This window comes from Nyctibius grandis, chromosome 4 (genome assembly GCF_013368605.1).
Source record: "Nyctibius grandis isolate bNycGra1 chromosome 4, bNycGra1.pri, whole genome shotgun sequence".
Classification (NCBI taxonomy): domain Eukaryota; kingdom Metazoa; phylum Chordata; class Aves; order Nyctibiiformes; family Nyctibiidae; genus Nyctibius; species Nyctibius grandis.
Window position 1 is genome coordinate 59242321 of NC_090661.1, and position 144179 is coordinate 59386499.

At 43.7% G+C, this 144179-nt stretch overlaps 1 protein-coding gene across 4 annotated transcripts; it reads right to left on the minus strand.

Annotated features, from left to right (window-relative positions):
- Positions 1–24544: 24544 nt before the first annotated feature.
- On the minus strand, positions 24545–115032 carry BCL11B (BCL11 transcription factor B). Of its 4 annotated transcripts, none has more exons than XM_068399052.1 (4): positions 114975–115032; positions 101143–101508; positions 72763–72978; positions 24545–26556 (listed from the first exon to the last, which is right to left on the minus strand). In XM_068399052.1, the coding sequence occupies exons 1-4, from the start codon at positions 115030–115032 to the stop codon at positions 24545–24547; spliced, it is 2652 nt and encodes an 883-aa protein (XP_068255153.1). The 4 variants fall into 4 exon arrangements, with proteins under 4 accessions (XP_068255153.1, XP_068255152.1, XP_068255155.1 ...); XM_068399051.1 differs by having other exon boundaries at positions 101143–101511; XM_068399054.1 differs by lacking the exon at positions 72763–72978.
- Between the last annotated feature and the right edge of the window lie 29147 nt (positions 115033–144179).

The following is a 144179-nucleotide window of genomic DNA, read 5'->3' on the forward strand; positions in this document are numbered from 1 at the left end:
GACATCTCAAAACTACCATCAGGAGACCCTGTTGGGATCAAATGTAATCTCAAGAGAAATAATATATTTGTGAGGAAGATACGTGTGTTGATCAGATAAAGCTTCAATCACGTAGCACAGCGCTGTCTGGGCGTATTATTCACAAATAGCACAGACGATACACACTTATTACAAACCCAGGACATTAACATGAAGGTGGTACTGAGACTCAGTCAGCAGGATGTGGAAAGGAACATAGCAGACAAAAAAACAGTGAACATCAGAACAGATTTTCAAAACACCCTGCTAGCAGAAGAACCAAGTACAAGCCAGTTTCTTATCATCACGAGAATAAATTGCATTGGCACAAACATCAAGATGTCTGCAAGGTAAACACGAGACTTTGTACAATACTGGCATGAAAAAAGTAACTCTCTTAAACCTGGAAGAAAACACCTTAATTCTCCAATCGAGCTGGAAGCTCACAAAAACTATAAAAGAAAGAACTTGGTGTGAAACAGTGTTAAGTTATATAATTGATGAGAATTTTAAGTGTATAAGAAAGTTCTGCTAACCACATTTAATGTTGCTATTTTCAGTATGGTAAAAAACACATTATGAAAGGTGGCTTCCCAAGAAGGGATATTGTGTTTTGATAGGCTGCTTATGTGATACATTTATGTCTGATATCTTCAAAAACTCTGCTTTCAAGAAGTGCTTCATGAGAGAGGACACTACACGTGTAGGAAGGACTGAAACCTGAACTATGCTCTGCTTTGTCTCTCTCTCTTTTTGTGCTTGAACATCAAACACCAAGGACATCACTTCACTTTTAGTTCACTTTTTTAGCTTAACTGATAACCCTTAACACTTCCTTTCAGGGAAGTATAACTTCTAGGTGCTGCCTCTTCTCCTTTCTTCCCATGAGTGCAGCAAAGATGAAGCTACTAATGTCCTTCAAATGAAATGACAACAGCTGTAAAAGAGAAGGCATTGTCTGGGGTTCTGAAGAGACATGTTACTTGTCACCTTCTGTGTTACCTGTTAGTGCTGTGCTGACTTATTGCTTTTTTTCTCTTTAAAGTGGATTTCACATTTTTCTCTAGCGGATCCTTTGGCTTCTATGGGCCTTTGTTTTGTTGTTTATTTTGTTTTTATCTGCAAGAACAATGCACGCTGTTTTTCCCATAGTGTTTTTGTACATGGTGACCAAAATGTAACCCTTCCATTTCTTATTAGCTACAACAGAAAATTCCAATATTTTGAATTAATTTTTCTGTTGAGGCTAGCCTCGGCCCAGCATAGGAACAATCACATAGCATGTCTATATGCTGTCTTGTGGGTAGACACGAACACTCTGCCAGTGTGCTAAGCTGCTGACTGCCAACCACACTCCGCTCAGTCACAGTTAGCAAAGCATTAAACCTGACATAATAAGCCCAGCTGATAACGAACCCAAATATGCTGACTGCAAGAAGGCAGACAACTATCCCACCGCTTACGATGTCCCATTTTTTGCAGCTCAGCAGGGTTATGTCCTCCTACATGTCAAATGAGTATGTAGCTCACGCCCCTTATCAAGGCACCCACCTCCGAGAGAAAGCCAAGCCAATGGATTCATTTCACGTATCTAGAGCCACTAAATATTTGAGCTAAAACACACGTTCAGATTACAGCTTTCCCCTGCTAAGACTTATGTTTAAACAATTTTCAACTTCCTTTTTCATTATGTGCCTTAGACCCCACTTTCCAGATTGAATCTTTACACTAGGCAGACTGGATCTATGCTAGAACAGCATGTATCTGGTTCAGGTGTCTGGTTGGAGATGTCACCCAGAAAGCCAACCATCTTCTGCAGGGGAGGGTGAAACACAAGAGAACGAAACTGAGGGGCTGAGGACCCCAGTACAAGCAAACACAGTGAGCAGGTTCGAATATGCATGGCATGCCTGTCCAGCAGTGCACTGGTAGGCAGAGCCTCTGATTCTCAGCCCCAGGCAGCAAAGACAGCTTGGCATGGGAGGGCAACTAAAGCCAGGCTCAGCCTTCTGAGGCCAGAATTTGCCCTGTCTCCACTCAAATTCAGAAAGACAAGCAAGGAAGCTGCTGCAGATGTCCTGACTTGTTGGCCTGTCCTTTTAGAACAATGTAAATCATGTGAGAGGGATCAGCTGAGGAAGTGAAGGAGACAGGCGGCTCCTGTGCTAACCAATAACCCTGTCAGGCCTTCCTATTACACGTCTCCCCAGACCCCACCAACTGAGGCAACACTCAGAGAGACAAAGAAATCCATTAATTGTTTTCCCCTGAATATGTCACAAATATCTCTTGCCCAGTGAACCACTCTCCCCCACACACCCTGAAAAATCACAAAGTCAGATTATCAGAACTTGTAAAAAGCATCACATTCAACAATCTCTACAATGCTACAATGGCTGAAGATTGTATCTGGTATGTCTGATGGTTGTGGGCAGCAAATTCCAAAAACCCTTTATCATTTCAGTTCTCCCTGTGTGATTTATGTGAGACTGTATTACATGATAGCTGTTGGTTGTCTGAAGTTTAATTTCCAGAAGAATTCTCTTCAAAGCTCTACTTCCAAAAAGCAACTAAGAAATCTGTTTTCCCCACTGAAAAGAACTCCTGGTTTTGGGAAGTATTGGAATTGGTTATTATTAATCCTCTGTGTGAAAATTATCTCCCACCGGCAAGTAGTCACAGCACCTACCAACAATATGCACCTACAGACTTCCAGTCACTCAATGTGAGAGCAGAACTAAAGAATTTCTTCTTTCGGTCACAATTACTTTTTTCTCTCTGCCTATCTATAGCCTTCTCTGTAGGGAAAGTGATAGTTGCTGTTATAGCTTCAGTCTCACTATGTAAGTTAAAAACATGCCCTGTCTCCATTACATGATTACAGGCAGACTTTCAACTCTGATAGTCTATGAGCTAAAGTCAAGGAACATGCGCCAGCTGTTACAAAACAGTTTTCCTGGAAAATAGCCACCGGACCAGCAGTCAAACTAGGACATTCTACATACAAGGAAGAATAAAATTAAAAAAAAAAAGGCATAGCAGTACAACACATGATTTTAATAAAGTCAGGAATGCCATGAAATGTCCAGAAGAAAACATGTCTATACTAACCACTAAATTAGATGATCCATGAACATTCACTGCAAGAAGAGTACTGAGGCACTGAAACACTCACCCCAGCATCTTCACCTTCTTTTGAAATCTGTTGCAGAAATTCACGTGTCTTTCTGTCCCGTTGAAACTTGGATACTTGCTCATCTATCTGAGGACATCACATTATGTGATGTGTCTCACATCCATCACGTGTTCTTTGTTCTCTCATCATCTCCCCATGGAGGAGGAGTATGTGGCGCCAGGCCTCTTTGTTTTCCTAGGGATTTTTTTTCCTGTTTTTGTCTGCACATGTTGCTGCATACTGGATAAAGCAAGGTCACAAAGCATGTCTCACACTTGGAGTGGAAGACTGTGAGGCTTGTTATGGTCCTTAGCTTCTTAGGCTTTTATTTTAATTGACAGAGAGCTTTCCTAAGGCTGTGTTTCCTTCATAGACAGGCTTTACCCAAATGGAAGCGTGCTCTCTTGAGCCAGAAGAGCAAAACTATCAGTGTCCGCCACCAGAACGCCATTTATGTAGCTTTCTACAAACTTCAGTAGATAAATCCCAGGTGTCCCTTAGAGAATTCAAGTGAGGAGTTGTGGCTTGGGCCCGTTTCTGATCAGAAATGACTAAGACTAATGATCCTCATACTGTGAACCATGACAACAAGAGAAAATATAGGTAGTGTAGCTTTATTTAACAGCTGAAGCAACCTCTGCAACAAATGTTCACACCATTTAACTTCAGGAGAGAGCTTTGGTGACTAAGTTAAAACCGAACTCCCATGTGTTCAGAGGCTGGTGGTTCAGAGCTAGGAGCCTCCTTGTCCACCCAGATGCCCGGGCTCTTATGCCAGTTTCCTCGTGCCAGCATGAACACAAATCGCACCAACACTAACCACAGACCTACTCAGAAATAAGAATGAACTTAAGGACTCAGCTCCCTCCAGACCATAATGTTACGTAAAATCCAGGAGGAGCAGTTGCAAGATGTGACAAGACCACGTGGCCATGATTGCTGGCATATATCATGAGAGGAAGGAAGATGTTCAGTCAGCTTGTCCAGGATGTATTGAGAGCTGTTGGCAGCCAGGAAGGACACTTTTAGGCAGTCATCAGGGAAACTGCAGAAGGATTAAACGTTTTGGAGGGTCCAGATATCTGAGTTGCAGGAGAAGGAGCAGCTTGGAGGAGAAAGGGACTGTGATCACTCTCATCGTGGCTGGGAGGTGCTTCTGTGGGTCTATATCCGATTGACCCTGTGCATTTTGATGGCAAAGCAAAGCTATTCTGCCATGCAGAACTGATGGTGCAGAAGCCAAAGCGCACAGGAGGGCATTGCTACTTGCCTGGGTTTAGCATTCTGGTTATTCTGTTAGAAATTACCCAAAGGAACTGCTATTCCTTGTGGCTGAGGTTCACAGTGTGGAACTGAAAACCTGAGTCAAAGAAAACAGAGAGTGTGTGTGCAAATATGGATATTAGCTAACCTGAAGATTCAAAACAGAATTAATTTTTCTAGAAGCAAGAAAGCTTACATTTAAGACAATGAAAACAATGTCAGGCCACCAAGAAAAAACAGAGAATCACATTTAGCATATGCATATCAAGGTTTTTAACATTATCAGAAGGGAAGTTCTTTCAAGAAATGCAAAGTACCTTGATTTGGCTTGAACACAAGTATTCCCTTAGAAATGTTAATCAGTTAGGTAAAAATCTACAGAAGAGTATTTTGTACAGATCTTTTGTCCTAAATATGGGTGAAATAGGAATGATTTAATGATATCTGTTATGTTCCCCAAACAGGGCTCAGTATAGCATGAGTTCTAGCTCTACCTTCATCCATGAAAGCATCCTCTCATAATTCTTTTCATTAGTACAGACATGAGCATTTTACTGCACATTGCAAGCATCATTTCAAAGCATCATATGCATGTTGTGTTTCTAAACATGCACAGATGTGTTTGGACAGAGCAATACGGGTTAATTGTAACCTTACTAGTTATATATTGCAAACAAAACACTGGCAATAAAACAAGAGACAGGAAATCAATATGGTGTCAGACAAATTAATTATCAATGGTATATGGAGTTAAAAATAATGGAATGAGATCATCCACTTAGTTATATTCAATGGTCTGCCTCTCTGTGATCCTCTTTTGAGTTCATAAAATTCTCCATAGGTCTGCATAAGCAGAATAATTGCCTGTTCGGTCAAGCTCCTTTCTCCACCTGCTTCTGCAATGAAAACTCAAATGCAGTTCACCAGCCCCACTAGCAGCCCTTAGCCACTTCCTGCCTTTCTGGGACCTTCTGGTACTCTTATGCCTTATTATACCAATTGAGCAACGGGTATGTCCAATTTCCAAATTTTTCACCATTCTCCCATTTCCTACTCAGGTGCCCAGCACCAAAACCCACCTAACCACTCTGCTGACCCTCACCTCCTACAAAGCCCAGCTCTTTCTCACTGCCCTTCCACTTCTCTAGCCTGGATTTCATTCCCATGCATTCCTCATTCTCTCCTTCCTTCTTTTGGTCTATTCACTATTTTGCATCTTCCACATCACCCAGGCTTTCTGAACCTTTTCTTAAAACCTGTTTGAAGGGCTTCCGCAGCTCCATCCCACCTGCAGCTCCTGTAATCTCCTATGCTTCATGCCTTTGGGCCAGATTTCCAACTTGAATGATACAGTTACAGATGGCCCCTTTCTCAAGACAAAAGCCAATGTCTTTGGGCCAAATCCTGAACTGATATGCATCAGCTTGGCTCCCTTGATTTCAGGGGAAGTGTGCAGGCTCAGAGTAGCTGAGCAGCTCATACACAGCTTCGCCGTAGGGGATGACTGCAGCATATCACACTGAGAGTTGAGAGGTTCTCATCACCCCAGTAACGGCTACAGCTAGTCCTGCCTAAAAGCCAAAGACGGGAGCTGGTATATTGTGTTTTTATAGTTGTGGATCATTCCCAGTTCTGTCAGATACATAATAATCATAACAGACTTTGTTTGGCTGTTTTCAAAAACTTGGAATTGCTTGAGGGGAAAGGGGTGAAAAGCAACAAAAGGACTTAATTAAAGTGTATTCAGTGAGGTCACCAAGTTATGACACATACATTTGGTTAAACAATTACATTTTTGTTCATTGTCGCAAAAACTGGCAGTTCAGATTTACAAGGCCAGTTTCCGTCTGTTAACTCCGCTGGTCTGTCTGGAGTCTCCCCTAGTGTCAGCATGTGAAAGCAGTGGCCTCCAATAACCAAGGTTCACATAGGACAAAATGTGATTTTCCAGGTCCTCCTTCCTCCTGGATTACCAGCCTTTAATTAACAGGACTCAGAGGTCAGTAACTCAGTCTTTCTGCATTATGAGACCCTTTCATCAACAAATTATGGCTCAGATCACGCCTCCAGGTGCAGCCCTGGGACAGCAGTAGGTGATGACGGGGAGTCAGCCCAGGAGCAGCCCTGGGAGGCTGAGCAGCTCAGAGACAGCCCCGGCAGCACACAGTCCCCCTCCTGTCCCTTCCTTAGGGCAGAAAGCACTATCTACCACCAGTCTCCTCCAGCAGCAGCCTGTAGCCCTCCCTGTGAGAGCCCAGCCATCCCTCCAAGCCACTGCCCACACACCTGCCTGTGAGAGAGGGAAGCAGCTGAGGACTCCACCCGGAGAACCACACACCTGGGCACGGGCAGGTTTACAATAGACTCACTCCTCTGCAGGGACACATAAATCTGCCCCAACAGGTTTCCCTCCCCAGCTGCAAAATGACTGAAATATTCTGCAGATGCTAGGTCTCTGAGCAAGATAAATGAATGAACAGCCAGGGCCAAACCCTCAGCTGGGGAGATTTAGAGCCTCCCTGATCTGATGCAATATGGAGATTTTCTCCCCCCCCCCCCCTCCCCGCTATTTCCCTGCAAACCAAAGCTGTTGTCCAGCAGATTCTTCTTGCAGTAAACTCTGACTAGGGATTATTCTATTGCTTTGGCCATCATTCTTTTTCACCTGCTTCTTTTTCACACTTTTTTTACACCTAGCTTTTAAATAAAGAATTTCAGTGCTTATGTAACTTCTAGTATGTCGTCCTGACTGACAAAAGCCATAGAATCTGAGAGTAAAATCCAAGTAAAATCCACCTGAATAATGGTGCTACAAATGAAGAAACAGAAGACACTTAGCAGAAAGTTGCCAAGAGGGGCTGCGAGGTGCTAGATAAAAGTCAGGGATGTATCTGAGGAAACAAGGCAACTGCAAGACATAAGAAGGCAGATATAGTGATTTAAGCTCAAGAAATAAAGCAGATTTTTGTAAATCAGGACAATGATATAAAGACAAAGATGAGAGAGGAAACAAGGAAGAACAATATTGAATTTATGAAGACAGCACTGAACAAACAAAACAAAACTTGAAAGTACAGTAGTAGGAAGAAAGCACAAGAGAGGGAAATATCATTTATTGCAGTGCTGGGAAAAAGAACTCCGTAAGTGACAGGGCACAAATCATTAAAAGGACTGGAGTATTCTACAGAGACTTAGAGTCCTGCATTTAGAGCAACTAGCTGAGAAAAGAGTTTTTGCCTTCAAAAAGCACCTCTGAAATCACAAATGTATGAAATGCGTGGCCTGACCAAAGCATACAGTAGGTCAAGGCACTGGCAGGCAGTTGCCTTTGATAATCCATGGAACAGCCTGTCAGACAGCAGTGTGCCCTTTCTGATGTCTGTCTGGTGTCCTGCATAAAAAGAGCTGCTGGTTCCCCTTGCAGGAGATGTTTCTCTCCCTCACAAAAAACACCAGGCCAGTTGGCACAACTGATTCTCTGAGCAGAGATGCTGAGAGCTGACTGAACATAGAGGAATATTTTTTTTAATAATATGGGCCACAGAAACAGAGATATTCTGAATGAACAAATACAGCATCACAGCTGCAAACATACAAGATGGCCCCCAACTAGGAGGGCCTCTGAAGATTGTTTCAGAAAATTTTAGAAAGGTGCCATGAAGTGCACACACCAGCCTACAGCATCAGCCATGCAGATTTGACTGTTAGCCCCTGAGTATGACCGTAGCAGAAATGTGTGGGATCAGAAGAAAAGTCTGCATCTTCTTTCTCCAACAGTGTCCAAATACAGGTATATATGAAGCATCTAAGATCAAGGCAACATGTACAACATTTCTCTGAATAGACTTCCAGTCTCCAGGCCTTTGTGGCTCAGCAACTTCCTAGGCCATGGATGGTTTCTGTGCATTCAGGAATCCTCAGAAGGTTTCTCTTCTGTGAGCTTGCAAAGCCTCCCCTTTAAGGCATATAAACCTTTAGAAACATACAGCAAGGAGTTCTGCATCTTACCTGCACACAGGGTGAAAAACCACTTCTGACCTTCCTCAGCCAGCATCATTTCATCTATCCCTATCCACCCACAAGATTTTACAGACCTCAGATGCCTCTTTCAGAGTCTGAAGAGACCTTTTCTTAATTGTCCTCTTTCCATGCCTTGGATCTTCCCTGTGGACCTCCTCTGAACAAGAATCATGCTGAACCACTTGAAAATGCAAGCACCACCAATGGTCTTTGTAGCTGATCTGTAGACCAATGGAAGGCAGTTTCGTATCAGACTAATGAGTGTTTTTTTAAGGGCAGAAGGGAGCAGAATGGAAAACATTGTTTCTTTAAGAAAAAGAAGGCAGGACAGAGTTGAGAGTACATTTAAATTAAGTTATTTGGGCCTAACACGTGTAGATATGCAATGCAGGTGTAACAGCATTTCTGTAATAGAAGTGGCCTGTAAAACCATAAGGTCAGAAGAGCCCTCCTCAACCCTTTTGAAGCCATATGGCTCTGAAGCAGCCCAGTAGAAGAGGCAGAAGGTGCCAGATATCAGATCAGCCCTTCTTCCCTACTGTCTTATCACACTGGTCCAGGTTGCCACTGCACCAAAAGCCGAAGCCCCTTAAGGATGGCTGCAAAATGTGCCTTCCTCCTAAGGAGCAGGAGGGCATTTCTGAGCTACCTGGGCAGCTTCACTCCCCTCCCTTACTCTAACCCTAAATTATTCTCAGAGGAGGTGATTTTGCACTGCCTTTATCTTAACCTCCATTAAACCATATTTAACTCTACAGTGTCCTTTAATTTTAGTGAGACCAGCCACAGATTAAGACACTATTCAGTGCAGGAGTGACCCTACCCTCCATTTTTGCCTCTAAGAATCAAAGCCTGGGAAACTATTTCACAGCTGATAGCTCTTACTTCCCCCTTCCAGATATTTAAGAGGACAGTCTATTTGTTTATAATATTCATTTGTCCTAGCCTAAGCAATCAAGTGCTATCTGCACAGCAACACTGGCAGAGCACTAATGGACAAACACAGAGAAAAACAAGAGAAAACCAAGACAAAACGTTTGCAAATCCTTAAATCTTCTTTAACATCACCTACAACCCTCTCCCACAAATGCCACTGTAATTGCTAACACTGTGGGTATGGGCTCCAATTAGGCAATCTGCAGAGGATAAACACTTGGGCCAGATCTTGGAGCTTCTGCTGATTTTTAGCAGCTACAGATCTGGCCTGGGATCTGCTGTTTACCCACAACAAAGGCGAGAAAGAGTATGTCTTATACGTCCTGTTAGCATTCGAGCAAACATTGTGTTTAATATTAGAAGCCAGTATGCATGTGGTTGCTTAGGAATGAGAAACATCCGTTCGATATGCCCTCCGATACGCACTGAGTTGCTGTGGGATGTTTTTGTGCATTCTACTTGAGCAGTTACCAGGGTCTGGAGTCCACGGGAACATGACATTGTAATCTTGGTCATGTTTTATTTATGGAGAGTAGTGCAGCAGATAGGGTGTGTTAACAAACAAAGATGATTGCTTCAGGGGCACTCTCTTGTCCTGAGGTAATTAAGACAAAGTAGTTTCACTGGTTGGGGGATTCATACTGCAGACAACCTTTCCCTTGCTAACATGATCTGCAGCAACCAGGCCAAAAAGGCTAAATCAGAAGCAACATGGGTAGTGTTTTATCTTTGGTTAAAGGCGCATCATTAAATGGCACTGGCATAAATTATACTTCTTAAAAATCCATATAACATTAAAAACCACTGAGAAGAAAATGTCAGGCTCAGAGATGTGCAGATTTTCAGCTGGAGAAATATCCAAAGAATTGCTGCTGCGGCCCAGCATCTCTTTCACAGCCTGAACTGGAAACAGTGGCTGTCACTAAGCCCACCCTAACCACAGACCCTCAGAGATGCTGGCCTGACAAAACATGTAAACTTGGAGTCAGGCTCAGCTGTCAAAGAATCTCAGCATCATGAGGGAAATCTATTCCACCATCAAAGGTCACAACTCAGAGACTTATGGCTGCTCACATTTGTTGGTTATTTGCAAACTGTATGGCTGTGATCACAGCCCTGCAGTACTCGCTCCAGAGGAACTCACGGAAATACACACAAGGCACAGCACAGGTTTCACCAGGAAATACACACAGACCCTCCTCCTAGCCCATGGCCTCTTCTGCCTTCTTTTGCCTCTAGCCCTATCCCTTCCACTGCAGCAAGCCCAATAGGAAAATTCCCCCCAGCTCCTTCTAGGTCTCCATGGCAGGTCAGGCTCTCTCAGTGATGGGCAGGTGTGTTGGTTGGCTGAGGTCAGACTGATCCCTCGTGGCCCATCACAGTCGTGCTGTGTTCCTCTCGAAAGCAGAGGGTGGCCTTGCCCCTTGCAGTTTTTACCTGACCCATTGAAAAAATTGGGAGATTTTTCACTGACTTGGACAAGCTCTGGGTGAAGCTTGTATGGAAAAACATATTTTCTTACACCTTCAGATGTCATTTGCCATAACAACACATTTACCAAAGGATGGATGTTCCTTTAGGGCTGAGGAACAAGATCAAAACCCACCAGAGTTGGACTCAGGAGATCTGCACAAAACTTCTGGTTACTTTACAGAGCTTTTTGTATGACCTTGAACAAATAACAATTCTGTGCTTCTGATCCCCATTCATAAAGCTATTATCATAACAATTTTTTTGTCTTACTGTTTGTATGTGCTGCCCAAAGACATTAAGTCTCTCGCAAAGCCAGAGGTAGTAAGCTCCAGCGTTGCTTTTCTGAGACAGTTATAGGCATATGGGGTATTTCAGAGGCATCAACAATAAAGTATTTCATTTTTCAGGATTCCTCATCTTTCACTAATAGGCTACACTTGCTGTGTAGGATGCTTACAGCAGTGCTGCTGTCTTCTGTCACCATTAACCCAGAAGAGTGGTCTGCTCAAATGAGAGACAATTTGAAAGGAAAGAATAAATACACTTAATGAAACCTGACAGGTACCTTTCACACCTTTCCAGGAACAGACGTTAATTGCCCCCTTTGCTTTTAACTGTCCTACGTTGATATTTTAAAATAGATCAATATAGTATAAAACTAGTATCTTGATTGCTTGAACTGTATGTTTAATTAGGTTAATTTGCATTTTTCTCTGAGTTAAATTAAGGGATAAATTCAGGTCTGGTGGAAGAAGGAGGAACTCTTCCAAAGGTTATGTTGCACCAGCTTACACCAGGTCTGAATCTGGTCCACAGGTCTCTACTTATGTTTGAGAAATCCTGGATGAAGGCATTGCCATTGAACTCTCTTGTTTAGTAAACATTTTAAGAAATCTTTGCTCTTTTAAGATGCCAATCAAGGGAGCCATGACCACTGATTTGTGAGGAAAAGAAAGGTTTGCCAAGCAAAGGATTTGAGAATGGCATAAGGTGACATTCCTTGTAAAGGTGCAGTGGATATGTTTCTTCTTCCAGGTACCACAGAGGCATATGAAACCACGGAGATGAAGAACATCTTTACAACATATGTTTCCCTACTTGAGCAGAGTTATCTCCCTTCTTCACTTTGGCTCCTTCTTCTGCTCTTTTTGGGATAAACATTCCAAATTATTTCAATATTTCCTCATCAAACATACACAGTAGACTTCCAATTATTTCCTTTGCTCCCTTCAGGACAACCCTCCAACTGGACTACATTTTTCTTCAACTGTAAGAACTGAACCCACAACCGAAGGTCTAAAGTCCTCACCAATGCTGGCCAGAGTGGATAGAGCACATCATGTCATTTGCAGGCTACTCTCTTGTTGATACATCCCATGGTGGTATCTGCCTTTTTTTGCAACAGCATGTTGTTGTCTCCCTGTCACTTGTGATCCTTCATACTGTTTTTTTTCTGACCAACAGCTGTTTATTGAACTTAGTGAGATATTAAAATCACTTTGAACACTACTACCAACCTTCAACACACTTTTGATCTCTCCCAGCTTGGTTTGGTGTGCAAATATAATAAATGTTGTCTCCAGCCCAACATCTAAGGTTTTAATGAAATATTGCACAGAACTGCTCCCCGTACGGACTCCTTAAAACCTGCTCAGTTTTGAGAGTGGCTTCTCCAAGATGGCTATGTTCCCCTCAGGCTATATGTCTCTTTCTCTCCCTGAACAGAAAAGGTACCCTGAAGAGAAGATCAGCAGCATGTAGGAATTCAAACTGAAATATGATGTGTGGCTGGTACACACAGAGGCAAGCCAAACAGCACCTTACTTGTAGGTAAGCAGGCTGTTCTAGTGTCATTTGTACTCAGAGGATCTGAATTCATTTTTGCTTAAGCTCCTACTTTCCTTAAGCAGCTATCGTGTGGGAAAACTGCAGAAGCAGATCACCAGTCCTCTGGGCCAGGAGTGTTTTGCAGGAACGAAGAAACCTCCCTTGAGGCACAATTACTTGTACAAATTAGTTCACATTAACAGTTTAGGGAGCAGTCAATGTCCAGTCTTGCCCGGCCAGAGGAAGAATGACCAAAACCTCACCTGTGGGAAAACAGCACGGTGAAGAGAAACACACTGGTTTTACATTGAGAAATCACTCGTCACCAGGATTAAAGTGGTAACATGAAATCACATCTGAATAACGGCTAACAAAAGAAACAGTCTCCGAGTATGGAAAATCATGTGAACTCTGTGGCCAGAGCTTCTGCATATCAAGACAAGTACTTACTTCTGGGAAAAATTGCTTGAGAGTTTACATCAGACTGAAATGACAAAAAACCTACTTAATTCTGCTGGCCGATCATTCACATACATCACAGAAGTTCTTACTGACATGCACAGTCTACTCAATTTACCGAGAGCTACTGCTTCCTACTACTCTTTTTGAGGACTGACTTATTGGGGAAGTCACACTCACTATCACAAAGCAATCAATATTGTTTAAAACACTTCTTGCTTTAAAAAATCTGAAGAACATCTTAGTTTTTCTGAAAAAATATATCAGATATTAAAACTATTTACCAAGCTGGGGTGGATACCACAAATTTGAAAATAACTCTCAGGTGATAAGTAAGCCTAGCTGCCTTGGCACTACAAAGCAATGCTGATTTACACTAGGCAATGTCCCATTTTGGTTTGCTCTCCCACAAAGTGGAATTAGAAAATGCATTTCTCTATACTTGCTACTCAAGAAAAAAAAAATCTGCTTTCAGATCCACATCTGGGAAGAGAATCCATCTTCATAGTCAAACCCCCTTCTCCATTGGTCATTACTCCTGTTCTGCATACATCTGCTGTGGAGTGTCATAGCATCATGGATGGACAAGACATTCTACAGTCATGGGCAAACAACCACTGCAGAACAAGATGTGCCAATTGAAATTGTACTGCTGAGGTCCTCTCTTCCTCTCAGACTAGCTTTATCTGTCAGCAGAGAACTGGTTAATCTACCTGACTCTACACTAGAGTGGATGAGGAGCACCTATGCAAGCTCTCCTGCAATTCTTCTATAGAAAAGATGAACTTTGGCAGAGGAGTAAACTGCAAATACTTCACATATCAAACTTCAAAACTAGCTCATATATAGAAATATTTTCATCAGTGAACATTTTTCATACAGAGATATGACTTTTGACTCAAAATGTGTTTTCCTCAACCAGAAAGTTCATGTTGTTACGTGTTGGTAGTTTGGACATTTTAAACAGCTACAAATTCATACTATTATTTGAAAAGTCTTTGCAATGAGCCAAATTACGGATCTAAATTTGAACCTCCTGCAGGTAGAGAGGTTTCCACCAGGGTATCATTCCGAGAGTTTCTCCACAGGACTACTGGAACACTTATGAGCCATATTGATCTGGAAATGACTCTGCAGTCTTCCATAACTAGTGAAATGGTTAGACCACTGTCCTGGCCATGCACTGTTTACCCTGATTTTGTGCTATCTGTTGGATACAGTGATGAGTTTCTAGACCTGAAATATGAGGAGTTAGGAGTTACGTCTCTCTTTAGTGAAGATGAGGCTAAGTCACAAACTGAGACATGAGTCCGGCATTCCAATTTCTCTATGTTCAAAAATGTTCAGACATTAAAAGTAATAATTTAAGCCATTGGAATATAAGCAGAATAATATCTATGACAGGAGATTTTTTTCTAAAATAACTTTGGACCACTGCCTTATTTTCAAAAGTCATTTGGAAATGCAAGGCTTGGTAAAAATCAGTGGGTCTTACAACAGAAGTTACCTCTAAAATGGGATTTAAATTCCCATTTCACTTAGGTATTTTGAAATGTCTAACAGGCTTGATTCATCAATGATCCTCCAACACATTCCTTTCATCTGAACATTATTACCATGTGAAACATGATTTTCTCCCTTGTTTATATCTCTTAACATCTCCTTGCCTCTCCTCTTCTAATTCTGTATTTGTATCATTTCATTCTGTCAGTCATTTGGGGGTATTTTGCAGGAATGGTGCTTTTCTCAGTGAAGCTGCATTATTTTACATCATTGCTAAAAATTCAAAGTATTCTGTGATAAGTGCCTGGTTTCTGATTAGATTGCTGAAGCCACATCCTGAATAGAAACTACTAATGCTATCAATATCAATTTTCCCTGTTTTCACTGCTGGTTCACATTGGGAATATATCATATGAAGACTTTACTCCTTTGGCCTCCTTCTTCACTCTAAAAATTCTTCTCACCATCACATCATGGAGAGTTAAATGATGAGAGTTTGTTGTGGAGTGTTTCCATGTCTGCTCAGCTTTTGTAATTTATCTTATCGCTCATCTCTCCACATCTCACACCAGCAGGAAGACCCATGCACCATGATGAGTGAAGCCCCACAGCCCCCAAACACACAGGTAGTTATATCCATCTTTTCATATAAATTAATAAATATAGTGAGAAAAAGAATTATAAACATACCTCCTAGTGGTTCTTTGGTACTGTGGAAACTTCACATGCCCCAGACTAGTCTGGCTAGTCACTGAACTTTGCTTTATGATCTATTGGTTTCTAGTAAAAAACAGCATCTTAGGGATTTTAATAGTGTCTACTAGAATGTTATATGGACATTGCCCCCATGCAATGGCTACTCCAATTATGATTTCTGGAGGAGAAGCAAGAGGTCTTCATTTATCACTGTAATATGCATTTTAAATCAGCTTTGCTAAAGTAACTGGCAATCTTAAGGATATAGTGCTGTGGACTAAAATGAGCTCAGTTACACTTGTCTGTTAAGTAGGAGAAATTTAAATGAAATCAATATTATACTCTAGATTTCTACAAGTATACTTGAAATTAGAATCTAAGTTGTGTACACAGAGATGTATACGTAGTTTTTGCACATCCACACGCATATAATTTGTTAGTCATTGGACATCCATTCTTTGTGCTTAAAACATTTTTGAAGAGGAATGTGTATTTTTTGCATTATTGTAATTCCTAGTCAGTTTATAGGGATCATTAAAACATGATTGTTTTCCTTCACATTTTCATTAGCTTTGATGTTCTCTGATGATACCTATGACTTCTACCATAATCAGCACTGGCACTTGCCAATCCTAAATGAAAATATGTAAGTAGTCTTCACTTGCATAAGAGGTATTTCACAGGTATCCTGACAGAATAAGGAATAAATAAAAAGATACACATAAAAGGAAACCTACATCTAACTTTTGTGCAGAAAAAGTAATCTGCAAATGAGTACATTGCCTGTATAATGCAATGGGTTACTGATTAGTATGGAAAATAGAAGAATTAGAACCTTTTGGTTCTAATAGAATCTTTTAGAACTAGCCTCATGCCCAAACTACAGTCCAACCAAGCCCTGAAACATGTGTCTGCTATCAATAAATGTAGTGCCATATTGTTGGGGTCTAGAGGGTATGTCCTATGAGGAGCGGCTGGGGAACTGGGATTGTTTAGCCTGGAGTAAAGGAGGTTCAAGAGAGACCTTATTGCTCTCTACAAATACCTGAAAGGAGGTCATAGTGGGGTGGGAGTCTGCCTCTTCTCCCAGGCAACTAGCAGCAGGACTAGAGGGCATAGCCTCAAGCTGCGCCAGGGGAGGTTCAGGTTAGACATTAGGAAAAATTTCTTCACAGAAAGGGTTATTAGGCATTGGAATGGGCTATCAAGGAGATGGTGGAGTGACCATCCCTGGAGGTGTTTAAGAAAAGACTGGATGTGGCACTTAGTGCCATGGTCTAGTTGACAAAGTGGTGTCAGGTCAAAGCTTGGACTCGATGATCCCAGAGATCTCTTCCAACCCAGTTGATTCTGTGATTCTGTTATATCCTGTGATTAAACCCATGCAGAAATGGACAGTGACAAAACTGGATGAAGAACCTTTTCTTACCAGCCAAATTTCTTTTCAATGGGTAGATATAAAAATTATATTTTATTCTGTTCTGCATAACGTCCTGTTTAGGAAATGTGCTGAAATAAATAATCTTGCATTGGTAGTGGATGGGCAAAAGGAGTGAATAGGTCTTTTTCATCTCTAACGTGTGATCCCAGAGAACGGTCTGTAATCTGTCAGACAGTGAAATGCACGTTGTCATTGAGTAGCTAAAGGTCAGTGTTTAGCTGAGCTAGGAGAATAATTCAGAGCAAATCAACTGTTAGGGAAATGTTGCCTCTTTTTTGCTTACAAGTTGTCTGCAAATAGATAGCAATTTTCTCAAATATATTCATTATTCAGAATTATTTCCTGAATTATTTTGGTGTATAATTATTGGTCTGTTCACAAGTCTCTCATTCTGAGTGCCCAGTTTTCAAGCTGTTTTAATTGGACGTACAGACCACATAGTGTCTTTCTGTCCTTTGATAGGGTTGATTCCACTTTCTGGTGAAAAGATCTCAGTTATCGAGTTAGAGTTCAATGGCCACTGCTATTTTATGTTCATATCATCTGTGTAAATTTTTTGTATGTAAAACCAAGCCAGATTCAATCCCATGGAATACTTATGTAAATCAGGAGTAAATCTATTGAATCCAAAGAAGTAATATGGTGTAGAATCAGTGTGAGGAATAAGGCTCTTGAGGAATTAAATCACCTTTACAACAGGTTTCTTCATTATAATAATTACAATGCTGACTTAAAGTGCCTCTTGTTTCATACCAAAGTTCGAACTCCATTGGTTTCATTCCGCTTTCACAAAGATTTTTCCAACCCTTCTTCCTTTACTGATTATAATAGAGGAGTTCTTGGGTTACACAAGCATGTGTGAAACAGGAGTATCCAACACGAGGATGCTGCAAAGTGACTCATTCAGATTTAGTTGTTTGCAGCCTTGTTTGTGTGATTTCTCACATTTCCTCTGTCAAAAGGGCCTAATCCTTTTTCCCTCATGCCAACTTGTGTGAGTAATCAGGGCTCTGACAGACAAGCTGCAGCAGATCCAACAGCGATGAGTTAAGGCATTAACACTTCCAGGAGGTCCATGCTTCTCCTTGATGGGCAGATACCACCTCCTCCAGCAGAGGCAGTGGATGGAAAGTCCCCTCACACCTCCAAACCCTCCCGGCCACAGGCCAGGAGGCACAGCAGCAGCTGCTCTTGCTACATCTTCAACCACCACATCAACATCTGCAAGGCCTGGAACGCCTTTAAAGCTGATGAAATGACACAGTGGTGTAAAGCTCCACTAGAGCGAAGTCATGTTTATGGGGTGTCAAAAACACCCCATTCAAATGCAAACTGTACAAAATTTAGAATTAAAATGTAACGGCCTTTACAGCTTGCTGCAGAAGGCATTCAAAACTGACGTGGCATTTTGTGAATTACAGCGTGAACTATTGCCCAATACAATTGTCAGTGTTGGGTTCTGATTTCATTTGCACTGGTTTTTCATGAGTGCAACTTTTCAAAGCCTGTAACTTTTATATCACTTTGAAGCCTTGATCCAGCAAAGTACTTACACACATACCTAAATTTAGATTGTAGATTCAGGGAGCCGGAGATCAGGAAGGGACCATCTGTAGCAGCTCTTCTGTAGCACAAACTGCTTAGCTTCCCCTCCTGACTTCTGAGTTGAGCCAAATACTTTAAAGTCCAGGAGCAGTTCCTTTGAAATGAATTTCAATTACCCACCTGCTTTGAATCACAAGCGTATTACATGGTTTGTTGGACCAGGGCCTCCAGGAAATCTGAATCTGGTCTCCGACACTCCCAGTCTTTTCTGAGCTTTCCAATAACGGTTTGAATAACAAGTCTCTCATTTAAGATTTCCATGCGTTTGCTAACAGGTTGGCTTGATAAAGAGTATCAGGACAGTGAACTGCCTGTAGCTGTCAGCTCTTATCCTCAAACTGCAAATTGTGCGAAATTCTGCCTTTAACTGTGCATGCCTTTGTCCCTAGCTGAGGAGGAGGAGCAGATGTTCAGCTGCAGTTACATTTTGGTGCTTCTCATGTAATAATGCACAGTCTGTGGCCCAAATTCAGCTCCTGGTTAAATTGGTAAGTGCTCGCCCTATTTGCATTAGCATCCAAGAAGCAAAACACGTTAACAAACTTAGGTGCATACAGTACACAGTTAAGTTTATGGGAATGGAAAGAAACATAAGAGCAAAGCTCTTCTCACCGTCTTCAGAAAACTGTGCTAATCGGTCCACACATTGTATGATTTCATATAAGAAATTTGTCTGTTTCAAGCATTACTCTACCATTTTCTCTCAAGACCCCTACTCAGGAGATACTTTACATTATATTTAAGTCCAAGGAATGTAAGCAGGACTTGAGCATCTGCTTAGCATCATGCAGGTGCTCACGTGTCCTCCCCAAACAAGAATTCTCTCCCCATTGAGTGCCACGAGAACCAACAGAAAATACGGCACAACCTCTTATCATCTGTACTGAAGCTTCAACTCCTTATTCCCTCCTTTTTTTTCCTCTTCCAACCCCTCAATTTCAAAAAAAAAAAGGAAAGACAAGATTTGGAGATCAAGTCAAATGTCCAATTTATTTTTATAACTTGAAACTGGAACAAACGTTGTTTTGAACGAGCGTACAAATGAAATGGTAGACACATGCTGAACTCAACATTGTGACAATAAGGGAAAAAAAAAGAGGCCAAAAATCTTGTACAGAGAATAAAAGGAACAATAAATATTTCACTAAGCCATATTGAAATGACCTCCAGCCATCTCAACATTTTATCCATAATAAAAAAAAAAGTGCTCTCGTTTTTTAAACAGAGCACAAATACCAAGCAATAATAAATAGTTCCAAACTTGTAGTAAAAGACAAAACCTCCAAGTAAACAACAAAAGCTCATACAATAAGTAATAGAAAAAGGTAATAAAAATATTTTGCCTTGCCGGTACAAATGCAAACAACTTAAATCAACGTTATTTTGCTTTGCAGTTCTAAAATACAAAGAGCACCATAAAAATGAGTTTGCCTGTGATAAACAAAACCTTGGACTGTCTTTTACATAGGACTGGGATGAAATGCTGATTTTTTGACCCTTTCCTTAAAAATCAGTATTTTTCTTTCTAAAACCAGGCTCTCGGACCTGTCCTGTTGCCAAGGTAGTCGACTGGAATTTTGCTCTGGACTTCAAAGACAGCAGAACTAGACACAATGGAAGTAACAAATTCAACCTTAAAATAATAATAAAAAACTATTTAAATTGTGAAGAGAACTATGGCAGCATTCTAGCTATTTTATGTCTATGTTATATTGTGCTTATGGCCTAGTAAACTACAGTTCTTCTAAGCGAGAAGAAAAGGAGGGCCATTTCATTATCACTACAGTCTGCAGAAATACAACCCTTGTGCTTTTGGGTGGCTTACTGTTAGTTTCAGTGATTCAAGTCACAAAATTAGACAACTGCTGGTGTTAGCTATCCTGGATAATTAAAAACAGGGAGACTGGAGCTCCTAAGCAAGTTACACTAAAAAGAAAGGTGAAATTCTTTCTTAAATCAATGAGTTGTGGACTGAAAATATGTGGTTAACTTCTGATGTTCGTTGCACCAATGCATGTCCAAGGGATTCTGCTGAGTTCTGTGACATGACTCTGGATTTATATGAATGCCAGAGATCTGAATTTCCACCATAAAGTGAAAATGTGCCTTTAAGGAACCACATTCCAGCTTCAGCTACGCTGGAGTAATCCAGGACTAAGAGCGATGAACAATTCCTGATTCATATCAGTTTAATTGAGATCCAGAATTTGTCCAGAAGTCTTAAGGGCACATTGTTCAAGCCAGGAAGACATATATCTATCTGTTAGGTAGCTGGACCAAATTGTCCCTGCTGTCACACCCATTTCTCTCCAATTGCTCCAGCAGTTCTGCACCGATGAAAGCAGCAGCAGAATTTGACACGGCAATATTTTTTGTTGTTGTTTGTGTTTTAGTTTTACCGTCATTTCCTGCAGGAGCAGTGAGCATTTTCTCCTTCTCCCCTTCGCTAGAGCATCAGTGCCTCTTCTGCCACCTGTTTTCCCCTTGACCCAAAAGGGAGAGAGCATGAGAGAGAGAGAGAGAGAAAGAAGAGCAAAGAAGAGAGAAATCAAAAGGCACAGGATTTCATCCCAGTCCCTCAAACATTCAGAAATTTATGGAATGTACAATTAGGAGTGAACAGCAGCAAAGCAGCTAATAACATGGACTGGCAAGACCTGTACACGGAGTAGGTCCTGTTCTGACAGGGAAGAGAAGGACTGTGCCTGAACCAATTTTACTTCAACCCGGTTACAGCTGTAACAACAGCAGCCTATTTTACCATTTTATGTCAAAGTAGATGCAACAGCTCTCACTCTTTGCTATAAAATGACTTTCTTCCAGAGGGCAGTGGCAGTGTGCAGGGAGCAGTGAGTAGGGGGTGGCCGGGAGAGGGAAGATGTGCTGGACATCTTCTTGTTTGGAAGGGGTGGAAAAAAATCTCCTCTCTCTCTCTCGAATCTGCAGGGAAGCCATGGGATGTCACCCCAGACACCTTTACAGGAACCGAATTTCATTTCACACAAATAGGCAATAACCATCCAGCCTGGTTCAACCATACCTGGTAAAACCTTGATGCAAGGGGTCCAGGCAACTTTGAAGTAAGTTATTTAGAGCCCTGTGGGAACAGCACTTTTTTGTAGGCCATTTCTGACAAAAAAAAATGTATATACAACTAAAATTATTTGTGAACAACAACAACAAAAAAAATAAAAATAAAAAAGCACTTAATTATTTTGTTTTGTTTCTTTTACTCAAAGGTCGTCTAACAACCCCCTTTTTCCTGTACAATAAGGACTTCACATACAAATTTTTTTTTATTTTTGCAATATTTTATCCTGCCAAATTAAAAAAATATATTATGGCAGCCTGTTTGTTTGTTTTTATTTTTATTTCCAAATTCACTAACAAAAAGGTACATTAAATCCCTTTAAAAGGACAAGCGTACAGTTAAAAAATTACAAGCTTCAGTAAAAATACAGCAAGTGCCTACATCATATGAATCAACCAATATCAATATCCATTCCAGAAGGGGAAAGGAAGGGGGGAAGGGGAGAAAAAAAGAGAAAAATAGGTACAGGTCAGAAACGTGATTTTTTTTCTGCAAAGCAATAACAATATTAAGCACTTTTTTCTACATACTTTTTCTACATGGTGTAGCAATCACCTTTTAATCCCCAATACAGGATTCTATACATTTTTTGAAATAAAAATTCAACACCCAAGGCAGAAAAAAATTTACTAAAACTCAAGACTTTACAGTTACAGTGACAAGAACAAATTTATAGACCCACCATTTAAATTTTACTGCAACATTTTCAAGGAAAAAAGAAAAGTTTTTTTTTTTCTTTCTGGTTTTGTAAAATGCCCAGGCATTCTCCATTATTACAAATACTGGTCCACTTTTACAGTAATCAAGAAATTTTAATATATATAATATATACTAAAACCCCATCACCAAAAGAAAACAATATACACATGGCCATTATGGCATTTTTTTAATAACCTATTAAGCAAACTTTGAAAAAAAAAAAGATTGCTCAAACACACATACACACAATTTCTTTTTTACCCTTGTATGTATTCAATACTGTAAACGTATTTTAAGACAGAGTGCACTAAATTTAACTTTTAAAAAAATTAGCCGTTGTTCCTGAATTGTTTTTTCTCATTCAACGATAACAACTTGTAATTTGTGTCATTTGAGTTTTAATTCAGCAGTAAATCATTTCCATTCCATTTCCTAAGCAGCGTTGTCCTGAAAAAAAAAAAAAGGCTGAGAATAATTCAGCTAATGGATGTCCGAAGTTGTGCTGGGTATACATCTTCATTTGATTGGGTCTTATGGCATTTTCATGTCCACTATCTTCAACCAGTAATTTTTTTTTAAGTAAATGTGGCTCTTTTTTTCTAAAGAATGTACTTTTCTTGTTTTACTTTTTTTTAAAAAGTCTTTTCATTTCACAAAAACGTTTTGCATTTTGTCTCAAGAGACTCAAATAGGAAGATCAGTTTTCAAGGCACTCACGTCAAATTGAATGGCAGTAGAAAAACTGTCCAATAAATTATTTTTATTTATTTTTCTTTATAGTGCCAGTATTGTGAATGCCATGCTTAGCAACACTGACACTTAATCTCAGCTGTTCCCTTACAGTTTAACCCACCTTTGGGCCAAGTAGAAGAATATGATGTAATTTCTTGTTGAGAAGCCATTTTTCTCTTAACCACAAACAAAAGCTTTAAAGTGCGGGTCAACATAATTAAAATCTCTAACCATAATTGTCCACTGTTTGCTAATATTAGTCGTAAAAGGCTTTAAAAAAATTGGAATTTGAAAGTAGAGCAGGTGCATTTTTCTTTTCTTTACTTTTTTCTGTCGTAATGCTTTTCTCTGAATACAATTCCATTCTGTTCGTAATTAAGTCAATGGGAAAACTCTTAGCAACTTCAGTAGGAGCAGAATCTTGCCAAGACAGGTAAATCAACTAGAGTTTATTTTTCCCTTCCTTATAATAACATCATTGTACATCACATAAGATAGTTCTAATATTCCCATTCATAAACCAAATGCCTAGGAGTTGAGGCTTTTCATTGAGAAATTCACACTTTCCCATCCTCTAGTAATTACTTTAACTACAGCAAATCTGGACTAAAATAGATGTCCTGAACTCAGATTTATGATTTTGCAGTTTAAAAAGAAAAAAGATGGCATTTGGATGCTCCAAGGTTTGAAAAGAATATTACAATACTCAAGATGTACTTTTGCTGCCTCTGGGAAGAGTGTCGGGACAGGAAGGGTGAAGGAAAGACACCCCAAAAAGTGAAAAAACGGCATCATTATGTTGCCATAGTTTTTAACAACAAGAAGAAACTATCTGATAGTAATGCACAATTAAGAATGTTTCTGGTTTTTGAATGTAGCTGCCTTCTGAACCCATGTCTTTTTTGTTGCCATAACTTTAGTGATGAAATTCATCTAGAAAAGGCCTCTGTCGTCAGCGACATTGTCCATGCTACATATTCGATCCAATTCCAAAAGAAAGTGCTAATTTTAAAGATTGTTATCCGCTGTATAATTTTATTCTCCCTAATCTTCAAGGTTATTTAAGAAGAGGAAAGGAAAAAAAAGAAAGAAAAAAAAAAAGGTAGAGAGTTCTGTTCAAATGTTGGCTTCTTCACAAGAAATTACACACGCTTAGCTTAAATTTCAACAAAGCAGCGGCCCAAAAATTATAATTTAAAAAGATATGTTTCTCCCCTACAATGCAAGTAATCTCAGGCTACGACTGGGTAAAATTAAAAAGGGATACCCAACAAAATTTTAAAAGAAATTTAAACAGAAAGAATAAAAAAAGTACCTGCACATGCCAAAAAAATTACAAAAACCCAATAAATACAGAAATTATTGCACAGTTAAAAGGCTCCACAATTTTTACTGCCTTAATCAACCCTCGGGTTTAATAGAACTTTGTAGACACAGGTTATATTTTAAGTGCCAAAGTCTGGCACCTACCATAGTTATGCTAAGTTATGTTTACGGAGGCAAGTTAGGTCATCTTTTCTCAGTTGGCAATAGTTAAACTGTACAAATAAAATGTTACCTAGACCCCTGAAATTTAACCTAGCAGGGGCAGGGGGTAGGGGGGGCCTTAGCTTCTTTCTGCCTGCTCAATTTTGACGTCATTTGTCAGCAAATGTTCTCCATGCCACTTTTTCATATGTTTCTCCAGGGTGCTGTAAACACTGAAGGGCATCTGGCAAATGTCGCAGCGGTAGACCTCCTTCCCTATCTGGCCATGCGTTTTCATGTGGCGCGTCAGCTTACTGCTCTGGGCACATGCATAGTTGCAGAGCTCGCATTTGTAAGGCCGCTCTCCAGTGTGGCTCCGACGGTGCACCGTCAAATTGCTGCAGTTCTTAAAGACCTTGCCACAGTACTCACATGTATCGCTCCTGCGCCCTTCCTTCGAACTGGGTCGCCCAGGTCCGGGACCACTGATGTGGGGGGTACTGCCTCCGCTCGCCGTGCCGCTGCGCCCTGAGAGCCCCCCGTCCAGCATGTCCCCCGGCGGGGTGGAGAAACGCAGGCTCCCGTTCTCCGACGAGTGCTCGGAAGAGGTCGCGAAGGGGGATTGTCGGGAGTCTGTGAATCCAAGGAACGGATCCTTCATGAAGTGCCGCGATGCTGCGTACCCTACCAGCCACTGGGAGTAAACGTTTTCGGAAGGTATTATCGTTGCTGGTGGCAAGTCCAAATCTTTCTCTACCTTTATTCTTTTAGAGGAATTGTTTAAACTGGGGCTCGTGATAGGCGTTGGCTTACGGGGGAACAAGTTTGGGAAGGGTTCACCCGGGCCAAAGTTTCTTCCATTGACCGTCCCTTCCTCAGTGCGGTCCAGCTCTCCTACCACAGAGTCTTCGTCGCCTGGATCTCTCTGACAGAGGTCTCGAGGACACAAGTCTCGCTGGTCAGAAGACCTTTTCATGAAGCTACTCCTCTTCTGTTTTTCAGCTAACATGTCGTTATATTGCTGGATGGCACCTAGACTTACATTCTCGATGACTTTTCCCAGGACGAGGGATTTCTCGTCGGGCAGCGACTTGGAGCCATTTTCTCGGTTACGACTCAGCTCCGAATCCATACTGAAGCTCGACTCTGGACGGCTCTCATTTTCGAGCTCCTCTTCCTCCTCCTCCTCCTCTTCCTCTTCTTCATTGTCATGGCCCAGGGAAGGATCACTCTCGTTCCTGAAATCTGCCTCACTGGATTTCAGTCCCTCTCCAGTGAGCTCGCTTGTGCCCGGCTCGGGGGAACTAGTGGTGGACAGTCCATCGTCTGACCTGCCCGTCATGGAGCCAGCTTTATGCATATGTGTTTTCATGTGGCGTTTTAGCTTGCTGGCCTGGGAGCAAGCATGGTCACAGAGCTGACACTTGTAGGGCTTTTCTCCTGTGTGGCTGCGCCGGTGCACAATAAGGTTACTCTGGAACTTGAATGTTTTCCCACAAAATTCACAGGACTTGCTCTTGGCCTGAGGCTGGGGAGGCGTAGTGCTGCTGGGGGGCATGGGGGGCAGTGGCGGGGTGCTCAGAAAAGGTGATTTAGGACTTGGCTGGAAAGGATTCAACAGGCGATGCATAGGGTTGGTGCGACTGGGTGAGACTGGCGGAGGGGTGGAACTGTTTCCTGCCAGCTCTCGAAGCCTTCTGGAGAAATCCATCGCTGGGGACTCAATTGCCATGGGGTTTAAACGCATAACTCTGTCAAAGGCACTGGGATGCTGGGCAACTAACCCCATTTCTTCGGCACTAAGGCGATGTGGATCCAGATGATGACGAGGCGGTGGGCTGAACAGCGGAGGCGTGTTTGGAAGCCGACCCTCACCAAAGCCAGGGTGTTCGCGCAAGATGGGTCCTGTCATCCGCAAAAGATTGAAAGGGTTGTTGTCTCCAAGGAAATTCATCAGCGGGGACTGTGCAACAGTCTCCGGTCCCAGAGGAGGAGGGATGGTGATGCGTGGAGTAAGGGAACTGTTTGAAGGGCTTGTTTCCAGGTAGATGCGGAATCCATGTGTGTTTTGGGCATGCTGAAGCAAGAACCAAGCGCTATTAAAAGGCTGCTTGCATGTTGTGCAAATATAGCTTGAAGGCTCATCTTTACCTATAAAAGAAAAACAGAAAGAACACTCAAAAAATAATACAGTGGAGAACATTTAAATACAGTTGGCATGTGCTTTATTTTACTAACACATTTCCTCCTTGGCATTTCTGAAAGAAGGACTTAATTGCAATGTATTGACTGATATAAAGTGTTGAACAGCACATTTACTCATCACACTTATTCACTTAACATGTATGACAAATATCACACATACGCATTGGTGCTATATATGTTTATATCCTCTAACTTGCAAGTAAAACCTTCCTTTATGATGCATAAGGATCCAAATCTTTTCACGTGTTTATTCCACAAAAAGGAATTTGTTTCAAGGGATTTATGACTACAGAAAAAAAACAAGGAAAACGCAGTGTGGTAGGTTTTACAAGGCACCTGCAAGGAGCTTCAGTGTCATTTTCACTCTTTCATTTTATATTTTTATATACTTCATGCAGCAGTTCTCTGAGATCTTGCTGAATTTAATTTATACATGCTTCAGTCATGCCAACACTTCCATTTTTAAAATACTATGTAGGTATTTAACTGCACAAGTCCTATTCAAGTCAACAGGAGCTTGGAAAATGTACCCTTGCATAAACCACTTTGACATTCTTTTTGCCAAAACACCAAGAAGCCACTCAAATGAAACATCCGGTAATCAAAGCCGACAGCACAGTTGCAATTAACAGTAACAAATGTCGGGCCGTGCTTGAACTGGGTCCCAAGAATTTCTGAGCCTGAGCCTGCCCTTCAATGCAGAAATGCTCACTGGAGCCAAAAACACTGTTCTGTTTGCATTTCTAGCCTCTTTGAACGACTGCATAAAGGTGGAAAGCATTCCTTTAACCTTGATTCAGCTTTATATAAAGGACAGGTGTGGACAAGTCTGCACTACAGTCATAATTTTGATAGCTAGAAAATTCCAGTCCTGGGCACAATATAAACTATGTGCTATCTTCAAAAAGCACTTTCCCCCCTGACCCTTTTTTTCAAGGCCTCTGCAAGACTCTGATAAATTCATAAATATGTGTCAACTTGAAAATCATGATCCAGGATTTGGCTGATTTTTAGGTCTTTTTTAATTGAGGGAGAGGTTTCCAGAAAAACAACTACCCATTTTGCAAAATCTAAAATTAATTTCTTGTTCGTTTGTTTATGAAAGCACGTATTTTGGCTAGCAATGGCCCTGCTGCACCTAAAGGCGCTAAACTTCCTGAAAGTTCAAAACCTGAACCAGGCTTCCCACCTGACCCATATCTTCATAACGCCCTGAATGAAGCCGGATCCCAGCCCCTCCACAGGAGCTCAGATCTGAAGCTGAGCTACACACACCCCTTCCTAGATGGGGGGGACTGTGATTCACAAAAGCCTGTTGCTTGAGCTTGAAAATGAAAGAGTTTAGAAGGTGAACAGAACCTTATTATCAAAACTACCTCTGTAAAGAGGAATGACTCATAGAAGTCAAAAAAAAAAAAAAAAAAAAGAAAAAAATTGAACTCAGGCACACCAGGCGAAGCAGGATTGCCGCTGACTGAATTCCCCTCTTCTGGCTGTTGCAGGAACGGCTGCTACTAACAAAAACCTACAAAACCTTATACAAGAAGGCTGGAAGATTAGCTGCCTACCTATCAGCCTGTCAGTCTATCTAATCTTATCACCCAATGAACATCCATAAAAGTGCAAAGAAAAGAGCATCTATCAGATTGAGACTTATTTACAAAGGTAGGTGATAAATGTGGTGCAGCTCCTCACGCTCCTATTGATTTAGTAGGGCTATTGCTGTGGATAGCAGCTTCAGACCCCGATGTCGGAGAATCCGGCTCTCCACAGCCAAGAAAAAACATACACAACACGGCAGGCGTTTCTGCCTGGCTGACACGGCCCCCGTGCCCCAGCCCTGCACGCTGCATCGTAAGGGACAGACCCAGTTGCTTTGATTAATCTCTTAACAACCACTATTGGAAAAAACCACAAGCTTGGGAACTGTACTTGGCTTGGAAAAACTGCCCGTAACTGCTATTGACATTAATGAAAGCCACATACAAACACGGAAAGGAACTGATACATTATCCCTTAAAAATCTACTCAGCACTGAGGCAGTTAGGGAGTTTTATGTCAGCTCTGCAGCCAAAGCAACAGTAAATGCTCCCATTATTACTTCAAATATTAAAATTTCTGTTTCTTAAAGAAATATGATGAAAATGTCTAGACCTTTAACTTTTCTTGCATGGCAACATGTGTAGTATAAAAAGTGACAGAAATCACTGAAGCAGACCAAAGTATATACCACACCCTGTCAAAAGCTTTTTTTAACAGTATGTTTTACCTCAGCTCACCCTAGAATAGACTTTAATAAAGCCCCTTCTGAAGTGTGATCTAATAGCAAATGAAGTGCAGCATCTTACAAGGTCATATATCTTCAAATTAAAGAGTGCTCTGCACCCTTCACCTTCATTTTATCCACTCTAATTAATCGATTTATTACCCACAGCTGTTCGATTCTTTCATTTTTAAAGTCACGGCATGCATTCTATTTTGTTGTGGGGTTTTTTTTCTTCAAAAAAATAGTGTGTGAGTGTGTGTGTTTGTGCATGTGTGCATGTGTACTCCTTGCTTAGCTCAAGGGCTGACAGGAGGAAGAAAGCAGCTGTGTATTAGACGAGGAAGACGATGACGATGACAACAGCAACACATTTGCTTCAGTAAAGGCACATAGGTAAGGAGAAAAATTCCTGAGCAGGCTGAGGATCAAGGCCAATCTAAAACTGAAATGGCTGGTTAAAAAAATTACCCTCAAAATGGCAGCTGGCTGGATGCTTGCTACTACATGTTATGTGGAACTGAGATGTTTTGTTTTGTTTTGTTCTCCAAAACTTCACCTCCGTGAAAATCAAGTGAGGAAAGTAAATCTCCCTCCTTTTTAGCTTTCTTTCAAACAGAGCAAATTAGTGCTATTAGTGATATAAGATTTACAAGCTAGCTGTCATAAAATAGTATTCCCTTCCTTTTTGTTTTGTTTAGCTTTTATGCTCCTTAACACTCCTCTTCAGGAGACCCCAACACAACGGCAAAATTGACTGCAGGCTACCTGGCTACAAATCTCTGACTGCTTCACAAGTGTACATGCGTGCATGCATGTATATATATGTATTTTAACTTTCACAACCCTCAAAGACTATCCCCAGACTCCCCGTTTAAAAAAAAAAAAAGAAAAAATAAAATAAAATGTTCATTTCCATATTATCACTTCATGGTTATCTTGCCTAGAAGTTGCCCTGAGCAGTGTAGATGCTCACTTTTAAGAACAGAACAATGTCAAAAAGTCTTTGAAGATCCACTCCTGAACATTTTTATATTCAAAACTTGCTAAATATTTAAAACATGCCCAGAAACAGCCACGTATTGCTCAACAATGATCCTTATATTTAATAATGCAGTGCACCTACACTATAAGACTCTTTGTCATAAGGCAACTTTTGATATATGGCTATCTTAATCCCTTACCACCTGCACTGAAGTCTGTCTAAATACCCACTTTATGACAACTAGCTATACAGGCTTTGCCATATGCAGTCTTTATCACTTTAGCATGTGCTTGACTTCGAGCATGTGAGTAATCAACATCAGTGAAACTTAAGCATGGGCTGAAGTGCTCTTTTGGATAGTGATGAAATTATTCATGTGCTTAGAGTTAAGCACAAGCCAAGACTTCATTAATACTGTTCAATGAATTGCGCAGGGATTCAACCCTACAGTCTGTCACTAGGCATGATTTTCGGGGCTGATGGCTCAAGTATAATTTTTTATCTTTACATTAATTGTTAGATACAGTGTACGTACTGACATGAGACATCCAGGCCACAAGCCCTGAGCAGTCAATAGTAGCTTCAAGGCTGCAGTAAAGCCAAACAAATACTACCACTGGAGCTCTGGCATGAGACAGGTTTGTATGGCTGGATCCTACTGAGACACAGGTGTATAGGTTCAGAAATATTGATTTGAAGGCTAGGAAGGACCGTGAAATTAAAAAATTAGAGGATTGGGATAAACCTTAAGGGTTTTCCTTGTCTAATTCCTGACTTGGGATGTCCATATCTATGCATCTATTCCTATCTATGACAGATGCTCCATTATCCCACTTCAAAGGCCACCCAGATGGACAGTCTACAACCTTCCCAAAGTCTACCTCATTCCTTCTCTCCTTTACCTTCATGAAGGTTCCCCAAATGCCTAATCTAAATCTTTCTTCCTGCAATTGAAGATCATAATATTTTGTCCTACCTACACATACATGAAAAACATAGGCAACGATTTAGTCTGCACCTCACATATAGTTATCATCCAGCCCAGTGATTTGCAGTTGAACCACTTCATGTATTTTGGTGCCCCATTCTCCCAACTTGATTTGGAAATGCCAAGTGACAGAGAATTCACTATGTATCAGAGTAGTCTGTGGCAACGGTTGACTATCTTCAGTACTAAAAAAACCTGTCTTCTTTCCAATTTGAATTGCTGAGTTCAAGTGCCAACCATTAGATCTTGTTATGGTTTCATCTGGCAGATTAAAAAACTCTCCAGTATCTTCTCCCTAAGCAGGTAATTATAAACTATGAACTTATTGAACACCCTTGCCTTTTCTGCATATTATGACAAAGGATGGTCTTTTCCAGAAATATTAAAATGTGTTCCCTCCATTACTGCATGACAGATTATGCTCCATTCAAAATGTCAAAGCAATAATGAGCCTTTTTCTCTTTCATGAACAGCACAAAACAAAGCTAAATTCAGATCCTCCCAAATACTGCCCTTACAGAGGGCAGTGAGAAAAGACAGGTTGGTTTGACCAGCCAGAACAAGAGTAGCCTGGGACTGTGGACATTCATCCCCCTGCACCAGGCAGCCTGAATCCCCTGACTTATCTGTCCTCTGCAGTCTGACTTGTATCATTTAGTGATATGCAGATCTTCCTTGCCCAGTTGGTACACGATTTTCTATATACCTTGAATGCTGAGTGCCCTTGCCCTGGAGATAAATTTCCCACAAAATATCCGCAGTTATTCTGGATACCATCAAACAATAATCAGTGTGAGATAAGAACTGTTGAGAATTCATTATTTTCTGCTGGGCTACAGTGACATCCAGTGCCTTATGAATCCTCCCCTCAGCATGCCTGAATAATTCCATTAGCTGTAACAGAGAACGAAAACCCCTCCCTTTTTCATTACCCACCTATAACCCCCACCAGGACTGCAGTGAGGACCTGCAGTCAGGTCCACATAACCACTGCCATTCTTTACCTCTAGCAATACTTTCCAGATAATGCTTCTGGTTCCCTTTACAAAGTTACAACAGCAGCAATAAAAAAATGTTAAGGAATTTTAATGCTGCTTTACTGCACCTTTAGAAGTTCAGGAAAAGCAGAAACTTGCAAGCTTTAAAGAAAGGACACCTTTTATTACAGCACTCAGGAACAGACATGTATCAGGTTTGTACAATCTGCCCACCAATGTTACTCTGTTCTCCACCACTTGATTTTTAATGAGCATTTAAATAATTATTCCTTGTTATTATGATGGTTACTCTAATAATACCAATAAAGGTAACGTGGATGCTCCATAAAAAACACACCTTTAATTGAATTATTATTAAATTAAAATGCCATAATTGAGAACACTAGTTTAACAAGTCTCCTTGTAAGACCAGCTGACATTAAAGAGAAGGGCATTAAATACTGGAAAGATTTAGTGTTTCATAGTGAAGAAAATATATGGTTCTATGTGGTTTGACAGGTCACCTAGACAAGGACCAAACACTTTCCAGGTGTCTGCAGCGTGGATCTGCAGTGTGAACTATATCGGTTCATACCCGATGCTTGATTGTGTATGCAAAAATACCTCTAATATAGGTATTGCTGCTGAAGAGGTTTTATAAGCCATATCACCACTCTAAATTATCCAAGTTAGCAAGAACGTTTACTTACATATGTTTATGATTGAATAAACGTATGCTGAGCACACACAGTATCGACAGGTTTACCCTCCCTGCACTCCCTGGAGTGTTTAGAAGTGCTGCTACCTCCATTTCAGAGGGACTAAAAGTCTCAATAAAAAAAGAGAGAAGTGCAAAGTAGGGTCCAAGCCTGGGTGAGGATCACCATTGCCAGTCCAATGCCAGTCACTAATTTTAAACACCAAATGCAAAGGAACCATTTCTCTTTATATCTCTCCGTTTTAATTTTGTTTTGATGGTAACACAAGCTGAAGACGTAAAACAAGTGCAACTCCTCTATCCATCCCCAGAGCTAACACAGTGCATCCATCCCTACACCACCTTGTCTCAAGAAAGGGCTCGAGAGTCTTGCAGCACATCGTGCTGAGGGTGACAGGGACTATCACCAATAATTCATAAAGTACGCATCAACTGGCAACTAAAGTTGGTCTTTTATGACTTAGCAAGGCACCTGCAGTCTCACAACCTAAGCACCTCCAATTCTCCACTCAGATAAACAGCCACTCTGTCTTGTAAAGCTCAGCCAACCTGAAGTGCATCTCAGTCAAGAGATGCAGGTTTAGGTGCAAGAGCCCAAGCACGAGGGGCCACGAAGCCTGTCATCATCTGGAAATGGGGAATCTCAGGATGAGGTCAGTGAAAGGAAAGAATGTGACAGGGAAACAAAAATGAAATGTTTTTAAGAGGTGGATGGAAAAATAAGGGTGTCTGAAGAAAGGAGGAGAAGTAAGAGAGAAGTGTTACTTCTCAGTAACAGAATCCTGTTTCCTTCCATACTAGGCCCTGTTCTCTTTTTCTGCCTTGCTTTTTGAATAGCCTATCTCCTCCAGTGCCATCTTCAAACAGAAGAAAAATCACGACTTCATGCAATATTCTTCTCCCACACACTGCCTGCATGTTTTACAGCTTACCCCATCCTGTTTCTACTTTGACTAGTGAGACAGCAAGTTCTCTACAGAGATTATGCAAGAAGCTTTATGCCAAGAGAACCTACAAACCCCACAAGACCCTCTCATTCCCAGCACTGATTTTAATTAGTGATGCGAATATTCTCGAGAGTATTTTCTACCTGTTGAAAAAGATCTACAATAGCACTGTTTGACATGAATATTAAAATATATTAATATTACGCTGCTATTAGTAAAGTACTATTAATTCTTTCTATGCTAAAGCCAACTGCCAAACTCTGTCTTTGGTGGATTAAATGCTGCTCCACTTTTGGGAGCCTATTTTATTGTCTGAAGCCATTTGTACTTTTCAGCGGTGTTCCTTTTCTATTAGACAGGACTGCAAATTGTTTATAATTCTTGTAATAATAAATACGTTTTTTGTCAAATGAACTATTTTATCATACAAGAGGAAAACCAAACAGATTAATTACCAATCACACAGTCGAGAAGTCAGACTGTCATGCTGTCTGTCTACAGTCAATCCTTTCATAATTCCAAGAACAAAGAGCATGAGTCCTTGAAAAACTTAGAGATATCAACCTGATACCTTAAAATCATACTCTTAGCCAAACTCTGATTTGAATTACCTTGCTATGAATTCAAAGTAGCTCCGATGACCACCATTGTAGACTTCAAATTTTTCCAGATAAACTATACCAGGTTATCACAAACAAGGATCTTAACTAGGCTTATATGAATATACCAAGTTGTGATTTTTTTTTTTCATTAAACTTTCCCCAGAAGCATTTTATATGTCCTGTCTGGCATTTATACTCACAAAAAAAGGAGGAGACTGCAGGCAGACTACAGCCATGCATAACACAAACAGATGCTTCCTGCTTCTTAATGGACACAGGCGACCTTTGGCTGAAGATGCAGCTTGTGTTCAATAGTCCCATTTTCTGTGAGACTTAATCATACCTCAGATCTGTACTGCCAGATTCACATAAATGAGCCAAATGCACAGCTCAGTTTAATTTCTAGTGCATTACAAAATGGCAATATTATATTTTTAGGTATAAAATGTCAATAGTCATTTTGGGCAACTTCCTTCTGGATGTCCAATTTCTCATTCCTTAAAAGAGCTTGTGGTTTACTGGAAGTTAATGTTCAGCCTACAGAAGTATAAGAAGTGCTTTCACTTAGTGCACAAAAAGAAAGAAAAATGCATAGCAAAAATTGGAACTCATGACACAGGGATTTTGACCCAGAAGCACTATTAAAATGGAAGATAAAAAACATGTTTGTCATCTCTGAACACCTTCTTCTAATTGGTGTTAATTTCTAAAATACAAAGGCCATTTATAAAGCAGAGAAAGGGAGAAGTGTGAAAAGTAAGGAGCAAACAGGAAAATAAATATCAAAAGATCAATAGTGAATGAGCTAACTTTTAAATCAGCCCTTTGTGATACAACAGTTTCAATTGACTCCACCTTTTGCATCTAAACAGCTTTGTGTCTTTTAGTTAGTTTCTCTGAACCTAAGACATCAGCTAGCAGACTGAAAGGATGCTTTACAAACCCACTGTGTAAAATAGTGAAAACTATCAGTGAAAATGGGGAATGTAATATGGGGGGAAATGTACCTACTCGTGAGATGAAAAGACCATAGGACTACCCATGGCTGGTCGTTTAATATATAGGATTCCATTTACAGCATTCATGAAAAACCCCTGTACTGCTCAAGGACACTTTTAGGCCTTTTCTTTGCATAAGGTATTCAAATGCATTTGAAATAATGTCAGTCTTTTCTACAACATATGAAATATGCCAGCAGCTTCCCTTTAAATTGGTTTCCTGTAAGTAGTTTTGTTTGAAAACTGGCAAGCGCTGGGATTTTTTTTTCCCCCAGACTTTTCTAAGGTGCCATTTTCTCATCTCACAAGCAAGGATTCTCAGTAATCTGAATAGGAACTTAAACGAGGATACATAAAGGAAATTGTCCATGTCATATAATGGAAAAATAAAGAGTAAATTAGGAAACAATAAAAAAAGCCAAAGGGTGAAAACAAATTTTCCTGGTTTTCTCCCCAGCAGTACTTCAGTCTGTCTTACTAAAACTATTTCTTAAGCATATTAGGTGCCTATTCATAGTTAGTAAATGAAATAGTATTTTTGTTTTAATTCATTGCTCCTTTAACAAATGCTAGCTCCCATCTCTGCTTCTTTAAATCCACAAAATCTCCACGTTCAATCCTAAGAAGTATTATAAAGGCTGTAAATCTTGTTTTAATGGAATGTACGTTTAGCTATGAGGAGATAATTGACGTTATGGAGGGCCTAGATGCTGAATTATATAGGTTATCTAATACAAAGGGGACTCATTACCGAAGCACTACAAACAAGTAGTAATATATGTATATTGTTCTGAGTGGCGTTATAGCAAAAGTGTTCGGGTCTGCAGGGATTTATAAAACACAAGAAAACAGCAGACATGCACTTGTAAATTTGTCTCATTTGTCTCTGAAGTTAAAGGTTATTCCCTTGATCTGAATTTGTAATAAAAACATGCTAGACTAAGGTTTGTAGAGAATGTTTGAATATGTAAATTGTGTATAATGATAGGCAATTATAGGGTAAAAACTGGACCTTATGAATGTTACAGAATTGCATGGAGCATCAAAGTATTTTCCTTCAGATGAAATATTTATCTTTTATGCATGTTATAAGCACTTTTTCAAAGGTACTCAGCAACCTATTTGAGTGGAGAGTTGACAAAAATCAAACCATTACAGCCGACTAAGACTGTGGGCTTACACACAGGAGAAGCCACAGCTTTTTACAAAATATACATAATAAATCTCTTGAACTAATGGTTCCGGAGATGGATCCTCAAGGACAAGTTCCACTGATTTTCACTCCCTTAGATGAAAGCTGGTCAGATGTTTCTGGATTTTTTTTAAGAAGATGTGGGGGTGGAAGTGTGGGGAGGGAGACTGGGGACAATAACTAGGTAAGAATGTGAATTTTCTTGGACTGATTCAATGAAGCCCCGTTTCCCCTTCAGTTCGCTGGCTGCTGTTTTCAGAGAATAATATTACAAAAAAAAAAAAAAAAAAAAAGGATGCTACATCGAGATAGAAAGGAGTAAAGCCAGGAGATGATACTGTAGTTTACGCTTCTGAAGATAAGGTTTTCTCCTTCTCTGAGCACGACAGTCTGTTCAGGTTAACCAACTGCAGTGTTAGAATAACTCCAGCCGACTTGTCACAGAGTACAAAAGTCATCAGCAACTGAATGTTCTTTTCTGCACCGCAATTAAGACGAATCAATACGACGTGCCACAAATGGTATTTTACTCTCAATAAGAACTCGGGCTGAGTTTATTCAGAATATTTTAGCGCTTCCCCAGGGGATTTTGGTCCGACGCAGATGGCAAATAAAGTACTCAGCCTAGGGCTAGAGCACATTATGCTAATTCTAATGTCAGATGTACTTTAATATACAGCTCTATTTAATCACCCCATTATTTCACATTTCCATATGAAAAACCTGCGGCACTTCTGCAGAGCTTTCACTCTGCGACAATGCCAGCTTCCTTCAACTAGCTCACTGCGAAAGAGAAAGGAAGACTGGTCATTCTCGCCAGTCAAAATGTTACAGTTTCAAAGTTTCAGTATTCCTGAATTTAAAGTGGGTCTTCCAGTGCAATTAGCAAATCGCTCGACTAGAATGCTGATATGTACAAAATGCTAAGGAGGTGTGATGGGAAAAAAATAAAAGTAACAGCCCTCCCTCTCTGCCTCATCCACTCGCGCACACAGACATAGACAGGCACGTATCTCAAATCCGCTTGCAGAACAGCAATAATAAAAATAATGAAAATATTTTCATAGTGCAATTCAACCAATATTCTTAACACTTGTCACCAAACCACTGCTACTCCCGGCTGCGTGGCTTCCGTTACTCAGAAGAACAGACATGGCTGGCACAGCTGCCAACCTACAGATGTCTCCGAACAAAACCTTCCTTGTGTATCAATAATTCTTGCCCACAACAAATTACACCTCTAATTAGGTTTAGAAGCCACACGCCTTCAGCATGGGCCACTATCCAAATTAACTGCAAATCTACCTTGGTGCCTCATCTCTGGTGACCACAGGACTTGAAACTCTGGACCTGAAGGTAAAATGATTCAAAACTGGATTTACAGTGAAAGGAATGAAGGAAAAACTTTGTCGTGGAGCTGTTTTCCAAGCCGTGTAGGCTTGACAGGGAAAGCAGAAGCAGTCCCTGGAGCGCCTCTTCAGCATCCAAGCTTTCCCTTCAGAGTAATTCTGTGAAGGACCCTTAATTCAGCATTCGTGTACAGTCACCAGTGAAATGAGTTTCACGGTCTCAACAAAATCTTCCCCCAGTTTGGCATAATTGGGGCTCCATGACAACTAGTACTGCACATCAGGGGGAGCCAGGTCAGGACAGGATTACACCGAGCTGCTATTAGAGGAATGTACGAAGCTTAAGTCAATCATTTTTTTTAATCATTGTATTAAACCTACAACACATTTCACAAAGAAAAATATCTATTTAGAAAAAGACCTACTTTTCCCTCCTCCAACCACCCAATCTGCATCCTTTAAAAATTGTTCAGCAATGCATGCAGCAGCCAGCACCTGGGGCCAGATCTCACCTGGTTTCACTGTTATGCATCAACATTTAAAGATACAGAACTGCCCTGCTGTGCCTTGACATAGCATATGCCACAACTTCCATGTCCTAATTTGAACACAGCAGATGATAGCCCTCACATTCAAGGCAGAAATGCTTACATTTTCAAGCTTTTTTTTATTTTTATATATATATGTGTATGTGTGTGTATATATATGTATTTATACATTATTTGCTCTCTCTAAGACTGGCTATGAATACAGCACTCTGAACAAAGGAGAAAGGGAGATAAGTACAGGGCAGAGGTCCGTCTTCCCCAGCTATTCCAACTAGACCTTCAAAAACACAATCTTATCTTGGGAGAAGCGTATACAACAGTTTGACCCTACTCGAAGTTTTGCCTGAATGGTAAATACAGCACAAGTTAATTTGGTAAATTAGGGCAATTTTAAGATTTGTTTACAGCAGAGAGTATCTCACCCTGAAAATGCGTCGTTAAATTCAAAAGAAGAAGAGGAAATGAATGTTTAATATCCCAGTACAAAGTCCACCAAAGTCAGTATGAATCTTTCCATTGGCTTCAATGGGCTCTGGATGAGGGTCGTCTTCCACATTGGGATTTGTTAGTCTCAAGACACTGTCTTCAATGTAGGGATAAATCTGGTTTGTGGTGGTGTAGTTAAAAGAAGAGAACTGAGTTCACAGCAGCTACAAGTCTAAAGAACTCAGATGTAAATATTTTAGAGGAATAAACGCAGACATATCTAGTAAAGTACCTTATGTATCTTTAGTTAAAAGAAAAACAGTTGAAATATAGAAAAAATACATAAACTGAAATTAATCCTTGACAATTCTGTTGCTTTTTCTTATGCTGATATTATGTTGGTTTTTGGAAGTAAAAAAGGGTAATAACAATTCCCTGTAGATCTATCCTATTTCTTTAGCTCACTTTAGATAAACTGACTGCATTCTTAAACTCCATTATTAAGAATTCTTTGGAAAAATTGTAGCCGAGACTAGCAAAACAACTTTTTTAACAACATATTTATTCTTGGCAATAAACAAATTTGTGGAAATTTTTATTAATGCCAGAATATCTTCAGACACATCTTACACTAAAGGGTTCCTACAGGACTCAAAAGTCCTGTGAAGGAAAATCCTAGACTGGTTGAGCAAAGAAGCAAAACGAGCAGAAGCTTTAAAAGGCTAAATATGGGGGGGTGAGGTGGGGGGCAAAGGGAAGGAGGAAGGTATAAAATACTTCAGATCAAAAATAAAACCCATTAGCTACAGAAGCAGGGATCTTGGGGGGTGCTCTAGATTAAGCAGTTAAATTGCAATCTATGAAGTTGCAAAAGATGAATCTCCAATCATACTTCCTGAAGTGCAAAGATAAAAACACAATTTTTCCTCCTCAAATAGGTGGTTTTATGTCACTATAACACTGCAGGAAATAATGCCAATGTTGGCTTAAAAGAAGATCCTGAAAAGTTCCCATTTTATTTCTATACAATCCAGATCGATCACCTAAGAGAAGCATAATTAAACAATGCTAAGCATCCCAACCCCTCTGAGAATGCGCTGCCGAAAAATATTTTTAGAACAATCACTGTAGTAATTCTTCTTAGTTGTAGAAACACTCCAAATCAGAAAGTCAATTTTTCCTCTATTTGCAGAAGTGTGCTGGTTTTCACTGGAAAGGCGCCTGTGTTTTGTTTGGCTGCTGTTCATATACTGCCTTGGCAGGATTTCCTTGGATTGCTTACAGTGAACATTGCTCTTGCATACAGTAGCACTCCCATTTTAACCGTCCCAGCCACACGTTTTCTAATAACACACGGAGAGCTGCAAAATCCCTATAAGCACAGCTCTTTAAAGCAGCAACAGAAGGGGGTGGGGGCGGAGGACTGGAGCGGGGAGTGAGGGGAGGCTCTGCCCGTTCAAAATCCAGCGCTGCAAACAGAGGATAGTCCTTTTAAAAAACAGCCAATGTGAATTGTGTTTAAGGAGCAGCTTTCCAGGAAAAGAAAAAAAAAACATCTCCGAGAAGAGGGCCTGATTCAGCTGATTCACCGAATCTGATCTGCGCTGGCTGGGCTCTGAGCATCACTGAACTGAGTCCTCAGTACTGTTTAATTTCTTTTTTTTTTTAATTTTTCCTGCCCTTCTGAGGGGTGCACAGATAACTTAGTAATTCCTGGTGTTGCCTCGCGTGTTTGAGACCCCGCACCTGAGCCTGTGTTCCTCGTGCATCCACATTTTCCACTCCGTCAGGGGAAGGCTGGGGTACATGGGCAACACAGGGCTCCACTGTGGGAATCAAACGGGCAGGAGAGATGAAAGAGGAGGACATCTATCTTGCTGAAATAGTCGCAGGAAACAAATGCAGCATTTCTACCTACGTCTGAGAGCAAGAGAAAGCCAATAACAAAACCGTTATTCAGCTCCGTGCCCTTTACAAATAGGACTGACTTGTTAGTGGACAGCTGCGGCTCAGCCCCCCTCCACGCCATTCCAACTTGCTGCCTTTGCCACCCTTCTTTTGGAGATCGACAGCAATTTGCATGTCCATGCATCTCATTTCTCGTTAAGTAAGTTGATTAATTTGGGCGAAGGAAGTTGTCATTCAAAAAAAACCAGAAATTTCCACTGGCATTATTTCTGCCTTTCAAAATTCGCCAACCCCCCCTCCCGCCCCCCCGCATCCAGCCCCCACTTCACACCTCTCTTTCTCCCTGTCCCTTTTTACCCCCTTCCCGCTCCCTCCCTCCCTCCCTCCCTCTCCCCCTTTCTCCCTGTTGTTTACAAAGGTTTCATTATGTTTTCAACTAATCAGAAAGGCCTACTAATACACAATTAACATGTGACTATAAAAAAAATAGCTTCCAGAAGAAGGAAAAGTAATTAAGTAGAGAATGCTTTTCAGTAAGTGCTCGCTTTAACCCATCGTCAGAGAACAGAGTCTAGGTTAGTCCACAATGGATGGAACAGATGCCAAGGGCGAAATGTTAAAAGCAAATAAAAAAGGACATTATTTTCTTTGGGAATAATAACTATCAATGCCACAAAAAATAACATCAGACTGCAATTGTTTTTATCTGACCTCCTCCTCCTTCCTCCACTTTTCTAAAGTGCCTTTTCTATGTTTCATTAAAATAAATACAAAAATAAAGGTATCATTTATTGCATCTTTGCTTCCAAGGTGACAGGAAACCAAGCAATCAGCATCACCATCGAAATGGCACAATGCCGTAGGTTATTAAAAAAATTTTACTTTAAAATATTTTAGACCTGAACATACACATAAACTAAGCGCCCAGAAAAGTTGGTAGGAATTCTGTCCAAGCAATGACAAGGGGTGTTGAACCCTCTGCAAGTTGTGCTGTGTTATCACAACATATAGGAACTATAGGAAATAGTTTTAAAGGTTGTAGTGTTTGCAGCACTTCTGTTATTCACTTTGGATCTATCTGCTGACATCGTCCTTAGCCTGAGAGTTGCCACACAAGTTGGCAGCCTGAGGACACTAGCATATATATCACATACACCACATAGATGTGTGCGTATCTTGGTGGGGGCATAAATTAAAATGTTTCCTAAATAGATTCAGCCTTTTTTTTTTAATCCAGGGATTGTTAAAATATGTCCAAATGCTCCCCGTGTTCTTGATGCATTCAGCCAGCCTCCACAGCAAAAATGGTTCCCTTTGGAAAAATATATGTTCCTCTAGCTGTCTGTCCTCAGAGTGGAGCATTTGGGATATTTTTCATTTCTGCTCCCCTCTCTCAAATGAATTCTAAAACAAGCAGACACTCAGTTGTGTATTTTGAAAACCAAATTCTGCAAGGAGCTCGGTGTTTTCTGCAAGATGCTAAACATCACTTTGTTCCCACTGAAATCAAGGGGGAGCTGAGGGGTGTTGGTAGGAACAGGTCCTCTAAAGTCACCAAGGACCACATGCAGTAATAGTTCCTTTTCCTTACATTCCCCCCCACCAATGAATTTATATTCCAAACTATGTATCACATACAGAGTATTTTTTACTATTCAAAATCCCATTAGTTTCATTGGCACTTTAGGTAATAAGATTTGCATGGTAAAAATTCCATTTCTATTAGATTGGGTCCATAGGACTCACCAGCCTGATATGATTGTCAGAGGAAAGGGAGGATGTGTGGGTTTGTTACAATATGAAGATTTGTCCACACAGAATTTGGCACCAGTTTAATCAAAAGGACTCACTTTAACCAGTGCAAACCCCAGTGTAGCCTCTATTTCTGTCAGCTTAAAACTGGTTATATCAGAAAATTTCTCACTGTAAATTTATATAGGTATGCTAAAACAGGTCAGCTAAACTGGGGTGGCCATCAGTTAAAACAATCTATACCCTGAAGTATTCTGGATTATCTGTCTGAAAGATCCCTTTAGTTAAACTAGTGGAAGACAGTGTTCAGGCCAGACCCAAATGCTGCATTGACTTCACACAGGAAGCCTGTAAGAGAAATGATGGCATCCTGGGCTGGAACCTCAAGGTCTCTTTCTGGACAGAGGGAAACCAGTGAGATCTGGGTTGGGAGTGTTGTTGGGTGGCAGTGTTGTTCTGCCTGAGGGTAGGAAGGCTCTGCAGAGGGATCTGGACAGGTTAGATAGATGGGCTGAGACCAGTGGTATGAAGTTCAACAAGGTCAAGTTCCAGGTCTACACTTTGGCCATAACAACTCCATGCAGCGCTACAGGCTGGGGGAAGAGTGGTTGGAAAGCGGCCTGGTGGAAAAGGACCTGGGGGTATTGGTGGACAGCTGGCTGAACATGAGCCAGCAGCGTTCCCGGGGGGCCAAGAAGGCCAACAGCATCCTGGTGTGTATCAGGACTAGTGTGGCCAGCAGGACTAGGGAAGTAATTTTCCCCCTGTACTTGGCACTGGCGAGGCCGCACCTCGAGTACTGTGTCCAGTTCTGGGCCCCTCACTTCAAGAAAGACATTGAGGTGCTGGAGCGAGTCCAGAGGAGGGCAACAAAGCTGGTGAAGGGTCTAGAGGGTATGACCTATGAGGAGCAGCTGAGGGAACGGGGATTGTTTAGCCTGAAGAAAAGAAGGCTCAGGGGAGGCCTTATCACTCTCTACAACTATGTACGGAAAATAAAAGAATTAGAACCTTTTGGTTCTAATAGAATCTTTTAGAACTAGCCTCATGCCCAAACTACAGTCCAACCAAGCCCTGAAGCATGTGTCTGCTCTCAATAAATGTAGTACCATATTTTTAGGGTCTAGAGGGTATGTCCTATGAGGAGTGGCTGGGGGAACTGGGATTGTTTAGCCTGGAGAAAAGGAGGCTCAGGGGAGACCTTATTGCTCTCTACAACTATCTGAAAGGAGGTCGTAGCGGGGTGGGAGTCGGCCTCTTCTCCCAGGCAACTAGCAGCAGGACTAGAGGGCACAGCCTCAAGCTGCGCCAGGGGAGGTTCAGGTTAGACATTAGGAAAAATTTCTTCACAGAAAGGGTTATTAGGCATTGGAATGGGCTATCAAGGAGATGGTGGAGTGACCATCCCTGGAGGTGTTTAAGAAAAGACTGGATGTGGCACTTAGTGCCATGGTCTAGTCAACACAGTGGTGTTAGGTCAAAGGTTGGACTCGATGATCCCAGGGGTCTCTTCCAACCTAGTCGATTCTATGATCCCATCAGCCAGACACTACTGTTCTTGCTCATATAAGAACATTAAACCCCTGGGTCATGCCCACAGGCAGGATCCCGTTTTCATTTTTTATTAATCACCCACCAAATCTTCCTGATTTTCCCTAGTCCTTTTCTGAACCTGTTCGTTACTTTTAGCCCCTGCGACACCCTGCAGCAATGAGTTCCACACTTATGTTCGGTGTGAGCGAAAAACTACATCGGCTTCAGGTCTGCTGCCTGGCTCCCAGGGCATGTAACAGGGACACTTGCACTGCCAAGCGCAATCTGAGTGTGTCACGGCAGCAGACCATCGCAAAATGCTCCCTAGCAATACAGACAGTAAAATCACACTCTCTGCTTTTACACAATTCTTACTTCAGCCAAATCCCTACCGATACCACAGGAGACTGACTTCTAACTAACAGCAGATGGAAAACTTCAGGACTGGGCACAAGTCAGATATGGCAGCTCCTTCCCAAACCATCCTTCCTTTAATTTTTTTGCTCTTGATTTCTGATCGACTGAATAGTTTCTTGTTCTGTTTCTAGTCTAGGTTTAACAACCAATCTAGGTTTAAATGCCTCAAACAAAGGAGACCAAAGGTATTCACCAAGTGCTGGGAGATGGGTTTGTAAGTACTTTGCTGAAACTTGGCAATTTTCCACATCTTAAGAACACTCTACAACCTGAAAATCAGTTATGGTCTGGAAGTTTTTCCTAATGCTCATTTCACACGTAGGTCAGTTTACTTATTATTCATGAGTGTAGCTCTCATTCTGAAAATGGACCTGGTACGTAGCATCAAGCCAATACTGAAGCCCCATTGGCTTCACGAACTTCATAACCTCACTCCAGACCTTCTGGAAATGGGGCCTGGAGGGGGTGTCACACTACTGAATCACTCCCAGTGTTTCTTATTGCTTGAATCATATTCCCTCTACCTGCTCCTTATTTAACTTGCTCATATATTTTTAGTTCTTTTCATCTTTCCCTACGAAACAATCCTGCCAACATTTTAATCACTTTTGCTGTTCTTCTCTGAATTACCTCCAATTTGACAACACCCTCCAATTAGCAAGGTGCACAGAATGATACACAGTCTTGGGTCATTGTTCTGTGGAAAAATAGTTTCCCATTTAGTCTTGCTGTGGATCAGATTCTGACTTCAAGAACACCCTGGGATTGTGAAACTGAGGACTGAATTTGGCCCATGTGCATAACAAAGTCACTGACTGAAGCGTACAAATTGAGAAGTAAGGGTATTTTCTACAGCTCAGTGTCATTGTCTCTGAATCAAGCAGTGATCAAGAGCCTTCCCTCCTCTACAACCCCTGAGACAGGCAGATGGAGCTGGGTGACAGAGGGATTAATTGACAGCCTTCAATCTGGACTGTTTTGCCTTTATCAATCTCAGGCAGATGCTTAACTCTACTGAGAAGTTATTTTCTAACCAAAACATCATGGCACACCAGATTTACAAAAAAATGTGATTGAGGGATAGGGGATGCAAAGCAGCAAGAAGGGCCCCGGACATGCACAGAGCAGGCAGAAATCAAGCTGACTTACAGCTCGAGTTTGGCGGGAGGCACCAGAGAAGCATCCAGGAGTATCTGACAGGGGACAGATAGTGAGGATGCCAAGGAATTGTTTGGGGGATCCCACTGGGGTATAACAAGAAGTAATGGGATTTAACTGGGCCAGTGACAGTGTAGGCCGATTATCAGGAAAACATTTCCCAACTCTGAGGCCAGCAAATCCTTAAGAGAAGCCCCAAGCCAGCAGTGTTTCAGACGAGGAGGAGCACTTGAGAGTACATGACAAAAATAATGTCGCACTGCCAGAGTCAGGGCAGCATTATCAAACAGGCGTTTTCTGCTTTCTAAATTTATAGCCGTGATTCACAAAAATGAATCGGGTTGCTCCAAGTACCCCATTTAGAAATACCAGACTCAGCGTGAGCTGCACACACCCCCTTCAACCTCAACGGAGGCTGTGCGTATGGGAGCCTCGGTGTGCTCTAGAAATGAGTGTTATCAATATCAGTCATCGAGAGATCAGGTCAAAACTGTTAATATCTCATCAGTCATATGAACTGCATCTCTTCCCAACACAAACCTACGGATTTATTATTAGGGTACTTCAGCTCTTTTGTATTTTTAAATCAAGCTGATCCACATACTTTAATGTTCATTATACAATTAAAAATATATGATGGTAAAAGGTTTTCTCCTAACTCATTAGGAAATACATATGATATATATTTATAAGTTACATATTATCATCTTTTTAGACCTAATGATGTGTGCTTTCTCAGACAAGATGACCTGTTACTCAAACTAATTGATTCCATTTCATGTCCACAAGCACAAGGTTTTTTTATCTAAGATTGGTCATTTGGCTCTATCCATAAAACATGTTCTTTGAGTTTTGCTGGGAGGGGGGGTGGGAGGGAAACAAGACTGAACACTTGAGTCAATATTTATCCCTTTGTCAAGATGGATGAGAAATGGATAAATTTCGTATATATGCTTTGTCTACTGAACTTGGCAACATGGACTCTGCTCAGCAAACCCATCAAAGTAAATAAATACTCTCCCAATTAACTAACAGTGAACAGTAGGTACCAGACACCAGAGAAGTCCTGACTGCTTCAGTGAATAACATGAACTTTCACAATGACAAAAAGAGCAGCCCTACCCACTCTCCCAAGAGGTGAGATAAACACTCAAGGTCATTGCAGTGTTGGGAGAAATAATAAAATAATTTTTGAGGTATCGATTCAGAAATCCCCATTTCTAAACCGACTTCCTCTACCTAGGAAGATCCCCTACATTTAATGGCCTTCAATTCTTCCAAGTCCCAATGCATGCGCAAGTGTTCTTAACCACACTCTTGTGTTTGAAAAAATAAATTGGACCTTGCCTTCCTGAAGACTAAAATGGGACAGAGGCATGAAAGCTCCCCTAATTCTCTAGCCCTCAAAGCATGAAAAGGGACTTGCATCTTCTTATTCTTCAAATCAAAAAGGACTTAAATCAAAGTGGTCACTCTTGCTTCAGCCTACAGGCCCTACCTTCCTTGGAGATTCGGAGTGATTTGTCACATCTGCACAGCATGGGGTGTTCTGAAAACACAAAGTACTGACCAGCAAAGGCTGAAGCCATATTTCACATGTCTCCACACTGTCAGTTCTCCCTCCCCTGGGTACACCAAAGTGTTTGTGTCGGGTTTTGTAGCTGGAGGCTGACCAAACGCAGACCAAGTTCCTCTGCACCTTGGCCACATGCTGCCCCCTTCACAGCCATCACTAGCTCTGCAAGGAGAAAAGGCTGTGGCTGTGGCATGCACAATTTCAGCAGGACAGGGCAGGGCTAAGAAGCAGCATGGGGACAGTGAAAGGTAACCAGAGGTACTGCCTGTGACAAAGCCACCGGGCTCTGGCGAGAGAATCCAATTGGCAGCAAGGGTGACATCCGAAACCTACCCACAGAAAAGGTCCATGAAGCTCCACTGAAGCTACAGGGAACTAGAGATCTGAATTCCTTTCTTCAAATCTCACTCTGTGATGCACTCCATTACTACCTTTTCCTCACTAATTATCTTTCACTCCTTTACCAATTTCCCCTTTGGTTTACCTCCTATCATCAAGATCTCTTCTGGTGGCTTCTGTTTACTTGTTCCACGGCTGAAGTACCAGTCAGAAACTAAGCAGACCAAATTTTGCCCTATTGCAAATCTACCAAAGCCTTTTACCAGAGATAAATGTACCCCTACAGACACAACAGGGTGCAACAGAGTAGCATATGGAGAGATCTGATTCTCATTACTATAAGGATACAGACAATGCAGTTAATGTGGCGATTATTATATAACCCACACCTCTATAACAGACAAACAGGAGTCAAACTTGTGCACTTAAGTAATAAAAGGTTTACAAATGAGCCTCTTCTATTAATGTAAATAGTCTTCTCTATTTTATTAAGATCCATCTACAGTACGGTGCACTGAGCTAACAAGCAATCTTCAGTTGCCACCTCGCGTGTCTGCATTGCATAGTACAATTCCTCCTAGATAAATATCTCAAGAGAAACAGGAAAACAATTAAAACTAGAAGGTAATAAATGATGAAGCAGCCTATGAACAGCATGCTGGCCCTCTTCCCAGTCTTCATTCATGCATCAAAAAATCCCATAGCTCTGAGTCTTTGAGAGGGCAGCTGGGCAGTAGGGATGTCCACAGTAATATAAATGGGAATTAGATATGATTGAATGTGCTCATTGCATTTTCAACAGCACATGTAATCTTCTCCCGCATTCCCTCCAGTTCTCCCACCTCTCACCCTGCTACCAGAATAGATGACAAATGATCCAGTAACCAAGCAACTGGGCAACTGAAGAGTTTCAAAGTTCCAGTACATGACAGTTTAGCTATGATCATTTGGGTGATCAGGCTCTGACTGGAGATGCCATCCCTATTTTCTGAGTTAAATACCTTTGCTCTCTCCAAATAGTTTTACCCTGGCAAGGGTTTGCAAGAGTTGGCCGAGGTAGAATTTCGTCCTCGAAGCTTAGCAGCTCCGTCCATTACTTTTGCTGCTCCCTGACAAATGCAAGAGGATGACGAACACAGAGGAAATGAAGATGCATCTACTTGACAGTCACCTGCACGGCAGTAGTGGAGTCAGTCCAGTTAATACAGCCTTGGTGATATCCCATCAGTGATACCCCAATGAGATTTCATCCCCAGCTAGTGAGTGCTCATACAGAGTCTATCAGTAGGTACACTTCGCACAGTTTAATCCACCACCATTATTCTATTTCTTTGCATAATGCAATAACATTATTTATAAGAATTAAGTCACTGAAAACATTTTAAAATATCTAAAACTTTTTCATGGATCTGTTCTAACTGCAGTAGCCCTTTCCACTGGGGGATGGATTGTGAGATAATTGATTTTGATGTCACCACTTGTGCCCTTGCTTTAGACTCAGGACACATAACTCACGTGGAGGTCAATTATCTCATAGTATAGTCCCCAGTGGCACAGTCTGTGGCTTAAAAAGATCCTATGCTAGAAAAAGTATACCATTATCACAGGCTGGCATTTGTTTCCAAACAAAAATTTAATGATAAAGTTGTTTATGGCCTAACCACATATATGTGTGGATACATGTGTCTGTATAAAATATACATTGAATACAGAAGGAATATGTTGAATGTACTTCTATTTTTACAGGTATGTCTGTAACTCACCACTACAGTATCTTTGATGTAGATGCAGAAAAATGTACAGCAAGGATTTGTAACTCTTTCATTGCAAAGCGAATGTCTATAGTAAGGACATTCAGTTCTACCCTTTTGAATAAACATAAGCCTCTCCATGTGCCTCTCCATAAGCACGCTCCTCCAATCTCAGTTTTTAAGTTACGTCCGATTTCTGACCCCAGGTGAATACTGAAAGTATTCACAACTTACCACTTACAACTCCGTTTGTTTTTAACCATCTTAAACCCACAGAATACAGCTGCAGCCATTTGAATAACAAGTCTCAAGTAGATGTCAGTGAGAGATTTGCCAGTGGGACTGAGATGTGCCTCAAAGTGAAGACACTGAAAGAAATTAGGAAAACTATCTTGGGAATGTGCATCACTAGGACTCTTTAAAGCTAAATGAGATCTGTGCTCCTTTTCAAAGTCAGGCTGAAAATCTAAGAGCTTCAAGTAAGAAAACACACACTTCAGGAAATTAAGAGGTTAGTGCAGCTGGTGTTTTTTATCACTGCTGCTTAGTGTAGGTTTATTGGCCACTTTTAAGTATAGAAAAGGATGTGTAGCAAAGATCATCTCCAGCATGCAGAGCTCCAAACCTGGAACTATCAACAACCTCTTCAGGGTGAATTATTACAAACAATAAATTCACTCTCTTCGTCCATGTTAGAAATACTGTGGTCATGGATAGTGCAGATATGCTGGAGGGATTTGGGAAGCAACCGTCCTCACTGCACTGCTCTCACTGAACTTGCGTCTCATTGTATTAGGCAGCAATTAACAAAAACAAAAAGACTGGAAAAAAAAATAAAAAAAATAAATAAATAAAAAGACTACAAAACCAGAAGAAAAACCCCTCCAGATCTTGTGAACTATGGGAGTGCAGGAGGCCAGGTCCCTGTAGAGTCTGGCTGGTTTAATAACACTAGTAAGAAAACAAGAGTGGTAAAAAGAACGATCAGAGTGTTCAAGAGCAGCGAACAGAGTATCAATCACAGCGCAACTGCCAAAACGCTGCCTGTTCTTCTCCTTGCCAAGACACTAACCCTGAACAATTTGCTGCAGCAAAGGAGCAGATTTAATGAAACAACGTGGCCGGAAGGGTTGCGGTGGCAGGACGCCCGGCAGACCATGCTACGGGGCATGCAGGTACCGGTGCAGGGCAGCCCGTGGACTTCCACCTCCTTGCACGGCACTGATCCCTCCCTTGCTCCCCAGCGGGGTGGCAGTTCCCAAGCAGTGTGCACAAGAGGCAGAGCCACGAGTCCACCCATTCCTGCTCCCTCTATCCTTTCTCCTCTGGAACAAACCCCAGGGATGCAGCTCCTGTGCTCCAGAGCTAGGCTGGCATTGGAAATCCTTATGTGAGCTGAAGCAGGAGAGGAATGGAGGACGCTTGCTGTACTGCTCGCACTGTGGTATTGGGAGAGACCTCGCTCTTCCCTTACGAAAGCCATTCGGAAGCCTCCACAGATGCTGACTTTGCTCCCCAAAACAGTTCACTGATCTTCAGGAAGACCTATTTGCAAACAAACTGTACCTTGGCAGGGTGAAAGGACTCGAGCCCAGAGGGCCCAGCATAACCAATTTGAAACTTTCAGTACCTCAGCTTTTGTCCCAAAATGTGCCCTCCTAAGTCTAAACACAGGTGACCAGCATGTCCTACATCTACTATTACAATTCCTGCTTGATTTACAAACTGCTCAGTCTCCCTGAGTGTGCCCTGCAGCCCCGCACACTGCATGCGGAGCACCGCGGGCCCATCAATTCAGCGTGACACAAATTCTCATAGTGGAGTGATGTTTTGTACCCAGCTATTGTCCACAAACCATTATTTGTTGAAAAACAAACAAAAGGAGAACATTGGAGATACTTTTACATGATACTTTCTGGTTCCTGAAAATGTGAGATAATGAATAAAAATGTTCATTACAGAATTATTCACTTTTCTCCATGATTCACGTCCCAGTAATTACCGTGACCAGCCTAATAAAAACTGCTACAAAACGAAGGTCAACTAGCAGTTAGAAGTGTTCATTTTCATTTCAATGTATTCATCTCTGGCTCCTAATGGCCTCATTTTCTCCTATGCTCTTTAATAAATACCACTGAATTACAGGTTAAATAGCTAAATTAAATTATTGCAATTACAGCGTGCAGAGCACTGAAACTGGTTTACCTTTCCCAGTTCAATTAGAGGGGAAGTTTCAACAGCCTGAGACTCCTGATTGCTGTCAATATTCTGAATCACTAGGAATCTGCACTAAAGGCCAGGTTATTTGGTTACAGACTGGGTAATTTCTACACAACTCTTCCCTCCTGTATAAAGAGGAATGACTTGAGCGCGCTCAGCTAAAACAAAACGAGGCAATCAAAGTATTTTGGGAGAAAGCAACCACAACACATAATTGATTCTTTTCGACTGAAGAGAAGGAAGCCTTGAAGTGGCTCAGGCTGAGGGCGAGTATAGGAAACGACAACCTTCTTCCTCTAAAGGAGAGGCAAGTACATTTTAATAAATATGAATGCTTAACCTGCCATCGGCCCACAATTATTTTACATGTAAAAATTAAAGATGATGTTCTTCATTATTTAAATATATTCCAGCATTTGTTGATGTTGCCCCTTCCACAGGCTTAATTATTTAACATCCCTTTATAAGAATGAATATCTTAATAATAAGAACTGTTGGAAGAGAAGTGTAAAAAAAAAAATGGTTTGTTTCCAAAAGATTCCAGAGCATGCAGCGATATTTGTTGTGGAAGAGCTCCCCCTTACTTCTTCACTCTCATGTTTGCAAAAAGCATCAAAAAAAGCTATCAACGATGGGGGATTCTTTCCTGCAATGATAACAGGATATGAAACACAGGCACACTCAAATACAGTTAGAACGAGAGACTGAAATATTTTGACTGCTCAGTGCTGTTACTATTTCTAGCATCAAGGGGAGAGAGAATCTGTTTGTCTTTCACCAAAATCCACATGTTCAAAGCCACATGTTCTGTACTGCACTTAAATAGAAAAAATGATAACTGTCACTACGAGAAAAGTGAGGTGGACCATGCAGCTAAATCACTCACAGGCTTGGATTATTCTTTCTTAGGATGCCTGTGGGAAGTAGCAAGAAAGGGAGTTACTTTGTGCCAAGTTGAGGAGCCACATTAAAACGTCTCTACAGCCAAAGTAAAAATATATATACTCATTAAGGTAATTGGAAGCGTACACAAAATACTGTTATTTTATTATATCATCTTTAATACGTTTTGCCACTACAAGTATTTAATTCCTGGTAATCAACGAGGTGTAAGCAAGAACAGGATACAGTTAACACACCAAAACAGAGTTGGAATTAATATGAATGTTCACAAAGGGGACACTGATAGGGACACGATTGTGAATTAAAAATGCCACTGAGTCCTTGCACATGCCATATCAAGACTGTGGAACATAAAGACGATTTTGCCTACTGGATTTTGGGTTGGGGTTTTCTTGGATGTGGATCCTGCTGTAAATAGCCTTAACGAGCCACAATATTGCATTGGTGTTTGTTCTCAGTAGCTCGAGCAGAACTGTATCCCTATCGTATTTTCTACAAATTATAAACCACACTTCTCATGAACTTGGTTAGAGAGACAGATTCCACATGTGAATTACCAAGAGAAGATCAAATCTGCAATGAGGTAACGTACAGTGCAGGACAGATCCTGAATGTACTTTATAACAATGCAAGAGCTAATTAGTGGCAGCATCTAGAGCCCTGAAGAAGAGGAAAGCACTGTATAGCGCTTTAGGTGACTCAGCAGAGAAAGCCAGAAACACAAACAGAAAGAATTACCAGGATCACTATGAAGTCCTGAGTAAAGAGAACTAAAGGGCTCAGTGCACATATGAGCAGAGGAAGAGGATGAGGAGTTCTGAAGGTGTGAATTTCTCAGACTCATCCGTCTCAGCAAACTTGAAAGGTTTGATTCTCCACCCACCCTTCCTCAGCCTGAGAGCAGAGTTCAGTTCCCATACAGCCTTGTGAACTGAACCCTGCAGGGCTTGAACAGTTCTAGCCAAAACTGTAGCAATGGAAATGAGTGTTTTATGATAGCTGACAAATCAGGTTACATCTTTCCAGCTGTGAAGTGCATCCACTCTACAAGGTATGTTTCCACTGCTTTCCTCCCAGGACTAAGAGGGCACCCGTAACACCCCAGGGCTGAGTGACCCATGTCTGGACTTTCAGATCCTATTTGGAATCTAGCTGGGATACACAGGGCATGAAAGAGACAATTGGAAGGCTTTTCTAATGCCTATCACATTAAAAAAGCTCTTGGAGGATAACTGTACCAGCCAAGCAATGTAATCAATGTATAAAGCCCATTCCTTTCCACCAGATACCACAGATCCTATCTTACAGGTTTGACTTATGTGATTAAAGTTAAAAGAAGTTTGAAGACTGTGGACTAGAACTGTTCAGAACACTTTTACCAAAGCTTCTTGACAATCAAGAGGACCTGTGTTAAGAGATGAGTTTCAGTGAAGTTTCATCAGAAAGACTGTGCAAGAGAGAGAAGGGAGTTGCCAAGTGGTCAGGGACCTGCCCTGGTAGTCATGAGATCCATATTCCAACTCCTTTTGTCAGACTGCAAATGATCTGGGAGAAAGATGCTGAAACGACATTGATACTGACCCAGAAGCCATCAGGTTTGAACAAAAATATCACGGTTTTGCCTAAAAAACTGAAAACAAAATTCCATTTCTCAGAAATCTTTAAGTTTGGATTTTATTCCAGTAGGAAGAAAGGCACAGTTTGAAACTTTAATAATTGATGCAAAGTGAACATTTGTTATTCTTCTCAACTCTTAGGACACAAATCCGTATGAGAAATATGATAGAAGTCACCATGAAGTTTCTAGTGGGTTGAACAGACCACAGTTTCACACCTATATCATGTGGGGTTTTTTTTCAGAACACCAGTGCTAGCACATGAAGAAGTGAAGGAAGCTATGAAGTTCAAGTTTCCTCAGCTAGAAGCCAAGTAGGAAGGAATCTAGTGCATTAGTAACAGACAATAAAAGGAAATGTAAAATGTACTTCTACAATTCCTTGAATTACAGAAACCAATCAAAGCTCAGACACCTTGGAAACATGAGCCCATACCAACTTCTTAACTCTTTTTGTTTTACTCTGTGAAGCATAGTTTGTACCCTCTAGGGTGAAGATTTTATTATACTCCCTAGGGAAGAAACACCAGCTTGCTAAAGTCACTCCTTCTCTTATGGCTGAATTGCCACTCCCTTCTTCAAGGTGAAGAGAAAGGGCAGTATCACCATAATGCACTATCAGGATCTCAACAATGTCAAGAGACTCCAAACCAGCCTCTCAGGGCTGGTGGCATACTGCATTGCCTGAGGGAGGGTAGCAATAAAGTCTAGAGACTTCTCCAGGGCTGACAACTGTATCACTGCAGTCAGATGCAATTATGGACTGGAGCAGCTATCAGGAAAGGGGATTGACAGTGACCAAGAGAGTGGAAAGGCCTGGGAGAAAGCAGAACAAACAATAATAATGCAAAGTCAATGCCTAGATTGCTAAATCTATGCATTACACAAAGGACCTCCTTTGGCAACCGTTACTCAAGATGACTAACGTTTGCTCATGCTGACTTCAATGAAAATTAAGTGCCTGAGAAACTGCTACCTAGGGTGAGGAAGGGTATGTCTACATAGTACCTGGCAGGCTGACAAAGGTTCACCCTGCCTGCACTCCAACCTGGCCAGACTCAAGCCAGCACCAATGCAGAGGACATGTAGCTGTGGTTAGCACAACCCCAAACCCAAGCTAACAAGCCCTTCAGAGAGACAGGGCTGGGGCTCGACATCCTCACTCACACAGCTGTACGGCTTCCGGCGCAGGGCTGGCTTGTGTCCAGTTGGCTCGAAGCATGGGCAGAACGAGCTCGTGTCTGCTTGCAAAATACCACGCACACCTACCTTCACACAACTCTGACTTTCGCCAAAGAGGTTGAAGAAATTATGAAACCCCACATAAAGCAGCCATTCTGGATTCTTGGCTTCTTCAAAACCCAGAGATCCACACTGTAAAGCCAACCCTGGTTTGCTTTCCTAGCGGGCTTCAGGTATCAAGTACTTAATCTCAACAAGATAAAATCAGTAGTATTTAAATCTTTTAGGTCCCCTCTTTAATTTATTTTGCCTCTTCTCAATTACAGTAAAAGTTAAAAGCTTCGCAGATCCCATGCTTTGACCAGAAATGCTCCAGTATCTCCATGCATATGTTTTAGCCCTCCTAAGTAGGAATTTTAAACGTGCTTTTGTCTTACGTTTCAATTCTGACTACCTTGGGCCAAAATACTCTTATCTTCTGCAAGATAACTTGGTAACTGCTGACCTGGATTATGGGCCTAATCCAAACCCAAAGCAAATAACTTTCAACCGTACATTCATTTTATGCCTGTTGTTCATGTAGCAACGTGACCAGACCAGATTTCTAGAGACTGGGAACTTACTAACCAAGTCTGTGCCCAAGCCCTTTTTTTTTCCTGCCTGTGAAATGGTCATACTCACCTTTGAGGGCTGATTAGGAGAAACCACAAAGATGAACTATGCTACACAATCTCAGGCAAATTGCAGCATTTTTAAGGATTATCGCTCCATTTCTAAACCACGAAAAGACTACACTTCAGAGAGCAGAGAAGTCAAGAAACACTACACTCCCTGACCCCTACACAGCTTAAATTCTTAGGAGTCTACATGTCAACGTGATGGCCACTACTCATAAGTAACAAACTTGGAGACTGTACCTTGGTGCTTTCCAATCAAACCAGATTGCTACACACATTGCTAAAAATGATGACTAATGAAATTACTAAGAGGGATGGGTAACTGAAAAGCAGGGCTGCAGGAGTGACACAATACTGTGAAGCATTAACTCTGTCAAGAAGCCTGTCACTGTTTGAGCATTTTATATCCTTTTCTCTTTGGGAACACAATGCCAACCCAGTCTGGTCATTTTATTTTATAGGAGAGGGGAATTCCTCCTTGCAGCAGGAACCTTATCGCTGCAAAGGAAAAAGTAAAGTAACCCAAAGGAACAACAAAATGTTAAAGCAAGCCTCTGTATTAGAGCTTAAAGTGGGACTCAGAAATGCAGCAAATGACAACTGAACCAGAATCTTCTCTTGCTACTTAAAATTCACAGACATAATAACAGAGAGAAGCGAGACAGCAGCATGGCAATGGCAAAAATGAGTGGACTGTGCCAAACTTTCTCCTACTACCCTTGCCAAAATGCCCTATTGACTCCTGAAATACAACTTAATGGCAGTCAGGGAGCAAGAAGCCTGATCTAATGCTCACTAAATCAATAGCAATTCATTTTTCTGATAACTCCCACGGACTTCGTCTATGTCCTGCCCTGAAAGAGTTCATTTGTTCATTTTTTCCCTCGCTATTTGACAGTTTTTCTTCCCAGAGTGGATCTCCAAGGGTTTAATTTCTCTGAACATACAAGTCTATTCACAATAATCCTGTTCAGGTTCTTGCACTGCTTGCTTTATCCGCATACCTGTTTGCCCAAGATTAAGCCTCACATGTTACAGGCCCTTCCATGTCCCCACTACAAAGACACATTGGGGAGAAAGGGAGTTATGGCCAGGTTCACAGAGGGACTATATGGTGGGGGCAGCAGCAAGAAACCCCAATTGCACTGGCTTCCCAGTTTGGCTTTTGAGCTGCAAAACTAGCCTTGCTGTAATGACTTCTATTTTATTGTTTATTGTCTGCTCATTCTTCAAATTATAAGTGCTCTGGGCTCCTTGGGATGAAAGGTTCTAGCTAAGTAGATATTGTTGTTGTTGTTGCTGTTGTTATTATCATTAAGGTTATTCACAAATAGAAGTGTCAAGGTAGATTCAGAACAAGTTCTGCTGAGGCTTATGTATCTTCCAGCCATCTATTCGTGCTGTTGTATAGTATTAAGGTGTGAACAGGGAAAACCACGTACCCAGTCAGCGCTGTGTTTAAGTGGCCTGCCAATTCCAGCTAATCACCAAGTTATTTACTTCCAGTTTATTAGGCCGAAACTTCCACTAGCTGTTGGCAGCCTCTAATATTTACACCTTACTTTCCTGGGGTCTCTTCAAGCACTGCTGTAATAAAAAAGCCATTTCTTCCAGGTTTAGATGCAAGAATTAACACACAGAGCACCATGCAAGGCCAAGCCAAATTCTGATCTCAGTTACAAATGTGCAACCCCATTGATTTCCAACGGCTTAATTTGCAATGGTCTTGAGCTGCTGTACCTGAGAGCACAATTTGATCCCCCGTTTTCACAGAGAGGAGTAACAGCAGTACCTCTTATACACTTGTGAGTATTTTAAACACTTAACAGTTGGACATGGCCCTCAGTTTCATTTCCATCACATGCAATAAAACCCAGGCCAAGCAATTCCTCAAAAATTAGCCTAAATTATTCTCACTTATTTTATATACTTCTGCAGCTTTTTATCATTTTGGTATTTGAGCGCCTCAGAAACTTTCACATCTTTATCCTCATAATACTCCCATCAGAGAGTGAAGAGTTGGAATTCCTTACTGAACTGGTGGGAAACTTTCCATGGAGAAATTAAGGGACTTTTCCAAGATCACAGAGAGAATTCAATGGGGAAACAAAGCCTGGATTTAGATTTCCCAGACGTTAGGGAATAGGACATGAGATAAAAGAATCTCCTTCTCTTATTAATACTTTTCACTGGATAGCAATAAAAGCATAGCTCTCAAATCCACTCACAATATTTTTCAATCTCAATTTTCTTTTTTTAGCCAGATGCAAGGTCCTTTCATTGATATTACTGGGGACCCCTGGACAGGAATGCTTTATTTTCTCCCAGCTGTGAAGAGAGCCTGTTGGTCTCCTAAAGCTCACTTTTCCAAGGAACGCTCCCTGTGCGGTGTTCTCCTTTGATTTTAGATGCATGATCAAAACTTACAGCCATGCCCTCAGTTGTGTAAGGCAAGCAGAGTATCCACCCGCGCAGAGCAAACACGAGATTCCTGATGCTGAGCCTCTGATGTGCATTGAGCCATGTGCTCCACATGAAGTTCCCAACCCCTTTACACCTTCCCGCTGCCAACACAAGGGAGTTCCACAATTTGCTCAGGGCCAGGCACACCTTTATTCATAGGAAAACCTGCTAAGAAGCAGCCAGAGCAAACCAATACTGACTCATAGCACACGTGTACTTGTTCAAGTGACCACTTCCAGAAACTATAAAATACTGCGGACAAGCCCTGTCCTGCAAAAATTACATATTCACAGCTTATTCAGCAGGCTGGGTTTATTGCAATGAGGAAAGCCACCATGTTACAAAGTATAGCTTTCTTTAGACATTTTCTCAAGGATGTTTTCTCCTACCCCACCTAAGGATGTAGGAACAACCAGTCAGGAGACTACACCAAGAGAAACTGCAACATATTTTGCTGACCGCACTGTAAGCTGTGCTCCATCTCCTGACTTCAGTCCTGGCTCTCCTCCACAGAAGTGAAGTTTACCATGCACTACGGGCTGACTAGTAATGATATCAGCCACATGAGTATCTCACCAGCTTAATTTAGGATAGTCGTGTTTGCACCAATTACATTTCTTCCCTACAAGAAAAGAAAGCTAAGAACAGAGTAGAAAAAGAAAGAGAAGTAAGGGAAGACAAAAAGCAGGTTTTGTTTTTTAATAACTTGAAAGTATGACCTGATAGGGAGAGAACTACCATTTATTTTATTTTGGTCCACTTTCAGATTTCCAGTCACTTTGTGAGATATATCAGTTGGGAGCTGTTGACATTAAAGTACAGTCAGGTAGCTATAGGTCAGGAAAAATCATCAGAAACTATCTAAAAGGACAGGTTTTACCCCAGTAAAGTGTAGTTACTTTAATTGAGAAACTCTCGCTGCTCAGTTCAGTACCGCCTATGAAACAAAAGCCAAGGATTTTAAGAAAATTATATTTGAAATTAATGTTGTTATAGTTACAACCCAAATGGAAAAGCCAGCTAAATGTAAAACCAGTCTCTCCTCTGTTCTCACCTGCCTGCTGTATGTAAAGTCCTATTCAGGTACCAGGGGAAAGGAAGGCCCCACTGGAAGTACTCTTCTTTGCTGTAATTTTGACATGACTACAGTACAGAAGCTAACGTAGCTGGAGCTCTGGGATGCCAGTACCTATCTTTCTCCCTGACTCCAAGTCCTTTCTCTGTCCCTTTTATCCTCCATCTCCCCTCCTCTCTCTCTTTCCCTCTCTCTCCTGCCATACACACATCCCAAGTCAGCCTGATTTATAGACAGCAAGGAAGATTTGTGTTGGTCTTTACATCTCCGTCTGTCCACCTGTGAAATAGTTTTCTAGTCATAGACATTACCTGAACAGCAATTTAATGAAAAATAAAAATGTAAAGGCTTTTTCATAAAAAAAATCAAAGTGACTAAATCTGTTAAGCTATTTTTTCCCTTTTGTTCACAGTAATACTGGAGAACATTTTAAAAGCACAGGAAAGATTTTTTAAAGAGGCTTTAAAAAGAAAGCACTCTCTGTTTTTTGGGAACACTGACAATCTTACTGCCACTATCAGAAATGCCTGCCCTTGGCCAAAAGTTCTCCTCCTCCTCTCTGACTTGCACTGGCTGCTAACCTGCTGTTACACACTGGCTGGGAAGGCATACTGCAACAGCCAAGCGAGCACCGCTTGTGAAAGGACTGTAAAGCATCATGCATTACTAAACCGGAGAGTCCACGCGACAAGGTCCCGTTTGTACCTGGCTTCTATGTGAAAAGCTGTTGCACTTATTGTGTGCAAGTGTACATCGAAGATGGCTGGACACTATAAAAACTGACCTTGTGCCCAAGCAATTCAGTCTTTTGCTCCTTTTACTGTCTGCTCTCCATGGATCTGCATGAACTCAAGCTAGCGAACTCTGAAAAGCATTTCAGGCAATCCAGGCCAAATTTGGCCTGGCTTGCCCAAAATGCTTGAGCACCTAGCCAGTCCACAAATAATAGAAAAGAGAACAGTATCAGCTTGGTATTTGTTTTATGGGTTGAATTAACTTCAGAATCAGCACTGTACATGCAATAGCACTGGAAACTGAACTTACCTGCCCTTGGACAACATATCAGCACTACTGCCTGAGTAAAAACTGAGACACAAAGTCCTGGCTGTAATCAATTCACAGTGCATTCTCCTGAACTGAAGTTTGCCATGTACTTCTGACAATTTGAGGATAACGTCGTCTTGTGTATAGATATTTCACAAGCAGAGAAAAAAACTACCTGGGATACATTATTTGTTAACTATTCACTCAGCTCATGATAGGTGTGTGACTCTGAACTGTATCTGGCATCTAACATCTCTGTTTTGATAGATAGCGGTATCTCAGAAGCTTGCTCTCTGAGACACTGCAGAAAAGGAATGGGCAGCACACGTTCATCAAACTAACATCTGCTTTCAATTCTCATTTATAGATGTAGAATCCTTTCAACTGGACATTAATCATTCTCTACAGCAGCAATTAGATACTTGAGACAGATCAAAACAAATCAAATTAGCCTTATTTATTAAACAAAAAATCCTAAGGAGTAAATAAAAAAGACACGAGATCATCCTGTGTGCAGCAACACAAAAAGAAAATTAAGATACTGATACACAGGAGTCTAAAAGCTTTCAGGTGCTATTTTCAAAGCCTCAACTGTAACCAAATAGCAGAGGGCTCTACTGCAGAATGCCTCATGGATTATTTTAGCCATAAGGTATAATTGAAAGGATTAGCGTGAATGTAATGTTTCCCTTCCAAAAATTCCAGGAATGCAAAAATGACTCTCATCTGCACTGGGTGAATCATGTTTTTAATGCTGGAACTTCATTTTCACTCGTGAGGAATTCAAGCCTAAGGAAATGTTACCACAGAAATCCTCATTCAATTGACAAAGGAAAATTTCTTTCTCTTTTGCTGCAGTTAAACAAAGCCTAAGAATCATATCTTTGGAAAGTCTGGCTTGGTTCAGCTTCACGTAAAGGACATCCTGAACACAAGGAGGGACACTGCTCTCCCCAAGGGATCAAGCAGATCACCCTGAGGAGTTCAAATTCTCTAGACTAGCTCGAACCAAGCAGAGCACTTCCTCATGCTGGGTTTCCTCAGCTTAACATGGCAGACAGCTTTCAGCAAGCAAGGTGGGGGACACTGCTGTATTTGCACGGAAATTAGTAGCAAAACATCTGTAGATCACAGGGCAAATCTGAACTGGTCTAGAGGAAGGTGCACAGCTCTCCACCAAACACCTGATACTCACTTTCTCTCTCTTTCCTTCAATTGCTTTTTCAAAAAATTGATTTTTTTTTTTAATGAGGAAACAATGTAACGTGTTTGTTACAGTATACTGGTAATGCCTACCTGAAGAAAAGCTCTCACTATCTAGATTACATCTATCATCAGCAGCATATTAGGGTTTTTTTTATAAGGGGGGGCTAAATGTTAAGTAGATGAGAAGTTTCATGAAAGAATATGTCTGAGAACAGCAAGTAGCGTTTGGCCGTCCACATGCAAAATGATCTTCATCTGCCTGTGCCATAGGTCATGAAGCCAATCATCTGCTCCCATCCAGAAAGCCCCCACCACTGCCGGGCTGCCTTTGCTGCTGGAAAACGCCAGGGTGGGACATGCAGGTCCAGAGGAAATGTGGTTCTGCTGCACATGCCATGAAAAAATGTGCTGCTTTATCGTCCCTCCTCTCAGCACCTATTCAGGGTGTCCACGGGTGGGATGGAGGCTTGCGTGGGAAGGAGGAAGACACTTTTTCTGGTGAACCTGTCAGACCTCTCCTCCTCCTCTTCCTTCCTATCCACAGCCTCCTGTGCTGATTGTTCCCTCTCCCTTCCTCAGCTCCGCATACACCTGACTGTAATAACAGCAGAGATACCATCTGGGGTTAGCTCATTACATGTTTATTACTCCTTTGTTTACTACTTCGTAAATATAAATTGTTACCTGTGCAAGCCTGTGCACCTAGTCCAGTTCTGGTGAGCCTTAAAAGCCCCAAATTCAAAATAGCCTGAAGATGTGAAGAATCACGGCCGGCATCGCAGCCCACAAGGCAACCAGTTAGCTGAGGTACGGAGAGAGAACCATTGCAACATGCAGCATGTAGGGATGGTTTTATATTTAAGATATCCTGGCTCGCAGGTACTGTGTTAGCTACTTAGATACGGTTATAAATAGAAGCGCCTGCTGACATTATTCACAATAATTTGGCAATGTGGCTACCGATGTGAAATTACGAAAGGGACAGGTACCTTTTAAAGCTAAGCCCAGTTTATCATTGGCCAGATCATTTATCAGCCAGGGAAAATAACCTTTCCTCCATGTTCTGTGATCTCATGCAAACAGGAACCTGAGCGAGAGAGGGAGGAAGGGGTCTTGTTTTTTTATTTGATTTGCTTTTTCATTTGGTTCAATGTAACTTTAAGAAATATTAATCTGCTCCTTCGTTTAATTTCATCTGTACCACTGGCCAAGAGAAATGCACTAATTTATAAGTTGAAGCAAGCCTTGAGATAATGTCACCCACCGTTCATCCAAATTTGTCACTAGCATCCCATTAAAGCCGTAATTATTTTTTAATTAAAACTAAGGAAGCTGGCATGCGTGTGCCTACTTTATACATCTGTTATGGGTTAAAATAGCTTTTAAAAAATGTTTTTTTAGACCGCAGTCTTTTGTGGCCGTGGCCTATGCCAAAGAAAACGCAAACTTGCTTATTTTCTCCATGGGGCGCAACACTGCCTATGTGTGCCTGAACAGATTCGACTGGCCGTGAAAAGAATTCTAAATAAAACACAAACATGGAATTTGGCAACGCCACAGAAGCGAGCTTAAGACTAATTCCAGCATGCGGACGGCTCTCACACAGCAAGTCTGGCTCCACTATAAATGAAACCAGGCTCTGTAAAATCGCCAGTAAAGTCTGAGTTAGGATTTAAAGAGACACAGCTCTTATTCCAAGGTTTAAGGGGGGGGAAAACACACGCGAGCACGCGTGTACAAGCATACCCCAGCTTATTAAGGAAATTCATGCTGGCCCAATAAGTCTGTATGTTGCAAGCTGTGTTTACTTTCAGCAGTCATTTCCATTTAAAAAAAATGTGAAGTTTAAAAAAACCCACAGAAATGGTAAATTCACTTTGGACTTGGTTTTTAGAAAAAAATGCTGTAATTATTACTGCAAGGACCCCTGGCAGTGACAGCAATGAATGAAGGACCTACCTGATGGCAAAATTGAAACGATATATTAAAAAAAGAAAGAAGTATAAATGTTTGGGGCAGAGTAGGGGCAGGGAAAGGTGTGCATGGGGAGAAGCTCCATCGCCAGGGTGGTCATGGACCGAGCAGCCTGTTCCCATCCGACAGCCCAGCAAGCGGGATGGTGACTCACTGAGACTTGCTGGAGGGGAACTATATGCAATACAGCCCAGTGCTGCCATGGAGAGGGGCAGATCTAACCCTGGGGCAATGAAATCCCCTGGGTAATACCTCCCCAGCAGTCCCAGCCAGCCCCAGAGAGCAAAGACATCTGTGAAGAAAGAGTGAGGAGAAAGTGAGAAACAGCATTCACTCTGTTTATCCTTTACCTATTAAGGATAAAACAAATTTAAGAAATGTCAGCTTATAATCACAAGGCACAGCCTGGCAAACTTAGCAGGAAAGGGCAAGGAGCAAATTATTAGGCAGTGATGGTACTGTCTCCCACACACCCTTACTCTCCCTTACAGCTCCGGATGACACCAGGCCACAGAATTAAAATTAAACCTCAAGTGCCCAAATCAGACCCTCACCATTGGGTTTTTCCTGGAAAAGGGGAGAGCAGAAGGGAAGATTTGCTGGCTAAAGGGCTCTAAATACGGGAAGAGCTCAGACGTTTATGAGTGTGCTCAACTGCACTAATGAACGTTGACAGTGGTGGTGGAGGCAGGGACTAGCACCACTGCACCTTTCACATCGCTCCTCGTGGAAAACAGGCAGGGAAAGTACGAAGGAAATCGGGAGGGCGTTTACAGCAGCTTCACAGGATTATTTTACAACTATTTTACGTATCTGTTGAAAATGATAGTGAAGTGTTTGGCTTCAATAGGCTACGGAGTTTTTAAGATTCTACCTTGAATTTACAATGGAGGTATTAGTTCAGTTTAAGGAGAAGCCAGAAAAAATAGAGAAAGAACACCTTTTTTTTAATTATTATATTTCATAAGGTTTTGTACAAAGGCAAAGTTACTCACTAATCTTGTCCTCACTGTAGACAAAACCACAATGACCCTATTCCCAGTTTAATCAATAGTTCACACATTTTTATAAAGGATTTGGATTAATCAATCCGTAAATGCTCAGACCTAATTTTTGGGCAGACTTTGCATTATAAGCCTGTCTGTGCCATAATAAATGAACTTACTCTCTCCCTGTTCAACCAGAGGAGAGGAGAGGAGAATATAACCCAAATCTCTGTTAGAAGATGCAAACTGAAAAAATAGTTCTCCTGCAGGCAAAGGGCTCTGGTGCTATGCTGAGGGCTTACAAGGTTCCATGATTTTTTGTTTTTCACCCTGATCACCACGGACAGTTTTAAATGGTACGTATTTCCTCACAATACTCTTATTCTTACCTAAATCTCTGTACATCTCTGAATTCCATAGACCACGTTCATAGCTGGCATAACAGTACAGCGCCACTGAAGTCACAAAAGACCTCATAGAAAGATGCTCAGCTAAGCATCCCTAGGCAGTCCCTAACCCATCCCTCAGTGGACTGCTGGCATGGTACAGCACGCCCTGGAAGCACCATGCTTGTCATGCAGCCATGGAAGAGACGTAAGGATCAGATTTAGATCTGGGTCTCACGTGAAGCAATCTAGGTCAATACAGGACATGTAAGGAGACAGTCTCACACACAGAAAGGATAGGATGCTTCCCCTCGCACTGCCAGGGGATGCACTGAAAATAGTACATTTACAGGTGGCTCCAAATAGCCAACTGACGTTTCAACAAGCATAAGAGCTGCAGGTATGTTGTGCAAACTGGCCTCTCTCTAACGAGACATTCTTTATGTTAATAGTAAAGACAATAATTTAGAAAGCACCGTTTCATGGCGTGATTCCCACGCCTGTGTCTCCCCACTGCCTTGCTTAGTGCCTGCATTAACCTCATTCCAGAAGTCCCAGGACCTCTCTTACAGCTGAATTCATAAAAAATGTAAGCCCTTGCTATGTGGGATTTTTGCCTGCTTCCTTCCAAGTGCATGTTTTACTGACTCATTGAACCTGGCTTCCCCTGCTTGTGCTACAGCATGTTGTGTTAGCTGGAACAGGAACACATAGAAATGGTTTGATTAAGACAAAAAGAAGAGAGAAATAAAGATAGCAAAGGCATGTACCATACTCTAGCCTACCACATTTCTGTACATACTGCAAAAATGCTTGGAAAAAGCCTGTCCAAAAGAAAGCAAACATCATAAAAACGTATGTTGCTAACAGTTGCTCAGCTGTTTACTGCTCAGCAGAAAGAAGGACCAACACGCAGCACACAGGAGCCCAGTGGGGCACGCGCGAGGTGCATCAGCATGGCTTCTTTGACTCAAATCCCTTTCTGAACATAAAGCATCCCATCCGAGTACAGAATTCTTCCTTTCATCTATTTTCATGAAGCACTCAGAAAAGAAAAAAGAACCCAGGTCCTCTGAATTAGGCAGCTCTGGAGGGACACAAGGTAATTTTTTTGCAGTTCTCTGGCCTAAACCTGAGCCACTCCAGGAATATGTGATCCAATTCCTCTAAAAAAATAACATAAAGTTATTTCACTGCAAAAAGTGCAATGCCTCACTGTTGCGTCCACCTTTCCCACTCTGGCTTGTGAACTAAAGAGCGGTTCTCATCACAACTATCTACACCATACACTATGGCTCGCCCTACTTCCTTTGACGCTGAGCATTACATTTGTGCACAAGAGATTTATCTTGGTTCTCACAAACTGAACAGCCCAATTCACTTCCTGGCTCAGACACACAAACACATCCACACGTATCTGACAGAAAGCGAGAAGGAAAGTGATGACAAAAAGCTACTGCTGAAGGAGCAGGAGAAAACTCCATCCTGAATATGCCAGGTGAGGCTGTACAAGTGAACTGTTTAGCATATGCTATGTACAAATGAATGGTAATTTACTGAGAGAAAGAAAGAATAATTGCAAACATTTATGCCTCGTGCATGTGTATAAAAAGAAAAAAAAACAGCTCTTAGAAAGCTGGTGCATTGCCCAACCTGACAAACACCACCCTGAATTTTGTCGCTCTGTAGGTGATTGCTTCCTTCCTTCTCTTCCTGCAGTTTATTTCTTCTCTTTTTAGGAAGTGTTCGCCAAGAGGCATTCAACTCCCTGAAAAGGGTGGGAAGGACATAGCAGCAGGGAGACGCTGGTCCTATCCTCCAAACCATTCCTGGTGGTTACTCCGCTGCAGAAACATGAAAGCCATTCCTGTCCCTTTGCTGAATACGAACACAACCCATGCTACAACTTCAAAAATTGGTCTGCTTCTCCTTCAGACAACCGAGGTGTTTCTGGACATAACAGCTGCCAAAAGCTATGGTGGTGCCCAAACCTTGCCTACTGCACCCCATTAAAGCAGTCTTTATTTATGCTGGTGTCTTCTGGAAAGTACTGCACAAATGCCAAGGAAAAAGACGACTCTGTGATTTGTTTGGGTCTTCTGTCAGAACAGCAGGCACCTTGCCATCAGTGGTGCCTCTTTTTAACCAAGCTACCCTCTCCCTTCCAAACTACTGATACTCCCAAATACTTAATGAATCAATGGGAAAAAATGGGGGTTATTACTAAAACACAAGGAAGGGAACAACAAGGCACAAGAAAGGAGCCCTGTGAAAAAAAAAACAAACTGCTCAATGAGATAGAACAGAAATGTCCTTCCCTTGCTTTCCCGTAACCTCCCCCGTTGCCTCATCTCCCACCTGATACCACCAAAGCCTGTTTGTGCTTTCACAAAGATGGATCAGCTGCTGTGCGGTCCCCTGGTGCTTACCTATACTCTGAAGTCACCTACTCCTAACCCAGCCATCGCTCAGCAAACCCTAAAAGGAAATAAATTCATTCATCCCAATAAGCAAATTATAAAATCACCTTCATCCATCTTGTTCCTCTATTTTTAAATTTGATTGTGACCAGAGAATTGCTGACTGGGAATTACCATTCCCCCACTCGCACAGACACCCTTTAAAAAATGCAAAATCTAGCCCTCTATTTCAATATTTCTGATGTCAGTGACCAGTGTCGGCTCTCCCCATACAGTAACTGCTTTAAAGCGCTGCATACAGCACTGCATTAAAAATTAATTACACATGCTATTTTATTGATAGTGCATAATGTAATGAGCACCAGCTGTGCTAAACATCCAAACTCCTTTTTAAGACAGCTATAAAAAAAGAAAGAAACTGCACTTCCAAATGCTTCTCCTGTCAGAGGAGAAAAACAGCAACATCTTGGATGGATTTGAAACAGGATTCTTTGATTTAGCTCTCCATTTGGAGCGTTTGAAGAGTTCAGACTCTCGGGCTCGGCGTAGTGGTATGCGATCGAGTTAACTCTCTCAATGTTGGAGCCATTGTCTTTACTGTAGGCAACGTTGTCTTGAATCCTTTTGTCCCAAGACTACCAGATTCAGTTCCACCTGTTAATATTGCAATCGCTTTTATTTTTTCCTGGGACGTCTGGAAATAGCAGGCATCCACTTTAAAGCACCTTTAAATATTGTTATCACTCCTGCTGGTTCTTAACTTGACATAATTAGGACTTACAAAGTTATAGTGATCAGGCGTCTGTCTAGAACAAAGCCTCAGCCACGCTCAAATTGCCTGCACCGCTGCCCCATGCAGCACCCTAATTTTAGTCACCTCTTTGCCGTCTTAAGGTCTCTTCGCTGCCTCTTGACAAACACGCCATTCAGTCAAAAAATCTGTTTGTGATCAGATCCATCTATTTTGAGTTTGGATCTGATTTTCATATCTAGTGAGACAGAGAGCTGCATAGACAGACAGGTCACATACAATTTTAATACTTGGATAGATGGATGAACACATAGATTGACAGACGGATGAAAAGATGGATGCATACACTCAGACTGATGCATTACTGTTTTTAGAATATACATCTCTCACACAACCCTGCACTCTGTAAGTACTGTCCACAAAGTCAATTCTACTATAGCATGCATTAAATATTTCACTAAAATAAATAAATACATGTAACCATGACTAACAGGGACGTCTCTCCTGAATGTTAGCCAGTACAATACGCAAACCTCTTCTTTACACAGCAAAATGAAAAGATACATTTACAAAGGGTCTCGGGGAAACTACAGGTCTTTATCTGCCCTCAGACATATATACCCAATTCCTCTTTCTCCTCTCGAAAAAGCACCCAGTGCTGATGAGAAATCAAGTTTTAGCGGATTTTTTTTTGAGATTCCACTCAACAAAAAATGAACAGCAGAGTATCAGCCAGCATCCTGGGCAGTGATGAGTTAGGAGGTTTTTGCTGGATGAGTTTGTATTCTCCACTCTGATTACTGTTTGGTTTTCCATTGATCCTTCTGTGTTAATAAAACCCAGTCTGGAGTGAACAAAAGCTTGCTTCTTGTTCTAGTAAGAAATGTGCCGAGTGCATACCATATCATTAACATAAAAGGTTTTGAAATAATACTGCTTTCTAGACAGACTGCATTAATTGCATCAAGCTTTTTACAGCAGGGTGGTCTAATCTATCTCTTCTTATTGGCTGACTCCAGTTATAAAACCAACACAAAATTAATACGGTGATATAATTGAAGGAGGGAAAAGTATTCTTTTAAAAGCTATTATTTACTTACAGGTACTTCTTTTATCTTTACTGTCACCTTAACCTTTGCCAAGAAAACACCAGACTAGTTAAATGATGCAGTAAGCAGAATTTCAGTAGCCATATAAATTGGTATTAACTTTACAAGATGACTATGTGATTTTCAGAATGTCTTAATGACTAGTACAGCTGATTCCTTGAATTAACAAGAGCTTGTTCCCTTCTTCTGAGCTATGGCCCCGTGCCTTCCTCTATTTTAGACCTTAAATTTCACAGCCCTGCCTGTTAATCACTGCTGTCCATGCCCACTTGGTGTTTTTATATACGCAGCTAAGTATTGTAATTGCTTTCCGTCTCCTTCCATCAGCCTACACGTGGGAAGGAAGCAGTTTCACTGGTTAGCTGAATATATGTGTATTGGACAGATTTAATTATCTTTACTGAGGTATATAAAACCCTCACTCGTAGGCCCAGGTCCAAAGATTTTGGATCAGGTATATATCTGAATGCAGGCGTAGCGGATAAATTCTTATCTGTACCATTACGATCCCCTTTGTCTTATGCCGATTATAATGCCGTTTCTGGGGCTTTTGCACTGTAGGATCTTCAGGGCAGGGACTTTTTTCTTTAGAGAGCACACTCTAAAGTGCCATGCGCTTCTGCGCTGAGATTTTCAAAGCTCATTTCTCGTTAACTTTAATGGGAAATGGGCATCCAAATCTCTTAGGCAGCTTTGACAATTTAAGCCTTAATGTACAATATTAATAAATCAGCATCATAAAAAGATCCTTATGAAGATGTATTGTGAAAAAATAGCCCCACAAAAAGCACTGCAGTGTATGTGTGCATGCACACGGGCATATACGTTTCTTTACATAATTACGTCTCTCAACTATCATTTGCATGTCTCTGTTATGCAAAAAAACCTGTGTGTGTTTTACAGTTACTCTGAGCAGCTGCAATTCATTGAAATGAAATAAAAAGCAGGCTCAAAAAAGCACCCTAATCTGGCAAGGGGTAAAGCAAAAGGAATGCTTTGCCCATTTATATTTTAGATCCAAGCTACACAACCCTGTGAATTTCATGACTCTATTCCAATTTCTAATTAAATAGGCACTAAAAACATTTAAACGGGAGAACTCAATTCAACAGACAGAAGCCTCTAAGGGGAAGAAATAAATAAATAAATAGAGTGAGAGAGCGATTGTTCCAGTGGTAGATATTTTTTTTAAATCACATGGAAAAACATAGACCTTTACTCACAAATTCCTCATCCTGTGGTGCCCTGAACACAAAGAACTGAATGGAGGGGACCACGACCAGCACTAGCTGAGCGACACAGTGGACACTCAAGTGGACTTCCCAGCATCATTTACTGTGACTAAAACTACTATCAGCAGCACGTTTTCTGAAGATCACAAACAGCTCTGGATGAGGCGGCACGACTTCCCCTGCACATGACTGAACGCTACTCAGCATTCCAGGTGATTGCTCTTATCTAGGTCGGAGATTTTCAAATGCAGTTTTCACATGTGCGTACCCCAAATCCCACCGGCAGCCAGAAGTTTAGATTCCCCGGCACAAAACTGCTGGGACTCTTGATGGCCCGATTTGTGAGTGCCCAGCAGAGATCTGGGAGTACCTGCAACTTCAAGTCTTCAGAGTTGCAGCCTGCTTAACTGCACAGAAAAACTCCAGGTCCTGAATTAAATGAATGCTGAAAAACAGGAAAGGTAACAAATGATGAAGGAGGAGGGGAGGCGGGAACTGTTGATGGCTTTTGTTCAAAGAAGGAAACAATTCCTCAGAAGCAAGAACAGGGCTGACAGAATAAAAGGCTAATGAAGTCAGAGAGACAAGCAGATCTCTGAAGCTGAAGCAAGTGACTGTTGTAAATGCCTATATTAAAAAAGAGGGCACAATGCAGGGATCGTCACTAGATTAGTCAACACAAAGAACTCACTTTTTTTTCATTTCCACAAAACATTTTGGGGGCTAGAAAGATCCCGTAACCCTTGCCACAGGGTTTAAACCATGCACAGGCTCATATACAGTGAATACTACAGGAGCTAAGAAAGGGTTAAGGAGACATAATCTTGTTTTTCAAGGGAAGAAAATGTTTCTTTCAAGCAGAACTTGACCAACTACTGTCATAAACATGTACCATGCACTTTGATATAACCTATTCTCTAAGTGCCGCAGACTGCAGCAGTAATTACAGGAAGCCATGATAACAGGTCTCTCTCTCCACAGAGCTGGCATCGCCCTCCCAGCAAACAGGCAATTCTGAAAACTCACTGCGCACAACTCCAAAGTGAGAACTCAAAGTACGCAAAGTACAAAAGCCTTGCCTTCCCATGTTCTTTAATAAGTTATTCCTTCCTTCCTTTTCTATTTTTAGTTGTACTTGCTTCCCTCTCCATCAGCTGCTGGCATCAGAAGAAACAGGGAACCAGGGCATCCAGTTCACTGTTACAACTACCTACCTACCAAAGGCACCTGCGGAGTGAGACCCTGAGGAGTGCTCTCAGCCTCCTTCCAAGAATATTTTGTCTTTCAAGACCAAGGGTTTCTGAGATGCAAATTTAAATTTCTTGCAAAACTTTTTCTCTCGCTTTATTAGAACAATGAGAAATGTACAGGGACATTCTCATGAGATATAGCGTACTGCAGCCAGGGGGTACCACTGCTTGCGGAAGGAAAAAGCTGAGCACAGCAAAGTTTTGCCAGCTTCAGGGGGACATGAGGAGCCATTTCCCAAAGGCTTTACTCCTGACAATCGCTGTTTTCTCTCTAAATCCTCCAGTCCTCACATATTACTTATCCAGCATCATTCTGGGAACTCCCTATTAAAACTCCATGCACCTTAGCATGAATGAGAGCTGGAAGGTTTGGCCCACCACAGTGAGACTCCATAAATGCTTGTGGATTTTGCCACAGCTGTATTCTCTTTTAAGCCCTCCCCATTTTCACCTCTCCAGCTGCAGTTCACCATAGACCAAATCTTGCAACTGAGCCACCCTCAGAAACACCCACTGATTTCAAAGAGATCTCTGGGTCTGAAATGATGGGGTCTGGCGACAATATGTCCATCTCCTCTTTGGCTAGCTTGGTGCGCCTTCATTTCCACATCACTTTCCCCTCCTTGCAGTGACAAAAGTCAGGCATCCAAAAGGAATAAAGGAAAAGAAAAGCTGACAGAGGAGAGGCGAGGGATGCGTGGCAAGTTACCAAGGAGCATTTTCTCAAAGCAAGGGAGAAAACAGCATGGAGCACATACATCCTGCGTGCACATGGACATGGAGGAGAGTCTTTAATATGAATGATTTGGGAGGGGGGAGGAAGAAAAAGGAGGGGAAAAAAAGACCTCAGATGTTAAATGTTATCCAATTAAGCTTAAAATAAGCAGCACAGAGAGATGAAATCTTGATACTGGGACATCACATTCTTTGAGGAGTCTCAGACATTTGTTCACCTGGCACAAACAGCCTGGCAGTGGCCGCTGGTGGCAGCTGAAGGTGGGCAGGCAGGAGGGGAGGGATGGGGAAATGGAGGGAGTCGCACACCCTTTCCTGCTCCCCATCCTCTGCCAGGGTGGAGGGGGAAGGAGGAAGGGGAAAGGGATGGTTTAGAGCATTTTCTCTGCCTTCCCCACGCGACCCAGTGAAGGCAGCTCTCCCACAGCAAAGACGACATCACTTGGCAGCACTACTGACCTTCAGACAGCAACAAAAAAAAAAAATGTTTCTATTACCTGACAACTGACAATGACATCCAAATGTGCCTGACGTCTCAGTCTGAATCTCAGTCTGAGTCCCGCCAACTGAGACTGCACGTGCACCACAGCAGGGCAGGCTAAGGCAGGGCGGGAGGGAGGCCAGTGCGCGGAGAGGTGACGTGATCACGGATGTGTGAGGGTGGGAGGAGGCAGCTATGGGAGCCCCCAGCAGGTTTGCAGGCCTGGACGGCCCTGGAGAAAAAACAATAGAAAAAACCGTCAGTCGGATCTAAGTTTGAAGGGACAGAGAAGGCATCATCAGGGGAGACAGGCGAGGCGGGGGCTGGCTGCCTAACATGCGACACGCTTGGTCTGAACCCCTCTCTGGGTCCAGTTGAGGCTGGTGGGCTCGCACCGGGTGGGGGAAGAGCAAGAAGAGACCTGGGGGACCCGCGAAGCTGGGCTGGGGGCCTGTGGGGGGCAAAGAGAGGGGCGAAGTGGGGAGGGCAGCCAGCCCTGGTGTGGAGCAGAGCCGGAGGCAGCGGACGTCGCCACCAGCACTTGCTCAGGGACCGAATCAAAAGGGGGATTATTGTTTTACGGCTGTGTTAATGTACTGAGCCGACACAAAACTGGGCAGGCTTTCTGCCGAGCCGCCGCTGAAGCCGGCTCCACACACCATCCTGGACAAAATGCAGTGACTTAGAGCCCAAATGGCTTCAGAGAGGTGCCAGGAGCCGAGCTCCCCAAAGGAAGCCGCTGTGCTGCCTTCCCGCTTGAGCTGCGGCCAGTTGTGCGTTTTGCATGCCCCGATTATGCAGGCTGCTCCCCTATCGCGCCTGCGAAGAAGGGAGCAACCTTTTTCCTGGTAGCTAGAAGATGATATTGCAACCTCCAACCATATTATTTATTTTTAACCCCTCTAGGAATCACCTGCCGCTTAAAAGTTCTATTTAGAGTTTTCTCCTGCTCCGCTGGAAACCCTCACTCCTCCTGGCACTAGTCCAAACTGAGGTCCGCGGCTTTGAAAAACTAAGATACGAGTCTTAAATATTGATATACACCTGCACAAATACAGACACACACAAACACACACACATGCAGAATCAGGCAGGAGCTGCATTTTTGGCTGGTGCAAATTAGCAGAGTTTAAAGGGAAGTTGAGCGAACGGCACCACTTCACATCCACCAAGAATCCCACCCCCCTCATTTAAAACTGTGCCTGCCACTTAATTATTAAATAAAGGGTAGCTACTAATCAAGGGCAGTTTCTAAATGAAGATATGTGGTGGAGTGGTCGCCATTAAAAAGCTGGCATTTGCCAACAGTTACCGCACAGTGGTAGATCAGAAACCACAGTTTCCCCCTGTATTTAGATCAGGAAATATCTGTGTTAATTGTGGGGTAACTTCTGGCAAATGTCGTTTTTTTTAATGGTGGCAATTCTGTCTGTGCATGCGTGTGCGCCTTGCAGATACATGCAAACACTGTGTCAGCAAGGAGGAATATTCATCCGTGCTCCCTCCAACCCTAGAAAAGCAACATTTTCCAAGGAGCGTACGCCGTGGCAGCAAGGAGAAATATTTATCTATGCTCCCTCCAACCCTAAAAAAGCAACATTTTCTAAGGAAGACTCTCTATCTCCTGAGTCCCAATTCGGAAACTAGGCCTGCATGTTGATCTGACAGCTACACATGTGAGGAAAACGGGGATACTTCATCCTTGGCACAGCATCCAGCACTCCAATCTGCAAGGACTGCATTTGATTTTGTCGTTTATCTTAAATGGCTAAGAGACCACCAGTGCAAAACATTTGTGTGAAGCTTTTGCCAAAACCACAAGTGAAGAGTCTAAATTCCCTGTATAAATACTTGAGCTTCAAGCATCAAGGATAAAATTTGTGCTCTTTTGTGAGGACTGGTTTTAAATAGAAGCCATCTCTGTGGCTCGTGGGACGAGGGAGGATTTTTTTATTTTGGGGGCTCAGTCGCTTGGCTTTTGTAGATGTTTGATCTCCCTGGAAGTACTACACAAGCAGGTAATGATAACTACTATCCAGATCATACCTACGTTGCATTTTGGGCAGCACTGTGTGCCAGGCATGTGGAAACCGATGTCAGACATGGATTTCTATGTGTACACAAATGACTCTGCTGTGACTGTAACATATACAAATAAGTTTGTTTTTTTCATGGAATAAGCAAAAAGTAACAAAGATTCCCCTCAATGACTTAACAATTGTATCTTATATTCCTAATATTGTAAAAATAACTAGGATAGTATTTATAGGATATATATAACTATGTTGAGCTGCATGGGCACTCATCCTTGCTGGGAAAGTTGTGAGCTTGAAATCGGGATTTAGAGTAGGGCCACAGGGCAGCTAGATCTCAGGTTACACCTAGACATGTCTGTGGCCCCACCATGACTTAAGGGCACAGGTCCTGCACTCACTTGGCCCTCTGCACATCATGGTGCCGTACTACAAGTTTTGAAGGAGCTCATCGCACAGAGGAACTATATGAAGCCTGACAAGTGTACCATCAACCACAACTCCACAGGGTTTTAATATGGAGGTGCACAGGTCCTAGCACGCAACACTACCCTGAGAGCAACAGTCTCTCCTCTGGTCCTGGTAGGTCCCACCTTTCCATTGGCAATGAATTTGATACAATCTTCACAGCTCTGAGGCATCTGAGAAGATGCTAAGAGCTCATCAAGAGTATAGGGAGGCCCTCTCTGCTCTTATCCAATACGTCTCCTCTGGTGTGGAAAGGAAATTAAGGTTTTAAATAGGAGGTTTCTAACCATCTGGGCAAAGGTATCCTGTAAGAGCCTTCCAACAGAGGCACTGGGGGCAAGCCAGCAAGCCGCTTTAACAAGGTGCCTAATAAATTTACTGGAAGGGCTATATGAACCAGTCGCCACTGAATGGATGGAACTGAACGTGTCACTCAGAAGGTCTTTTTCTGTCCTTTGATGTATACATGAGGAAATCTAAAAAGTGCTAGGCTAGTGTCAGAAAGGAAAGGGTTGGTAAGGGAGAAGAGGAACAGACAAAGAGAGACCCTAGCAGATGCTCAGGGAGTCCCACCACCACTCCTGAGCCCAGCGCTAAGAGACAAAGATCATGGGGCTGCCAGACGAGGAGGCTGAGTCTGCCCCTACGAGCAACATAAAACCAGGGGATTCCTTCTCCTCTTCGCTACCACTTTAGGGTTTGCTTCTTTGTCACAAATAACAGGACAGCCCTATAGAATCAGATCAAGTGGCAAATCATGGAGAGGGAAATCATCTGCTGTCCTTGAGGAAAGGTGTGATAAAAAGGAGTCCTCCACTGTTAGGTATGTGATACCTCTTCATAGCTACTGAAAGAATAACAGCGGTGGTCAGAAACACTCAGCTTGTGTTTGCTAGGAACATGCCCATGTTTTACCTCTCCAGCTCCTCTTCTGTGGGATTTTTCCCCATAAAGGCTCTATTTAAGGCTGAAAACTAAGACAGGGGCTCTACCATTCCTCAACTTAGCTGCAGCAGGTGATGGACAAACACAAAATGAACAAATAGATAAAAAGATAAATAGATATAGGTGGACAGACAGGTGGTATCCTAAGGTGGTGCTGAGAGTTTTCTGCTCAACCCATTCAGCACCAGCCGAGGGAGGGGAGCCAGTCTCTGGAATCCTACAGCCGATCGACCACATCATGTTCCACACAGGTTTCAAAAAGGAGACACTCCTGCAAGCCCCTGACTGCCACAAAAGGCACAGCCACAACTGGCACTAAGGGAAAGCAAACCGCAAGAGCTGCGCTGCAACCTTAGAGGTAGAAAACCGATCCGGCTGGGGTGAGTGGGCACACACGTGCAGCTCCGTGCAGCTCGGACATCGCTGACACAATGTGTGAGGTTCGGTTTTCCTCTTGGGTCAGCACTGGGAAATCACTCACCTGCACTGCAGATCTCAATTATACATTCTGCATTCATTCTGCACGGATGGGAAGGGGAATTTTGCACATAGCGTGAGTGTGAAGCATGCACAGGGACTGTCACCGTGTAAATAAAAGATCTGCATTGCTGATGGTATAGAATCATAGAATCATAGAATCATTTTGGTTGGAAAGGACCTTTAAGATCACTGAGTCCAAGCATCCTTTGATAAAGGAGGATTTTATCCTTACGCTTTACACAGGCTCAGCATATACTCAGTGCCTGTACGTGGCAGCAGCTCACAGGTTATGCTGACTCCCAGGCACTGCTAAAAGTAATCTTTTTGCTCTCTGCTATTTTTAAACTTGCAAAGAAGAAAATAAGGTAAATTGGACATGACCCCAGATGATGGAAATGAGCATAAGAGCCTAGATGAATATGACAAAAGCCACAATCAAGGCACAAATTGCATCCTTTTGTTGTCCCTCTCCCTGAGCCTAGGCATGACTGGCCATGAGATATGGTATATGTAAAACACCACGCTCCTCTGGCACATCTGCAGAAAAGTCCCTGAGCAAAGCACAAAGATGGAGCTGTAAGCAGCATTCACAACGTCCCACCTCAGCGTGGTTCAGACAGGGGGGACCCAATATTAATTTAAGTGATCTTCCTTTTCGTCTCATGTCACGTGTAAATGCAGCCACACGTAGCTGTGTAGCTGGTGCATCCCTGGGGGTGTTGTATGCTTGCCTGGGTGTAATCTGTGCACAGGCAGGCAGGAAGGCACACAGGCAGACGTGTAAGCCACTTAACAGGGTACGAACCAAGTTTTTCTGTGTGTCTCTGTGCCTGTCTGGTGATGGAAAATCAATCAATAGCTGGTTAGAGACTAAAGCTCAGCTCCATTATTAGAAAACTCTCTTTCAATAAAAAGAAAAACATCTGTTCAAACAGTGTACAGCTACAAATTCAGAGTGTAGGCTGCAGCCTTGTCCCTGCCCTCTGCCCGTCATGTTCAGGGAGAGCACTGCAGATGTTTTGAGATGGGTTTTACATGTAGCATTGCAGCAGCTTTGAACAGACACATCCAAAAGTGAAAGACAGATCTATTCACCAATCTTTCCAACAGATTTTTTTCCTAGCTTTTCCTAAAACAAGTTGCCTCGTCTGTATTACACCCTCTCATATGGACTGTTACCACCTGATATTATTATCTTTCCACAATATCTTTTCGCACAGACACCAAACGTGATGAAGCAAGCATGCACATACACAACATGTGTACGCACACACATACAGAGCGTACAGAGACACAGATGCACAAACATTTCCAACAGCAACTAGCAGAGCGATGCATGCACACCCTGCAAGTGGGGGACACGCACAGCATCCCCCAGGAAAGGTAGAAGGACTCAGTGGTATAGGCAGACACGCTATTATACACGCTCACGCACGGAGCCCGGCGCTCAGCCAGACACACCTGCACACCAGCCTTTACCTCTTCCCCCAGCACACACAGCGGTTTTGGAGCAGTTTCCCCACACCAGTTTAAGGATGCTAAGACTAAAACTTTGCTCAAGCTGGAAATGGGAAGGCTGCACTGGGGACAAAAGGAAGGAGGGCAGGGAAGAGACTTCTTGTCATATTTTGCTCTGGGATGTTCTTTTTTGGCAGACAAGGATTCCCTTTGAATTGATACATTTCTTTCTCCCAAGAATTTCGAATGATAGTGCATAAATGAGTCATAGATCAAGAACAGCAACAAATGTGAGCAAGAAGGAGAAAGAGTGTGAGTGAGGGGCACTGGCACAGAAATTTGACAGTACCCTCACTCCCCCCCTTCCTCCCCCCCATGCCAAGACATTAATTCTCACAAGTCGGAGAAAATTACTATGCATGAATGCAAAAAGCATGATCAGGAGTAATTAACATGGCTTCATATGCAAATTTTATTAATGCAGAAGTACAAAGTCATTATGCAAATGAAACTTACGTCAACTCTCTTGACAAATATTCATCTCTAAAGCTCAAGTTTCTCCCTTCTAATTTTTTTTAAAATTTTTTTAGTGTGTAAAACCAAAAAAAAAAAAAAGTGACGAGGATTGTTTGACAAGTTTGCAAAGTTGTTTTTCAACCAGAGAAATTTATTCTTGCATTGTTGATATATTTTTTGTTGTTGTTGTTGTTGGCAGGTACACGACAGCTCATGGAGGAGAGCGGGAGGATGGGGGACGCGGGCTACCAGCAGCAGGCAGCCAATCAAAACGCCAGCGGCTGTAATGAGCGCGATTGATGACTGTTTGGCTTTACTGCAGGGTAATGAACTAGAATCCAGTCTGAGGAGGAAAAAAAATATGAATATTCATGAAGCTGTGCTCCTGCCTTTGATGATTAAAGAAATTTTTAATATTCAAATAAGCGCTTGCCAAGTGATTAACAAAGAACAAGCACGCAGGAATATGGAAATGGAGCTGTGGAAGATTTGGGAGTCACAGTCTGTGCAGAAAAGACAGCACAAAATTTCATAAACAAGATAGGCAGATAACCCAATTCAAATCTGAGCAAATAAAGGGGGGAAAAAATCCCCTTCTTTTCCACCAGTTTGGATAATGTATCTATTGTATCAGTCACTTTGGTTTAGAGTGCAAAGGAGAATAAAAGCAACCAATGCAAGAAGATGGGGAGAAAAATCTACACCCTGAGAAACCCAACCCAGCAATTACAAAGTAAGAATCCTGGGTGAGAAACCGATAGGAAAATGATGGCTAAGTCCACTGTCTGCTGTGGGCTATTGCTTTTTAAAAGCAGAAGCCTGCCTGATGCTGAGCACCTACCAGCTACTGAGAACTACCAACTTGTTGTACACGACAGGCAGGAGTCAAAAGTATCCCGAAATAACTGAGACCAGTCCCTGCCATCAAATCCCTTTCCTTGGCTAGAGAGTGCACCATGGGGCTTGACCACTGTCTGGGAGAGGGGGGAGGGAGTGCAACAGAAAGAAGAAATATTATTGCACGGGAAAAAAAAAGGGAAAAAAAAAGAGTGTAAAAGGAGGGTGCAAGGAGGTCTCAGCTGCCCACCCTGGTAATCAGTTGGTAAGAAATGTGTTTTCCGTGTCTGAGCCAGAAAGGCCCTCCACTCCCCACAGGTTTCTGAACAAGGATACAAAAACCCATCCACGTTACAAAATGTCTGATAAGTTCAGGCTCTCACAGTTTAACAGCTTCACTAAGGATTCACACTGAAGCACATAATAACAATATTAGCTGCTAAAATGACTTTTCAGTTAAAATACATCTAATTAGGAGCCAGCGACATCCTTTTGTTTTGTCTTTTTTGGAAAAACGGTTAACTTCAGGGCTACCTTATACCAGGATGAAATGTGGTTGAGCTCTTTCTGTTACTCAAAAGTCAGAGTAAGGACGTCTTCAGACTCTTAGGGCATTGGAAAACCAACTCACCTTCTTTGTTATTAGATTCTGGGGTTTCACAGGCCTGTTTGGCTTTTCGTCAGATCTTTAAAACCTCTGGTTAATTATTTCCTATTTTAAAATCTAAAGAAAACATAGTCTAGGTATCATTTAATAATTAGCTGGTGTCTTCAGAATGTAACATTTCAACTCTACTTAAAAAAAAAAATAATAGTAACAACAGCATGAGGACAATGCTACAAAATGCACAAAATAGCCATGACCGGAACCTTCAGAGCTGCCATGAAAACACATCACGGAGCTAATGGGATTTTTCCCCCCATATCTGCTCCATTTTTGGAGATACAAAAATACCCACTATTGATGTACCACAGGAAAAAAAAGGGAAAAAAAAAAAATGAGAAAGGAAGGAGGGGAAAAAAAAGAAAAAAGAAACGCCTAAACGTAAGTAAAGATAAGGTTAAACACCATGCAGAGGTATTGCTGGGAGTCTTTCCTCTGAATAATGCCAAGACCTTTCGAAGATGCCTGTTGTCTCGAGGTGTGCGTGGGCGGGTGAAGTGTGATATTGCATAACAGGCACGCGGCCGCGGCTGTGCACAACCGCACTGATTACAACGCCCGGCTGTGAAACCCAGCTTCCCGTTTCCTGTGCTGCTCGTAGCTCGTGTCAGACCCTCGAACACCATAAACATTATCCTTTGTCTACGGGATTCCTTGGCTTTATTTTCAGCAATGCATTTTCTTTTTTAATGACAGAGAAGCAACTACCAGCTCATACAATTGGTTGCTTTGAAGCCTTTCTTAAATGGCAGTTGAGTTCTACCATATAAACGTGAGCACTTAATATTTATGCCACATTTTCTTCCTTTCTTTAAAAGCACCCCATTTATATATTTCTGGAGAATAATGATACTTCAGCAGGGCAGGTGAACACACATTTCAGCATATGGAGTCAATGGGAAAAAGTATTAAGAGTCAATGTTGTAAAAATCAGCCCCTAAATTTAAGTGGCTTGAATTGAGCGTACAGCTGTGGTTGCCTGTCAGTAGTTAGATGCTGTAATAATAATAATAGTAATAACAACAACAACAATAATAATAATAACAATAATAATAATAATACGCCTTTCATTTCTCTAGTGCCTTCCACGCAAAGATCTGGAAGCACTTTACAAAGATAAATAAACTGAGCTTGGAACACCCCGTGTGGTTAATAAATATCCTACTATATCTAAATATCCTGTTTTGAGCATGCAACTCTTCTCAGTATGTAAAAATCCACATTTTAGGTCGTCCACATATTTGCACATGGCATTTTGGAGGCTCAGACATTGAGGGCAGGCTATGGAGATTTTTACTTACCTAAGAGACCGTGTGGACTCCCAGAAGTAGCCCACACTATACCTGCGAGATTGGTTGTACAGTGCCAAAACACGTCTTTTAGGAAATGGGGGTGTGGGTTGTCACTGGACCCACACGGGGGCTGGGGTGGGAGGGCCATGGGGGCATCCAGGTGCCACACGGCAGCATTGGCAGCATCCCTACGAGCCGGGTCCCTGCAGGGGCTCCTGCAGGACCACCCATTCCCGCTCCCACCTGATGCTCATGCAAACCTGCTCCCAGCCCCTTGTCTGTGCTTTGAACACGAAGCTAAGTGAAAAACTGAAATATCTTGGCTCACCCCAATTAAACACACAAGAAGAAGGACTCTCACCCACCCCAAGGCTGCATTCCTGGCTTCCTCCCACTGTGCCTTCTGCCCACCCCACCAACGCAAGGCTTTGCCCCAGGAGGACTGTATCCCTCTGCTATGACAGCAACCAGGAGCGAGAGCAGGGGAAACAAGGGCAGGACTGGGCCTAAAACATCATAAGGCATAAGTAAATACAGTGTAACAGCAGATGTGATATAAATATAACATAGGAAACCAGGGCATTTTCTCATCTCAGGAGGGTGGTCTTGCAGACAGGGCTCTGGGCTGGGAAGGGGGCCAGAGCACACACCCCAGGGCACAAGCCACCCAGGCTACGGCACATCCCATCCCGCAGCTCGGCTTTCCCCTTCCCACCCTCCGCCTGTCTGGTCTGTTCAGCTCCAAAATGCTTCCAAGAAGAGCCCGGCTCTCGCTCCGGGAGTGCAGAGTGCCTAACACAATGGTGCCCTGATCTGAGCTGCAATGTCCAGAAGCTACTGCAATAAACTAACAAATAACAATAATCACCCTGATTTGTGGAGTTTGTTTTCCAAAAGGCATAAAGGGTTGACAATAAACAGTTCATCAATTTTCCCAAGTTTGTTCCCCAACTCTTGTAATTAAGTCCTGGGGAGTTTCAATGGTTGTAAAAATCCTTGCGGGGATTAAAATTTTTAGTCCTGATTATACCGTGAATATTTCTATATACCAGCAAATATTCCTGATGTAATTGAAACATACAACCACTCCAACAGACGATCGCAGCAATTTAACAGGCCCTGGAATTAATAAAGGAACTCAGCGGATGGAAAAGAGCTGTTTCCAAAAGGCAAGATAATATATACAGGCAGCTAGAGAGAGAAACATCACTCCAAATAATCTGAGGGCTTGACCACAAGAGCATGGTCAAGAGGCTAAAATGAAGGAAGTGAAGTGGCCAGGGAAGAGCCCCAGATAAGCAGGAGTCAGTAACACCGGTGGACTTCTCCTCTCCCTTGGCCATTCGGGACTGAGCCCTGCTCACACCCACAGACGCTGCACTGCACACACGTATCCTCGGGCAGAATATGGCCTCTGGAAAAGACAACAGCAGGATTTGCTGCTCAGATAAGTATCTCTTCCTTGCTCTAAAGTTTGTCTTCTACTAATATTTTTCAATGTTCTCCCTATCCCAAGCTAAAACAAATTTTAAAAAAAAAAAAAAAAGAGTGGTGAAATTAGGCAGGATGAGGCTTTAGCAGCTCTTCAGCTGTTTGGTAGCAAAAACAATTCCTGGAACGGGAGGGAATTTGGGGAAAGAGAGGCAGATGAACTCACTCTGCCCCTCTGTGCCTCAATCTCCCCATCTGTGAAAATCAGCTAATGACATCCACCTGATTTCGCTAAATGTCCTGGAAGCTAAAAAGACTCCATAACTGCAATATATTAAGCAGCAGCACTGTTAACTGTTTCACTGCTGGCAATATGGAGGACCATCAGGTGATACTGATGTCCCTGCAAAGCACAGATGGACAAACTTAATATACAGACACAATTAGCTTTGGGAGAGAATCACAGCTCCTGGTTTTTTGGCTCACCCCTTGCCAAAAGCAATGTAAGTGTAGGCACTTTGTAAGTGCTGAATTTCAGTGTGAAAAATAGTCTACCTGCCTAGTGTGAATGCATACATTACACTTCAAGTAATGTAACAGTGTTTGGGGAGGTCCCATTAACATGCACGTTTATAATTTTCAAATTTTCCCTTGTGCACAGAGCACGTTCACACTCAGCAGAGCATTTCACTAACACCAAGCAAACTTAAACAAGCAAAGCAGGGCAAGTGATTGTAGGGGGGCAAAAGTGAGAGATTTTTAAAATGAAATGAAAATTAAAATAAAACTTCCCTTTGAGTTTTGGATCTCTCAGGGGAAAACCAATCCAGCTGCATGTGTATAAGTGGGTCCAAGTCTGATAACTGAATCTGTCAAATTAAATGAACGGCGCAATCAACTGGAGATGGTAAAACAATCCACCAAACAAGGGCAACCTTGAGCATCTAAAGCTTCAGTCCTCAATTTACTGGACACCAGCACAACTGAGTAAATAATGCTCTCTGCACGGAAAAGAGGCTAGAAAATTAACTAGCTTTTAAATAACAAAAGAAAGCAGACAAATAAACCAGCAACCAAGAATCTAGTTCAGACTATAATGTAAGTTTAAAAAGGGAAATAATAAACCGACATTTCGTTTGCACAAGGAAGCATATTGCAAACCTGCGCCCAATCCTGCTGCTAAATAGCACAATGAAAAGTTTCACCCAAAGACTTGGATCCAAGCAGAATTTGGCCAGTCACAAGTGCTAATTAGACAGGATAACTGAATCCTGCACCAGGAAACGTAAAACACAACTACGGTACAAAAACAACCCCTTACTCCTTTCAGTATGACACAAAACTAAGAGCAAAGCCAACGACAAGAAACCAAGAACCATTCTGCATACAGGACATTTTTTCTGAGGTATATTTTTGCTGGACCAGATTTCCCCATAACTCCCAATTCACCCATTTATTTGTACAGAATAGCATCTTTCTCGATAAGATAAAAGCGTAAGACACAAAAAGGCTTTTTATTATCAGCTCTGCTTCAAATGGAAGCTGAAGTTGATTACGCAGGAAAGTGTATTCAAAAAAAAAATTTATAACAAAATAGATACTGTAGAAACCGAGGTAAAGCAAAAGAATTCCTTCAAACATCCATGGTCAGGATGACGAAGTGATACTAAATTCATACCTATCACACCAGTAAATAAAGGCTAGTGGGTTTTTGTTTTCTGATGAAAATGTCAATATACGCAAACAGCAGCTTATTGCCGTGTATCACAGTCTAACCAAATCTTTCTATAACCTCTTGCATTACAAGCAAAATCTCTAAAATGTCACCATCTAAAAAACTGAACTAGCCTGTAATTAGTTTCAACAAAGTAGTCCTTTTAACCCTAATTTTCTAGATGTAGATGGCATTTCTGAAGTAAGCGTTATGAACCTTCCTTAAGGATAAGCGGAATCAAATTGTAAAATCATAAGCAGCAATCTAGTGGTTCTTCCTCTAAGCAAGCCTTTTATTTCCCTGTAATAAATTCAAATCCAGTCTTCAGCCTCTTAATAGGTGATCAGAGAAAATATGCATGCGCACCTAAACCGCTACAACAAACCTTATTTTTTAAATAACACTTCAATCACTAATATAATAAAGACTATTATAACACGTTAGCACTGGTATCATTGTTCCTTATGATTCAATATTCTAAGGACTGGCTGTAACAGAGGTTTATGTTCTGCCGAGGTTTATACCACTATTTAACGTAATTAAGCAAACTGGCAGCCAATGCCTCTATGGAAATATCATTTCTATCGCAGAGTATTCCCACCAGAAATTCAGAGGAATCGTAACATACAAACTTTGATTCTGTTTATTTTTTCCCCTGTTCTGAAACTGATCTGGCATTTCTTGGACTTAGTAAAGTGGAAGAAGGAATTAATTTGGCTTCTGTAGACATGTTATTATTGACAATACTAATAATCTATGACAAATGGGACATCCCCGCTCCTCTCTTTCAGCAGCATTGTAGCCTGCAACATCGCTTTGCAAAACCCCAGAGCTGGACTCTTGTTCAGGGAGCCCTGTGAGCATACCAGCAATGGGGTTTTAAGTATGCCATTAAAATGCTAATATTCAACACGGGCCAGATCCCTGTTACCACTGAAAGCAGAACTAAAGCTCCTCTGGAGACAGGATAAGGCCCTTCCAATGTGATCAAAGAGTAAATACATGCAAAGCTCTGATGGGAAAAAGGATCTCTTTTCTAATTTTAAAACCAAACAGGGAGAGTCCACCAGGCTCGTAATCCATGTTACAGTCACATCTGGGATCACTGACATCTGGGATAACGTCAGCGAGGACAATGGCTCCAGGCTAAAAAGTTGCCACCTGAGGTCAAAGAGGAGCGCTTAATACCCAGGATTGCCTCAAAACAGTTAGTTACCTTTTGGGCTACACTCTCCTCAACTCGACGCAGCTCTGCTGATGACAGCAGATGTGCCGCATATATATATGTGTGTGTGTTATATACATATGTACATATACGCACGCACATAGAGCTGTGCATGGCTTTGTCCCATCTGCATTCACTTCACCCTGCAAAGGGAGCTCAGCCCCTTCAGCAGCCCTCGTTCAGGTAAGAGGTTTATGGGGCCACCCAGGAGCAGAGGGTCAGGAGCAGAATTCGGCCCCAAAACCAGAGTTCACCCGCTGCCTGCAACAGCAGAGTTTGTGAGTTGACTTGGCTAAAATAAAGGCTCAGTTACCTCTCCCTCCCAGCTGTAAAGCACTCTGTAGAGGGGAAAAAAAAAAACAACACTGAAATAAAACCCACACCCAGTTTGGGAGGGGGAAACGGGACAAGGAATGACAACAAGAAAGGGAAAATGTCTGGTTCCTATTATTGCTATCTCCAGTGCTTTCACCTCCACAAACAGCTTAAAGGAGGGCTTCTGGAACAGAAGTTCAACTTTCCTTACTCTGGGCTCTTAAACTGCCAGGATCTGGTTACATTTTCTCCTTCTCCAGATTTTAATACTTTTATTTTATATTCTAATATGGGGGGGAGGAAGTGGGAGAATCTCAGTGTCACTGCAAGAAAGAAGTCACCAGGTTTTGCGATCCAGCAGCTTCCTTGGCAGAGAGAACTGCTGGTTGGCATAATCCACTCATTCGACAAAACTACTATTTCTGGGCACGGGCTCAAAAACAGGTAGGAAGCAAATGCTGAGAAATAAGGAAGTAAAAACAGCCAACAGATTTTTCACTACCAAGAACACCAAGAGTAAACATGATTTATTTAGCTGTGTTTAACATGTCTCTTCTGCACTAGACTGCAGAAATCTGCTTGCATTTAGAGAAGGAGGAGGAGGAGGCGGAGGGGAGGGGATGAAAAGGGAATCCATTACGGCGCTCCGCTGGTACTTTCTGAATTGTTCAGTCACACAGTTTTATTGAGTACAAGTATTTTCTAGCCCAAAATATATTCATGTGTCAGAAGAAAGCAGCACTAATCTGCTGTTAATTAACAAGCTGCTGCTAACAAAAGATGAAGGACCCAATTCATACAAACAATATTTACGTGGGTGTCGCATGATTTTGTCACAGATCTTTTCTTTTCTTCCTCCCTGTTCTTTTCCCCCCTGCCTCCTCCTCTTCTTCAGCACCCAGTTGCGGGGATGCAGTGTGGAGGAGTCACAGCTCCTCTTGGGACCGACATCCACGGCAGCGCCGAGGACAGCCATGCTCGTCCCGACCCAGCCAAGCTCAGACAGGATCTCGCCCAAGGTACTCGGCTCTGGGGCTCCCATCTCCCCGCACAGGGAAGGGCCCTATCGCACGCTCGCAAGTGAAATTTCCTTAGATCTTTATTCAATTATGAGGCAGAAGCCGTCTTCTGGCGCCGTGCCCACGGCGGCAGCGCAGCCGAGGCTCCGAGAAGTGGCACGAAGCCTCCCATCCTCCATCCGTCCTCACTGGCGGCGCAAAGGCTGCAAGAGGGGATGGGTGAGATCACCGTCCTCCCCAGTGCCCTGCCTGTGATTTCACATTTGTTTAATCCAACCGTTTTGCCAAGGACTTTGGGGAGGGGGGGAACTTGCTAACAGCACGGAGACCCAGAGGGATTTGGGCTTGTTCAAAAATATCAGTGCACGCACAAAAGGGTATGGCTGTGAGCAGTGAACCAGAGGGCAGGCTCTCCCGGCGACAGCCCTGCTGCCGTCACCCTCTTCCTGCTGTCATTTTGGACAGTAGTGCTTGCAACCTCATCCAGATGGGTACTGAGCACGGCAGGCTGCCCCGAGCCCCCGCCAGACACGGCCGGGCACTTCGGAAAATCAAGCCATTCACATCTTTTCTGCCTCTTCTGAGAAATGAGAGTGCCTGTCTGCATATCTCCTGTGGGCGGTTTAAAGCTGGCGCTGGCAAAGAGATGGGAGAGGAAAAACCGACAGCAACGAGCACTAAAAAATCCCTGGATTTGCTCCACTCCCGGGAACAAAGGTGGGATTGCAGGGCTGGAGAAAGGGCTGATGGTCTCCTGCGCTTTACCCATCAAACCACACACACCTGCCCTAGAGAAGGGTTATGGAGGACAGGGTTTAGGCTCTGCTCAGCACTGCCGTCACACAGCCAGGGCTGGGAGAAGTGTAGGGACGAAAGGGTAGGAAACAGAAGTATTAAAGTGTGATTTTGGAAGTGCCAAGGTTCCCCCGTGATGGCACGCTGGGGTGGTATTTCTGCTAGCACAGTGCTCTGCACACCCCAGTTAGTGTCTTGCCCCGAAGGCCATGGTTTCCTTGGTAAGAAACAGACTCCGCTGGAGCATACGCACATCTGCCCTCCCAGGTTTTCTCTCTGTACCTTTACCCTGTTCCCCAAAACATGGGATTTTCACTGCAGAAGTCACAGCCACCCACTCAGCACATGCCCCGGGCACCCTCACCAGCACCCACTTGCTGGCCGCATCCTCCCCCCGCTGCTGGCTCCCCACCACAGGACCTGCTCTGGGCTCTGCCCTGGCAGGAGCCTCTGAGAGGGACCTACCCTCCGTGTAAGCTAGCATCCACTCTTCCCTGCATCTTCCCCTTTGTGCATGCCCAGAGCCACCTTTGCCATTTGTAGGCCAGCATCTTAACAAAGTACTGGCCTGGCCTTTTTTGAAGACCTATTTTTTTAAATTTTTGTTTTTTAACGGTGATATTTGAAACACTGACATTTATCATTTGAAAAGCAAAGCGATCACATTTAAACAAGTGTCTTAAACGAGCTAATGAAAGAGAAACAAATCCATCTGTATTGCATTCTCCACCCACTATCACTCTAAAAAATAAACCTTTCCAGGCAGCAGGGAAGTCTCCCAACAGCAAAGACAGTACGAGTTCCCAAGCTTCCCGCCGAGGGAGTGAGGACAACCCACCCACCCGTGCACCAACCCCACCTAGGTAACGCCTGCTGCAAGCTGCCTGTCGCCCAGCACAAACCCTACCCTAAGCATCAGCAAAGCTCCATTGCCAATGGAGACCTTATCAATCCAGCTCATCGGTCCTTCCAACAAAGCAGGTGCCTTTGCTAGGGGTGTCTGAGACACTGCTGCATCCATAACTGTTTCCTGCTTAAATATTTGTCATGAACGTTAATTGTCAGGCAGAGAGCACTGAGGATTGAGAGTGTTTTTCCTCATCCACAGAGCAGATGTAGTAAGGATGAGGCCAGTCCAAGACAACGCACCGTCAAAAGCCCCCTGACCTGAGGGATGGGTGCTTATGGGGGCCAGCAAAGATGTCCTTCGCTCCTGTGTGCTACTGCTGCTAACAGAAACCTGCCTTGTGCATCTCTTTCAAGAAACAGCTCCGATCGGGTATCCTCAATAAACTTCAAAATCAAAAATAAAATGCATCACCTTAAATTATGAACTTTGCACAATGAGGACAGCATCCTTCAGTGGAGTCTGAGGAGGCTGGAGTAGGGGCTCAGGGTTTTTTTTAGGGGGGGTTGGGTGTTACTGTTTTAACTTCTTTCTGCAAGAAAGCCCTGTACCATAAACAGTAATCAAACACTATATTCTGCCTTTTAGTCTTGAACAATTACGAGTACAGTTTTGTGATCTTTAGCCATATTTACTGATACTCAAAGGCAGATTCTATCTTGTTAGATTGTGATAAATGGGACCCCAGGGAATCAGCACACAGGCGGAGGCAGATGTGAGAGAGCCTTGTCAGAACTCGGGTGTGCTTCAGTTTTCTACTGCTGAAATTAGGAATGTTTTGGAGAAAAAAAAAAAAACAAACTTCAGATTCCTCTGCCAGATCATTACAAAGAGCTGTCCGTAGACTAAAAAAAAAGTTCCATTTTGCTGAACTTAAGATTTTTTAAGGTTAACTGTTAAATTTCAAAGTGTGGTTTGCATGTGCTGGCCACTTGTATGCACAAAAGTTTCAAAGACAGACACAGAAAAGGTTTCTGGTTATAAACCATTAAAGAAAGAATCTCGCAAATTCTGTCTTGTTCTCTCTTAGTTAAATATATTGTTTCTGCTCCAGACCTGCTTCATAATACCGTAAAATAGAGGCATGTTTCCGACACTAGATTTGAGAAGCTGTCACATTAAAGGTAAACTTTTAATCTGCTATAGACAAACAGCACACATTTTTATTTCCTGAGTAACACCTCTGGAGAAACGTTTAAACAAGAATTTAAGAGCTTTGTCGTAAAGCCACATAGAGGGGTCTCAGACAGCTACTGGGTTTCAGCTTCTTTTCTTTGTTGCTGTCTTTTTTTAATTCTTTAAATAACCTACTCAAAAGTAGACCTCTAGGAGCAGAATAACCAAGACACACGGTAAAGTGAACCTCTAGGCTTGCTTTTATTTCTAGTTAATAAAAAAGAAATGTTTAAACTGAAACGCAGGCCTGAATTTCTAGCTGTTCATCCCCATCTGTTTATTTTCTTGGGACTCACAATCAAATACTTTTAAGAAGTTAATTGTGTCACAATTAGTAACACATTAGTCCTCCGATATTTTTAATAGCAACCCAGGTTTTTCCCCAAGGCACTTAAAAATGGCAGGCTCGGCTACACTCTCATTTTTTTAAAAACTCCCGTGAACTTTCTTTTTTAAAAACCTCCCACATGCATTTCACTTGGTCTGAAAATACCAGCACAGATCTTAATCCTGCCAACGCTTACAGACATGCTTAACTTTCTGCACATCAGTAATCCCACTGCCTGCGAGGGGACTGTTGGTACCTACAGCTCGGCACAGGCTAAGGATGAAATCCTGCCCTCGCTAAAGCCAATGGCAAAACCCCCGTTGACGTCAATAACGTTATGCTTTGACATCCAGTTTGTTGCAGAATCGGGACCATCCTCATTTCAAGGTACTTTCCCAAACTCTTGTTGGTTTTTTTTTTTCCCCTCCTTTTTTTTCTTCCTGCTCTTTCTCCCCCTCACCTCCCACACTCACTCTTGTGGGGCCCCATCTTGAGACCACTTGAAATCTTCTGCCTTTCAAATCCCTCCGCGAGGGAAACCCCCTCGCTGAGACGGGAAACATCCTCTGCAGGTAAAGCTGAAAGAAACTATTTTGCCCCGCTGCGTGCATTTGAGTAAACTAGTTAAAACTTGGGAACCTGGATTCCAAATGATGCCAGGAAGCAATTGTTAATACGAGCTGAAGTGAAATGGGAAGCTCCGGACGTTTAAAATTAGCTGTAGGGAAAAGAAAAAAAAAAGCGGAGGGAAAGGAATTTTTATAATTTTACCATAAAGGTGACTCGGTGCAGCTTGGACTGCATAGGGTTAAAATGAATTTGAGGGGAGATAATGTACAGTGAGGGGTGAAAGCTCTGCTGAAAAGCAGGGGAGGGGGAAGCAGTGGCAGCAGGCTCGGAAGTGCTGCAGTGCTGTGAAGAGCAGAAGTGAGCAAACCAGCTGAGCCGCTTGCAGAATTAATCAGTAACAAAGAGGCTGGAGCTGTTGGCGGGCTTCAGCCCTTGAACCTGGACTCTGCTCTATAAATTTCAACTTGGAATGGCTCTCTACTTGTTGAAAGACAGGTTGGCTCCAGGCCAAGCCATAGGGGGAGGGAAAAAAAAAAAGGCCAAAAAAACAAAAATTCCTTCTCGCTCAGGAAACTTCCCTTCAGTTTCTAACTCTTTTTATGAGCTAGTAATAGGGCACTCTAGAAAACGGGAAACGAAAAGCCAGTATTGAAAGGAAAAAATGAGCCGGCAGTTGGTTTAATGAAGAAAATAAAACAAGTAGGTGCTAAATCCAAATGTGGATTTTGCCTGTGTGCAAGTACATCAGCTACAATAGAAGACTTCAGAGCGCCTCACCAGTAATTCAAAGGAGACTTTTACAGTTACATTAGCTGGCTACAAGTTTGACTCTGGAAATAATAAACGTCTTAAAAGAAGACGAGGGCTATTTAATGCCTGTCTGCAGTCTCGTCTTGTTCTCTCCTCCCCCACCACTCCACCTTGTTTAAATGACCACTATGAAAGCAGTGTGGTATAAAACATGTAGAACCACCATTTATTCAGCAGCATCTCTTTCCTTTCTTATTTTCCCCCTCTTCAAACAGGGGCGTGTGGGAGAACCAATGCTCTCCTCAGCCTCTGCTCATTGCCAAGGCAGATTCAGCCACAAATACCTCGCCGCCGCGGTGCTTTCCCAGCATGAACAGACAAGGAGCGGGCTGGGGCAGCGTGAGGGGCTGGAGTGCGGAGGTGGGGAGCTGTCAAAGTGGGAAGAAAGAAGGCAAACATCTATTGAGAGGCCAGACACGATGAGCAAGGTCAGCTGCAGAGACACAGCCCCTTGCCGCAGCTATGCAATTACAGCCAAAGTCTGCACAGCACCGAGAGTCCCTCAGCCTGCATGCAAGGGCTGGATCAGAGGATCTAGGGCAGCTGCAAGAAAGTGTGTAATGATTTTAATTGCTCTTCCGAGATGCTAAAGGGTAGATGAAATGCTCTTTAAAAGCTAGAGCAGGGGGCTCATGCTCTATACCTCTTGCAAGAATACATGCAGATAAAATACCCTAATGAGAGAGTGGAGAGAGCAGTATGGTAAGTGCCAGCCGTGATCAAAAGGTGAAATAAAATATCGAAATAAAATGCAGCCTAATCAGAGCATGGAAGATGGGGATACACAAACTCTTCACAAAAAGTGGCTGTTAAGGTAAATTAGATTAATCACTCCCACCTCCCTTCCTCCCCAAACTCCCTTGTTTTTAATGAAGGGGCTTACTCCTGTAAAGCTGAACGCCATCCAAGGCTGCTGGACGTTTAAAGCTATATACATAACACGTCTGCGACAGACGCGCATCCTGTACTTCCACTTTCCAAGAAAACTGGGATCTGCTACTTGGTAGGTCTTTTCCATCTGCAGCTTTTATGACCCTGCCAAGGGACCAGCGAGCAGTGTCCCCCTCTTCTCGCTCAAGAAATACGCTACCAAATGCCAGAAGAAAGAGCAAGTTTAAGAGCTGTTGGGCTTAACGGTGGTTTGTGCTGATCGCGCTCGAATCTTTCTGCAAAGGCACACATGCAAAGAGGAAAAAACAACAACCGCTAAGTAACCACTTCACATCTGCCATTAAGATTATTAAACTCCTTACAAGCGGTATCTACCCCACCTTCCCCACTACACACAAACAGACACACACCCCCAAGCTCTCCAACATGGCAACTAAGAGCCAAGACAGCTCTCCTCTCCCCGCTGCAGTAACCGCATTTGTTCCTGTTAAGGGGTTAACGATTCATTTCCACTACTTCTCTCGAGAAAACCTACAATGAAAACATTGGCTCACGAAAGCGTTCTCACTGCCAGAATGCCACAGCGCGAGTGAAAAGTCCGTTTTGTTTTCATTACATCTCTGGGATTTCCGGCTTAACTCCTGAGTTTAGACACCAAATCCCTAGATACCCCACCCACCCACTTTTTCTTATTTTTTTTTTTTTTATAACGTTTATACTGCACGGCCCACCAATTACCATTTGGAGGGTGGGAGGGAACCGGGAGAAGGAACCATGCTGAAAAGGATGCTCTCGCCTGGCGAACAAGCACACGTGTCTCCTAAGCCGAGAGCTACCCAGTTTCTCTGGGCTTCCAGGGTTGTCCGCTTAGAAAACACAGTTTTATTTCTATACCTGGCCTCTCTCCTCTATTTCTCACTCTGCGGGCTCCCATCTTCCCACTCGGCCACCGAAGCCAGCGCTGAAACTCAGCCCCAAATCTATGCTCTTTGAAGTTATGTGACATGACATAGAAATCCATGCCTTTCTTGTACAAAAAGTGTGATTACTTCACAGAGGTTTTTTTTTCTCCAGTTATGATAGAAAAATGTTCCAGTCTCCAAAAAACCCTAGAAAGGTTCAACCTTTGTGTCACAGCCGATTTGGTCACTGTGTGTATAGGCAGCGCAGTTCAAACATGGGCTGAGAAAGAAAAACAATCTGTGGAAAAGACATAAAGGGAGGCAGCCTCATGCTATAGCAGCACTTCTGTCCTCCTGAAGCAAAGGAACCATTTCTGTGCCTTTATGTATTTATTCATCATAGGAGAGGAACAGCAACTTTTTCTATCTATACAGGAGCTTTTCTGCTTTATAGTGCTTCCACACAACTGACTTTCCTTCAGCTACATCCCAGTGCAAAATTCGCCAGCGAACACACCTTTCTTGCAGTCAATACTCCACTGAGCACAAGTCTATTGCTATTAGTCACATCCACACAAATGCCAAAGCAGTCTATAGGATGGTTGGGCACTACTTTTACTTTGCTCCTAACAGTTTTTCACAAAGTTGTAAAGAAAAACTAGTAATGACTGGTTGACCAGTGCCTCTTCATCATTTACCATTAGTGTTGTCTAAAAAATCTACCAATCTTTCCATGCTAATAATAAACAGAGATATAGACATGGTTTCTGGTCTCCCACACACGGCGCAAGTAATTTCACAAGAGGGCACAAATAAAGGCAAAAAAACACTTTGTTGGGTGACATTTTGACTGGGCTCTACCTCCGAGTAAGTCCAGAGTCCTTCCACTGAATTAAAAGAGGGTAATGGCAGTGCCAAGCTGGTGCAAACAAGCAAGTTTTGCTCTTAAAGAGTGATTCCCGACATGCATCCACCCCGGAGCGAGAAGACTCAGGCCACATGAACTGAATGAACTTCTTAAATCCACTCTCATCAGCCTGCAAAATGGCACTTCTGTCAAAAACGTTTTACCTAGCGTTGTCACATGTAAAACCAAAGATGACTATAACTAAGAGAGATTAGAGAGAGAGAAAATAACAGCAGCGAGCTCCCGTTTCACAGTTCGGCACTCCATGCATTGGGGGGGGCAGGTCCCCACTTGTGCCGCCCCATCGATCTGGCATGGCACTGCAGGTTTCAGGGGAGTTACCCCAGGTGAAACCGGGGTGGAGCGGGCTGAGGCAGACCCCCCACTGCTCCTCCGGCACCTGCTGTCCCAGCCTCGTGGGAATACAGCTAACTGCACGCAGGGCACAGAAATTAACTTTGAAAAACAGGATGGTGAGAGAAACAAAACAAAAAGCTAAAACCGTCAGGGAGAATCGAGGGCATAATATTCCTCAGCGGTTTTTTTAGTCTGCTTTTAAAACCCGGTGTGATTAATTTCACGCTTGACTCTGGCAGATGCCGGGAAAGCCTCAGTGCCTGGCGGGGCCAGACCCCGGGCAGGACACGGCTGGGGGCAAGCTGAGATGGCGGTGGGGAGAGGGCGGCTGGTGGCCCCGCGGCCAGGCGCTGGAGCCGTGCCACATGGGTGCAGCGGAGTTCAAGCAAGGGAAAGAAAAGGGTTTCGTAATGGGCAGGTTTCTCACCTTTAACTCTTGCCCCGAGTAGCAGGGTGCTCAGCCCTGCCTTGGCGGGAGACGCTGCACAGCACCACACGGCCATGGCCCAGCTGTCCCTCATGGGCAGCCGAGGGGGCATGCTGAGGATGCTCCCACATGATGCTGCCAAGCCACCACAGGACACCCTCCCCACCAGTCCCACTAATGCTCCCCTAAAGAGGGGGGTCATCACCTGAAAAGCCTCCACCTGGCCTCACCAGCAGCCTTAAAACTTCAAGCCGTCAATGTTTCGGCAGCCCCTCGTCATGCCTGAAGCCGCAGCGAGCCAGGGAAGGGCAGCTGCCACCACAGGCCCCTCATGTGGAGAGCCAGGGTCCCCCGACATGCCCCCGTCCCTGCCCCGGGTGCAAGCAGGGCTCTGAGTGAGATCACCTGGCTTGTTTTTCTCCCCATGACTAGGCCGAGGTCCCCAGGGCAGGAGGCTTGCTCATTAACCCCGCTCTCAGGGGAGCTGCGGTTGCCACATTCCGTGTGTCATTGTCCTCCCCCCCCCATACTGCTCAGCAACACCAATTAGCAAAACACGTTGCTAAATACCTAGTGAAGCTGCAGAGGAGGAGGAGGAGGTGGCCAGGTAACTCCTCTGTGCTCAGGGAAAACCTGGCAGACTCGAGGGAAGAAACAAGCCTGGAAAAGCCTCACAAAAAGGATTGCAGCTACAACCTGAGTTTCTCAGGAGCTGTTACCACACACTTCTGGAAGCCTCTTCTTCCTCACATAGTGTTTTTCCTGGTGTGGCTTTGATATGCCACTCCTGCAAGACCCACGGCCCTGGGGAGGTGCTGGCAGCAGGACTCGGTGCCATGGCGGCCTCAGGAAGGGGATGGCCCTATGCCCCATGCCGGCTCGACGCTGCTGAGGACACCTCTTCCCAACCTGCCTGAAATCACCGCCACCGGCCTTGGGTTGTTTCAGTGCCTGTCTTCCTCCCCTCACGTGTGAAGGCATCACGACGGCTGCCTGAGTCCTACAGTTAATGTGGGTGCGCAGGTCCATAATGGTACATTGTAAGTGAATGTCTCAGGGTAGACAGCAATAATAATTAGCTGTCATGATTTGAAAAAAGGATAATCCATGCCATTGAGTTAACAATCACTCACACAAAACACATGGATTTAACTAATCTTAATTTGGAGAAAAATAACAATTCTAAATATATCAAATAGCCTATTTCATGGCAACCTGCGGCGGTGTTTATCTCTGGCTTCCAGCACATGCGAGTTATTTAGTTTCTCTCACTGGCAGTTTTACCATTCAAAAGCCTGAAATGAACATTCATGGAGCAGGGGTTGCAGTTAAATCCTCCCTCTGACAGGGAGCCTTTTTTCACGATGCACATCTAGTTCAAGTACATAATGTATGGAACCCAGCACTGGCGGCCGGGACAGGATGAACAAGGAATTCCAATCATCTCCTTCCCCTGTCCTAGCACTGTCTTTGCAGAAAGTAACTACGCTGTCTTAATGAACCTCTGCTGCTGGTGTGCTTATCTGTCTGCGAGGGTACACTGCCTGGAGCGTGCAGACCAGCCAGAGAAGCTGGAGAAGGTCTGGACCTTGTGGTGCCTGCCCTACCAAGGCTCCCTCCTCTCTGCCAGAGTTCTCTGAAACCATCCAACATTAAAAACAAGCTGACTGGTAGCTTTTCTTTAATCTGGATCATTTCAGAGAGCCCTGCTAACAAACAGCCTGGTGGCCTGTGAGCCCAGCAGGGTCTGTGAAGAGGACAGGAGATATCATCAAAGGACAGCAGGAGCCACCTCCCCAGGGCCTTCTTCAGCCAGGACAGGTCACCTGGTTATGCCCAAGATCTGGTAAATATGAAAGATAAAAAGAAGTATAAAATACAATGGTGGCCTAATTTTTTCCGAAATACCTGCCAGCAGTGAAGTGAAAGAAGCAGTGACTGATAACTCCTAGCCAACTCATTGGCCTGGCTGTGTTTTGCTGTACGACAATCTGGTACATCTGTTTGATACTATCACACCCTCTGTATGAAAGGCAGAACTGATTTTCAAACAGGTCAGCCAATTTGAAAAAAAAAAACTTTACAGGACAGACTGCTCCTAAGCAAGTCACATCCTCCCAGTGCCAGCTAACATGTTACCACACACCTAGGGACAGCAGTAACTAAATGGAAGTGCCTTGAAAAGCATGGATTTGCAAGCAACAAGTCAGGAGAAGATGACAGACTTCATTATCAGGAGGTCTCTAAAAGCTGATTGCAGAGATAAAGTTGCTGGAGATAAAAGTTGCCTTTGTCTCTACTGATATCTAGAAATGTCAGTTGGAGATTTGCGTTGTGTGCATGCAAATTCTTACAGACTCCTGAGTTCTACTTGCCTCCTTTGAAGCAGCACAAGGTCTGTTGTGTGGTCAAGAGACATTCAGTGACCAGAGCAAGCACAGTTATCAAGAAAGAAAGAAAGAAAGAAAGAAAAAAAAAACAAAAAGAAAGAGAGGAAGAAAGACCTCAGGACTTTGGAGCACCCTGCGTCAGGGTGAATGCTCTGTGCGGTGCTGCATCCCAACATCCTCACGCCCAGAGGGGACAGAGGTGCAAAGGCAGAGCCAAGCTCGGCGCTTGACGTACCCTCACTACACTCAGCCATGGGAAGCTGTAAGGTTTGGCAGCATAGTCACACTGAAGAAGGCCACACAAATCATTTTGACCAAATAAGAAGGTCTACAAAAATAACACAAGATCAAGGAGAGGAGCTGAAACTTATTTGAGGACAGCAGCACTGGCAGCACATTTCAGGGAGCCAGAGTGGCGAGTGGGTGATTTCTGGTTTCCCTCTTCAAATATAAAGACTCAATTATCTTTGAACAGCTTGCTTTACACATGAATTGACACATTTATTTTACAATAAATAACTGAAAGTTATCTATGTTTCCTTTACTGTTAATCTACACAAAGAAATAATAAACAGAGCTTGTCTACAAAAATGCAACTACTGCAGTCCTCAGAATTCAATTAAGCTAAAATAATTAATGCTTCCACCATATTAAATTACTTTATACATTTGAGCCACTGAAGTTTTTTTATTCTTTAATCTTTTTTGCCTTTTTATTTAATAAAAAAAAGTTAGTTTCAAAGTGGGGGGAGCTGGCTAGGAGGGGGAAAAAGAGCATGATTTGCTGTTAAAATGTAATGGTCTCCTTTAGCTGACACAGCATGTAGAGTGTTTTGTGCCTTTGATTAAAATAACATTTTAAATGCTTTGAACAAACATATCTCCCCATACTTCTAAGGGATTATTTTACATATTTCTTGATGGAATAAAGAAATTCATTCTTCCTGTCGCAGTACAGAAAGGCTAAGAATATCTTTCGTCACATATAAAGTAAAAATACTGTAGGCTGTTGCATTATGACCAAAAAAATAAAAAAATAAAGGGAGGGGGTAGCAGGGTGGGAGAAAGCTGCCTTAGAGATTAAGTTTCCCTTTTATGAAATCGTATTTAGTCTCTTTTTTTAACAAATCTAACAACAATGCTCTACAGCCGCTCACTGGGAAATACCTTTAATGTTAAATGCAGATTCTGATTTTCTTGGCTAATGCAGAAAGCCTTTCTATTGAAATATAAATACGGGGTTTGGTATATCCCACTAAAGCCCTTCCAGTGAATGACTTCTGTGGGTTTTTCATGGCTACCCTCCATGGCTGTAATGTGAGGCTTTTATCCTACTATTGAAAACTATCTGCTGCTATTAAAAAAAATACGGAAGGACACTGCACCTTTTTATCTCGGAGCCGGGCTCCTAATTGAGAAAGCATTATTACTGCACTGTTTAGTGGATGTCTCTATCTCCGTGCACTGCTGAGAAAATGCCAATCAAATGATAAACCCTTTTATTTTTCTCAATTCAAAATCTTTCCTACATATTTTCAGTTGATACTCAGTTTAGTCTGAAAGAGATTAGGTACTCCAGATTGGCTTTTAACTTTTTTTTAATGCCTTTTCCTCATGTAAACATCCCCTTCACCCCCTCCTCCAGCAGATTTTCTGCATGGCAAAAGCGTTCGTTATATTGATGCTGACCCCCAGAAGCTGGGATGGGACAGCACCCTCTGCGCTGGCTATAGCCATTGAGGTATTTCGCTATGGACTGAACTTGGACACAGATTAGTAAGTGATGAGATCTGGACTGCAACTACCACATAGGTCTCCTGGGCCAGCCTTACTAAGCACTGGGCACCCTCTGCAAGGGGCTAAGCGCCATCAGCTCGCACAGAGATCAACAGCTATTGAGAGTGCTTGGCACCATTCAGGAGGCCTTCAGCAGGGGAGAAGGTCCTGCATACTTCTATTCTGCTCCCACCAAATGGGAAGGAAACCTGACCCTCAAAGCTGCTACACCATGAGGTAGTCATTTCTTGCCAAGGAATGCATTCACAACTGCAAAAGGATGGGGAAAGCTGCAAAAGGATGAGGAAAGGATGGAGTCAGGTCTTACAGTAGGGTTGCTTACAACGCTACAGCACAGGCTGCCCCTGCTAATGCCCACAAAGCTACCAGCTGCCCCATGCCAAGAAGGTGACTGCACCCAAAAGAGATTCCTAGAAGAAAACAAGGTAGTCAATGGGTGGCATATGCCCTCTCCTAAGAGGCAGATCATCTGGAGGTCTGAAGACTGCAGCAGTTCAAAGCCCACATCCTCATTTATATGATGGCCAAGCCCGTCAGAGATGCTGGGGACTGACTCAGAGACCTCCAATGCCAAAAGCTGGAATCTCTTAAGCTTCAATTGTAAAGACAGGAGCCTCTCACAAGTCTTCTAGGAATCCCCTCATGGGAGCATCTCTACTACAGGCAGGATCCTGGACCATCAGATCTAATCCCATAGGACAATTTCTAGAGAAATCAGGATAGGGGCAGCAAAGACAAATTGCCACTGGTCTTCTGTATGGGATACAGTAGATTTGAACAAAAAAGGCCCATTTGAGGGGAGATCCTGCTGTGTAACATATAACCCCCATTCACTAGCAGGGAGCAGAGCCTTCCTTTCACCACTGCAGAGGAACACGCCGCTGCAGAGGGGAGAAACGCCCTGCGCGACGGAAGCGGCCCCACGCTGGCGCTCTGCAGAAACCGCTGCACAGCAGCTTGCGCAGGTGGATACCATCGCCTGCCTGCCCGCCTCTGAGCCGGGGGGGTCCACTGAGTAAATGTTAACAGCACCGCATTGAGAGTTTTATAAAAGAAATGCCTGCAATTTGCTCACCCGGGCCAGCCCATGTTCTTGTCTCCTCTTCCCAAAGACCCATTTGGGGCGTGCATGTGAGTGGAGGTGTTGCCCACTCAACTCCAGCCATCTGCAGAGCCCAAGGACAGGTGGCACAGGCAGCAATGCAGACAAGGAAGCTGACATCTACCCCAGCAGAAGAAACAAGCAAGGACTTAATGAACCCCTGCTGCAGCCCTCACAACCAAATCCTCTTCCCACTGCGGTCAGTGGGAAGAGGATTTTTCCACTGTCTTCAGTGGGGTCGGGACTTGGTCCTTCCCAGTGGGTCTGCATGTTACAAAGGATGTCTGAACTGGACTGAACTGAGCATCTCACAAAGTCCCCTATCCCTCTGCCACTGCTACCTGCTTAAAGACGCTCCTGAAATCGTTTCTGACCCCAACCTTCTGCTTTTTCCTATGTGTACAGGCTGCCACTGGGCTCGCCCAGGGCATTGAGAGTCCCCTCTCCTCGGGAGCTGGCCCTGCACAGATAGCTACACTGAATTAAATGTGGAGTGCCCAGCCCTGCGTAGCCGCGAGGATCCTCCAGACATATGGCTCCTATAAAGACCTGCTACTGAGGCCTCTGTTTCATGGCACTTTCTAGAGGGCTCTCGTTAAAAGATTACCTAGGCAGTTGATTGAGTGTAAAACATGCTGTACCTGCAATGTTCTCCTGCTTGGGGCAAATTCCTTTTGTAGGCGTGAGAAGACGGTCTTCTTCATCGGGTGTGACTTGGATCCCGATTTCCACTGGCTCTGACACTTTCCTGAGCTCGGCGCGTGAGGAGGGGGGAGGGCTGCTCTTATCCATGCTCTTTTCATAGCAGGCACCACCAGTGCCATTGCACTGTTTTCTCTTGTGCTCTATAAAAACCAAGATGTCTCCCAGCGGGAAGTTCATCTGACACTGTCCACAGGTTAACAAGTCGGGGTCTGTCCCGCCTGCGGCGATGCTGATGCCGCCCGGCTCTGCTATTGCCAGGCTCTCATCCTCGTCGGCGAGTGCCGGTTCCACATGGTCAGCCTCTGCTTTACATGGACAAGGAGAAAGAGGGAGGAAAGGGATGAGGGGAGAAGAGAAAGAGATTGCTTTGAATGTTCACAGACTCTGAAGGACGCAGCACGAGAGGACCAGCCTCCCCTCACCCCCCCAAAGAAGCCAAGCCTGATTAGATCTTTCTTTTATTTTTCAGCTTTTCCGCTCTCCCAGAATGATTTCAATATATTTTGCAACCAAGCCTGCCTGAAACAAAATGGAAAGGCTGACCTGGCATAGCTTTCCTGACAGCTCCTTCCCACTGCTGCCAGCGCTGCAAGGATATCAGCAAAGAGCCATTTTGCAAACGTTCGAGCCCCAAGTCACTTTCTGAAATAGTTCCTCTCTTTTTATCCCACCTTCTCATTCCCACCCCATCTCACAGCCATCTGGCCAAGGCCCCATCCAGCAAAGCTTATGCACCCAAACCTGTCCTCTTATTTCAGAGGGAGTGTGAAAAAGTGCCTGCGTGCTCCGAACAAGCAGGACCAGGCTCCATGTGGCATACAAAATTGGGACCACCTTCTGCCATTCCAAAGATACCGGCAAGGTTAAATGACCACCCAGTAGCACAAATTACAGCAAACTGTTTGCAAGAGTAAGGTAAGCAGGATGCAGTCTCATGAGAAGTTAAGAGGTTTCAAAAGTGTGTACAGTGGGAAAGGGAATGAGGCACTTATTTAACATACTGGAATATTGGCAGAGCCTGAAATCTTCCACTCGTTTTCCTGATGTCAAATACCCCTGCAGTTGCTATATAGGTTAATAAAAAGTTTTTTGTTTAAATCTTGCCCGCAGACCTGATGGATTTCATACCATTACCCCCAAAGACTGGGAAAGCATTGCTGAGTGACCTGCATCAGTTTCGATGAAATAAGTAACTTCTCATTTCACAATTAATAAAACACAGTGTGTTTTTAATGGGCATTTTGAAAATAATTCTTACATTGTAAAATAATTATGGATCACAATCTATTTCTGGGGCAAAATGTGTTTTTTGGTTTGTTTTCTCTTGTTCTGCTGTGTAACTGCCAAATCATACAAACCTTGGTCTTTACTTGGGCAAAATTTCCACTGACTTTTGCCTAAGGCTGTTTTGCCTCTGCAAGGACTACAGGATTTGGGCTGAACAAAACAGAGGAACTAACAGTATGTAAATCAGCAAGTGAGACCTCTAATCGAATCAGGATTAAAGGAATAGGAGGAAAAATGTTCTCTATTAGCGCGAGCAGTTTGTTTATGGATTTCCTGGGGAAAGCAAGTCACAGAAATATCTCAAAAGAAGTGAGACTGAGATAAACAGATGTTATAATCCAGATCTGGATTCTCCTCCTGGCAGAAAACAAAAGGAGTTTTGTCCCACTCTTCACTAAATTGCAAAAAAAACCACATAGGAAAGGGACAACAGATAGAAGGTGAAATGTATTACCTGACAACAAAAATGGCTGAGCTTTGAAAAAGGCAGTTTAGAAAAAGAATCACCTCCATTTTCGCCTTCCAGAATAAATAATTGATTGGTGTATCTACCAGCTGTAGTACAAGTTGCATCAGAGCTTACTAACAGCAAAACGGAGAGCAGCAGCAGCACCAGTGGCAGCAGGAAAAGGACGGGGACCCCAGAGAAGCGCGCGAGCATGGACTGTCCTGCTGGACGACACGATGGGCACAGGAAGGCTTCGGTTTCCTAACTCACACCAAGCTTACCAAATACACACCACAATACGCATCCTGAAAACCATAAATTACCTTTTCCCCATTAATCTCAGTTTAAAAGGAGTTTGAAGATAATACTACGTATTTAATTCACCGATTTATATCATGGAAAGGTGCCTCCTTGCCTTAGTGAAAACGTACCATAACCTTGCGCTGAACAAGGACTGCTGGGAAGGGAGCGAATGCCTGCAAACAGTGTGCCACGATGCAAAAGGTAATTATTTAGTGCTGTGGTTCCCTTTAATGATCTAACATTCAGCAATATTGTTTGTATTGAAGCGAGCTTGCACCTTTAATTGCCAAAAGAAAAGGACTGTGAAAACGGTCCTTTAGAAATGTGCGTGCTATTTCTAGGAAGAATTCCTATTAAGGGGGAGCAGAGTGTCAAAATATTAAAAAAAAAAAAACAACACACAGAGAGGCACACACAGGCACACAGATACACACACGGGAGATGGGACAAAGAGCTGGAAAAGACAACACGAAAACAGGGACTGAACCAAGGGTCATAAGGAAAAAAAGGTGGCAGAAGGGGAAAATGCTTGTTACTCATTTCACCTAACATTCCTGTAAAGCCTTCAGCTAAAAGTCTGTCTCTCAACTTACAAAGGCTGAATTTTGGCATTTATATATATATAAGAAATAAAAAGAAAAGCACAGATTGCAACTTTATTATCTTTTTTATGTGAGGATTTTTTTTTTTGCCTGCAATTTAAATTGTGCTCTTCAGAAAACAACAAAACTGCTGCATCGGATAAGGGTCCTGACGAGGCACCTGCGGAAACATGAAGGAGGTTTAAACAGCTAAACTGTTGTGAATTCTTTCTTTTCAGTTCTACACTTCATTTGAATATTAGTTAAATCCACATATGCCTATTCACTTACACTCGCTCACTCTCTCTTTCCAAGGACTCTGCAATGGCACTTTTTTAAAATAACATCTGGTATTCCTTCATATTTTGGCAGTCGTCACATTACCGAAAATCAGCTTTTTGTTTTCTTGGTATGCCGAGCCCCCGTGATCACCAGTAATTGGGTTTCAAACTATCAAAAGATTATTTTACTCGACTTTATTTCTGATTTGAGCTTAGCAAATCATCAAGCATGAGACCAGCCGTACACCCAACAATGCAGAAGCTACATTACATCCCCTTATTCGGGAGGTGGAAAACAGACATAAAAGAATGACAAACAAAATACTGAATAGATCTTCAAATGCATTTTATCCATGTCAATTTGCCTTTTTTTTTCACTTGGAATAAAAAAAAAAAAAAAAAAGAAAATGCTTCCTATTGACAACTCAATTAAGCCATTAAAAACCTACATTCAAGTAACATTACAGGAGAGATTTAAAACCCACAAAGGAAAAGAGAAAAAAGCTTGCAAGTCCAGCCCATAACGCATCAGGTCATGCCTGGTTAACACAACAGCCAAGATCTTAGGCTGTTTAAGGAGTCCTTTAATACCAATGGTGTAATTTAGGCCAGTCTCAATCTAAAGTTCTGACTCCACTTGTGTCTGTGGGTTTCAAATGAGTCGCTTCACATTATTTGAATTTAACTCTGTGGTTTTATTGCTGTTTGTTGGTAGCTGGGTTTGGGGGTAGGAGGGTGTTTCCTCATGAGTATTTATTTTAAATTATTTTTTTTAAAGAAGGAGAAATCAAGCCACACAAAAAAGGAGAATGGGAAACATCTCATCTCCCTTTTGTGGGAAAAGGAAAAAAAAAATGCAAACAAGTTATTTCCAGCCAGGACTCATGCCCTGGTCCTTCCAGGTGTGTTAAGGTGTGCCCGACATTTTCCCTGCACCCAGAGAATCCTCCGAAGAGGATTGCCTTGGCATTGCCTGCCGAGGGAGCGCCGCGAGTCGAGGACGAGAGATCTACGGGGACGCGAGTGACACTGTTGTTATCTGATGGCTTCATGAAATTCATGCAACCGGACAATCTAAATCATTTACTTTACTTTAAAAAGCATTACACTTGCTGGCTGGACTCTAAGCAGCATCTATCTTCAAGCTCTCTGGCTGCCCACAACGCCAAAATACAGTGGACAAACTCCTTAATTCCTTAAAGGCATTGTCACAAAACCACCAGCGCTCCTACTTCAGCGTGGTGACATCATTAGAGCATATGTGCCCCATGCAAACAATACACTCATGCCCAGTATTAAAGAGAATGCACATGCTAACTAGTTTCTGCCTGTCAGATGTCTCAAAATCGTAGCCATTAAGAAAAAGACTGTGTTACTAAATATCATTTCCAAGGCCTCAAAGGACAGAACCGTGGACGCTTGTTCATGGGGTTTGGGTGAGGCTGGGTCCAGGCAGCAGTAATTTATTTTCTTGCCTTTTTATTGCACTGCAGAACCAAGGTAAGAAGGGATCTAAAAGTTGCCAACCTATTCTCTTCCTTATTTTTCCCATCCCACAGTATCAAAAGGAGGCATAGAAAGGGGGAAAAGGGAACGGTTTGATTTCGGGCCGGATCGTTGTATGTGAAACCTCCCCTCCGCGGTCCATTTCTGCATAAATCGATAATGGAGTGGTTAAGGCGAGCCCTGCCAGTGCCTTCGCCCAGAGTTGCTGCTGGGTGCCCTGCCTGCCCTGGCACTCTACCACAGCCACCACCCAACCTTGTGCCCACCTGGGGGATGAAGCACAGGCTATCCCAGGGGCCACCCGCCTCTGGGACAAGCTGGGGTTGCCCGGGCTCTGCCACAGGTCATGGGTCCTGGCGCCCAGGCATGGGAAGCCACCCGCAAGCGTGCCACAGCACGCCAAGCGTGCCGTTCTCCACACACAGTCACTGGTGTCTTGAAGGCACATCCAGAAAGAGCTCCAGGGGAGCGAGCACAAAGAAGTGACTCGCTCTTCAGGGTGTTGGCCCAAAGCAGGCCTGACAATGATGTCCCTTCAATCAACACCCACATGTCACATTTACTGTAACATCAACATGCTTAACGGAAATAGCTCGGATCGCACGCTCTCTAGCTGGGTTATCACCGAGATCAGTGTCAGGATCCTCACTGCGCAAAGACTAACGCTGCTGAAAGCGGGCAACGGGGCTCCTCACCATGGAAGTTTATCAATAACCTGTTTCCAGAGCCTCCCTGCAGCTCCCTGCAGCTGCAAGGTGCAGAGTTGAGTTCATGCCTACATATTGCATCACCATCACACTCAGCGGTACTAGGCACCACGTATTTGCCATCAATTTTTAATTTTTCTGAGGACTGAAAAACAATTGTTTGTAGTATATTTTTTTGCCCCCTAAATAAAAGTCTGAGGCTGAGATGGCCAAAAGAGGCAACTTGATGGGGAAGCCCCAGAAACACCGGGGCCCGCAGCTCTGCCTCACTTTCCGAGCGACTCTCGGGCATGTGCGAACTGCATAAAGGCGGCCGGAGCAGCAGCGAACCTCCGCCGCCCCGGTGCAGCCGCCGAGCCGCCGCCGTCCCGCCATCCGCCGCCGCGCTCCAGCCCGCCGTCCCCGCGTCCCGGACGGCAGCACGCGGCACGGCACGGCACGGCACGGCGGGTGGTGGTGGCCGGGGTGAGCTGGCCACCGACACCTGTTCGCAGCGGCAGGATGCAGCCCACCGCCCCGGCACAGCCCGCCGAGCCGCCCCCGCTGGGCACCGACAGCGAGGGGAGCAGGACCCAGCGGTGGAGGGAAACAATCCGCTTCACTCCACGCACAGCTGCGAGTTACGAGGACTCTCCTGCAACGCGGGTACATCAGACATCTTTTGCAGAAGTAGCCCGAATCTCTCCGACAGCAGTTTAACCCTCTGTGCACACCTCAGGCAGAGCAAGCCCAAGCACCGCCACAAAGAGCCCCGCAACGCATCAGGGTTTAGGGAAAAGGAGGAAGAAAACGACACAATAACCACACCGGACCCAAACAGAACAAAAGCCAAGCATATCCAAGGATCTGCACGGATCTCCAACACTTGTCAGATGTTGTTTCATCAGAAACTATGCACTGTGTTAAAGAAGGGAGTGGTGTGTCTCCTCTTAAGTAAACTATATGTTCCTAAAAAATATTTACTGCTTTTGAGCATAAAATGCATAGGCTCTTCTATAGACTGCAGAAGCTGTAAATCTCCACAGATAAAATGGGATGCGATGATGTGATATAAAAGCATTCTTTGTTCCCCAGTGAATACATTTGTTTTATTTAAAACTAAACGACAACCAAGGAGAGAAAGGCGCACTCGGTGCCACAAAAGCAGAAGGAGCAGTATTTGGGTACAGCCTTTTAACTGATGTAGAAAAGGATACTAGAAGCACGGATTCTTACCCCAGGATTTAAAAGGCATGATCAAAATTAAGTAATAAGTCTTGACCATATATTAAACACACAACAGCTCTGTTCTTTTCTGAAACATCAGGCTCACAAGAGACTGTGTTTCTCAATTGTGTACGGCACACTGTTGCTCATATACAATTTTCTTAAGCCCTTTTTTTTACTTTCATTGAAGCACATTCATTATAACATTCAGCAAATTTATGGCTTCTTCCAGTGGCTTAGTAAAAGGGGTCATTAAAAAGTTAAGTAAACCAGGGTTTTTTTTCCTCTCCCTTAACTTTGGATTCCTTTTTCATAGTCTGCTGCCTAGTGCTTAGTCTTTGGAAAGTACCTTGGGCATATCCAGCACACACACAAATTATCAGCTGCTCCAGGAAAAAAAAAAGGAATTTCTTGCACTGAGGCAACTACACAAAAGCTTGCATATGTCAAAAATACAGAACTAAGTCCCTGTGAATGCTGCACCATTAATCAAATCCCCGATCTGGTGTCACTTTTGCCAGTAAAATGATGATATTCTTCTAACCCCCTTCTACTGGCGCGTGCCTGCAACACATGAAGTGTGTCCCTCTGCTTTAATTTGTTTTCGAATAGCCTGTTTTAGGCATTTTTTATATATTTCTTGAAAAAAAAAGAAGCTGCCTCTTAAAGCTCCAGCAAGAGCCTACAGTACGGAGCAGGCAACAGCTTTTTGGGAGGGAGAGCAGACAGCGAGCAAATTTAACTGATGTTCAGGAGCTGAACACAAAACTGCCTCTGAGGCTGTAACCGTGGGTGCCGAGGAACGGTGTGCAGCCTGCCCAGATACATTTTAAGAAAGTAAATAAACACGAGAGAGGAAGGTGCTGTAGTAGGAGCAGCTGAATGAATCACGCATTTATCAATGCACGCAGTTATTGATGTCTTTTCCCTCCCTCATTAAAAAGATACATATATATAAATCCGTCTACAGCCAATGCTGATGCTTCACCAAGCACTTTTATGGTATGGCTAACTTTAAAGCAGGCGGTAACCCCCAACCCCCGTTTATTTTTCCGCATGCTTTCTCTGGAGAGTACCGAGGGGAAACCAAATTCAACTGACAACTGCAACGCAACCCTGGAGAAACCGAACTGCAACCAAAAAGAAGGAAATGCTCCGGCAAGGAGGCAGAGAGGCATTTTGGGGAAGCAGGTCTGTGCAGGGAGACTTTTCCACCAGGCTTCGTCCTGGGGGACTGGGATGGGTGGGAGGTAGAGGAGGGAGCTGGAGGAAGGGGAGCGTGGGTATGCATGAGCTGGGTGGGCAGAGGCGATGGGGAGGAGGAGAGGGGGATCGTTGTTTCTCTTGGTAAAAGTTAGCAGTCGTGGAATGGAAGGAAAGCCACAGCTGGCAGTTTCGGGAGGGGAGAAGGGAAGGTTTTCCCCATGGCTGAGGAACACCAGCATCAGCAGTGGCCCGGGCACTGTGCTCTTCAGCTTACCAGTCTGTCAAACGAGCTGGCTGCTGTCTATACACACTTCCAACTAGCTCAATTAAAACATTAAATGAAGTAGAGAAATCATCAGATAAATTGCTGGCCCTCTCTACCCAAGAGTGAAGGGTTTTTGTACAGCTGATGACAGCCCTGATCTTTTGTCTGACCTAATTTACTTCTCTTTCAGGCTAGAATAAAGCGCACTTTCCTGTCATGGGATAAACTCCATCCACATATTGCACCCTAAAAACAAGATGCTTGTGCTATTTTAACACTACCATAACTTGATTTCTCAGGTTAGGTGAAATAAACATCCACTGATCAAAGCTTCCCATGTGTACACCACGAAATTATACGGTTGGGCAAGAAAGCGTCCCACTAAAGTCCGTCCACGACGCGCAAGCCGACTGCAGCAGAGAACAGCACAAGCCCGGCAGAGCAGCCTGTGAGCTGCTCAGCAGCAACTTCTACGTGACAGATGTGATTTTGTCCTTATTCCTCTAGAAAAAAAAAAATGCTTATTTTCATTTGCAGGAACTGCAGATTTTTTGCTGTAAGGACCTGAGGATCAAAGTACAGTAAACTATCTAATATCAAATCCTCTCAGCAGGGGTACATGTGGCTTTCTGTCATGTAATCAATGCCAAATTATGTACGTGTATGTCTGCTTTATTGCTGTACACACCTTCTCCTAGAACTCTGGCTTCCTCGCTCTGTGTTTTTACATCCACTGGAACAAACGAACAGATCTCCGTGGGTTTTTTCCCCTCACGCACAGAGACTCACTCATGTACAGGTAGCATTACCCCGATCGCTATCTGACAACAACAAATTGAGAATTTAACCATTGTATGTTGACAATAAAAGGCATTATTAAAAACTAATTTTAATTAAAAATGAAGTCAACCAGCCGCGTTTTATCTAAAAATAGCTTTGTCTCGCTCGCAGCCCCTCTCAGCCAGCGCTACAGTAGATCTTCGGGTGAAAATCGATCCTCCAAGTTCCCGGCGCACCCCCGGCGCGGGCGGCGCGAGCCGCGGCGGAGCGCCCAGGGCAGCGCGCCCCGCGCCGCCGCCCGGCCATCGCACGGGCTACGAGCTCCCCCTAGCCGTCACCACCCGCCACTTGCAGCCGGGGTGGGGGGGCACAAGGCAAGGCTTGCCAGGCAACTCAGAAAGCCAGGAAAGTTTATTTTGGAAGGTCTTTTCCATCAACAAACAAGACGGAGCGCAAAGCGATCCAGGTAGGAAATGTGGAAGGAAAGCGAAAGTCTTGCGCGAGGCATTTTTTTTTTTTTTTTTTAAGCGAAAAGATCTGCTAGCAGCAAGCTCAGCCCTGGGAAGCGCTGCTGAAGAGGTGTCAACTGAAGTCGGTAACTGATATCAATAATTTGTACTACTTCTACAAACGCACACTTCTCTAAGTCATAATTATTGTCAAATATGCCACAAGACAACCCTTTGTTCTGCACAGAAACATACATTTTGCGCAAGACAAGGGCTTCAACCATTCCTATTAAAGGCAGCCAGGTTGTAAAATCTTAAAGACTTTTATTTCTCAATATTTAAATAAGTCTGACAAAATAGGCTCTGCATCTGCCGACCAGCAAAAAAACATAAAATGATTTTTCACCCACTGTACATCTATTTAAGCCACTAAGCACATCAACCAAAAGGATGGAACAACCTCGATCCACAATCTGGTTACCCTGCATCAATTTTAAAAAAAATATTTTAAAAGACCACAAACTATGAAAATGTGCCAGTTTTTTTTTTTTAAATCTTCTAAGTTCAATACAAATATATTCAAATTAAAGGCAATCTGGAAGTCAACAGCACACAACCTTTTCTTTTTCCTGACCTACACATGCAGCATCTTTTAAAAGCATGTTAACCTTTTCTGTGCACAACTATGCGACTAGTATGAAAAAGTCAGCCATCTCCAAAACAACAATAATTTCCTCTCTAATTCTTCAGTCACAGCTTACATTCTCTTTGTAGTAGATTTGATTACATTGGTGTGGGTTTTTTTCTGTAGGAAAAAGTGCATTAATTGCACTAAATCTAAATGCATTTTAAGGGAAGCTCCTTGAAGCAATTTGCAGAACTATGACATGTAAAAAATCACAGGGTTTTTTTATTATTATTATAAATTTTAATGACTATGTACAAATACAAAGTGATAAAGGAAACTACTACTCTTCCTAGGGAACCTGTTGACCAGGTACTGCAGAGCCTCCTTGGGAAACCTGGATGTCTACCTGGAATTGTATGATTTTACTGTGCCTTTCACTCCCAATCTTTGCTGCTGCTCTACAGAAATATTCTTGCTTTGTCGCCTTCTGCAGAACTGCTATCAGTGAGCTTTTCACATGCTCTCGCCTTTCACATTTCCTTCAAATGCAAAATGCAGGGCTAGTTTGAAAACAGATTTCTGAAGTTAAAAAAAGAAAATCTTAAGCTGGAAAATCAGCAATTTGAATCAAACCAAAATAACGTTTCTTTGCACAGAGCAGCTCAACAGCTCAGCCTCCTCCTCTCTACATCATTGTCTCTTTTGCTTTGTCCACCCATTTAAGTAAGCTCGGCTACCAAGTTTGTTCTGTCCACCACCACGGAAGAAAGGTCCAGAGCTACTCTTTTCTCTCCATGTGTTTCCCCTCTTTTTTTTGTCCTGCACACATATCCATGACAAGGCTGCCTGGGTGAGCCTGGCAAGGACAAACAGGCCACTCCGTTTCGCAGTTTTAAAAGACCACTGTGCTAATGAGACGCTGCAACTCTGGAGCACAACTACACTGCAGCTTCGCTGCTTTTTGTGTTTGTTTGTTTGTCTTACACTCAGGATCTAAACGTTTCTCTGAACACCAAGAGCATGAAATCCAATAAACTCCAACTGAGCAGTGTCAGAAAACCCTTCTCTCTCTCCCCATCTCTCTCCCAATCTCTCTTTCCTTGCCTGGCACAGACCTCCAGTCCATCCAGAAATGCAACTCTCCTGACAGATGCTAAAAAGGGAGAGAGAGAGAGAAAGAGGGGGAAGAAAAGCCCAAGCTAAACATGACATAAATGCAAGATTTCAGAAAACAGTATCAATTCATCCCAGCTTTGGGCGCTTGGCTTGGGGTTGGCTTTATTTTGTTTTAAGCATTCTGGTTTCCCACTCTGTTGCCCACTACTTTCCAAACTCCCCCTTGCAGAGGACAGTCTCCCTGGCTGCTTTCCCCCCACCACCACGAATGACACCTTCCCAGGGAGCGCGGGGATTGCGACCCCCCCACACCCCTGCAAGCCTGCAGCTGAGGCTCAGCGCCTGTGCGCTGAGATGCCTGTGCCTCCTGCTCCCCCAGCCCCAGCCCCCCCCCCGGCTCCCACCCCCTCCTCCCCTGGATACCTTCATTTTTTTCTGCCACTGTTCAGTATGCAGCCTGATTTCTCCGCCAGCTTCCTCAGGATGGAGAGATAGAGAAAGACAACAGGGGAGGGAGGGAAGCTGCGGACTGCTCTGCTCTCCATTCCTCCCCGCTAAACCCATTGTAGACGCAGCTCCTCGGCACCTTGTAATGCTCTCCTGCCTCATTATTTACTTTCAAGTAAAGCGATCAGAAAAGCAGATCAAATTGGAAGAACAAACCTACCTGGCTCTCTTCTCCACCCCACCTCCCCCCCCCCAGCAGCAAGAGCAGCGAGAAAAGAAATGTTTCACCCCTTTAAACAAATTCAGACGTGCGCAACAAAAACAGATTTTCCGCACACCCCCTTTCAACATCCCACATCTCCCCGCAACTGAGACAGCAAATAAGTGGGAAAAATTGCACAGGGCGATTTAGAGGGGTTAGGTTGTTGATGCTTTCTCTTAAGAAAAAAAAAAAAAAAGGAAAAAAATTAAGAAGCCACCAAGAAAAAAGGGAAACGCATTTACCAAACCGGGTGGTTAAAAACAAAAATGCAATTAACGAAGGGGAGGGAGTTGGGGAGGGGGGGAATCCACCTTTTATGATGATGCAAATCTGACTCCAAAATAACAATGAATTAAAAACAAACCCCCCAGAAAGAGATGAATGCCAGATGCATCTTCATTTGTGTTCCACCAGCTGATGGGCTGGGGGAGTAGGGGGGGGGCGGGGAGGAAGAACGAGTTAAAAAATAAAGGCGCACACCAAAAAAAAAAATTACAAAAAAGGTAAAAACAGAGCGAAAGAAATTGAAATTTCGGGACTCAAACCGTCCCCTCACAACCCTCCGCTACGAAAAGAAAAAAAATCTCACAGGAGGTGGAAAAATTGTATGGACATATATATCTCGATTCCCAAGGAAATCTTACAAACAGAAATTTATCACCGGTAACAAAGAAAGAGAGGAGCTCGCAGGCACCAAATGCTCCTGGCAGATGGCTCCTATTCTTGGCTTTCAGGGGAGGGGAGAGAAGCTGGGGGAATATTTTATTTATTTATTTAAATTCTTTAAAATCTCAACATAAATATTCGGATCCGCCGTGGGTCAGGCTCAGCCCCGGGCTGGCTCCGTGCGCGCCGCCACCCCCCGCAGCACAGCAACTTGCGGACTCGTGGGGGGGGGGGGGGGCGAGGGGTCCGGCCGGCCTTCCCGGCGGGGTGCGGGACCCCATCCCCGATCCCAGCCCCCCCAAACCTCCCTACGGCGCGCCGGGCTTTTTGTACCAACCCCCCCAAACGGGTCCGATGCTTTAGGAGGGAATTAGGGACCCTCCCACCCCGTACCCCAGTGGCGGCGGAGCACCGGGGAGCGCTGGGGACCCCTCGCCCCGGGAGGCGCCCCCCCCCCCCCCCCCCCCCCCCCGCGGCACAAGCCCCGCGGGGACGGGAGCGGCGGAGCAGCGGAGCGGGGCGCCCGGCACAGGGACCTGCCCCCGGCTCTGCCTGCAGGCGCTCGCCCCTCTCCCCTTTAGGGGTGGGAATGGGGAGGAGGGGGGAGCGCCTCCTTCGCTCCCCCCGCTTTATCTTTTCCTTCCCTATTTTTTTTTTCGGGGGGGGGAGCATGTGTGTGTTTTTATTTCACAATGGGAGCGTCGGCAAAGTGCAGCCTCCGCTCCTGCCCCGGCACCCGAGCCGGTGCCGCTGCCCGGCCCACATTTGGTGCCCTGCAGCCCCCTCCCCCGCCTCGGCTCTCCCCGCGTCCCACCAGACACCCCCCCCCCCCCCCGGCCCCTCTGCAGCCCCCGCCGAGCTGAGCCTGCGTTCCCCCTTCCCCGCTTTGGAGCAGAGTTATCTCCCCCCGCCGGCGATGCACCTGGGGCGGGCAGGGTGCAGCCTGCCCAGCTCCCTGCCGCGCGTCCCCGCACCGGAGGGCTCCGCGTCCGCCGCTGCCGGCCCGCGCAGCCCCGGCTGGCCCACTGCCTCCATGTGCTACCCGTTAAGTACCAACCCCCCCCCCCACCCCAGCCGTTCCGCTTCTTCCCCCGCCTCGCTGCCCACCTTGATCCGCGCCCCCCCCCCCCCTCGGCCCGGCAGTCACGCCGAGGCAAGGCACTCGGCCAACTTTTCCCACCGCTCCGAGCTGCCCCCGGAGCGGGGGAACGAGCGGCGGAGCCCCGGCGGGATGGCCCGGCCCGGCCCGGCCCGGCGCGCCCCGCTCCGCCGCCCCCCGCACACGCACCCTCTCCCCGGGGGGAGCCCCGCGCCGCCCCCCGCCGCGCTCTCCCCGCCGGCAGCGCCTTCCCCGCTCCACGCCGCCTGCCTGCCCGCCTCACCTCCGCACCGCTGCAAAAACGCACGGCAAACTTCGGGCTTCTCCCCCCCCTCCACCCCCAGCCCATCCCCCCTAGCCCCACACCCCCCCTCCCCTCTTTAATTCCCTTCTCCTCTCCCTCTCTCTGAAGTCATTTACCAGCTTTGGTTGCTCCTGGAGTCTCTTCCCCCCCCCCCCGCAACCGCTTCCTCCCCTTCCCTAATTTTGCTCCTCGATTTCGGCTCGGTCTGGTTCCAAGTTCAAACTTACGTGTGATAATCTCTCTTTGTGACAAGTGCTGCGGGTTTCCCTGCTTGCGACGGGACATTGCCCTGGCATTTACACTGGCATCGCCTGGAGAGCTGCACTGGTTTGGGGGGATGTGTTGGGGGGACGATCTTCCTCCTCTGTTTTTTTTCCTCTTCTTCTTCTTTATCGAGTTGTTCTTCTTTCAAAAAAAAAAAAGGAAAAAAAAAAGCCTCCTTTTTGTTGCTGCTGTGGTGCACTGGATGGGATCCCCTCTCAATTAAAAATCATCATCATCAGGAAAAAGCTCTTTCTCTTTCTTTTTTTTCCTCTTTCTTTCACACACTCTCTCTTTTCTCCACTGCTTCTGCCACTTGGACTTCCAGATCTCTTCTTGAACTTAGGAGGATATGCACTGCCAGTGACACTTTTCTCTTTCCCTCTTTCCAGAGTGCTTGACAAATAGGCAAGTGCGCTTTTCCACCAGGAGGATAAAAAAGAAAAAAAAATAAAAATAATTAAAAAAATGCAGGAATATCAAAAAAAAGTACTAGAATTGGGATTGCCCCCACACAGAAAAATTGCCAAAAACAAAAAATGTTTTTCAGAGATTGACCCTTGCTGGGTAGATATAGAGAAATTTTTTTTTTGAAAAGGGGTAGCCAAAACTGTGTCTCCTCTTTCCCCGTTCAAGTGGCACTGCTTTGCCCTGGTGCTTTTGGATTGCCAGTGCTCCTGCACCACTTTGCACTCTTCCCCCCTCGCCTGGCACTGGGACTGGAAGGAAGGAAAGCCCCCCAGTGCAGCTGGGCTGGTGCTGGCTATTACTATTATATATTGCAATGTGAAGATGGCGGAGTCCTGGTTCTCTGGGAGCGCTCTGTCTCTCTATGGCTGGGGCTGCCTCTGTACAATGGGATAAAATTCAAGTTCAAGTGCGGACGTGACGTTTAATCTGCACTAGAGACAAAAAGACCCAGAGAGTAGGAGCACTGGGGGCGACTAGCGGTGGCTTTTTAACACTGTACCCTGCGAGAGAACAAGAAACGCCACTCGCACACACCCGCACTCCGCACACACACACGCGCTCGCACACAAACTAAAGCACATGCCGGGCTCGGGAGCCGCTCCGGGCTTTGTGCGAGCGCTGCCTCCTCGGGTCCGCGGAGCGCCGGCCGCGAAGGAAGGGAGAGGGGGGGAAAGGAATAAATCCGCATCCTCACGCACGGCCAAACTTCCCCCAGTCCGGCGCCGACCGCAGCGGGGGCGGCTGGGGTGGGGGCGGCGGGGCGGCCCGGCCTCGCTCGGGGCGGGGGCGGCTGCCGGAGGCCGCGCTGCGCCGCGCCGGGCCCCGCGGCCAGCGGCGGAGGAAGGCGCGGGCGGGAGGCTGCGGCGCGCTGCCCGCCGGTGCCGGTGCTGTCGCCTCGGCGTTACTCATTGCGACCGCCGGTCTCCGCCGTCCGGGCTCGGCGCTGGGTCGTGCTCCCCGCCGTCCGTGCCCGGCAGCGGCAGCTCCCGAGGGGTCTCGGGCTCCTGGTCCCTCCAAGCGCCGCCGCAGCTCCTCGGCGGCGAGCACGTTTCCCCCTGCATTTCTTTCAAAGAGTTTTACAACAACACAAGTATCTGTGTGGGTTGGGGAGAGGGGTTTTTTTTTCCCTCCCTCCTCTCTCCCTACCCGAAGTGTGATGGTAGCGGGACACGCGCGCACACACTCCCGAGCCGCACACGAACACACGCTCCGACCTGGTTCTCCCACCCCCCTTCACTTAAAATCCTGGCAGAGAGGGTTTTTCCTTGGAGGAATTAAGTCTCAACCATGAATCGAGAGACGCCGAGTTCCCAGGGACCGCATCTCACTGCACTTTTCCTCCTATTTCACACGCAGGTAAATGCCCACGACTGCGTGCCCTTCTAACTTGGGAGATTCTTGGAAACCAACTTTTTCCCCTCTGCCTCCGCTCTGCCAGCCCATCTCCTGCCATTATTTCTCTCTCTCTCTCTCTCTCTCTCCCCCCCCCCAGACAAGCGAATTGTTCGGTGCAAGCAGCTTTTCAGCACCCGCTCTGGACAGGGCGAGGGGAAGGGGAGAGGGGGAGAGCGGGGGGCTTGAAGGCAGATGGAGCAGAAACCCAAGAAACCCAGCCTCCATCCGGAGCACGCCCAGAGAGCCGCTCTGCAGTCGTGTCATTGACTTTCCACGTTAAATGAATATTTTTTTTTAATTAAATCGCATGAGAGCCTTGAGGGCGGCCAGAATTCATCTCGGTGCCCTTAATCGGTTTTGAGGAGAATTTGGCTTAACAGCATCGCTCTCGCCTCCTCCAGCAAATCTGCCTTTTCCTCCCCACACCCGCACACCCGCTCACAGCTCGCATTTCGGCGCTGCCAGCCCCCGGGCCCCCGGAGCCCGGCCCGACGGCACGCCGAGGGCTGCCGGGCCCCCCCAAGCTCCCAGGCCGGGCGGTGGGCACCGGGCCAGCATTGCAGTGCCCGCCTGTGCTCCGGCTCAGCCCTTCGCCTCTATTAACGCACGGCAAACACCCAAAAGACATTTAACGGCTCTTAAGCTGTTTAGATTCTTCGCCGTGTGTGTTTTGGTTTGTTTTGCAGGTCCTGCAAAGAAAAATGAGAGCGGTGATGGCAGGGGCTCCACGCTCCGGGCAGGGGAGGGACGGGGTGCCCCCGGGGCCGGCCCTGCGGGGCAGCGTTGTCCGAGCCCGCCGAGCCCGGGGGCCGGGACGCGGCACCCTCGCGGGGGCCGGAGGCACGGGGGTCCCCTCCGCTGGCCTCCGCACCCGCGGGGAAGGGGGCCCGGGCAGGTCAGCGGGGATGGGGGCCGCCCTCACTGCTCTCCCCGCTCTCCTCCCGGCTGGCGAGGCCGAGCGGCTTTGTGTGGCTGTGCTTTCTGTGCAAAGCGCGGCCCAGCCCGGGGGCCACTCCGCGGGGCTGCGGCCGCGGTCACAGGGGGGGGGATGTGCGGGGTGTCACTTTCCACCCCCGGGGGTACAAAGTCCAGCTCGCAGCTGCGGTGGCCGTTTCTCAACGAGCTGCAGGAAGCTGCACCCCTTAGGAGCGCAGCTTATCGGGAAGTTACTGGGCATCATCTGTTGATTAACCAGTGTCTTCCAGTGGGCACGGAGAGCAGGAGATAAGGGCCGGCAATGATTGACCAGGCGGGCGTCCCGGCTGCCTGAGGCGGCAGGGCCGCCGAGCCCCCTCCCGGGCAGGGCTGCGGGGGATGAGCCCCCATTCCTGCCTCCTCCTCCTCCTCCTCCGAAAATACATCCCGATAGGGGGAAAAAAAAAAAATTCCAAAGTGATTTCTCAGTCTCCTCTTTCCTCCCCTGTCTGGCACTTGTGATCATTAGCACTGAAAGCTGTTAATGTCTTGTCTCACAGCTCCCCCTTTAGTCTCTCTGCTCTCCCTGTCTCGCGTTCAAAGCCAGATCAATAGCAGGCTCCTTCTAACCTTGACCTATCCCTCGACCCGCCTCCATCTGCAGCTGGCCCCGCGCTTGTGTCTCCCCCCTCCACCCCTGCCGCAGGCGCTGGTAGCGGCCCCGCAAGAGGGGCCGGGGTCCCCGGGGGCTGCCCCGGGCGGAGGCGGCGGCCCCCGACATCGCCCCGCTTTGTGCCGGGCTGCGGCGGCCGTGCTGAGAGCCCACAGCCGGGAAAGGGGGCCTGCGCCCCCCCGGCCCCCCAACTCCGCCGTCCTGGGGGCTGCGGCACAGCACCGGCCTCACAGCACCGTCCTACACACCTGGAGCCGCAGCCCAAAGAACCAAACAAACGATCAAAAAAAAAAAAAAAAACCAAACCCCCAAAAAATCCCTGAAAGAAAGAAAAAAACAGGCAAAACGGGAGCATAACCCGCAAGAGGAGAACAAGCTTTTCGCTGGCTTTAAAGGTGCTGTAGTCCCTTGTTTTAAATTAGGGGGGAAAAAAGCACTCTCTTGCACAAAATAACTTGTATGAAGGTAATCATCGTTTCTGTCTTCATAATATACCAGGGATTTGAGGAGTTCTCGCCTAGAAACACCATCCTTATCATAGGGGAAAACGAGCTAATATGATGTTAAATATCCATTTTATCCGATATACAGCAAGGCATGCTGAGTCAAGAACTCTCCGTACACACATGTTCAGCTTCTGGGTTTCTCTTTCTTTCTTTCTTTTTCTTTTTTTTTTTTTTTGAAATCGTGCAATGTCTTTAGCTAAAATTTGGCACGGATATAGATACATAAATAACAGTGGCTTCAATGTAAAGAGGAAGTCCCAATATCCTCACAGAGGATAAGCTTGATGTGTCACTTGGACACATTTCGAATGCATTTCCACTTTCTCCCCATTTGCTCAAATAACTTTTCAGTGGAGGAAAAATTGGAGCTGCAGATTTTGTGTGATGTGATTTTAGTGTCTTCCCAGTCCTTACTGAGAAAGCTCATGCTAAGTTAGAAGTAAATTGTTCTTGATACAGCTCTGGGAGTTGAGGTGGGGGGGGGAGAGAAGAGAGGGAAGGAAGGAAGGAAGGAAGGAAGGAAGGAAGGAAGGAAGGAAGGAAGGAAGGAAGGAAGGAAGGAAGGAAGGAAGGAAGGAAGGAAGGAAGGAAGGAGGTTTGAGACAATCTTGACATAAATGAGGCTGCTGTCCTCATTCTCTTTGAATCTTTAAATGTTGCTGCTTGGGAAGGAAAAAATAAAGAATAAATACAGGACGTTGATCTGATCGGCTTAGTTAGCCGCTCCACCTTGTGAAAAGGCACAGAAACACAGGATCTAACCAGATCATATTTACATACATATTAATAAAGCTCCCGAGGTGGCAGTTCAGCCTTCACATACAGTGCAAGGATCTCTGCGAGTTCTCATTTTAGACCCGTAAAAAAAGATAAAAAGAGGTCTTTTGGGCTTCCCTGAATATTTTTCTGCAGTGGTTTTATATCATTTCTGAAAATTACATAGTTAAGTGGCATCAAATTTCTGGGTGATATAATAACTCAAAATGTGTAATTTTTTTTGTATCAAATCACTTTGCAGCCATAAACAGAGCTTCAGAACCTCAATCAGAGGAATGATTTGGTGGGGATTTTCATTTATGGCAAACAGTAAAATTGTTCTTGTTATCTATTCAAATATATATAAATTGCAACATTTATTCACTTGATTTTCTTTTCCATGACACTGGTAGATTTGAGGGTGCAGTGAAATGAAGGCTTAAGACGATAATGTATTATCCTCTGCCCCATTCCCAAGACTTTTTGGAGAGAGGCAAAAGCGATGCAGATTTGCTGCGTTTTCAAGACATTTGGTGTCCCCTTATTTTTGTGTCTGTCACTTGCTGATGTTTCCAGGAGTGAATTTAGAAAATGAGATTTCCTCAACATTTACATTCTAAACCTTCCCTGAGATCCCTTGTTTAGTCAATGGTCTGTGGTTTGGGTTTCTTTTCTGCAGAGTCCCTCATTTTTCCAACTCTTTCCAAGTGTTAAACGTACTACGTAACAGTCCAAATGCTGGGGCCCGGTTTTCTCCCACACCTTTTTTCAATTAAAACAAACAAAATCAAAACAATACCTCTCCCTCCACCCAAAAAAAAAATCATGGAACCAGCAAGCCAGAGCAGAAGAAAAACACTGATTTTTTTTTTTCTTTAATCAGATAAAATGCAGGATTGGGCCCTGTTTTCCTTCTTCAGTTTAAAAGGTTCATTCCTAAAGGCAGAATTTGGTCTATTTAAGCTTCAGACTTTCTGACAGTAGAGATTCAGTTGTGTCCCCAGTGAAATCACTTGCGGGACCCTCAGGGACTGCAGTGAGAGCAAGACCTGCCCCTACATTTGTAACTTGAGGGTCTCTCTAAAAGTCAGATAACAATTCTCTCCAGCACCTTCTCTCACCCTGCAAAGGACCGCCTGCATCTGCATGCACACGCCGACAGGCACAGGTAGAGGGGAACACGCTTTGCAAGCATCCGAAGTAAATAAGAGTGAAACATCCCATATGATATATATGCTCCATCCTGCTACAAATGCCATTCGGGCATCCACATAACACCCAAGTTAGGACTGTTATTTACCAAAAAAAAAAAATTGAAGATGGGCAAAATCCGCTGTTGCTGGGAAGGCTTTTTTAAAAAAAAAGCTGGCACATATTCCCTACCGAATTTAATCCAAGGATTGTTTGTGTCTTTGGAAAACAAATGCCATCATTGCTTAGTGAAATAAGCTGAGTTTTGTGAACCAGCACTAGTTTAGCTGTAAAAAAAAAAAAAAAAAGAAAAGAAAAATCCCTGAAAAACTCCTAGAAATTGAGGGATATTTTCATCTGAAGAGGTACTTTTAAAACTTGCTGCATTATGGAAATGCATGATGTTGTATCTCTATAGAGATTCATGTGCAACTCCGTTTGCATCTGGAGAGGACAAAGAACCCCTCCTCCCTCCATAGGTGCTCCTCAGAACTTATACAACCTGAAATTTGGGATCCATACAGATCTCCGCTGCTTTCAAGTGCAAGTTTCAACCAATTTCTTCTCTTTCCCTTCTCAGATGACTTTAAGAGGATTTGAAATCTTTGGGTTGTTTAAAATAACAAAGGCTTCCCAGCTCTGAACGTGGCAATGAAATCTTCAGCTTGAACTCATGACAGAAACGTTCCAGCCTGTCTCTGGTGAATCATGAAAACCCAAATCTGAACATCAGAAGAGACCAGCACCTCATTCATTCTTCATTCTCTTTATTCCTCTATGTTCTTCCTACTTTATTTTAGTTCAATAGCGTATATCCATAGTAACGTATTAGCATTGTTATTATTATTATTTTTATTATTTTAACTTCAGCAACAGAACTCAAACAGGGAAATTCATCAGTTTCTAGGTTTAGTACCAGCCTCTGCAGTTTCATTATTCCTGTTGACAACTACAGATCGGAGAAGTGCGGATGCCTGGCCTGGGAATGCTTGTGTATTGCACCCAAATTACACATTCCGGTTCATAAAGAGTGGTGCAAAGCACGAATGCAAACGTCATTGCTCGTGTCTCAGGCAACTACTCACATCTTAATTGAAAACGATCAAATAACAGTATTCCCTTCGACAAACAAATGACAATGTATCGCCACGCTCCTTGAAGGTGGTTGAGCTGAAAAGCCAGGGACAACGGCTGGTATTGGCCGTAACGCGCCGAGAGCACACGCGTATGTGCACACACACGTGCGCCCCAGACCCAGATTGTGTTTCCTTCCACCTCAATTCCTTCAAGGACACTGCTCCTGACTCCAGGATCGTGCTTGCCACTGTCCCGGTTTTGATTTCGCCTTCTCCCCACGCACCTCGCTTTTGCTTCTGCGCGTGAGCTGCAGGTCAGTGCCGCAATGATAGATCGGTTGCTCCTCTCACCTTCGCTGACGCTTTGAAAACGTAATGTAGGATGATCAGGCCACCTCGGCTAGAGGTTTCATAGCACCCTAGTCAAAGGCCACAGAGACACAAAGCATTTATGAAGCAGCACATGAAGTCTTTTCTGAGCCAACTGTTCCACCTGGACCCCACTACAAATTATTGTTTTCAATTACCACCTGTGTACTCCTTCCCATGCAACTTATTGATGTAAAATTACAACACTGGTATAAATAAGTTATGCTGCGGTTGTAAAATGGAAGAAATTTTGTTGTAGCAATTATGTTCAGCAAGATGACAAAATAAATTTCCAGTGCTGTGCTTGCAGTAACCTGGGGAATTTAAACCTCATAATTTCCATTCATTTCAGATAATTTGGAGTAATTTCTATATGTAATAACTTTGTAATGAAAAACGCAGCGGTACTGAAGTGATTTCAACTCTTTTTTTTTTTCCTATGGTATACATGGCACAAAATAAATAATAAAAATAATATTTCCTTTTTGTATGTGTTCGGTAATTCTTTCAGCAAAATCATAAACTAATACCAGGACTAAATCTCTGTCCATGAAATGAAAAATAAATTGAGTTAAAGAAAGTGAAAAAGTATGAAAGGCCTTGGATGTTTTATTGTGACTTTATTAAATTGTATCATCTCTATGCTCTATGGTATCCCCAGGGGTTACCGTTCTGGAGAAGGGCAGAAAGCTAGATAGGTACATGTCCCTAGATCAAAAGCAGAGATGGTTGGAGGAAATTCATATGAAAGTGTTTAATTCAACCCTTTAATTTTTAAAATGGAAAGTGGAAGTAATAATAAAAAAAATAAAAAATGAGAGAGGTGTGGGATAATACAGGACAAAAGGCACAAGTCGCTTTGGGGTACTGATTTTCATTAGTGTATTTGATGGTACGTTACTTAGAGACTGTAAACATGTGTAATCACAGAATATGTTCCAATACAAGGGAACAGCATTTAATTAAAGATAAGAAAGAGTACTGTACATCACTGAAAAGCTGTATCTGTGTCCTACTTACCATCACAACACAAGGCTATTATTACACAATAAACAAGAAAACATGTGCTCTGCTTTGTGGAAAACAGCGATTTCCTTAGGAAAAGTAATAATACAATACAAATAACATTATTTTTGCATTTATATCTCACTTGCATCTCCAGGTGATTCATAAAGGTGGGTAATGACTGGGATACTTCTCCTAGTGATGAGCAAAAGGAGATATAAAAGGTGTTCCCATAACCTCGAAAGGTTACTCAGCCACGCTGTGGGACAGAAGCAAAAACGCAAGATTACAAAGGCTAAAAGCCAGTTCTCTTAACTGCTAAAAAAATCCATCTCCCAGTAGCATCACTACCTCTCTTTTTCAACAATAGCAATATTAAAATGTCATGTTATTACTCGGTATTAGGTGCTGAGCTGTACAAGAACAGGGTCAGTTTGTGTAAGTCCCCCCAGTGCCATATACGGATGGTACTCAAGGCTTGCTCCTGCCCCTGCACACCCTTAATTTGCAGATGCCCAGTGGCTGCAGGGTCTGACTCCCTTGCTGGCTTCCGCATGGCCCATGCCGTAACACAGGCTGCCTGAAGGTAACATGAAGTACAAGAGGACTGAAGATTTATGACAGCCCTCAGGAAGAGTTGTCCTGGGATCATGCAACAACAGCGCAAGGATATCCAAAAGCCACAGTCTGCTCAAAGGGAAGGAAAGTAAAAGGCAGTCTAGGAAAGACTCTGATTTGAAGGGGACACATCAAGACACAGAAAAAGTAATGCACAGATTCTCAGTTTGGGGCTTACCTGCTACCAAAATCAGTGGTCGTTAGGTGCCTAAATGATTCTTGAGGCTCTGTTGCCAATTTGATCAAGTCAGTATTTGCCATACAACAGTTCATGTCCCAAGACACCAGGATATGTGGGTCCAGAGGCCACACTCCAGCAGCTGCTCTGGACAATTCAGATCTAGAAAAACAATAGGAAATGTGAGGGAGATAAAAGTCAGCCACAGTACAACAGCACACAGCAGTTGGCACCAAGGTTTTAAAAATACAGATTCCTATCCCCAACCTTCACACTAAAGAAATGGAAATGGAAACAAAGTTCTAAAAGCTCGAAGCAGGTAGAGGTCAACAGCAACATGTAATGGCAGGGAGCTGAAAAACTGTGATCCCTTTTCATCAAAAGCAGCCTCAAAAGCAAGGACCAAAATAGACCCCACTTGTGGTCACAAAGTTGAGGGGCTACATTTGAATAGTGACTCCTGTGTCTCTGTGCCTTTGTGTAATGATGTTGCAGCTACTGAGAAGAGGGAGCTGTCTGCTGCTGCTCGGAGCCTCCACACCAAAGCCCAGGAATGTCTTTTGAAATCTATTTTTTAAACATATATATGTATATGTATGTGTGTGTGTGTGTGTGTATATATATGCTCATTCTATCTTTTGTGAATTTTCTGATCCCCCTCAGAATTACAGGTAATTGTGCTGCCTTCCACTAAATTGCTCAAAAATTCAATAGATGCTTTCCCAAATATAATTTTTTAAGAGAGCAAGTTAATGCTTATAAGCAAAGCAAACAATCATCTACCAAAGTACATACCTGAATTATTTTGAGTCAGGTTAAGACAAATCTTTACAAACGGCAATGCCCTTGCGTATCAACTGCCATTCGAAGCCAGACCCTTCCTGAGCCTTTCCTGCTAGAGAAGCTGTCTTATATTGAATCTTAGCTGTGACAGGGCACAAGTGGATTTTAGTTGTTTTACTGAATATAGATAGATGAGGTCAGCCTCTAAACTGAGATTTACAAAAAAAAGTCACTATCTTTTCTCTATGCAAATTTTAATTGAGATACTGAGCTCAAATTAGCTATCCAGAAGCAAAAGTATACTGAGAGGGGGAAGGAAAAAGAGATGAAGACAAAAGCAGGTGTCATTTTAAGTATATTACTAAGTCCTCTTGCTTTTTAGATTATTCATGTGTTTGCAGAATCAGAGCCTTAGACAAAAGTACACCCAAGGCCACGTTTGCCTATATGCACAGCAATGAGCACACTACCAGCGTTTGCCATGCAAAGGAGCACATCGAATAAGAATAAAACAATGCCAACAAAATCCCCCTCACCCCATGCGCAAATTAAATTCATGATGAGCAGGCCTGAGGGAGGGAAGCAGCAGTGGAGGGCTGGCATGCCATGTTAAACTGAATCTCCCTTCTGCCTACTCCTCCACCTCTTTCTTTTCCTCCTCCTCGCCATGTGGCATCCTACTCTCCTGCTGCTTGCCTGCTACGCCTCTGCATCTCCTCCGCGAAGCACTGTACGGTAGCAGTAGCAGCCGCAGGAGCGCGCTGCCAGTCCCTGCCTAATCATCCCCCACCGTGCCTTCCAGGAAGACCTGCTCACCCCCTCAGCCTCCTGACCCACCAGCCATCACACAACTAATTGGGGGAAGTCAGGCGCCAGCACCACAGCCAGGACACTCGGGCATCTTCTGGACTTGTGGTTAAGGACGCAAGGGTTAAGCAGCTGAAGGATATTCTCTCCCCACAAAGACCCCACCAAGGCTGTTGTTGCTGCCACACCTGCGATTTATCGGGCAATCTGGAAGGGAATCTCAAACAGCCTCCATGAGGCACTTGAACCTATTATCCCTTGTCCTCTATGGAACCTCGCTGGGATATTGAACTGTTCTGTGCCCGTTTTCAGGATGAAGCCTCACAGACACATTCTTCAGGGTGGATTTCACTGTGGTTAACCCCATGCCAGTCACTCAAGGTGACAGCTGTTGCTATATCACTCTCTATCACGGCCACGCTGTTCAGGCAGTTCTTAGTGGTGGTGGGTGAACTTTGCTGAACTTCTCCACTCTTCCCTTCGGCCGTGGGGAAAGTCAGAGGAGGAGCCATGGGAGTAGCAGGAGGGGAGGTGGGGTGCTCCGGAATGCAGGTAACACTGATGATAATACTTTTATCACTCTGACAAACCAAGAGACACCTTATCTCTGAACCTAAGTACAGCATATCTGTTTGCTGCAGGCTGGACGTTGTTCTGAGATGACCAACCCATGCAAATCAATTTACAGTTTCAGCATGATACATTCTGCTGATATTATGAAGGATATAAAATATGAACACAGTAAAACCATCATGCCTAAAAGCCTCTACGTACATCAACCTTCCACAGACAAAACCTGCCAATACTCTCACTCCTGTATACACGCCTTCGTCATGTTTGCAGAAGGGCATTCAAATGTGCTGCCGAGGGCTGGGCACGCCTGTGGGCTCTGCACAGCCAGCTTCTGCCTGTAGGTAGCTGTGGTAGCAAGCACTGCTCTTCCCAACGCAGGGCTGGACAGTCCCGCTGGAGAGACAGGACTTACCAACTCAGCCACAGACCCTTCCAGATCCAATCTACCAAGTGGTGAGACCTTAGTAACTCAGCTTAGCAGTGGGTCGGGGATCTCTTCATTGTACGACACAAACCTGCCCTAGAAGCTGTAGCTGTAGCCTCTCTACAGTTTCGTCGCTGCCACCTTCAGATTTTATTAAGATTTAGGCATTTTATTCATGGAAAAAAGTTCACAGTTAAAAAAAGTTTTTCCTAACTGCAGAGGGAAAAAAAAAAATTAAATATGCCAAAAGCCCAAACTGTGCCAACCAAAAGGCTCAGCATTCCGGAGAAAAAAAGGACACTTAACTAAACAGAATAAAAGGAACTAAAACAGCAAATGCTTCTTCAGTCACACGCACAACGCTCAGGCTTACCTCATGAATCCCGAGTGCCTCTGGTTACCATCTTGCCCTTCTTTATCAGCTCAGGCTTCGTGTGCTTTCAAGAGTATGAACCCTGACACCATTCCCCAGCTGGCCAGCAGACACCGAGACAGAAACCTGCAGAGCTGGGGGGCTTTGTCTGACCAGAAACCATCTTCTGGGGCACAGCAATGAAGAGCATGGTAACAAAGCTGCAGTAAAAGCCTGATGGGTCATGTGAGAGGTCAAACTTCAGCTGTGCTCCTCTCACCTAGCAGAGTTCAGTGGGTGAGCTTCAGAAAGCAGATGGGAGGCCCAAGTCTGGCCTGGCGCAGACCGGCGTTGGCCTGGCTTTGGCTTCTCCAGCCGCTAGCATTGCACAGCGCTGCAGAAGCATCTGCTGCTCCCTGACACAGCATATGTGTGCTTGTATGGTGCTGGGTACTGCTCGGATTTAACCACACATCACCACAAGCATATTCCCATATGCTTGAGGTCTTAATTTTTTTAATGGATATGGTGAAACGTTTGGATTCCCCAACGAGGCTCATTTTGTGGCCATTTGGGATGTTTGGTATTCAAATTGCATGTCTCTGGGGCACATGCAATTCAACCCTTTCAACTTTCCCAGGTCTGCCCATTGCTCTTGACTACTTGGATTAGTTGGTTTGAAGGCTAGAGGCCACTTGCATAATGCAGGCAACAGAACCTCACCCAAGCTTTCAAGCAACCAAACCCAGCTCCCATATGAATTGTAGAAAGCCACCCAGTCTTGACTTAAGGTCAAGTTCGCAACAACCCTAAGTGAATTGTTTCAATAACGTATTGCTTCCCCTATTAAAAAGCCAACGCACCTTATTGCCAACCTGAATTTGTCCAGCTTCAGCTTCCAGCCGACTGATCTCACTAACTGCTCTGTGCTAGGACAAAGAGCTGAACCTTTTTCCCAGTACCGGTTGTTCCCAATTTCTGGTCATGAAATTTCTGAACTTGCTCACCAATAAATCGGTTGTGGTCCCTCAATAAAAGGTGCAGAATCCAGAATCAAAATCACCTCCTTACCTCTTCTAAACTTTTTCCAGCACCTACAAAATTACACAAGACTTCCTTTACAGTGCTAAAAACAAACAAAACTGGTGTTCTCATCTCATTTGCAGAACTAAAGAAATCAGTCATCAGGAACCAAAATAGATTTATTGTGCATAACAGACCTAGAGAACTGCTTGTATTTATTTAAACGGACCAGTAAAGGAGGGACATTCAAAACCCATTTTAGAACCAGAGCTGTGCTATAACCAGTCTGCATCAAAGGCAGATTTACCAAGGAGGATAAAAAGGCTCAAGCCTTGTCCTCCCTAATTAGCTCTAACCAGTGAGCGGTATTCTTGCCACAGGCTAAGGGAATTGCCACATCACTGCAGAGCCCCCATATCCTTATCACTGCTGTCTCACAGCCTGGTGGTTTCACTGTATTTACCCTTGTCCTCCCTCTCCTTTGGTTATTATCTCCTCTTTGCTTCAAACCAGAGGATGCCCAGTATTTTTCTGTTTCTGTTGAAACAGATATCAACCAGGGACTTCTGCCCTTTGAAGACTCCACTGGGGTATTAATTACGTTTTTAAGGGAGACATATACCTTTCAAAATCCTGCTGGCCAGAGCACGAGGCAGGGACTCATGAGAGGCTGGTGCACTTGGTAACAACCACTATCAGCATCAGCATCCAGACTAACAAACTTCTCTTTTTTTTTCCCTTATATTCTAGCTTAAATATTACTTAGAGCAGAATGAAGTGACTGTCCTCAGTACACACGAAACTGATCTGTGCTGTATAAGCACTTTCTGCAAGGGATTGCCTTCTTGGATCTTACTTGTACCTTGCCAGCACAAAAAATCCACAATTCCCCGTTGAAGAATATTGTGAAGCATAACTTTTCAAAGAGAATTAAATACTGCATTTTTATCTACAGTTGTTGCACAAATGTCTTATCTCAAGTTGTGCTTCAAAAATTGTATTTACAAAAGAAATACATGTTTAAATATATGTTTTATGCTTTACCTGGTATGTATTGGAATAAAAAAGCAGATGTTCAATGAGGCTGTGTTTTAAAGCTAGCTTATCTGTGCTGTGTTATGTCTATTGGAGAGAATGTCCAGACTAATCTCTGCCTGTTCCTTAGTTCTCAGCAATTCTTACACAGTCTTTAACACAGGTCAGCTGAGCTATTTTGATAGTGAGACAAACTTCATATAGGTAAGGGTTTGTTACTCATTTTCATTATAAGAAGGGCAGAGCTGATTCCTCTGAAATTTCAGCTGTCAGGAAGTGATGATAATTGTGTAAGTTATCTTTCTTTTATTGATAATTCTAGCATGTCAGTTACTTGGAAATATATAGATACCTGCATAGGAAGTGTCAGATATTTATACATCCTGATGCCAAACAAAGAGACAGTTGGTCCCACTGCGATTGCACTTGAGCTTGTGTATGTGGAATTGCTTCAGCTGTAGGATGGCATCATTGGTTTTAGAATTCGAGCCCATAGTCTGCAAGGAGATGTGTGAAAGCATCTGGCCACGTGCCAGGCTCTTGGCACAGTAGGCAAACCGCAATTTTAGCCATCTCTTAAAAATACAAGCTGAAGAAATAATTTTTGATTGTTATATAAATTAGCAGTGCAAGATCTACTGTAAAGTATATAGTACACTTTCTCAAACAGGAACATATAAGTTCTGGACCTGATCCATCTCTGTCTGGTACCTTGTGTAGGCATTCAGACATGTCCAAAAATGAGTGCCCAAAGCTACCAGGTCAGGCTAGAATATTTTATCCCCCCTTTACCCTTTATACACGACGCACAGGGATGTACAGTCAGGAGGTCTCTGATCACAATGCAGACAGTGTCTGGGCCAGATTCTCTGGGCGATGTTATCTTTTCTGACGTGGCACAGGGAACAGAGCTATGCCCTTTAGTCCTGTTTGAATCCTGGACGTGGCCCACAGAGACTGTCTGTCTCCTCGTACAAGTGGAGGGTACTGAGGGTTTGTACTGTGACTGGAGGAGGGCTGTGCACTGCCCCGGTGCTCTGCCCTGGGTGGTGATCTTGAAGGTCAACTGTTATAAACTCTGAGCAATAACATCTCTTGTTTCATGGATTTATTATCAACTGCCTGCATTGCCCATTGACCTCCAGGTGGTTTTATTGTACATCACCATGATGTGGTCACATTTCTCCAGGTTAGAATTGCTGCTTATCGCTTCTTTCAACGACATCACGGCTTCATGACCCAGCAGGCTCTGACCTGGCTGGTGATGTAAGGGCAGATGTGGGTCCCGATGGCTGGTGGCCATGCTCTGCCAGGTGTGAAGACCCCCAAAGTCTCTCCTGCTGCTGAAGCCACGCTGCGGGTATCTGAAAGGCTTTTTAATTCCTTAGAAAGTTGCAGGATTGAGGCAAATGTTTTGTTTCTCCACCTCTTTTGCATCTTTGCCCTTGCCAGGCATTTTTCATTCAGCCTTTCTTGTTGTTTCACAGCAGAGCTCCTACCCTGTCCTCTCCTGCCTGCATTCTTGGTAGGCTGTTCCCTCCTGCTCGCTGCCTTCCTTTGCTGCGTTGGTTTGACCTTTTCCTGGGATAGCTAGCTGTTCCCTTGCTATCTGGAGGTGTTTCTCTAGGGCTAGATCTTCTGGTTTTGTACTTCTCTGTAAGAGGGACTCGTGTGTCCTACAGATGATCTTGGCTCCATTTACGGAGTGTTTAACACCTCCAGAGCTATAGATTTTGAAGCTCTGTAAGGCAGGTGCCTATCTCAGCTCCTGCTTCTTGAGGTGGGGTAAAAGATACACCATTTCTCCAGAGCCTCATTCTGTCTGCAGGGTCATGATTCTAATCAAACACCTTTATCAGCTATTCCAGTGTTTCAGGCATTATTCCTGGCAACAGCATCTCACTTGCTTCTTGTCCTTTAATTCCCAGTGAGACAGTAAAAATCTTTACCTTCATTTTCTCATCTTTATCTCTCATGGTCAGCTCTGCATACAGACTTGGTTCTGGCTGGCCTGCTACTATATGGGGATTTTGTGTCTCCCTTCACGTTACTTGTTTGCTCTCTTTCTACCCGCTGCTCTATAAACTTGCTCTTTCTTGCTTGCTATGGGTTCACTACCTGGGCTCATGTACCACATGCTGTGTGATCCCCTGGTAGGACTGTAATACTTCTAGGTGTGGCTCTCTATTAAGATAATTTCTTTGTTTATGCTGATATGCCACAGACACTGACTTCCCGGTGCTGATAAACTCTTCTGTCCTGCAATTCTTTTCTCCCTGTCATGTTCCCAGGAGGAGGCTGGAAGCGTCCAGCACGGCATCGTCCATCACAGTACCCTGAGCTGCCGCCAGAGTGGTGGGGTGGGACATCCAGGAACAGTGACTCCTTTGTGCTATCATTCTCTGCTTGCACACAGTAAGGGGTCAAGCTCTTTACCAGACAGCGGGATAAAACTGGCCAGACATGATGGGACTGCCCAGATGCAATGAGCAGGATTTGTGCAGTCACACACATGCGTATTTGCAGGGTTTGAACTCTATCATATCTGTAGAGAAACAGGCACTTTATGGTGCAATTCACCTTAGCCAAAAATGCATCCAAATAATTACTCCCCAAAAAATGCTTGTTTCTCTTTCTTTATCAAAGGAGCAGAGTATCTCCAGAATGGAGACAGTACAAGGTGAGAGTGTTTAGGAAAGAAGGAAGCTTATAGAAATGACCCAGGGAAGAATATTGATTTTCCTCTGTTTTGCTGGGAGAAGAAGGATAATAATTCCTTGTTCTTTTGTACTTAAAAAAGGAGAAAACTCGTCTGTTTGCTGTAAATATTCAGGGTCCAACTCTTCCCTGCTGGAGCCTTTCATGTAGTTGCTACTTTCCTTTACTTGGTGCAGCTATCCCAGTATAAGACCAGAAACAGAGTAGAGAACCAGGCCATGTATTTTTTTAAAAATAGATGAAAAAAATAGGTGAATGAAAAGCCCTGTTCTCCTGGTGATAATGGAAGGCTTCTTTGTATTTAGTACTGTGGAGAAAATTTGTCGAAGAGCAATTCAACCAAATGTAAATATTGCCCCCTACTAGTACTGCCAAGATCAATGAGAAGCTGGATTATCTGCCTCATAAATGCTACCATTTACGTTAGATCAATGCTGGGGCTGGTTACATGTATGCACCTGATTTTCCAGTACTTTTCTTTTATGAATTCTTTTTTTTTTTTGTGTAATTTCCTCTCAGTGAATGCAATGCTGATGAAAGCTCTCAGGTTGAGATCTCTGGAAACTGAAGTCATCTGGTTATCAGCAGAGCAGCTTCAGGTGTGGCACCAGCCTGTCCCTGGGATGTTTCCAGAAGACATCCCCCAGGTAGCTCCAATTTGATGCCCTCTGGGCAATTGGTCAGTCTGACAATGACACTTACATGAGTGCAAACTGCAGGACATGTCCCAAGGTTTCCTTACTCAGGTTAATAGGCTGCAGAGCTCATTCCTCACTGTTCATGTAAGCTTAGGTCCTTATTGCTACGTGTTGTTTGGTGAACGCGATAAAGAAGTAGAAATTCATTTTCATTGCATACTCACACATTTTTATTCATTTTCCACAAACATTTATAGAGGAAATGTTTTTGTTTCCTCCTTCCAAGAGTGTTCCCAGAAAGTGAGAGTCTTGTGATATCTACCAAGAAAGTTGCACCCTGATCCAGCAAAGCAATTAAGCATGTGCTTAAAATTATAAACCATCCTGCTGACTGAAGCACTCTGCCAGAACCAGGACATCTTTCCCCAGTCCTGATTTTTCATTTTGTGATTATAAATTATCAAAGTAACGGAAGACAAGGCAGGGTAGGCTTATATCACAAGTGCACAAGCATCATCCCCCACAACCAAACCCAGAAGCAGCTAGTTGGGGCCTGGAAAGCACATTTGTGCTTTACATTGCTTTCAGATGCAAACTGTTGCGTCCACTTAGCACTACCCACTCCGGCCTCTGGCTGGACCTAGTGAGCTTTGCCCAAGCACCCCTGGGTGGCACGGACCCCATGCACGTGCCCACAAGCTGCCTACAACACCAGGACTTTCCCTGGGGGGCAGTTCCTACACATAGACCAGAGGGAGATCAGCACCAACTCCTTGCAAAAATTCCCGTGAGACGGGGTCCGTACAGCTTTGTACGGCCACAGCAACATTTTTGAGCAGCTTGGGATGGAGGCAGCGGTGCCAAAGCTTTACGGGAAATCTGCACTACATGGAGCAAAAATGGTTCAGGACACCCTGAGGAGCCTTAAAGTAATATGACATTTTGTCAAATTTAATCCAATTCCACATATTTTGCCAGCGCTTTCCAAACTTCGTTGTCCTACGAATTTGGCAACTCTTCCTTGTCTCCCTTTACAAAACAGGATCAGCTTTCAAAGAGAAATGTGCCCAAGCAAAATCTGCATCTTCCTTGCCAGCAATTATGGGAACATTTTCCATCTCCTTTGCCTTTCTGTTAGAACCTTCTCCCATTCGGAATAACCTTTATAGGACATCCAGTCCTTCAGCCTGATCTCCTCCAGAAGGACTTACTAGCTAAGGAATTTCCTGAGCTTCCTTTTGGAAGCTGAATCTCCTTCAAGAAAATTAATACAGTTTGAAAAATGATTTTTTTTTCATTGCTGAGACAAAATGTCCATCTTTCATAGCAGTGATGAAAGGGTGGTATCTCTGATGAGGGTAAAAGCACCAAATAACCCTCATACAGCCCAATAACAACTGAAAGAGCAGTGGGCTGTATACGTGCACTCTCACAAGTGCATTCATACCTTGCCATCTGCCGAACAGAACCTGAACTGGCAAGTTGTGTTGCCTAAAAGTGCTAAGAATTAAAGGAAGTTTTCCTTTGGCTCATGTTGTCTGAGTGTTTGTCCTGAGAATCGGAGAACTAGGGCCACCGTTGTTACAGTATAGCAGCAACTCAGTGAGCCAATACTCTTGCAATAGTTCGTATTTTTAGTGCTTTTCCTTGCAGAGGTTTTTTTTTTTTCCAAATCCCATTGGTGAAGGGATTAGGTAGGGTGAGGGGAGAGATAACTATCCAAGAAAGTAAGAATATACATCTGTGAGTCATCACTTGTCTTAAAAGACCAGTCCTGAGAGCAAAGAGTGCTATAGAAATGTCTATTTTAGTCCAATAGAAAAAAAAAGTTTGGAGAAGTGAACATTTCTGCACAGATTGTCACTACTTTGTGAATACTCACTGAAAAAGCCATGAATCTGGTACAGCTCTACAGCAGATAACTTTGGAGGAAAGCTTATTCTCCGGCCGTGAATTATGCACAGATAATTATACTGTTCTCTTTTGGCAGCCCACTCTGTGGTTCCCATCTTGGCACATCGTCTTCTGTTCCAAGTCGTACACCCATTAGCTCAAGCCTGAGAGCCCTTCCCCAGGTCACACGCACAACACCCTCTGAAGGAGTGGAACCATGATGACAATTTGTCAGATATGATAACTAACAAATTAGTGCCTCGCGTCGCCGTCAACGTTTGGGGTTTCTGATACAGTGCATGTAGAGCTATTCATTAGGCATGTTTGACAGAGGGTGGGAGTGGAGAGGTTGTTTTGTCTTCCTTCACTTTTAATTCTGACAATTGCAAATACACTGCAGGCTTCTCAGCTCAAACGCTCATTGCGCTATCCTGGCTAAATCCTAGTGAGGAGAAGAAATGAGCTCTCTTGGGTGACCACTCTAGTGTGTAGGAGTGAAGCATCCTTTTCATATTCTGTCAGTGCTACAGTAAAAGCAAAAATCTTTCAAAACATCCTTCATGTATATATTCAGATTCCTCATACTTTTATTCCACTTTAGGAACATAAGATCATTGGAGACATCCTAGTTCTAACAAGTATTGTGGAAATACATTGTCAAAGCCTTTTTAAATGTTCCCTTAGATACCTCATCTTAAGAGGCAGCCGAGCTTTCAGCAGCTGTGAGGTACTGTAGTTAGCTACAACTGCTACAATTTGTTGCAGCTCAGCCTCCTGGAATAATTCCTGTCAATGAATCATTATGGATTAGGCCATACTTAAAAGGTTAATTTATATACAACTGCTGGAGCTTGTATTGACCCTTCTTACACTGGTCTGAGGCGCTGAATGTTTTATTGCCTCTCTGTATAAACAGAAGTTCCAGATAACTGCATATCCTTCACAAGATGTGCTTAACTCTTTCAGCGATGGGCAGCCTTTCTGAGACTGCTCTGAGGACACCAGGAACAGTGTGTTTGGGGACATATCAAGACCTCCTATTTGAGGTTCCCACTGTGCTTGCAAAGGCTGTCCCATTACATCACAGGAGTGCCAAAGCGGATTTTGTAGTTTTGCATACCTGATAAAAATATAAAAAAGGAAAGGTGTGCAGGGAGAGCTAAAACCTTTCATTAGAGGAAATGATGTGATTTAAGGGCTATGCTCATTGTTGCTCTTGCTTCTGCTTGGAGGAAGGAGTTGTATACCTGGGAGGTTGTCCATTTCTTTTCAAGTCTATCAACTTTCTAATAAAAATATGACTTCATCCTTACAAACCTCATGTCACCTCATGTGTGGTTAGCCACAGCACAGGTAGGTCTTAGAGCCTTAAGTGTTATTCATGCATAAAATTAACCATATGTCCTGGTTATTTCTCCACACCACAGCCACAAGACGACAGGTAGTGTTCAGGTACCCAAGGTATGCTTTAATCCCCAAGCATACATGGTGCTAGTATGGCTTGGGAAAACAGTAAAAACACACTGCAATAAAAGCTCAACAGTGGTTTAAATGTCTACAGTTGCTCTGCGCAGTAGAGATTGTGTTTGCAATCCTTCATGGCCCAACCATATGTTATGGGAACACAGGCTGATGTCAGCCATCTTCTCTGTGCGTCAGCTGCTACAGTGCTGCAACCTGATCCTCCCGACAGAAGCGCCTGTCGGTACTGCGGCCAGGACCTCCGCCATCCCGAAACCATTGCGGTGGAAAAATCAGATGAGAGACTCCCTGGGCTGCATTCACCATGGGCATTTCAGCTTTCCAGATACTGCTGGAACCTGCAACCACATCACAGCTGGAGTACCCTCTGTTGTAACGTCTGTCCCACAGCTCTTTGTGCTACACAGACTGGGACTCTTTAGCTCACCTTAGATATCACGCGCCTCACACAACAACTGATTTCCTTGTATGTATAGCGCCCATCCACCATGCATGCTGACAGCCATCCGTTACTCAGGCATCCACTACCCACATGTGACAGCATCCTCCTTGCTGCTGCTCCTCTTCCCAAGGTTTGAGAGGCAAAGACATGGGATGCATGTCTGTCTTTGTCAAGTTTTTCCTAGATGGAGCGGCCTAGCCCTTCTGAAGCCACTTCAGTCCATGTTTGCCAGAGATGTTTCCATCATCTCTTCCTTCTGACATGGGCCAGGATCATAACTATGATCTACATTTTTTTCACAACTTAGGATGTTTTTGGTGGGAAAAGGCCATCACCTTCTCGTCCCAAAGGGATACCAGCCATCACAGTGTTGGGGTACAGCGAATACTGTTGCTGCCATGGGTTGTGTGGCTATAGCTGGGTGCTGAGGTCCTTGAACTCCCGAGACAGATGTTTCAGGGCTAGTCTGAGGAGCTTGTAATCCAGCCCGTATCCATCTCTACTTATCTGGGCAGTACTGCCACAAGCAGCCCAGTTTCCTGGGGTGCCAGGAAATGCACATGGCCACCTGCAGTCGTACAGCTCAGAGCTAAAACTGAAATAGCCTTAACATACAACACCTTGGGCTACTCAGGTTAAACTGAGCTACCTTATCAATACTCATAAACCCTACCCTCACATATCTAACAGGAGTCCTCCCTTCTGCCAAGACAGTAGAGCATTGTTCTCCTCCAGGTACGAAGGATATAAGCAAGACCTCTGTCTCCCCTTCCCATGTACCCAGAAAGCACAAGCATGCAGGGCCGTGCTTGGGCCTGTCCTCTTCTCCCCACAAACATTCTGAAGACACAGAAAAAGTTTTTTGTCTCTCTCAAAGAAACATTTTTCCCCAAGTCCCATGCTAAGAAGTTTCCCTCCTTCATCTACAAGATTACCAGAGGGCTAAGGGGCCTTTTCTGCAAAAGCCATGTATTGGTCCCACGCAGCGGAAGGCCTCTGTTAAGCCCAGCACCAAACCACCCTGGACAGGTTACCAGTACATCTTTGCTGCTGTTTGCCCCCATATCTCTCCTCTATGTAGAGATCTTGTGTCTCCCCCAGGCTCAAGTGATGCTGCAGCCCAGTGCTGTCCTCCCTGGGGGTACTCACCCATACAAACAGGGAAATTAAGGAACCAAGTGACCTCCCCAGGTCATCAGATGTGAGGAGGGGGCACAACACTTTATACCGAAATGGATATTTAATATCAACTGTCCACTTAGATCAGATAAAATCTGCCAGCCTGGCTTAAAAATAAATGCAATACTAATATGGACAACAGCAAAAACAACTCAGCGTGCCCAGGGTGCCCTGTTGTGTCACCTTGCTGTTGTCAGACCCCTAGCAGGGCTAGACGGGCTGGTGGTTGGGACAAGCATTTGAGAGATTTTGTCATGGGAGAGTGACTGAGCAAGCACAAAAGTGCCTCTTGATTCTGCTTCTATTCCGGCATCTCCCACTCTGCGTAGTGGGGATATGAGATGCCTGTTGGGGTCAGTTTTGCTTAGGGAGGGCTCACTCACTGCTTGTTGCCATGTCCATGTCCAGCTCTTGGCTGCCAGAAGTGATTTGTGATGTGGTGGGTTATTTTTGCTGAAAACAGAGGTATTTCTGCTAGAAAGAGAAAATGGATCTAACTTCTGCCCCACAAAAGCAGACAAGGATCCATCTCTGTTTGAAATTGGGGGCTGCTTTAGAAGCCTAAAGCAGGTCAGCCTTTTTTCATAAAAACTATGTCGAGAGCAGAAAAAAGTCTCCTCCCATGTCCCCTGGATAGAGATGCAACACAGAAGGGGAGGCTTGCTTTCCTCTTACCATCCTGCCTGAGCTCAAGGCCAGGTTTCCACCAAGAAGAGGCCCAATCCACTGTACACTGTTTTCAACAGCAAGACATCTCTTGCAGAAGCCATTCCACTTGTAGATAATAAAATATTTATTTGCCCAGAGATTTGAACCTCTCTTCCTTATTTCACATTAGTGCGCTAATCTCTGGCAGCAGAGAAAGTCTCTCTCCCCCTCACACGTGCGCAAGTGCTCTCCTTCTCCAGTTCAATGGATATTTAGTTTTCATACAATGTAGGCTAACTGGAAGACCAGAGTATCTCATTACCTGGGGTCAGTGCATGATGCTGAGACGATGTGCGGCGAGCAGGCAAAAAGTTTAAAAGGTGGTCTCTGCTTCCCGTTTTAAATGGTGTGGTCGCCATGGGGTAAAATAGGATACCTGTATGTCTCAGCAGTCTTCCTAGGCCCAAATACAGTGGGCATTTAAATATCTTCAAATGTAACTCTGGTCCTCCAAAAGGACTTCCTCTAATGTAAAGTTTACTCCTCTGATGGGACTGAAGTCACATTTGGCTAATATCCATTTTTTTTTCCTTAAAAATGGCATGGAGCTTAGAGATGATGAAAACCCAAAGCCATAACCACGTCCTTATCTCTCTTGGCTTAAATGATACTTCTCTTCAAAACAGAGAAATTTCTAGCACATTTTTCATTCTGAAACAGACCTCTTTCTGGGGAACTGCAGATTTTTTTGACTGAGAATTTCTGTCATTGAATTCTGGAGTCCAAGCTTGGCAAAAAAAAAAGTAGTTCTCAAATACCTTTCTGAAATTGCTCTGCATTTGTGAACTTGAAAATAAACAGAAATCTCAACTGTATCATTAATGCTGTGTTTTCCTTCATACCCAATAATCTTAGAAAGTCTCACAGGACCACTTACATGAGTGGACAATTACAAATGCAAGCAAGAAGACCACAGTTTGTCTCCTAGAAAATCTTTCAAATTTCAACAGAGGGCAAGTCCTACCCCTTATCACCCTTCCCCAAAGAAATCAGCCATTGTAACTACCTTGAAAGTTGGCTGTACCTAGAATGCTACTGAGAGCATTTTTCCAACATTGCAAAAAATTGTCATGACAACATATTATTAATAACTAAACCTGCTGCTGTTCTTCCTCTGTGGCATCAAAATGCTAGAAACTACTTAAATCAGGAAAGATAATAATCTGTTTAATAAACGTTTGATTGTGGAAGACAGTGCTTCTAAAGCTTTTCTAGTTGAAGAATCACCTAATCTGTATTAAAAACAACAGGGGAAATCTAAGAACTTTTGGAAATCGAGTAATTATTTTTTTGTCAAATTCTTTTGTTTGAAGATTTGTGAATGGGAGAAAGCATATATTCAAGAAATTATGTTTATTTTTGCAGTATGCCTACAATATGCCTCTGAGCAGGGTGGACCCGAGTGTTGGCTCCTGGGCTGGATAGCAACAATTATGTGGCTTGGGCGACAGGATGCTTTGGTGATGAGAATTTCTGATGCTTTTTGCCTCAGTTACTTGTTCCAACACAGCCCTGGTTTGCAACTGCCCACCTCTGATGGCTGCTCTCAATAAACTGATTGCTATCTATCATCTCAGACATGACCAACACTAGGATTGGCTTAGTTAAAGCTCCACAAACCGCTATGGCTCTAAGGTGCTTCTTTTCAGTGTAGACCAGCGAAGCCATGACTACTGTTAATGACTGACCACCTATGCAAATCTCACCTAATGTGTGTCTCTGCACCGTACACAGGACATGAAGGCACTACCTCCTGCGTAAGCATCTCCATCGCTAACCCTAGTAGCTGCAGCACTCAGGCTGGGGCTTACACAGAGAGGGGCTCTTCTCCCACACCAGGCACCCTTTCAGAATAGGACTGAAGCAGGCTGGCAGGGTGTGAGACAGCAGTTTGCACAGTTATTGTTCAACCTACACCTATGTTGTGACTGAATATATGCCTTCAGGTCTACAGAGAGCAATACACAGCCTTTCTTCAAAAAATATGTTATATTGGAAAGCATTTAGTGTACTACAAAGCCAGTAACTGGGTGTGTCTGTTGAAACTCTGAGTCATTTCTTAAGTCCACTCCAAAGCCAAGTCATTTGAGTCCTAACGGGCAAAGGAGCAGTTAAGCAATTACTGCAGCACTGCAGTCCACACTGCTGATAAAAGAGAAGGGCTCAGGTTGTTGTGAAAGCTCAGAGAAATGGCCATCCCCATTTTGATATTAATCAACAGGGCTAAGGTTTTCATTCACACCCTTGTCAATTTTGTTGTAATAGGATGTAAAATACAATTGGATACAGATTCATTTCAGTCAACCCATGTTATGATTATTGGTCAAAAGTCACAACGCCAGACACATTTATTGTTAGTTATCTCAGTAATCTTTAACCTTCCATGGCAAAAGATCTCCAAAGAGAAACAGATAACAAACAAGGGTTTGGCATTAAAACATAATGACTCAACTGAACTTGCACTAACTTAAGGCACTATTTTCTCTTCTTTTGTTTTTAGTGTCCCTCCAAGCCTGTAAAGCAAGCTTGACATCTGTATCAGGACACAAGAGGTGTTAGGTTAATAGTGATCTTGTTCATGGAGCATCTGTGAAAGTGTTGGGTTCTCTGAAATTCATGGGTCTGGTCAGTCAAAACGAAAAGCATCCCCTACTGCTGTGTGATAACTTCACACATTGCTTGAAAGTCTGATTTGAACTGAAGATGTTCATTAAGTCTGTGCGTAAGTTCCAGCCTCTTTGTTAGGTACTGAAAGGGTAGATACTTCAGACACCATGCAAAAAGCCTGAAAAAGTGCGTATCACTGTGCTAAATTCATATGCCACTTGATATTATGTACACCAGAGCGCATAAGGTATGTCCAGAGAGAGATCACTCACCTGTTCTTCGAATATGCAAACTGAATCATGAAATGTCATTGGCACAAACAGAACGAGACAACACTTCTGCCAGCAAAGCAGATGAGCTTGAGTTTAAAGCTCTAAGGAGACCTGGATTAGTCAGACCTTAGCACTGACTTTCTGTTTGACCACATGTCAATTAATTACTCAGATAATCTTTGCAAAGTGACGTGAGATCTTTGAGTGATGATGTAAGAGCAAGGTGATACAAACTTTTGTGGATCCATGGTGTCTCTAAACACAACACTGAAAAAACGAGCTGTGTGAAACTATGATTTCAATTCACAGGGATTCATTTCACTTTGGTCAGCAAAGGAATTACACACCCATGTTTCGTTTTGACTTTTGGGGTTCAAAAAATCCAGCTTTGACCCTAACACGATGACAATCAGTAAGGTTACTGAGACACTTTCAAAGATGTTGAAGCCCTTGATGAACCGAGTCTGTGGCTCACAAATTTGCAGGAACTGAGAGAATGTTAGTTGGCTGTTGTGTTTTTTTTTTTCCTAAATGAATCACCTACTTTCACCTGGTTTTGAATTGACATCATGAGAGAGTACTTCTGGCAGGGTTTTTAATCCAAACCTGTGAGTCCTCCTAGTTCCTAAACCCTGTGGAAATAGTTTTAGAAATTCAGGCAGATTAGAGAGAGAAAAGGAGCACGCAAGGAAAAGAAAGAGAAATTTCTCAAAGGGCTAGCAAATCTCAGTAACCTTTTGACAAACGTGGTCTGAGTTCCAAGTTTGCAATGAAATCCAAAGCCAGGCAAGTTTCTTGTGATTTGGGGCTCCGCTATGAACATTTTGCACAGCCCTAGCTAAAAGGATCTGTCCTGCTGTGCTGCACTGTGTGCCCTGTGTGCAGTGCATTTGTCACTGTGCAGAACAGAGGATGGGAGTACAGATCAAAGGCGGCAGAGAAAGATGGGCTCAGCAGCATCCGAGGATCAAGGCGGCCCTTAAAGTTTTTGTATTTTTCTATTTGTTGTTAAATATTTTTATTTGAGGGCAGATGGGGGGGGGATGGACATACAGAGAGGAATCTGCAGCCCTCTAGTCCTGTGTTTTGCTGATCATTTCTGTCCTTTGCACACTGAGCCTTCTCATCAATTAATGCCCTAGCTCCCATATAGAAGTACATTTGTGATCTTCACATACTGAAAATCAATCAGATTCCTTTCTGGATAAACCCTTGTCTCCCAGAGCAGGCCAGCTCTAGAAGCCCATTTCCAAAACAGTGTTTGTGATGCTGGAAAGGAAGGATTTGGATTAATTTCTGTTGCCCTGCTGATGTGCAGAGATCTTCAGGCAATCAGAAACATCACCTGCAAATCTTCCTGACAGTACAATTTTGCCTGTAGCTATGAGGTTCAGTCATACACAACACATCTTCCTTCTAGTCTCATTGCTCTTAGAACAGTGCCGGGCACATTTTCTGTTTGCATTATGCTTAATTCGTAGACTCAGCATTTGGCATTGTTTGTAAGTCTATCATTATCTTTGTTCATATTGACATCAAAAGCTTCCCTTCATGTGTGTCTATGAGCTCGGTGGAGCCTCTCTATCAATCAATCAAGCAAGGAGGCAATCAATCAATGTATCTGAAGCTGCTAAATACAACAAGAGAGCATGTCAGGCAGATACCTGGCTTCTAATTAGGACTAGGTATTATTCTAATTTCTCTGACTTGTTCTGTACTTCATAGAATCTGGGGAAGTACTTTGTCATTAACATGTCAATAAAGCAATACAAATGAGGCTGGAGGGAAATATCAGCTCCCAGCACCACAATGTCAGCCCTGGTCTCTGATGCATTCTTTTGCTGGGGGGCAGGAGGGGGGAATGCACTTTCAGACGTAGTTGATCAAAGAAATATCATATACAATAGATTTTCTTTTCTTCACTCTAGTGGCTGGGTGGCCCATCGCGATTGATTGAATTTTATGAATTAAGTGAATAAGTGAACGCACAATGACAAGGAGGCTGTGTTACAAAAGCTAGGATGCCAGATTCTGCATCCCTTAAAGCCAGTGTCAGTTGGCAATAATTCCACCGACAGCAATGGAGTTACACTAGATTTCTTCTGAGGCAGCTTGGTTCTGGCCTGCCTTGTTTTTTGACGGCTGTAATTTCGTTTAATTATTTATGCTAACCTTTTATGCCATACTTTAAATGTACTATGATATATTTTCTCAAGGTAGAGAAAATTTAGTAATATAAGTCATTACTGCAACACTAACACTATTATATCTTTGGAGATAAGAGATTCTGCTGCTGATGGTGTGAAAATTATGAGGTATGAGATTAGCATAGAGTAAGATAAAAACATTGGACTGTAAAAGCAGGGGAAAAAACAATTCCTTTAAAGATCTTGTGTTATTTGGAAAGATCAAAACCATCTTGTTTCTTTTTTTCCTTATGTGATATTTGTAAAAAAGAACAAAAAATAAGGCAGAAAGTTTAGGGATCCTGAAAACGTATGTCTGGAATTAAAAGTATCCATCTAAAAACTCTTCCCATGACAATGTACTTTCCCCTGCCCCCTGAAAATTCTCCACTGCACTGATGACAATGAAAAAAAAAGCAAAAGAATGTGAGAAAGAATAGTTTTGGTGACTGTAGAACCTAGGTAAGCAAAATGGTTTTGCTTAGTAAATTATAAATCTTTATTCTTAGGTGGTTGCATAACACAACTTTAAGGAAGAGCTGTTCTGTTCATGAGATTTAGGGATTGTGTAATGCATGAATGAACTGCTGCCATCTTCTGACTTTTCTGAGTTCTGCAAATTAAAAAGACAATTTTCTACTGTAATCAAGTGCACTGGGGAAAATACTTGTAGTCTTAGAACTTGGAGGCACCAAGGGCTTTTTTAATCATTTTTAAAGACAATTAAGTTCTTTGGGTGCCTTTGTAAGTATATAAAAAAAGAATAAAATTGAGGTATGGTTACATTGGTGGGTTACCATGAATCAAAGCGGATGAGAACACTTTCATCATTGTCTGAAAAATGTTCTTTATCACAAAGTTAGACCCTAATTTGCTCCTCTACAGCCATATGGACC

What these genes read in the sequence shown, in the direction of transcription:
- BCL11B (XM_068399051.1), bottom strand. Translation starts at nt 115,032, where the DNA reads ATGTCCCGTCGCAAGCAGGGAAACCCGCAGCACTTGTCACAAAGAGAG. An exon ending in ACAAAGAGAGATTATCACAC is followed by an intron (nt 101,512 to 114,974) that starts GTAAGTTTGAAC and finishes GTCCATGTAAAG; the next exon opens with CAGAGGCTGACCATGTGGAA. An exon ending in CAAGCAGGAGAACATTGCAG is followed by an intron (nt 72,979 to 101,142) that starts GTACAGCATGTT and finishes TTTTTTCTCCAG; the next exon opens with GGCCGTCCAGGCCTGCAAAC.